Consider the following 118,829-nt stretch of genomic DNA (forward strand, 5'->3'; position numbering starts at 1 on the left):
CAACAACAATGAACCAAAATATGACTTAGTTCTACAATGAAGCATGACTCATGCAAGAACTAGCTCAATTCACAAACAAGAGAGTAATTACTCTACCTTAGGTCTCCAATGCAAGGCTAGAGGCTCAAATTAGTGATCTACACTTCAATTACCAAGCAATTCCACCAACAAACTCGAACTCAACTCAATTCCCTCTCACTCTCTATTTCTCTCTCTCTAGTCGGTGCTGTGCTCAAGAATGACCTAACAAAATGTGTATGTATGAATGTAATGAGATGAGCCAAGTAGTGGGCCACTCTAGTGGCAAAATGGTAAATAAGACCAACTATGCAATTTAACTCATTTTAATCTAATTCAATCATACCTAATCAGTTTTCAGATAATTATACTATAAAATCACATTAATTCTAAGGATCATTAAACATCAATCGATTCCGGATTCGGCCGCCGATAAGGCCTTCAATTAGCAGTCTAAACACTAAAATACGAACAGATCAAATAAACAATCAATAGATAGAATGCAGTTCAAACAGATGTATTCATTCAATTCAGTTTCAATTTCGGTCAGTCAGTTCAGTATTTTAATCAGTTCAATTATCAGTCATTATCAGTTCCATTTCGCAGTAGTCTATGATTAACGGTAATCATTCAGTCATTAATCAGTAAACAGTATGAGGGTTGTTACACAACTCCACCTGCACTCTTCTCTACGTGGTCATTGCGAACTCGATGGATCTTCAAATTGCAATAGAAGCTTCAAATTGAGTCCAATTTCGCTTCAAGATAGCAAACACAAGTCTGATTGCGATTCAGTTAGCGAAGTTGATCTGCAAGTCGTTCGAACTTAGAGTTTGCAACCTTTAAACCAGATGCAAACTGAAATCGCAATTCCAATTAGAACTTGAAATCCAAAGTTCTCATCGAAGTTGACTTAAAGAACAACGAGTCACAAGAGAGAACCCAAGGTCAGATCGCAAAGGACTCCAGTTCGTAATCGTGAGTTCCAGAAGCTTGAATTCGGGTTGATTGTCGAATCGGATCAATTTTGCGATGAAGTCCTTGGTTTCTTAACAGATGCAAATTAGATTAAAGCTTCAAACTAAGCTTCAATTCAAATACACAGGTCAGATTGTGATTGCTTGAACCAGGTCAGTGTTCTAGGTCAAAGATTGAATGAATCTTAGGCTTAGATGAACTCGATTTTGGCTGGCCAGAGTCATTGAGACCAAGAAGGTGGAGAGAGAGTGGGTGGAGAAGGTGAGAAGATTTAGTTGAGGGTATAATAGTCTGAAAAAATATTTAAATAATAAATTTTGTCATTTATGTAAGATTTTATAATTATAAAGGGGTTTAGAAAATTTAATTTTTTTCTTAGTCTTTTTAACAATGAAAGGAAGGTAAAGGGGGTTTATAGCCAAATTTTCCATAGTTAAATGAGTGGCCTCCACGACTTCTACAATTTTGAGAAAAGTTTTTTTTTTTAATTTTTTGGAAAAGTTATATAGTAGTTAAATTAAAAAAAAAAAATACATAACAAGAAAAGAAAAAAATAACAAAATCTTAAAACATAACAACAAATACAAACAAATTATTCAGTGGAATTTATTATTACTTTTGTATTTTTATTTTAACATGATGCATGTTAAATGATAATTTATGTGGAGTATTATTTTAAGAACACTGAAGACTTGTTTGGTAACAATTATGTTAATATATATATTTTTTAAGTTTATGAAAAATTTAAAAAATAGAATAGTTTTTGTTTTTAGAAAATTATAGACAGTTAATAAAACTTATAAAATTTTTATTTGGAGAAAATTGTAAAAAGAAAAGAAAAGAAAAGAAACAATTTTTTTCCCAACAAATTCAAGATTTAAACAAAGCTGAAAAGCAAAATGTCATTAAAATAAAAATCTATTTGAGGGATAGCATAATGCGAATATATACACTTCTAATGACAGTTTAGTGTATAATAATTTGTCAATAATTCTATGAACCCCACTTAACTACTCCAAATTTATCCCAAATGAATATGTGATTGAGATTGAATTTGTATTGTGTGAGATTCATATTTAGAATAAATTTGTACTATAAGATGATAATTATGAATAATTTTTGAATATTTAAATCGAAATTTGTACTATTAGTGTGAATTTGTATTGACAAAAATTATGTACCAAAAAGCAAAAAAAAAAAAAGAAAAAATTGCAAGGTGTATCATAGGGGTATTAGGATTCAGTAATGCTACGCATCATGAAATAAATATCATGAAAAGTTTCATGAAACTAATCCAAGGGTGATTGTATAATATACAATAAAACACTACAGGCACTATAAACTAATCCAAGGGTAGGGAATCTTCATGAAGACTTTTTATGATACTTCTTTCATGATACCTAGCATTATTGATTTGGATTAGGCAAGGCTTCTCTTCAGTCTAAATCAGATTAGAGGATGTTGTTAGGTCTCTATGGGCTCACAAAGGAGTCTGCATCGATGATTTAAACTGTTCTATGTGTAGAACTCGTTGAATATTTTATCTCTAAACAAATTTACATTGATTAAATATCGATAACCACTTGATCCGAATACATTTGTGTTAACAGTAAGTATAATTTTTAAAATAAATTATTTATACAAATGTAATATGATTAAGTAACTATCGATATCTAATAAATATGATTTTTTTATAGAGATAAAATGCTCGATAAATTTTACATATGTAATGATTTAGATTATTGATACGAGTTTTGTTGTACACTCACGAAAGCTCAACAATACCTTCCAATTGAAACCAACTGAAGAGAAGCCTTATTTATGCTTCCGTGAACAACAAGACAACTTGATGTTTGGGCCTGACCCAGAATACTTTTCAAAAGAGCCCTTGAAAACCTATTTATCCTCACGTTATCGTTAACAACTTTATAGGCTACAAATGGGCCCTACTATGATGCCTCAATAAGGGTATTCTATTTGAACTCAAAATTTTTTTAAGTATTTTTAATTTTTAGGAAAAATTACTTATAAATCTCATTTTAAGAAAAGTTATTTCATTTAGTCCTAAATTTTTTTTTTTCAAACTAATTAGTCCTTTTTATTTTGGATATATTATATGTCCTTAATTTGGGGGTTTGAAAGTTTACTTGTTTGCCTTGTGTGTGATTTTGTTTGAATTTTTTTTTCTAATGTTAAGTGTGCGTGGATAAGGTAGATTTTTACGTTTCTATTTTTTTGTGGGGATTTGGTAGAGTGATTTGTAGGTGGATAATGTTATCCAGTTTATGATGTTATTGGTGTGGTGTTCGTTCCTTTTTGTGGTGTTCGTCGTTATTATAACATTGATATTATAACATTGACATTAATTAACATACAAACGTAAAACTAATGTAACACATAAAAAAACGCATTACTGTACTTTTTCTAAACGTAACACTCTAAAAAAAACTCCTTAGTGTGACACTCTAAAGTAACGCAAAAAAATTTCTTATTAGAACACTCTAATGTAACACAAAAAAAAAAAAAAATGGCTTAATGTATTTTTTCCAAACATAACACTCTAATATACCACACAAAAAAACTTCTTAATGTAACAAACACAAAAACTTCTTAGTGTAACACTCTAATGTAACATACAAAAAAACTTCTTGATATACTTTTTCCCAATGTAACACTCTAATATAATACTCTAAAAAAATTCCTTAATGTAACACTCTAATGTAATTCATAAAAACTTCTTAGTGTAACATACAAAAAAACTCCTTAGTGTAGTTTTTCCAAACGTAACACTTCAATATAACACTCTAAAAAAATTCCTTAGTGTAACACCTTAATGTAATACATAAAAAAACTTCTGGTATACTTATCCCAAACGTAACGCTCCAATATAACCAAAAAAAAAAAAAAAAAAACTTTTTAGTGTATTTTCCTAAACATAACACTCCAATATAACACGCACAAAAAAAAAAAAAGTGAGATTCTTCAAACCATTCCAAAAGCAGTACAAATATTTCTTAGTAAGTTTTGAACAAATGTATAATTTCAAACTATGAGTGTTACGTTTGAAAAAGTACACTAAGGAGTTTTTTTTTTTTTATGTGTTAAATTAGGTCAAGTTTGGCATATTGCAAAAAAGTCAAAAAGTTACTCAAAAAGTTAAAAAATTAACACTATTCACCAAAAGTCAACAATTACAGCTTCACAACTCACAATCCTAATTTTTCCCTACAAATCAATTTTTACAATTTTTTATTACACATTTTTTCATAAAAAGTCAAAAAGTTAACCCAAACATCCATATTTTCTTCCTCAATTTTTTAGTCTAAAAAAACAAAAAGTGCACTTATTTAGGACACCCCAAACAACTCCTTAGAGTATGTTACATTGGAGTGTTGCATTGGAGATTACACTTATTGCAGTGTTATGTTTGGAAAAAGTACACTAAGGAAATTTTTATTTTTATTTTTTAACATTGGAGCGTTACGTTTGGGAAAAATACACCAAAGATTTTTTTTGAGTGTTACGTTGTTACGTTTGGGAAAAGTACACCAATGAGTTTTTTAGTGTGTTATATTGACGTGTTACGTTATTCGAGTGTTACATTAGAGTGTAGGTTTTTGTTTGTAATGTGTGATTTGTTCTAGAATGAGGGAAAATCCAAAACTTCTATTGTGCAAATTATCCAAATGTGTTATTTTACATTTTGAGAAAATCACTTTTATCCCTAAAAAATTAGATCCAAACATGTAAGTAACTACTCTTTTATATAATTTCCACTTTAATGGAACCTTTGGGTTTATAAGAAAAAAGAAAGGACTAAACCGTTCACAAGATCACATTTTAGGATTTATTGGTGTTTCACCCTAATTTTTAAGTACATTTTGTTTAATTATTTAAAATTTTATTTTATTCTCATTACACCTTATTATTTTTCCCAAATTAATCTCAAAGTAAATCTAAATAATAAATAATAAATAAACTAAAAAAACTAAATTATTTCAAAAACTTTTCAATACAGAAAATAATTCTCAAATACAAAAAAAAAAAAAAGGAACCAAACTTTTAAGCACATAACACATTATAAATACAGAAAAAAAATCAAATTTTACATAAGCATTATAAAAATTTCAATATAGAAAAAAAAATTACATTATAAATTATCAATAAGAATGCTCGTGAAAAAATAAAAACCAAACTTATAAGCACATAAGCATTAGGCACTAACAAGAAATAATAGTTCTCAAATAATGTACTATTTAAATGATAAAATACGAACAACTCCAATAATATGTTATTGTTAATCTAACTATTAAGCCCTTTAATTTTTGTCAAAAAATGATATAGAAAATAATTGGTGGTGCTTTACAAAAATTGTGAAACCCCTTTATATGAATACTGTTTGGGATGATCTAAATAAATGTATTTTTTGACTTTTTATGAAATATGCGTTGGGTATGGGTTGGGTTTGAAGTGATATGGTAGAGAGGTGATGTGACTTAAATAAGATGATATGACTTAAATAGGATAGTGACTTTTTAGTTTTTTGACTTTTTTAGGTTATGGCAAACAAGGTCTTACCTCCTTTTTGATGGGTTGTGTAACACCCCCAAAATAATACAAATAATCCAACTCATAAGAGAAATGAACATAATAGATTTAGCATACTTTCATACATCAGAATTCGTATTATAAAAGATGTTACATGCATTATACATTCATAAATGTCTCCTGAGTCTACATCATGTACCACTAGTTAATAACAATAAAATAAATGCCCTACGGGCTTACATCTTTCCAAGACATTACTTGGTTAAAACAAAAAAGAGTCATAAGCTCTATACAAATAAAGTTCTTGGCTTAAATAAACATTTAAACACAAAAATAACAAAATAGAACCTCAAACTCCTAAATCCTCCCAAGCTATGTCCTTAGAGGAAACTTATCACCTGTACCTGAAAATGGTTTCCCAAGTAGGGTGAGCCAAAACCCAATAGAGATAGACTAACACAACATATGAAGTTTAACTAAGATATGAGTGTCAGACAAACGTTCGATATTCATAACCAACTTACATTCTTCTCATGACCATTCAATATTGATATTCACATCTCAATCCATTTTCCTTTATTTATTTCAAGTCAATTCATTTCATTTCAAGTAGATTCATAAGTCAAGTTCATTGTTATCTAAACAATCCAAATGAGACTATAACTCAGTGGTTCACAATTCAATAACAACCATTATTCAAACACTTCAATTTGCCATTTTATGAAATTTTCGTCCGAGGGAATCGGCACCCGTATATATATAAGATTTCGAGACTTTCACCCTGGATACTTCAACCAACTTAATTTTAATGGAGTCCCTCCCCTATCTCCTTCCAAATAAGGGAGTACATTCCCTATCTTCTCCCAAACAATAATACATATATAATGTATTTAAAAACATCGTCATATACAATGACTATCCACAACACATATTCAATGCCTTAATCATACCGTCATATTCAATGACATAATTTAAATGATTAGTTTCAATTCACCTAATCCTTATGCAATTTCGACAACAATCATAATTATCCTCCACCGATAGACCAATACAGATATTTCTAAACATATATACAATCTTTATAACAAATAATTTATCAAATTCCCATAGGTGAGTGATTTAACAAATCTAACTACACCATTCATTCATACATCCTCCCAATTTCACATTTCCCATACCAATTCCATTATTTATACAAAGTAATTATTTAATACATATTAGGGTAAAATTTTCCCTTTTTCCAAAACAACAATCCAAAGGTTAAAATCTACCATTTTAACCCAAATAATCCCATATTCAAAACCCCATATTCATTTATAGATCACAACATAGAAATCCCTCTTTTCGATCTGAATCCAAACCATAGGTTTACCTAAATTACTCCTAAATCTCACAATTGATACATAACCACAAATAGTTAGGTTAAAGATTATATTAAGGTGTAGAATATCCCTACCTCAAGTGTAGAAGCCCAAAGAAGAAATGGAAGAACTTCAAAAATGCCCAAACTCGATTTTATTCTGATCAATGGAAGCCCTTGAGATGCTCCAACTCTTTATCAAATGGATTAGGGTAGAGAGACCCTTAAATCCTAGGGGATTTGTAGAGAGAATTTGAGTTTTAGAGAGAGAATGAGCAGATCTAAGGTTTTTGAGTGAAAAGATACAAAAATTCTGTGTAAAAATGAGCTGCTGCGAACTGATATACGCGAAGCTTGCTCAAGCGAAGGAGTTGTCGCTCGAGCGACCAGACACAATAAGTGACCTTGCTCGAGAGCAAGAAGTGTCGCTCAAGCACATAATACATACCTTCAAAAGTTTTACAGACGCATACTGTCGCTCGAGCGGAAGAAGCCTCGCTCTAGCGAAGAACATCACCCTCCCAGAAACTCTGCAAGTTTGAAAGAAATATTGGGAGATTACAAAGCTCGCTCAAGCGTAAGAAGCTTCGCTCGAGCGAAGAGGCCAAAATCTAGGCAACATCAATCTAGACCAACTAATAACCAACTTGTTCCAAACACACCCAACACGTTCTAAAGCTCAAATTTAAAGACAAATGAGGGGAAACAAGACATAGATAACAATATTAACCACAAAACTCGAGTCCGGAATATAACAAAGGTCGGGTCAAAATTGGGATCGCTATAGGTTGCTTCAAAAAACTATTTTGATTATTACTTTCATCAATTATTTGATTTTATTCAAACTTTCTTTTAGGGTTTAGGGTTTCAAAATAATAAAAAACAATGATGTTGATGATGATTGTGAGTTTTGGTAGGGTGGATTGGAGTTTTGGAGGAAGGAAGAAGAAGAAGGAATAACTTTGATCTCTTGGAAAAGAAAAAATAGAGATTTGAACAGGAATATCTGATTAAGGTGCACCATGAAGAAAAAAAAAATTATTTTAGGGTTTAATATATGTTATCCTTATTAGTAAATTCATATTAGGATATAATAAGAATTAAAATTTATAAATTTAAATTAAATGTACTCCGACATATTTTGAGTTCAAATAAAATCCCCTCAATATCACATCTACGTCAGTGGAATAAAAACCCATGCTTGTTTGGTTTATTTGAAATTATAGCAATCCTATATATTACTTTTTTTTTCCAAATATATATTACAACTTTTTTTGTTATATAGTATATTACAACTTATTTATTTATTTATTTATTGTGGAAATGTCAACAAAAAAAAAAGTAAAAAAAAATAATTACAAATTCATGAAAGTATAACACTCATTTGCACAATCCAATTCATAAATTTCTTATACTTTCATGAATTTACAATTATTTTTTCACCTTTCCACTTTTTTGATATCTCCCCCCTATTCTTCTTCTTCTTCTTCTTCTTTCTTTCCCTCCTTTTTTCACCATTTTTTTTGGTTATGTAGTGTATTCTGGCTAACTTGTATACACCAAACTAAGTTAATTTTTTTTTTTTTTTTTTTTTTGTTATGTAGTATATTACAATTTTTTTTTTGTTAGTGAATTACAACTTATTTTCTTTTTTCACCATATATATTACAATTTTTTTTAATAAATTATTGATGAAAATGGTACTACATATTACGTGCATTGAAAATATTATATTTGGGTTATGAATATGAAAAAAGAAAGGAAAATGCAATAGAAATGAAATATATATATATATATATATAATTATTTCACATTTTTTCTTTCTTTTTTATTGTTTAAATTCTTATTCAAATTTATGATCCAAATAAAGTTTAAAAACTCAGTATAATTATGATAACTTGTTAAGCTTGATATAGTTTTTCAAAAACTTCAAAACCGGTTAGTATAATTTATCTTTATTTATTGAGCTTTGTAACAATTACAAATTTAACTAATAATTATTTTATTAACCGCTCAAACACTTTCTTATTCTATTTTTTTGAATAAAAAAATACGAGATTTAATATATTTATGATTTTGTCCTTGTGAGTGGGAAAAAAAGAGACAAGAATATAGTTGTAAAGAAGATGTTTCTAGATTTACAAGAAACAAAGAGAGTAACCCATTATAGACCCATCTATGTCCAAGGAAGATTTGTCTTAGCTTGGGCCTAAGACAAGTCAATTTAACGACTTAAAACAAGAACTCCTAGACTTGTCCCTTTCTCCAAATGGCTATTTTTTTGGCGTTACCCCCCCCCCCCCCCCAAAAAAAAAAAAAAAAAAAAACATCAATTTACACCGTGAAACCCACAGTTTAGAACTCCCCTAAAACTCACCATGTAGAGGTCTGAACTCTGAGGTCTGAAACATTTTTTTTTTAATAAAGTATTATATTTGTCTTGTCTCCCTTTTCAATTCTCTTCCTTTTCTTTCCTCTTAGTGCGCGCTCGCTCTCTCTCTCTCTCTCTCTCTCCCTCTCTCATATATATATATATATATATATCATCATCATTGTAAACACAATTTGTGAGATAGTGTTAGAAAATAATAGTTTTTCGACAATTTCAATTTTAAATTAAAGTGAAACCTAATCGCTGGTTGTAGTGGGTCTGAGTGATTTTGTATTATCTTAAGTGAGAAGATTGTAATGTAAAAATAATGAGCCGAAACCATTGAGTTGCGAATGAGAATTGTCTCATAAAGTGGGCATCAATAAAAGTTGGCGTAAAATTTTCATTCAAAGAAAAAGTCATTACAAACGAGTGTAGTTCGGTTACAAAGAAAAAGAATACAAAGTCAAGCGAAAAGATCTTCAATCTCGGCATCAAAGGCAGCATCAGTGATAGCTGGAAGACCGGTCTCTGGCGGCAGGACTCCTTCAGTCACAATAGTGGTATCGACCGGAGCCACAGTTTCATTTGGCTGCTCAACAGTCAGATCTTCCACTCTGGACTCCGGTCGATCTATCTGATCCACGTTTTCAACCGGAGTATCCTCAGTGGCAGAGTCTTCATCTGAACCTGAGTCCTCAAGGAATTGCTGCTGCATCGTATTGGCGTATTCCAGCAGGGAGTTCGGTATAAAGTAGGCTGGAGGGTTGAAAACCTCGGTCTGAGGATCATGACCGAGCTTCTCAACGGCTCCCCTCCAGCCGCACTTAAAGAAAAGATCCTTGGCAGCATTACATTGTAGGGCGTAAGCATCCTCTGCCCTCTTGAAGCCCTGCTTGTCAGCCTCTTTTACCTTCTCCTTTATTTCGGCATCCTTCTTTCTTTCAAGTTTTAACAACTCGCGCAAGTACTTGTCCTTCAGAACTATGGCAGTCTTTTGTTTTTCAGCTTCGGCCGAACTAACCATTCCGGTCAGTCGGCCGACCTCACCTCGGAGTTCGGCCAGTTCCTTTCTGGCTTCTTCTAGTTCGGCCGATTTCGCCTCTGCCTCGGCAGCTGCTTGCCTAGTCACTTTCCTCAGCTCCAGTACTTTCCTGTGGGTGATTTGGTTTTTCTGAATAGCCTGACAAAGCAAACAACTTCCCTTTAACCGAAGAAAGAGTTAAAAAGAAAAAGAAACATAAACAGAAAAGCAACCGAAGTCACTAACCAGAATCATGGATTTAGTAGCAGACCGGATGGACTTCAGCTCGGTGGTTAACTGTTTTTGGTGATGTTCCATGTCTTTGGGCAGACACACGCTCTTGGCCAGGTTGATGGCCAACAGGTGGTCTTTCTCAGCAACGACCGAGTCTGTGTCTAGAATGTCTCGGTCGTTGAAGGTTAGTTTCGGTACCCAGCAGCCGATGGTTCGGTCGGAAGACTCCGGTTGGGGGCTCGGTGGTAAGCTCGGCTGAATAGGAGTTTCTTCATCAATCAAAACTCGTTCGGGTTCGGAAGTTCGGGCACGTTTGGTTCGGCGGGAAGAGGATGGCTGTTGGGAAGGAAGGGCGACAACAGCAGGCTGCGGTTGGCTGGGAGGCGCCACTTCGGGCCTAGTTGTTTCGGTGAGAAGGGCCCTGACTCTGCTCCTTTTCGCCATCTCTTCTTCTGCGGTTAGAGGGACAAGTCTTATCTCGGGCAAAGTTGGGTCCGGCTCCGGTGCCTCTTCAAGAAGGAAGTCAGTCACCCTTGCTTTTCGGCGACCGCTGTAGCGATAGGTCGGCTCAAAATTTAGAAGCTTGGCCCAATCTCTTTCTTTAATCCGAAATGCGGCTCGCAAGACTCCGAGGTTGGGATAGCTATACAAGGAATGGAGATGGGCGAAATCTGCAAAAAAGAGAGAAGTGTTAGTTCGGCTAATAGACTAAACAACCGAGATAACACACAAAGCAGAAGACCGAAGTAAAATTACCAGGCTCTCCCATTTTCCAATTTATAGGTCGGCCAGGAATTTGAGCTTGAAAATCCTCAAAGTTCCCAGAGACCCAAAAGAAATCATCATCATTAAGATCTTTATCCGGAGTGTGTTTAATTATCTTCTCTCAACGGCGGCGAATTCTAAGGTAGTAGACCCACCCAGCATTCTTTGAGCCAATAGAGTATTGATGAAAGATCTCGGCCAGACCAAGATTTAGTCCGGTTTGGTGGTTTAATGCGGCTATCCCCATTATAATACGATATGTATTGGTGGATAGTTGGGTGGGGCATAACCTAGTCTGTCTAAGAAATTCGCAGATTAGCGGTTGGACAGGAAACCGTAGTCCGGTTTCTATTATGGATTGAAGGGTAAAGGGGACGAAGCCTTCATTGTTCCAGGGGGTAGCATCTTTTTCGGCCAACGTCAGATGGACATCATTAGGAATCTGGTAATCTTGCCTAAATTCGGCCATGCCACCAGGGGTTTCGACTAAATATCTATACTTACCCATTTGTTGTATAATTTATGAATAAATTATTTCGGTACAAAAACTAGGCTCAGTAGCTCGGTTGAGCACACGCAGGAGTGCCTGGGCAACCTAAGTCTGCAAAGTAGAAAACAAAGGGGTTAAGCACAGATCGTTGGACCGCGCTACAAATTATAAGCAAGATATACAAATCCTACTTCGGCTTAGTGGGCTGGTTCTACCTCGGCTCATCAGAAGGTTTCTTAGCTCGGTTTTGAGCAGTTTAGACCGGTTTAACGTCTAGGGGCAGCTTTCTGAGTTCGGTCTAAAAAACTAAGAAAGCTGGTTTAGTCCCAAGGCCTAAATCGGTTGCGGTATGAGGAAAGTTACTCCGGCTGAGCCCCTAGGGGCGGCTTTCTGAGTTCGGTTTCAGAACTAAGAAAGCCGGCTTGGCCCCAAGGTCTTAGCTCGGTTGGAGACCGAAGTACCTAGTTCAGTAAGTGCAAGCTTGTTCGGTGAACTTATCTTGGCTAGAGTGGGTCAGAAGAAACTACTGACATTCCTACAAGTTCTAGTCCGGTTATTTCCTAAATCTATATACATAACACAAACAGTATCCTAGTTCGGTTACTATGTGATTTTGGATCCAAGATTGGTTTATCTACATAACAGTTCATACACGTACAAGTTCTATGATTTTTTCATGAAAGTGCAGAGGCAAAAACAAAAAAATGCACGAGCATGCTTCGCCAAGACAGGGAAAACAGAAAAGAAGAAAGCAAAAACAAGTTTTTTCAAACTTACCAGAGGGAAACAAAGGCGAGGGAAGAAGAATGGCAGCAAAACCGCAGCCTTTTCAAGAACAGTGGAAGAACAGTTAGAGCACACAGAGAGAAGACGAAGGATTTGAATAATGTAAGTGAATGATTCAAAGGTAGAATGGTTCTTTTGTGAAAAAGGAGAGAGAAAGAAGCGGCAAAAAGGGGCGGGAACTGTACGAAATTTTTGTAGGGCGGCGTGACAGTTGGCCACAGCTTATCAGAGTTTGCCACGTGTCACTGGAATAGGAAGCGTTACAGTCGCTGTGATTGAAGAGACGTTTTGACCGGATATAGTGATACCCGACGTAAACTTAGCTCGGCTGGAAAGGCTAAAGGATTTTTAGCTCGGCTGAAAAAGGGTAACAAACTCTAGCTCGGCCAGAAGGCTGGTAATCCCAATCATGTTGCACAGATGGAATTAAGGGGAAATTGAGAGGGTAATTTTTGGGAAAAATTGGGCCGAGCTTCGAGTTGGGTTTCGAGGCCCAAAACGTAGAGGACTAGGTAAAAAGGCCGTACTGAAAACTCCGGCCTAGAAGGCAAGGTTACTCCGGCCTTGGGGAGACAATGTTACTTCGGCCCAAGGAGATGAGTGTATTCCGGCTCAAGAAAAGATAGTTGCTTCGGCCCAAGGAGGAGTAAAGCTACTCCGGTCCAGAGGCAACTCGGAGTTAGGCCGGTCTCAGAGTTAGTCCGGTCATGACATACTCTGGCTAGGTCAGTCAGAACTTGCTACTTGGAAGTTTGATCTAAACGCACCAAGGTTGAACAAGGGCAGCCGAAGTAATGAGTTAGAAGAGAAGACCGAGCTAAGGATAGTTCGGCCTTCTCTGTGACTCAGCATAGCCAGTGTTATTTCGGTCGTGTGGTAGTTCGGCTATGGAGAAAACCATCCCACTTGGTTTAAGCAGTGGGGGAGGGTGTAAAAGGATAAGCATTATCCTTTGGAGTATGAATCCTAGAAGGACTCTGCATGGAGAAATACAAGTCCTACCAGGATTGTGCCACGGGAAACTTATAAAAGCCTACAAGCATCACCTTGGAGGAGGTAATTGAACACAATCTTTCTGAAAACTTAGAGCTTTGTCTATTTGTCAAGTTTTCTGACTTAGGCATCGGAGAGGTTTCCGGCACACACCCGCCGGCTAGCTCACGTTTGTGTTTTCAGGTGACAAAGCGACGTCGTACGGAGGAGCGTGGACTTGGTCAACAGGATTATACGAGGAGAATTATTTCCTCCCCGTACACTTGTGTAGCATTTTAATTTTCCTTAATTTTACTATTAAATTAATTTATTATTTTATAGTTTTTTCAGAATATTTGGTTTGTATTTTTTCCTTGGTTTTCTACTAATTTTCTTTACAAGAATATCTATGCAAAAGGGATTGGAAAAAACAAATACAAAATCAAATGAATAGTATTTGGGATGTCAAAACAAAAATATTTGGATTACTAGCCTTTGTGTTGAACAGGAATACCTAAACGTGGAAAGGCTTTTGGACTAAATAGAATCCTTATGGATTAATTACAGCAATTTTTTTGCTTGGGTTTAGTTAGTTTTTACCAATTGTGTAAAAGCAAGTTTTATTTGCTTGTATTGTTAGAAGGATTTTATTTGCTTAATTATTGTTGTGGCAATTTTTTACATTACTTGTAATTTGGTTAGCAATTTTTAAATTGCTTGTAAGTTTGGAATTTGGTTTGGTTTTCTGTAATAGAAACCAAAGTGTTTAGCCTTGGCTAAAGAGTAGTTCTTATTTGCTTAGAAATGACAACTAAGACGGATTTGGTTTTAAACATTTGGGGTTTAAGGAAGTCTTTGGGTTTAATCATTTTATTCCCAAAGTGTTGGAAAACTAAGTTTGGAGAAAGTTTTGGTTAAAATCTAATTATTCCCAAAGTGTTTTGGTTTTGAGAAAAGAAACCAAATTTTAGCATTAGTTAAAATATTTATGATTTTATTCAGAAATAATGGGCTCAGTTCTGAGAGTACTGGTTAACTTTTATGAGTGGTATAATTATGGTAGCAAATTTTATTTGTTTGGAAATTGGTTTGTTATAACCTAATTTATCCATTGGAAAACTTAATTTTAAATTTGTTTCCTATGGACTAGGAGTCAACAAGCTCTTGAAAGTTTTGTTTAAGGTTAACTGGATCTTAAGTGGGACCGATATGATCTCTCCAGTCTTCCTGAAACTTTTTTGGCCATGTTCGATTCTAGGGTAAGTGGTGAGATCAGTTTTAAATTAAATTTCAAACTGTGGATTTTCTAGTGTTAAGTTTAGTTTTTGAAAAAATAGAATGGCGAAATTATGTTGTGATTTTTCAGAAATGGCTTCAAGAGGTGACAACAGAAATGATGTTCCACTTGACAACCTTAAGCCTTACGAGGTTCTTAAAGGAAGATCTAGAGAGATCAAGCGTGATTAAGGAAATCATAAGATTGCATGATAATATCTCTGAATTAATCAGAGGCAACTAGTATGTTATCATTGTGTCAATTATAGCATATATGATTGCTATGTGACTTTGCTTGAAAGCAAAGATAAGACAACCTGTTTGGGTGGGTGAATATTTTTTTGAATTTTTAAATTCCAAATATATTCTTAAATTAGTGGCTCCTAGTGAGTACAAAATCACTAATCACAGAGATAGAAAACTGGTTGTTCCTAGGAGGTGTTAGACGATTGACTATACAATATGAGATTGTGGTTCCTAATAGTAAACAAATTACTGATCACATGTCAAGACATGATGGTTCCTAGTATTGGAGAGGCTACTAATCATATGTCAAGACATGATGATTCCTAGTAATGAAAGAGTCTATTGATCCTATGTCAGGACGTTGTGATTCCTAATAGTAAAGTGACTACTGACCACAGGTTAAAACATTGTGATTCCAAGTAGTAGAAACAGGGCCGGCCCTGAGATTTAGGGGACCCAAGGCGAATTTCAAAAATGGGGCCCTCTTACATTGAAAAAAAAAAGAAAAGAAATTCATGAATAAAACTATAAGTTACAACTTTTTTATTTATTTGTACCTACAAAAAAAATTACATGCATATATAATCATTAAAATTATAAACAAAAATTTACTTTCATATATTAAGATATAAAGTAATTATTACAAATACTTAAAAAAAAATAAAAATCTAGTCTCGTTGCTTTTTTTTTTTTTTGGGCCCTATGCTCAATTGGGCTTATAGTATTTGGACCTTTTTTTTTATATCTAAAACACAAAATTATATTTGGGGACCTCTATTTTCAGTCTAAATTTGGGGGGCCAAGGCGCAGGTCTCTCTTGCCTGCCTGCAGGGCCAGCCCTGAGTAGAAAGTCTATTGACCACATGCTGAGAAATTAGTGATTCCTAGTGATAAGACTACTGGCCACGTTATGAAGTTCCGAACAGTAGACTATTGGACATTGGATTTGTGTTTCCTAATAGTAAGACTATTGGCTTCAGAGTGATAGGTTGGACCAAATATGTTTGGGTTCCTAATTCGATTGATGACAGTCTGGGAATGTATTTATTGTGATATGATTTTGAGAGTTTCATAATCATTGTGACACAAGGAATTGTTTGAAGACCCCGTATGAATTTTTAGAAAAGGCCAAGAGCTTTTGTATAAATTCTACAAATGTGGGGGTGTCATGCAAAAAGTGGTAATACCTAAACCCAAGAGGGTTAGGATAAGTCTAAAAATCTGTTAACTTTGTATTCAACGGTTATGCACATAATAACAGTGCGTATCGATTTCTTGTGTATAGGTCGACATTTCCAGATATACACAAGAATACTTTCATGGAATCAAGAAATGCATCTTTCTTTGAAGATGTATTTCCTTGTCGTCCCCAAGGAGGGATTCCGAGTTCCATGAAAGAGGTTGAAGGTCTGGACTTCTTGACTTATATGTTAGAGGAAGAACCTCAAACTTTCTATAAAACCATGACTTAATCTGAAAGTCCTTTGTAGAAAGAAGCAATTAAGAGTGAGATTGACTCCATCTTACAGAACCATACTTGGTTGATCTACCCCCAGGCAGTAAGGCCTTGGAGAGCAAGTGGATCTTTAGAAGAAAGAGATAAGCCTAGAAGATGTAAATAGACTAGGACTTTAAAGTTCTTTTGTCCAATCTTCTTAAACCTATATGGTGGCTAGTATGGCTAAAAGCTTCTTTGTAGTTGTGATTTCTCTAGAAATAAGTTATTAATTTAACTTTTTCTTGCATAGGTAGTAAGCCTTGGGATGCAAGTGAAATGAAAGCCGATAAGATAGGCTTGTTATCAAAGGATATTGGCAAAGAGAAGGCCTGGATTGTTTTGATACGTGATCACCAGTTATGGTGAGTGTGATCGCAATTATGAAAAGTCTGGAGATACATCAAGATGGATGTTCATATAGCTTTTTCCTATATGAAGATTTAATTGAATAAATCCTTATGGAACAACCTAAAGGGTTTGTCGATTCCAGGACGAAAGATTGTAAGCTTGAGAATCATTTTATGATTTGAAATAAGTACAGAAATAATGACATGAGAAATTTGATTGCACTATGTTGTTAAATAGGTATTAACAAATGTGTTTATGTCAAAGACATTGACAATAGTATATGTCGTGTTGTGTTTGTGTGTAGGTGACATGCTCATTATTGGCAGTTATGAGAAGATTTTCAATACTACCAAGTGGATGTTGAACTTTAAGTTTGACATGAGCCTTGCAGATGTATATTTGAGAATTAAGATTTCCTGACCATTTGCTGGTAGTGTACTTTCTCAATCTCATTATTTTGATAAGAGTCTTGAGAAGTATAAGTCAGATACAAGTGTGTTAAAGATTTCGGTAGACTTTAGTCTCCGTTTGACCAAGAATAAATGGAATATCCATGGGTCATTGGAATTTTGAAGTATCTAATGAGTTGTACAAGGCCATGTATAGCCTACTCAGGTAGCAGGTTTAGTAGATACACGAGTAATCCTAATGCTACTCATTAGAAGGGCATTATGTTGGTGTTGGATTATTTACACTACACCCTGGATTATGGGTTGCATAACACTTGATATCTAGTTGTACTAGAAGGGTACAAAAGGCGCCTACTGGATATCTGATGCAAAGACTATGAATCCATTAGTGGATATAGTTCTCTAAATTGGAGCTGCAACAATGTCTTGGAGATCTTCCAATCAAATATGTATCACGAGATCAATGATGGAATCAAAATTAAGTACTTCAGATAAAGCTACTAAAATAACTGAATGGCTTTGCCATTTGTTTAAGGGTATTCCATGTTGATTAAAAGTTGTGCTATCAATTTTGTATCCTTTGCTACAACCAATCAAGTATTGGTAGGGCATAGATGGAAGGTCTAGACATTTTCGTCAAAGACATAGTTCCATACGACGACTACTCTCGTGTGTTGTCACTATAGACTATATACAGTCTAAAGACGATATTACGGATCCGTTAACCAAAAGGTTAAATCGAGAGTTAGTACGAAAGTCGTCAAAAGGAATAGGGTTAAGGCCTTTAGCGAATGTTACCGGAATGGAAAACCCAACCTAGTTGATTGGAGATCCCAAGATCTAGGTTCAAAGGGACAACCTAATTGTGTGTAACAGATGAGTCACTGTGGAGGTAAATCCTTCTGCCCATTCCATTATATAGTGATACCCTGTGGGGTGGGAGGTTAAGTTGATACTTTTAATGACCTAAGTGTTATGAATAGTCAACCGCGGTACATAGAGATACCTTATGTAGGTCACCTATGTGAGTGTGAAGTAGGGCCACTTCTTTAAGAATTGACGAGGCTGAATTCTTTAAAAGAACAATCACTGAACCAGGCTAGTGTTCTAACGCCAAACCGGACACACCAGTGAGAACAAGAATAATGGTTGGAGTAACTCCTGTGTGAGGTCTATTGTCTCGATTTACACAAACGGCAGAACAGTTCAAGACATCACGTTCATTGGTCAGCCAATAAATCCGATAGGCTTTCACTACGAAAGGTTCAAGGCCAACATCTACCTTTTCTGATGCAGGGTTATTCTGTGTGCTCTCTCTTCAGAGTCTTTGTTATTAAGTGTTGTCCATTTTTCTTTATTCGACCAATTTTATTCATGTGGGGGATTGTTAGAAAATAATGATTTTTCGACAACTTTAATTCTAAATTAAAGTGGGACCTAACTGCGGGTTGGGGTGGGTCTGGGTGGTTTTGTATTATCTTAAGTGAGAAGATTGTAATACAAAAATAATGAGCCAAAACCATTGAGTTTTAGGTTTAGATTTGGACTTAGTCTTGGTTTGGATTGGGCCTAGACTTGTACTTGTGCATGTGCTGGGTTTGGTCTTAGACTTGGACTTGGACCTAGTCTTGAGCTTTGGGTTGAGCTATGTCACGACCCAAACCTGCCCCTATAGGTTTAGCGTCGTAACCGGCCAGTAATCCTTGGATTACAGAAGGCCTCTTAACAATTAGATTTGTAATTAGGGGCTACAGAAGTAAATACATAAAAGAAAAATATACATAGTCCATCAAGCTGTATAGACATACATGGGACTGATAATCTTAACTTTTATAAACATACGAATGATATCATAAGTACAGTATTTACACGTCACCTCATGTACATATAAAAGGAAAACTTGTTCATAGAGCAAAAGGAACAGTCTTATACATTCATATTAACACAGCCACAAGACATAACTTGATCTGAAACCTCCTCGTGAGGTGCAAAAGGTGGTTGACAAACACAAAAATGCTTCAGGCATCATTTTAAGCCTGATCACAAGCCTACTCACCTATATACATAATAAATAACTAGTGAGCGATGGCCTAGTGAATAATAACAGAGTAAAGGGGTAAATGAATGATGTCCCATAACTGTGTCTGAAACCAAAGTTCACATTTGTATTCTCATTCTGAACATGTATACAGAGATCAGAGATTCATGCTAAATCTTACATAGTGCATTCGCTAGCACTGGCAGAACACATACAGAGAATCTTAAATTGTACTTGTCAGTTCTATAGAAGAACCTCTGGTCCGGTAAGGATAACTTGTCAGTTCCATAAAGAAACCTTCGGACTGGGAACTTGTAAACTTGTCAGTTCCACCTAGGAACCTCCAGCCGGGTACAAATAGCTTGTCAGTTCCATAAGGAACCTCCGGTACCTGTCACTTGTAACACACTTGAATCATAGCATAATGTCACTTGTAACATACTTGAATCATAGAATAATGTCAGAAATGCTTGTTATTGTTAGACAATCATTCATAGTATAAAACATGACATTTCATTCAACAGATCTTATTTCATATACCGAAAATAATTTAACTTGAACATAGCTTTACTAAGTTATTACTCAAAGATAACACATGCTGCAAGTAGACAATTCAACTTCCTTGTGGCGTGTGACCTACACAATTACAGAACGAACGTATATTGAATTACACACCCGAAAATAATAACTTAGTCCCTTCTTGTTCTGGTGTGTTTCTACTTCATTAACCTCATTATGATGTCTTAATCATGGCCTAGGAATGCTTAGGATGGAATGCGGATGCAGAAATGCACTTAAAAATATTTTTCAAAACTTGCTGAAAATAGGGTCCACACTCGAGTGGGCATGTAGAATGTGAGGGTCCGCTCGAGCGTAACTCCCTTCGCTTGAGCGGTCTATAAATTTTGAAAAAAAGTACTAGTTGCTTGTTTTTTACGCTCGACGGACGCTCAGTCTCCGCTCGAGTGTAAGACTCAGACCTTTGCTCGAGCGTGACTTTTGTCACTCGAGCATGCTGCAAAACACAAGAACTTCTGAAGGCTTGCATTTTACGCTCGAGCGTACTTCAGGTCGCTCGAGCGGAAGTGCACGCACTCAGAGTGGTCTTGAGCGTGGATTCCTGTGCTCGAGCGTAGATGCAAATTCTGAAATTTCTAGATTTGATCTCCAAGTTCAAAACTTAATCTTTAAGCACCAAAACTTGATTTTTCTGGGCCAAAACTTAAGAAAATACATGGAAACTCTCAAAACAACATGAATTAAAGATCATTACAAGAAATCATGGCCCAATGGCTTGCTAATTTAGCAAAATTCAACTTGAAGTGTAGGAACATGCTATAAATATGACATGCATGCATAATTTGAGTTCATAGCTTCCCAAAACATGACTAAATAAAATATTCTACTCAAAAACATGGTGAATGCTTAGATTACAACCACAATATGAACATGCATGTGAGATTTCTCATGAAAATAACTTCAAAACTTCATGATATGGACATGCATGCATGGAATGACTTACAATTCCCAAGTTCTAACTCAATTCTTGCATAAATCAACATAATTCTCTTGAGTTCATGCATTATCGTCTAGATTTCAAGGTTTAAGGATAAAATTCTTACCTAGAGGCGTGAGTTCACAAGTCTTGAAGTTATAACTCTTAAATTCTCCTCAATTCCTCTAATTCTTGCTAGCTTGGCTTCAAATTGACTCCAATCTCTCCCCCTTCTCTCACTCTCACGGTTGTGTGTGTGTATAGGCTCAAAAGTGTGTTGAATGAAGGGAAGAAAGATTAGTGGAGGCAATAGGTGCCTTATATAGGCTTCATTAATGTTGGTTTATTAAAACTAATCAAATGGGTATCAAATTAATCTAATTTAATCGTTCCGAATCGAATTTCAATTGAGCTTACCATAATGTTCTAAAAATTCCAAATAGCACATATATCAAGCCAATTTCGTGATTGAATGTAGATAAGGCCTTCGATTTACAGAACAAAATAGAAATTAAAATAGATGCGTCTACGATGAACATATAAAATCACAAATTATGCAACACATATGCAATTAATTCAAAATCTAGTCTTAATAACTTATTAGGTATATCAAATCATGGATTAACGTTAATCGTAGGTTGGGATTGTTACAAGCTATGTTGGGCTTAGTTTGTGCATGTGTTTGAGATTGAGCTTGGATCGGGTTGTGAACCAACACCCGTATCCATTTCGCAACCCATCTAGTTTAATTCTCAAAACTTATACATTATATACACATTATGATTTATATAATGGTTTTGGAGTTTTGAACTTTTGTAACTCTAGCCCTAATGGCTAGACTTGATGACATTTGATGACACTGTTGATGTTAGCCTTCATGGCTAACACTTTCCCTTACTAGTATAAATAGAGGCTTGTCTCCTCTAACTTAGTAGGTTGTTTTTAGAGAGGTTTTGTGATGGAAAATGAAATAGTGTTTTGAGATAAAAAGTTGGAGATGGTTTTTTACACCAAAGAAAAATTTTCATATCTTCTTTTGTTAGCCGCTTCTTTGATTCTTGTTAGAGATAGTGCATCCACTATCAAGTTCGCTAAAGCTATTTAGAGGGTGCTTCTATATTAGCTGGTTTCGACTGTCGTATCCTGAGAGACAGACACCGGCGTACCTCTAGCATCCATCGGGAGATGGTGAATCAGTTTTAAGGACACTGTGGCATCACACAGGCTTCGGTTTGCTTCTTTTTACTAATTTTATTTATTACGAATTTTTGTAAATTTCAGCATGTTTTTGGTTCTAAAATTTTAATATGAATCTATTTGTTTTAGTTGATCACATAATTTGTACAACAGATAGATTATTAGTTTATTCGTTTAAGTCCTTTCAAATCCTGTTCATAATTCTCTCTCTAACTTCAATGGAAAAGAAGGTGAATTTTCTCTTTGTTTCCTCTGTTCTGTTTCTTTTAATGTGCGTACATACATGTTGCACATATATGTTTGTAGATTTCCATGTATGTGTGTTTTTATTTTGCCAGATTTTGATCAAAGGGGGGTTCAATTTCATGGGTTTCTAATCCATACTTGTTTTGCTATTTCTTTTGGTATTTATGTGAATTTTGAGTCCATTTCTTGATGGGTTTTGTATTTTCTATCATTTTAATGAGAATTTGCGTTTAGATTCCCTTCATTTTCTGTGGGATGTATTTTAATTTGATGGGTTTGATTGTAATTCATCTTTATTATGATTAGTTCATACCCATTTGATGGGTTTCTAACCCATACTCTGTTTTGGAATCACTCTCTCTCTCTCTCTCTCTCTCTCTCTCTCTCTCGCCCATTTATCGATTTTTCTGCTATTTCAAAGAGAATTTAGGCTTCAATTCCTTCGTTTTCTTAGAGAAACACATGAATTATATGTTGTGAGTTTCAAAAACATGAACAATATGTTGCGTTCTTAATCTAATCTATACTTGTTCTCTTGTTTTTATGTGAATTTTGAGCCCATTTATTAATAGGTTTCTTTCATTTTACAAAGAATCTAAGTTTCAATTCCCTTCATTTTCTTAGAAAAACATGAATTATACATGTTATGAATTCCAAAACCATGAATCTTGAATTTTCCCAAAGTGCTTTATTATGTGGTCCTAACTGAGAATCTTAGTGGATTTTCACTTTTGATGTTTTTTTCCTCTTCAAAAACAGATTCTAAAGAGGATTGTAATCTTGCACCCTGTTTTCGAATAATTTTTTCAAGTCTTTTTCAATGCTTTTCTAACTTCTTCTTTTTTGTTGTTTTTGTTGCAGAAAGTAGTATTGAAATTGGATGTGCATGATGAAAAGGCCAAGCATGAGGCCATGAAAACAATTAGTAGCCTCACAGGTATTACATGGCTTTGCCACACCTAATTTTCAAATATGCATCTTTGTTATGAAACAGTGGTTATTTGGGTATCAAACTTATCAAAATAAATCAATGGGAAACAACAAAAAGCACACGCACATGATTTATGTTGTTTGGTTCATAACCTACGTCCACACAAACATGATAGGAAGAATACTTTGTTATCGAGGAAGCAAGTTTAAAAGTGGACTCTATATTTTTGTCTAGTTGAGCAACTCACTGATCAATCTGTTTTGATTCTCCAAACAATGTAGGGATTGATTCAATTGTTATGGACATGAATGAGAAGAAATTGATAGTGATCGAATCCGTTGATCCTGTCATTGTAGTGAGCAAATTACGAACCGTAGTGACTATTAGGCAGGCCAAAGAGCCCGAAAAAAAAAAAAAAAAGAATAGCTAAAACAAGAAGAAGCCAAGAAAGAAGAGGGCAAAAAAGGTGATGATAAGAAGAATGATGAAGAAAAGCAGATTGAAGAGCTTGTGAAGGCCTACAGAGCTTACAATCCTTACATGACTCAATACTACCATATCCATAATGCTGAGGAAAACCCAAATGCTTGTGTTATCTGTTGAAAGTGTGAGATTGAGAAGTAAAGAGTTTATAGTTAGAACATTGTGTTCATTGGGGGTTAGGTTTTGTGTTGTGTCCAAACACCCATCTGCGATGAAAGTGTTGGAACAATCTTCTGTGTAAAATAAATAATTTAAAACTAAATCAAACAAATAAAAATAAATTACTTGTAGAATTTATTTACCGATGTGAATAAGTACACAAATGATCAAGTCGAGTGTGTGACACTCTGTCCTTAACATAGATTCGCCTCCTTCGGTGCTTGCGGATAAATGACGTCTATCTCTCAGGATACAATGATCTTTCACAGATTGTAGTAGCACTCCAGACAATCTGTACGGCGAACAAAACTTGTGTTCTATACTCTTAGAGATTTTCTTTAAATAATATGTAGAATATATATGCAAGAGAGCATAAAGGAAGGCAAGGAAAATAGATTTTTCGGAATGAAACAATTGATGGAACAGATTTGGTATTTATAGAGCCGAACATGTATGAATTTCAAACTGAATAAATATGAATTGAAACTGGAACAGGTGCAAGATCTGTTTGAACCTAGTTTTGAATCTATCTGGAAAAACCAAATTTGTTTGGTTGTTTGAACCTGCTAGACCGCTGGAACTTGGACATGAGGAGGAAATGTTTTGGACAGAAAATTGAATTCAAATTTGTTGAAAATTTTGAAATAATTTTATTTAGAAAAATTAAATTTTGCTGCAAGAATTTTTGAAAAAATTTAAACAAATTTTATCAAAAAAATTAAAGTTAGAACTGACCCAACCCGACCCGATCCATAACCCGGCTCGGCTCGGCCGTCTGGTTGGAAGGATGGTGTCGGCGGCGCACGAGTGCCTGTATGGTGGTTTGTGCTAAGGCCCACTTTGTCCGTAACTCCTCCATTCTACAAACTTGGGGTACCCCTTGGGGCCCAACCCAAGTGTTGCCACCTAGAACTTATATACACACATAAGTTCTTTTAAGTTTCATTGTGGGACTACCATTACAAAGAAACTTACATTTACTTCTTTAATTGTCCATTCCACAAATCCAAAAACAACGTCAACTTCTCTTTTACTTATAAATAGTTTTGATGAACCGTCTTCACTGGGTGATTTGCCATGCGACAAGGAACACGTCACCTCTCCACCCCAAAAGACGTTTGGGACCCACTCAAATTTGGGCTCACAATTGGCCCAAAATAAGCCTATAAAACCATAAATTCCAACAATCTCCCACATGAATAGAATTTGACGGAGAGAAAATGTAACAACATGATCTAATTACAGAGAGTACAGAAATTGAAAATATTCTACAAAGGATAGGTAGCTTTTGGCTTTGAACCTTCCCTTGTGAGACACTATTGGTTTTACTAGCTAACCAGTGAACATGATATCTTGAACTGTTCAGCCATTTGTGTAAACCAAGACAATAGAACTCACACAGTATATCACCAGACACAGTTTAGTTCTCACTATTGTGGTCATTTTGGCCCTGAACAACCTGGTCTTTTATGAGTGCTCTAGAGAATTGTAGCCTTTCACAAATCTCATAGAACCGGCCCAATTCACACTCATATAGGTGATTCTTATGAAGAGTATCTTGCCATACTCCACTAGGTATTCCTAGATATAAGAATCATTAAAAGTATTACTTAATCTAAAACGCTGCAAACATCACTATTTCATCATAGAAATGGATAGGAGTTTGACTCCTTAGTGATCTTTATGAGTCATACACAACTCGGTTGTCCCTTTGAACCTAGATCTTGAGATCTCCAGTCAACTAGGTTGGGTTGCCGTTATGGTAACTCTTATTTAATAGGCTTAAGTCCCATTCCTCTTGATGAATTCTCAACTAACTCTCTTACTAACCCTTTGGTTAGTGGATCCGCTATGTTGTCTTTAGACTTCACATATTCAATGGAAATAATTTCATTAGAGAGTAGTTGTCTTACGATGTTATGTCGACGACGAATGTGTCGCGGCTTACCGTAATACATATGACTTTGTGCTCTACCTATTGCTGATTGACTATCACAATGTATACAAATAGCAGGCACCAGTTTTGGCCACATTGGAATATCTTCAAGGAAGTGGCGAAGTCATTCTACCTCTTCCTCAGCTTTATCTAAAGCTATGAATTCTGATTCCATAGTAGAACTAGCAATGTAAGTCTGTTTGGAAGATTTCTAAGATACAGCTGTCCCACCAAGAGTAAAGACATATCTACTGGTGAATTTTCAGTCTCTAGTATCCGATATCCAATTTGCATCATAGTATCCTTCAAGTACTGCTGGTTATCTAGTATAATTAAGCACAATGTTACGAGTAAATCGGAGATATCTTAGAACCTTTATAATTGCTTTCCAGTGTTCTACTCCTGGATTACTCGTATATCTACTTAATTTACTTACTGCATAGGCTATATCTGGGCAAGTGCAGTTCATCAAGTACATTAAGATTCCAATAATTTGAACATACTCTAATTGAGAAATACTTTCCTGTACATTCTTAGAAAGAAACAAATTAACATCCACAGGTGTTCTAGCAAAATGATCATCATCTTTGCTAAATTTGTCAAGTATTTTCTCAATGTAATGTGCTTGTGACAAATCATAACCTTCTAATGTTTTGGTAATTTTCATATATAGTATTACATCAACAATCCCTATGTCTTTCATGTCAAAATGTTTATTCAACATTTTCTTGGTAGTTTTAATCATGTCATTATTACTACCTATGATGAACATATCATCCACATAAAGACATATTATTGCATAACCTTTATCTGTGTTTTTAATATAAACACGCTTGTCACATTCATTAATTTTAAATCCATTTGACATCATTGCCTTGTCAAATTTTTAATGTCATTACTTTGGCGCTTGTTTTAGACCATATAATGATTTAACCAATTTACACACTTTCTTTTCATTTCCTGGAATAGAAAATCCTTCTAGTTGTTCCATGTAAATTTCTTCATCTAACTCACCATTTCAGAAAGTGGTTTTTATATCCATTTGATGAATTTCTAGATTGTATAAAGATGATATGTCAATTAGCATTAGGGGTGCAACATGGACGGGCTCAACCCGAGAAACTCGAACCCAGCCCAATTTTTTTTAGGGCTTGGACAAGATATTTTCAAATTCGGTACGGGTTTGGGCAAATATTCAGAAGCCCGAATTAAATTTGGGCGGGTTTGAGCAAAGATATCAAATAACCCAAGCAACCCGAAGCCCGAATTATACATATATAGATATATAAAAATATTAATATATATATATATATATAAATTCTTATCCATTACATAATATTAAAATAATTTATATTATTAAATTATATTGAATATATATTATATATACAAATAGCATAAAATCTTACTCTTTTTATTTTCACTCACAAATTGTAAAGACTACTATAGCGGCATCTCTTTTACATTATATAAATTATTTGTTTTGATGGTATTAATGATTTTCTATATAAAAAAAATGTAAATAAAGTCAAAGTTTAATAATTTAATAATGTAGCTGGAAAAAAAAATGAAATTGATTTACAATTCAGGCAGCTAGGGCAATTCGGGTTTGATTCAGGTCGGGCTTAGGCAGACAACATCGGGTAACAATTCGGGCCTGGCGCGGACCCGGATAGATCTTAGCACAACTTGGGCTGGGCTTGGACAACCTCCCAACCCGACCAAACCCGCCTGAGTTGCACCCCTAATTAGCATTCTAATGGATGTTATTCTAGTAACTGGTGAGTATATGTCAAAGTAGTCAAGACCTTATTTTTGTCTAAAACCTTCGACTACAAGTCTTGCCTTGTATTTTTCAATTGATCCATCTGCTTTCATTTTTCCCTTGAAAATCCACTTGTACCCAAGAGGTTTACAACCTGGTGGCAGATCTACCAATTTTCAAGTGTGATTTTGCAAGATGGATTCAACTTCACTATTCATAGCCTTTTCCATAAAGGACCTTCAGGACTAGACATAGCTTCTTTAAAAGTTAAAGGCTCATTTTCTAACGAAAATGTTAGGAAATCTGGACCAAAAGATTTGAGATTCTAGCACGTTTACTACGCCTAGGTTCCTCTTCCTCATTTTGATCTATCTCTTGCTTTTGTACTTGATCTTGCTAGTAATAGCATTATAAGATCCTGTGTTAGTACTAATCTCTTGTCCAGTCTTATTTGGAAATATATGTTCAAAGAAAGATGCATTCCAAGATTCAATAATAGTATTTACATGCATTTCTTAATGTTCTGACTTATGAATCAAAAACTGTATAACCAATGAAAATGAAATCAATAATTTTAGGACCTATCTTAATCTTTTTAGGACTAGGAATAGTCACTTCAACCAAATACCTCTACACTTTTAAGTATTTGTAGGATGGTACTCTCCTATGCTACATTTAATAAGGTGTTTGATTTACTTTTTTCCGGGGTACTTTGTTAAGTATATAATTAGCAGAAAGTATTGCTTCCTCCCACAAGTTTTGAGGTAATCCAAAACTTATTAACATAACATTCGTTATTTCTTTTAAAGTCCTATTTTTCCTTTCAGTAATTTCATTTTGCTGAGGTGAGTAAGGAGCGGTGGTTTGATGAATTATTCCATGTTCTTTACAAAATTCACCAAAAGGTGATTCATATTCATCATATCTATCACTTCTTAGTTTTTTAATTTCTTACCAAGTTGATTTTCAACTTCATTCTTATATTGAATGAAAGTTTCCAAAGTTTCATTATTTGTTCGAATTAAATAAACATAACTATATCTAGTATAGTTATTTATGAAAGTGATAAAATATTTTTTTCCACCTCTAGTTTGAATTAATTTAAAATCACAAATGTCACTATGAATTAATTTAAGTGGTTCTGAACTTCTTTCAATTGAATGAAAAGGGGTTTTGGTTAATTTTGCCTTAATACAAATTTCACATTTATGATTTAAAACAATGTCAGATTTAGGTAAACATTCCATATTAATTAATCTACGCAAAGATCTATAATTAACATGTCCTAGTCTACCATACCATAAATTTGAAGACTTAAGCAAGTAAGAAAAAAATGTATTTTTATTAATAACAGAGGGTACAATAGTCATTAAATTCATTTTGAAAAGGCTATCAGACATGTAACATTTTCCTACATACATCCCGTTTTTTGGTAAGTACAAATTTGTTATGTTAAAAAACTAGCCTAAACCCATTTTTACTCAACAAAGATCCAAAAACAAGATTCTTGCGAATGTCCGGTACATGCAACACATTGTTAAGAGTGAGTTTCTTTCCAGATGTCATCTTTAGAATAATCTTTCAATGTCTTTCAACTTTAGAAGTCGAAGAGTTGCCCATAAAAAGTTGTTTACTGTTGTCCACCACAGAATAAGATGTGAACATCTTTTTATCGGCATAGATGTGGCGAGTAGCACCAGTGTAACAACCCGAAAATTTAAGTTGTTCCTTAAATTTTATATTCGTATTATTTAATTATAAATGAGATTATCGGGAAAAAAAATATATAATTAGTTTAGATTTGGAAATTGAACCTAAAGGTAAGAGATAAGCATGAATTAATGGCGTATTAATGGAAATGCGACACGTGGGCAGCAGCGTGGCTTGGTGCCCACGGTTCTCTTTCTATATAAAGGAGGGGGGAGTTGCTCAAGAGAGAAAAAGGAAAGGAAATGAAAGGAAAACAAACTAAGAAAAGATAAAGAAAATACTAGAAGTGGAAAGGGTCTTTGGTAGTTGAAAGAAAGAGTAAGGTATTAATCTTAAGGTGAATTATATTATACCTTGGGTTACCATAATATATTTTACGTATGTTTTGACTTACCATATTTATTTTATGCAAGTTATGTTTTATAAATTATTATAAATTATATTAATATTTCAATTACGTGGATTAATTTCTAAACTCTATTTATTAAAATGAAGCCCATTGATATGTTTGTTTAACTTTTAATAATTATTTGACTATGACCTTATAAATAATTATGTTTTGTAAGTACCACCACAGGAGTCCCACGCCTTGGGGGACTTAAATAACCATTGGCCTCTGCTTGGTCATTTTGTGGCCCTCTGCTGTCATGGATCTATTGACCTCTGTTCTGTACGGAGCAAAGTGTTGTGCGGAGATAAGTGCTACACTATTGTGGGAGCCACCTCTATAATCTGTACAAGCCACCTATTGAATCCGTATCTTTGTTCTGACTGTCACTTCTGTGACTTCTGTTCTATTTTGTTCGATACCGTGGTTATGGTTATTTATTTACATAATCTTAGTTTTGCTACTTAAATGATTATTTGTTCAGACTAAGTTATCTTAAATATTTTAGTTACATAACTATCCATGGTTATTTTGCGTCCCTTATATACTCTTGGCATAATATTTCTCACTCTGCCATATGCTTATAGCTGTTTATCAATTTTCAGGAAACAATGCAATTCAGAAATAGCTTTTGGAAAGTCTTAGATGCGAGGCTGCGGAATAGACACACACAGCACTTTTATGATATTTTTATATGTAAATATCAGCATTTTTTGTCAATAAATTTTGTAATAAAAATAAAAGCTCCGATGATTATTTTGGTTCCCTTACTTAAATATTATTTCTGCTTGCGTTTATTAATTTGTTCAAAAATTGGTTGGAGGTAACTTCAGTTACTGGCCATCACGATGCTTAACCCTTGGGTACGGGAGCAAGTCGTGACAACTAGTGTCCACCCACCATTCTTTAAAATTTCCGACAAAGTTTGCCTCGAAAACAACTGCAAAAAGATTTATGTCCTTAGCACCATTGGAAATTTTGTCCACTTCGGTCCTATTGGCTTGACTAGGCTTCTTGCTTGATCTTTCTTTGCCTTTGTGCTTGCTACGGCAATCCTTGGCCCGATGTCTCTCTTTGTCACAGATGTAACATTTGCCATTGAACTTGTACTTTTTAGTTTCCCCTCCTTTAGAGCCTTGTGAGGAACTTTCTCCAGAAAATTTTCGTTTATTTGCTTTTGGAGCATGTTCCACCACGTTTTCCTTAGACTCCATTGGATGTTTACCAGCCCGCTTCTCTGAATTGCGGTTGTCCTCCTCAATCCCCAAACGCACAATCAATTCTTTCAAAGTCATTTATTTGCCCTTGTATTTGAGATAGTTTTTGAATTCCTTCCAGTCATGTGATAATTTTTCAATTAAGGCAACAACTTGGAAGGATTCACTGAGAGACATGCCTTCTGCATGAATGTCATGCAGAATGAGTTGGAGATCTTGAACTTGGCTGATCACAGTCTTAAAATCACCATCACAAAGTCCAGAAATTTGCCTACGACGAATTTCTTCGAGCCAACATCTTCTTTTTTGTATTTTGTCTCCAGTGACTCCCAAAGTTTCTTTGCCATCTTGATAGGATTGTAGACGTTGTATAATGTGTTGTCAAGTCCATTCGAGATGTAGTTCTGGCAAAGGAAATCAGCATGTTTCCAGGTATCGACCGCAGCGACTACTTGCCGGTCAGTTTCATCCTCTTTCAGAGTAGGAGCATCCTTACGGAAAAATCAAGTCAGGTTCAGAGTAGTAAGATAGAATAGTATTTTCTGCTGCCATCTTTTAAAATTAGTTCTTAAGAACTTCTTTGGCTTTTCATCGTGATTAACTGGCACAGTCATAATAGGAGGAGGGGTTGGTGCAAATTGCAGCCACCATACGAGTACTTGTTTGAGCATTAGTTTCAGTAACCATAAATTCTAAATTATAAAACAAAATTATAATTAGAATTTTATACTATACAAAAAATTTAAATCATAAACACAGAATTTTAATTCTGTAAAAATAAAAGAAATAAGAATTGTAATTTTTTTTCTAATTAATTTGTAAATAAAATTTTATTTAAACAAATTAATTCCACACAGGAAAATATTTCTGTAACCCTTCAAAAATTAAAATACAAAAAATAGAATTTTAATTAATGAAAACTCAAAAATTATTTCTAAAACCAAAATTAATTTCTGACCAACTTTACAAATAAATATTCTTAATTGTTAATGACTACCAGTATATTACTACTAGTTGTCAAAGACAAGAAACAATATATTACTACTATTTGTTTTTCCAACCAGAACATTATTTTGTAAAACCACAGAAAATAATTTTTGTAAGAAGAAGAAAGGAAGAAAAGGAAACAAACGAAAAATTTTGTATAAACAAAATAATTTAAATCTATCTTAAGATTGTTGGAACAATCTTCTGTGTAAAATAAATAATTTGAAACTAAATCAAACAAATAAAAAAAAATTACTTACAGAATTTATTTACAATAAATACACAAATGATTAAGTCGAGTGTGTGACAGTTTGTCCTTAAGATAGATTTGCCTCGTTTTGGTGCTTACGGATAAATGGCGTCTATCTCCCAAGATACAATGACCTTTCACAGATTGTAGTAGCACTCCAAACAATTTGTACGACGAACAAAATCTGTGTTCTATACTCTCAGAGATTTTTCTAAAATAATACGTAGAATGTATATGCAAGAGAGCACAAAGGAAGGCAAGGAAAACGGATTTTTTCAAATGAAACAATTGCTGAAACAGATCTGGTATTTATAGAACTGAACAGGTATTGAAACTGGAACAGGTGCAAGATCTTTGAACCCAGTTTTGAATCTGTCTGGAAAAACTGAATCCATTTGGCTGTTTGAACCTACTGGACCACTAGAACTTAGACCGGAAGAGGAACTGTTTTAGACAGAAAATTGAATTCAAATTTGGCGCAAAATTTGAATTAATTTTGTTCGGAAATATTAAATTTTCCCGCAAGAATTTTTGAATTAATTTAAACAAAATTTGTCTAAAAAATTAAAGTTAGAAACGACCCGAACCACGCGCGTGTGGTGGTTTGGGCTAAGGCCCACTTTGTCTGTAACTCTTCTCTTCTACGAACTTGGGATGTCCCTTGGGGCCTAACCCAAGTGTTGCCACCTAGAACTTATATACACACATAAGTTCTCTTAAGTTTTCAATGTGGGACTACCATAACAAAGAAACCCACACTTCTTTAATTGTCCATTCCACGAACCCGAAAACGATGTCAACTTCTCATTCACTCATAAATGGTTTTGATAAACCGTCTTCACTGGGTGACTTGCCATGCATCAAGGAACACGTCATCTCTTTGGATCCACCCCAAAAGACGTTTGGGACCCACTCAAATTTGGGCTCAAAGTTGGCCCAAAATAAGCCTATAAAATCATAAATTCTAACAGAGAGTGAATAAAGAGCATGATGATCCTATTGTACAGTTGGTGTTGGTACGTAGATTGTTCTTTATCCATGTGTTATAGATAGGGGTGTGCGCGGTGCGGTTCGGGCGGTTTGAGAGTAAAATTACAAACTGAATGGCGGGTTGGTAGATTAGCAGATTGACAATTTGCAGTTTGAGCGGTTTTTGGCGGATTGGCGGATTGAAGAATATTCTAACTAATTATCATACATTTGCACAATATATAATACTAATTTGTATAATATTTTTTAGATATATACCACAATGTAATTTTAAATAATATGTTTCATATATATAACCACTAATTTATAATAAATTTTATATCTTAAATCTCTCTCACACTCATTTTTACATTGATATTTCATTGAATGTTAAAATATATATATATATATATATTAACTATAGCGGAGCAAAGCGGAGCAGTTCGGTTGGCGGATTATAAATTTTAAAGTTTAAATCGCGGTTAGCGGTTAGAGCGGTGTGGATATATGCGGATCGGTGCGGTTTTAACGGGTTGGGCGGTATTTTGCACAGCCCTAGTTATAGGACATTAGATGTACAAAGTTCAAAATAACGAGAGGAAATATATTTTTGTACTTGGTAGATAGGAATTAGTTATGCTTATGTTTTGTTTTGCTCATCTTTGAAGAGAAAAGAAAGAGTGAATATAGAAATTTACTGTAAATATTTTACTCTTACTCCTAAATGATTTATATACATATATATATTAAGTGCTTCAAAATTTAGAAATTGAGCCTAATTCAAAATTTGGCTAGCAAAAAACAAATGTTGACAATTGATCCTAATATACTTGCAGAGGACGGCCTTGACACAATAGTAAGGTTATTCTATTGTGATTTGGGCATCACTTATTCACCGGATAAGATTATCTAATTCCATAATAACATAAGTCTCATATACTGAACTGTCTTTTACTCATAGAAATATCATGCTCTCTATGCACTAAATGCCACAGTGCTATGCGACAAAAAAGTACAATTTAGCATATAGTAAATAATGACTGATTTTATGACTAAAAAAGCAATTAGTTTGTTTAGTTTGGATTTTTAGGATTCATTCTTCAGAAAATTGAAATTTTTGATTTTCATGTTTTTTTTTTTCACTGAATTTTTTTAATATTCTAAGTAATTTTTTTTTAAAAAAAAAATTAGATACACTTGACATAAATATACTTAAAAAGTATAACATTTGTGAATTTTTTTTTATAGAAAATTTACTAAATACCAAAAATACTATAAAAAAAAAAGAAGAAGAAGAAGAAGAGAATTTAGTTCATTTTTTTGTAATTATTTATTATTATTATTATTATTATTATTATTATTATTATTATCATTATTATTATTATTTAATGGATAGAAAGGTGTTGAAATGGGGAAGGAAATGGTCAAAACGATAAAGAATAATGTTTGAAAGTTCTAATTTGAGAGTTTTAATAAAACTCTAATAATGTGGAGAATGTTCATGTGAAGGTGGGACTCATACTCCTCTCTCTATCTCTACTAGCATTCACCCGTGCTATGCACGGGATAAATATTTTTTGTTCATATATATTATAGTCATTTTTTTTTAAATCATTTTGTTTCTCTTATATTAAACTTTTGATTTAACTCACTTTTTAGAAAATTAAGTTTTTATTTTTTAGTAATTTTTTTAATATTTTACATAGTTTTTTTAAAAAAAATTAGATATACCTAATCTAGATACACTAAAAAAGTATAATATTTATATAATTTAAAAAAAAAAAAATTCACCAAAAAAAAAATAAATAAAAAATAAGAAAATTCAATACATTTTCGTATTTTGTTGTATTCAATAAATCTTTTAAAGATTTTTGTACAAATTTTATACCTTTTAAGTATATCAAGATTAAGTGGATCTAAAAATATAAAAATACGAATTGAAAACTAAAAAAACTATTTTTGAAAATTCCAAACCAAATAGAGTATTATTTGTAAATTTAAAATTTGTGTAAAATTATTTAAAAAAATTAAAAAATTATGAGTTTAATGCACAAATAACTTAATACTTGTTATGATCTTATAATATACATAAAATTAATTAATTTCCCCTTACTCCACCCAAAATAAATTTAGTTGTATTATGTGTAAAATTATTGATTTTATTTTTCATAACACAAAATAAAAATAAAACTAACATGTATCGTTAATATAGTATTAAATTTAATAGATTCTTGCAATCTAAGAAATTAAAGAAGTAATGAAAATAATTAAATTTTAATCTTAAATTAAAAACTATAAAGAAAAACAAAAGAATTGAAATCTTGTTTAATATGATAGAATTTTCATTTCAAAACATAATATTTCCGATTTTCAAGCCAAGTATGTGCATATATATTTTGGATTTTGTAAAACAAAATAAAACATGAAAGATTAAATTTGGAGATTACAATTTTCTGCAATCTCTGTAGTCAAAATACAAAATCTCAAATGCTTGGAACAAAAAATAAATTATTAAAGAAAAAGAAAAAGAAAAATCGAGACTTGCATTTGATGGCGGATTGCGGATTCACTGCTGATGAAGGAAGTTGATGAAGTATATGTATTTGCAGTAGTGGATTGTTAGAAGTAATGGTTTAAGGGGATATGGATAGATGGGTTGTTTTTTTTTATATATATCAATCTGTTGTAGGATAGTGAGAGAGTGGGATTGAAAGTGTTTGAGGGTAGGAGAGATTTGTTTGAGGTAGGAGAGTAACAGATTTGTTTGGATAGGTTTTTTTTTTTTTTTTTTTTTTTTGTTGACAACTTTTTATGGATAAGAGTTGTGGATAGTGGAAGAGTGGGAGTGAAAATCTTTGAGGGTGAGGGACAAACGTAGGATAGGAGAGAAAGGTGGAAGGATATGAGTTTTTATTGTTATGAAAGTCTTTGGGAGGGAAGGAAAAGAGCTATAAACTCAAAAGAGAGGTGCCACGTATTTTTCAAATTTATGAGAATTTTAGAATGGCATTTTAGGTGGAAGGATAGGAGTTTTTATTGTTATGAAAGTTTTTGGGAGGGAAGGAAAAGAGCTATAAACTCAAAAGAGAGGTGCCACGTATTTTTCAAATTTATGAGAATTTTAGAATGGCATTTTGAAGCCTTTTAAAACAACACTACACTCTATTATATATATAGTATAGATCTACACTCTCTCTCTCTCTCTCTCTCTCTCTTCCACCTTACTAAAGTTTCATTTACAACTCTAATATTAGAGTTATGTATCATTACTGAAACTACAAATTCTTGCCCAATATGCTGAGGTGGCAGAGATGTTCCTTTGAAAGGTGGATTTTATTATGACAGCACCTTCTCAATAGTTAAATGAGTGGCCTCCACAACTTCTAGGATTTTGAGAAAAGTTTTTATTTTTTTATTTTTTAGAAAAATTATAAAGTAGTTATATTAAAATAAAAATAAAAAAAATACATACCAAGAAAAGAAAAAAAAAAAAAAATCTTAAAAGGGCCAAACAAAAACATAACAACAAATACAAACAAATTATTCGGTGAAATTTATTATTACTTTTGTATTTTTATTTTGGAAGATAACAAGTTGCATGTAAAATGATAATTGATGTGGAATATTATTTTAAGAACACTGAAGACTTGTTTGGTAACAATTATGTTTATAATTTCCTTTTTTTTTAAGTTTATGAAAAATTTTAAAAATGAGAATAGTTTTTGTTTTCAGAAAATTATAGACAGTTCATAAAATTTGTAAAATTTTTATTTGGAGAAAATTGTAAAAAGAAAAAAAAAAGAAAAGAAACCATTTTTTTTCCCAACAAATTCAAGAAAAGAAACCATGCAAAATGTCATTAAAATATGGGTCATGATTGAGACCCCCTCCAATCACCACCCCCACCGTCCCCACACACACATAGCGGGTGGTGATTGGAGGAGAAGGACAAAAAAAAAAAAAACTGGCCAATCATGTTGAGAGGGGGTCAAAGGGGTGTGGGGGGGGGGGGAAAGGGGGTCCGGGTCATTATTGTTAAAATATAAATCTATTTGAGGGATAGCATAATGCAAATATATACACTTCTAATGACAGTTTAGTGTATAATAATTTGCCAATACTTCTATGAACCTCACTTAACTACTCCAAATTTATCCCAAATGAGAATATGTGATTGAGATTGAATTTGTATTGTGTGAGATCCATGTTTAGAATAAATTTGAACTATAAGATGATAATTGTGAAAAATTAAATAATTGAAATTTGTACCATTAGTGTAAATTTGCATTGACAAAAAAAAGAAAAAATTGCAAGTTGTATCATAGAGGTATTTGGATTAGGCAAGGCATCCCTCAAGTCTAAATTAGATTAGAGGGTGTTGTTAGTTCTCTGTGGGCTCACCGCGGAGTCCGCACCGATGATTTACCGTTTAATGTGTAGGACTCGTCGAGTATTTCATCTCTCAAAAAATTCACATTGATCAAATATCGATAGCCACTTGATCCGAATACATTTGTGTCAACAGTAAGTATAATTTTTAGAATAAATTGTTTATACAAATGTAATATGGTCAAGTGACAATGAATATTATTTTTTATAGGGATGAAGTGCTCGATGAATTCTACATATTGAATGATACGAATTATTGATGCAAGTTTTGTTATACATTCACGGAGACCCAACAATACCTTCCAATGAAACCAACTGAAGAGAAGCCTTATTTATGTTTTTGTAGACAACATGACAACTTGATGTTTGGGCCTAACCCACAATAATTTTCAAAAGAGCCCTTGAAAACCTATTTATCCTCACGTTGTTGTTAACAACTACTATGGCCCCTCGATATCACATCTACATCAGTGGAATAAAAACCCACTCTTTTTTCCCAAATATGTATTACAACTTTTTTTTGTTATGTAGTATATTACAACTTTTTTTTCCCTATTTTTTTGTAATATTACTACTTTAATTTTTATTTTTTTTTGTTATGTAGTATATTATAATTTTTTTTTTGTGTGTGTGTGGAAATGTCAACAAAAAAAAAAAAAAAGAAAAAAAAATAATTACAAATTCATGAAAGTATAACACTCATTTGCACAATCTAGTTCATAAATTTCTCATACTTTCATGAATTTACAATTATTTTTTAGGAAAATTGGTCTAAGATCCTTGCCCTACTTTTGATAGGAGGAGAGGTCCACAATAATATTTTTTGATGCCTAAGGTCCCTCAACCTTATTTTACATTATAAAATACCTAATTTCCCATTCTTTATAACATAAGTTTGTTTGGATTTTGACAAACTGAATATTCTATTGCTGTTTTGTAGAAGATTTCATGGGGATAGACTTCACGGTGGAGATTTTGTAGGGATTTTGCAAGTGTTGCAGTGGACTTGACGATGGAGATTTCTATGATCGTGTAGGTGTTATAGTGGTGTTGATCGTGTAGGTTTTTTAGTGGAGTTAAATCAGGTATGTTTTCTGTCACGCCCTCAAAATAAACCCATTATATATATATCATTGACATGCATTATTTAAAGAAAACAATTTATTAATTCATTCATCAGAGTATTACTAAATAAAAGCATTACATGTAACATCAAATTAAATGCCCTACGGCTAACATCTTTCCAAGCCAACACTTGGACACAAAAATATGAGTTCTAACTCAATACAAGTAAAGCCCTAGGCTTGAATGTTTACATGCACTAACAAATAGAAACAATTAACTAAAGATAGTCTTCTTCAAATCCAAAAGCCAAATCCTCCCAAGCTAAGTCCTTGGAGGTAGCTTATCACCTGAACCTGAAAATGATATTCCCATAAAGGGTGAGCCACAGCCCAGTAGAAAAATACTAAACCAAATATAAGCATTGAATAAAGCTATAGCATTCAATAGATGGTTAACCAAGATAATCAATTATAACTTAATACAGTCTCATGACACTAACGTCGATGACATGTTTCAATTCCCATTATTATCAATAAGGCTCAGAACCTGGCCAAACTTACAACAGTGAACTATATAACATATTCACATTACTTCCAATATCAATAACACAGATGAGACTCAGGCTCATATCAAAACACTTCATACTTCCCGTTTGATACACATTTTAATGCTGTATCAATAACATGTAAAAACACTTCGATATAATAAGCACACATAATAGTGATGCTAATGGAGTCCATTCCCTATCTCCTCCCAAACAAAATCCGGTTTAGAGGTCCATCCCCTATCTTCCCCTAAACCGTGGAGTACATCCCCTATCTCCTCTCAAACAATATGCATATGCAATGCTCAATCAATACATGTACTTTCTGTATTAATTCTATAGTCTAAATTTATGACTTAAACAAATTGATTAGTTTCAATTTTCCCTAATCCACATGCAATGTCTACAACAAACATGACTATCCTCCACCGATAGCCCAAAATAGTTATTTCTAGGCTGGAAATAAATATATCAACAATTCAATAGGCGAGTGATTTAAATTATCCAACTACACCATCTAATCAATGAATTCCTCAATTTCATGAATTTAACCAAATTCCCCAATTTCCTTAAATTAATTATACAAATTAATTTATTAACACAACTAGGGTTTTTCCCAAAATTACCAAAGTACCCCCAACATATCAAAATACCAAAACTTAGAACAAAACTTATAAGGTGGAGTAGGAAATCCCTACCTCGAAGAAAATAACCCAAATGGAGAAGACGGAGATGATGAACCAAAACCAAAGTGCTCCGAAACTACAAACTCTCAGATTAAAATGAAGCTCTCGTCTCACTCTATCTTTTTAATAAAGCAACTAGGGTAGAAACACCCTAAAAGGTGATGAAACCTAAGAAAGAAGGTGAGTAGAGGGAGAGAGAACTCGGAACTAGGGTTTTTAGGATCAAAAGAATGTGAAAAAACGTTTTAAAAACCGCTGCTGCGTATATAAACCCGACAGGCTCGCTCGAGCGAACACTTTGTCGCTCGAGCGACCAGACACACGAAACCCTCGCTCGAGCGAAGACAAGCTCGCTCGAGCCAAGAATGCAATTCTTCAGGTCTGCAACCCAGGAGCACGCTCGATCGAAGAAAATCTGGCTCGAGCCACCAGACACAAAATACAACCCTCGCTCGAGCGACCAAGCCCTCGCTCGAGCGACCAACCCAAAAACTGGACAGCAACACTTGGTTTACGAACCCAACCAACCTGAAACAAACCTGCCCAACACATCCTATAACTCCAAATGAGAAAAATAAAGGACGATAACAACGATTATACAATGACAGAATATACGGAACCTAAGTCCGAATACAATAATCAAATGGGAAAAGACCGGGGTCGCTATATTTTCGATGGAGATTCCACATGGATTTCGATTTTTGTTTTGAATTTTATGTAAGGATTCGGATTTCATATTAGTTTTTCAAGTGTATTTTTGCGTTAGGTTTTTGTTTTCAATTTTGATCAATTTAAAAGAGAGGCTATGTTAGTGAAGTTGTTTATGATTTTTGGAGTTGATTTTTCATTCTCTATTATTGATCAATTTTAGAGAGAGGCCAGCTTGATAGAGTTGATTTTGATTTTTGGAGTTCATTTTTCATTCTCTGTTTTTTTTTTTATCAATTTCAATAAGAGTTGACAGTGGAGTTGATTTTGATTTTTAGAGTTCATTTTTCGTGCTTTGTTTTTCATCAATGTGCTTATCAATGATAAGTTTGTTCTCTATTTTTTCAAACCAGAGAAATTTCTTTAAACCAGAGATAAGTGTAAATTTCTTATCATTTTTTGTTCTCTAAGTTTTGTTCTCTGTTTTTTCTACACTTTTGTTGGTATAGTCCAGAGAAAATTGGAAGTTTGTTATTATAATCCAACGAAAATCACAGTGAAAATTATAAGTTCATATGGACATATTATTATAAGTTTCTAATGCAGATAGAATCACAGAGAAAATTGTAAGTTTGTAGTTCAGTGAAAATCACAGAGAAAATTGTAAGTTTGTAGTCTAGTGAAAATCACAGTGAGAATTATAATTTGTTATGGACATGTATTATAAGTTTGTTATTTTTTTTTTCTCAATTGAATGTTTTGTGAGCATAATAGATTTTCTCTATGAGTTTCTCTGCGTTTGTGTGGAATAGTCAGCATTTTTGTCAATTTGATGTTAATGTGTTTTTGTTTTTGTGACATTGAAAGTGAATATAAGTTCTTAAATTTCTCTGGACTTTTATTTATAGTTCAGAGAAAATTATAAGTTTGTTATTCACTTTCAGTTTGTAGTTCAGAAAAAATTATAAGTTTGTAGTTCAAAATAAATATAAGTTTTTGTTTCTCTAAGCAAAAGTTATTTTTTGTGTTTTTTCTTTCAGTTTAGATGGACAGTGCAGTGTTTTTTTGTTATCTTGAAGGTGTATATAGGTTTGTAAATTTCTCTAGATTTTGATATGAGTGCAATATTGCACAATTACACAGAGAAAATTGTAAGCTTGTAGTTTAGTGAAAATCACAGAAAAGCTTATAATTTCTTAACAGATCTTCTGTGTGATTTTTGTCTATGATTGTGTTTAATAGTTAGTAATAAATTTCTCTATGATTCTTTCTAGATTTATTAAGTTTTCTGTGATTTTGTTTTTGTTATCTTGAAGGTGAATATAAGTTTGTAAATGTCTCTAGACTTTTATTGGAGTCCAGAGAAAATTATAAGCTTGTTATTATAATCCAGAGAAAATCATAATTATTAGAAATTTCTCTGGACTTTTATGTTGTTCTTGTGAAGTGTTTTTATATTGAACAAATTATTTTTCTTGCTTTTTCTTTCAATTTTGATGGACATTGCAGTGTTGTTGCTGTGCAAATATGGGAATGATACTATTATCATTAATGTTTCATGTAAATTGAATTTTGAGGAATTGGTTGGCATTTTGTGTAAAACATGAGAGAATTTGAAACCTGAAACGATGTGCATTTCATATTCTATTATGGGCCATCCGAATTGTATGGTTTGAAATAATATTGATTTTCTAAATATGTTGAGGGTTGTTTGTGCACGTGGTGTTGATATAGTTAATGTTTCAATTATTAAGTGTAATACTTCTGATCAAGAGGATGAAGTGGGGTCTAATTGGGTAGATGTTGTACATGGTGAATGTGATAGGCTCGTGGATATTGAAAGGAATTCACTCTCTAAGTTTTGTTCTCACTAAGAAAATGTGTCATTGTTAGCTGGTTAACGAAATAATATTATGAGTGTTGGACAAAAGTTTGAGGGTGGTGTGGTTGAGTTCCGTATTGTTTTATACAAGTATGCTATTTGTGGCTCGCCCTTTTCGCGCTCCCTTTTGGAAGGTTTGAAAGAAAACCCTACAGTTCGGACTCCCATGGTTCTGAATCTAATCTCACAAGTGCAATGTGAAATTGATAATCACCAAAGAATCCAAATCTGGAAAATCTTTTGGAAAATTGATTTTATGATCAAAAATGTCAAAATTTGACTGCTTTGCTATATACAGAGTCGCCACCTAAATATTTTATTTTTTTGAGAAAATTTAGGAAACCCATGACTCGTGCAAAAGGCTACGTGTCCGCCATCACCAAAGTTATCTCGGCTCGCGAACTTGGGTACGAGAGGAGAAGGTCGTGAATTGAGCACCTCCATTTGCCCGATCAAAGATCGGCCTTTACTAATCATGATATGACTTTTTATAAACATTATGTGTTCTTATTCCGGTTATTAAGCTAGCTTTACTATGTGATGCACACAATCAAGTATAGACTAGCTTGCTCAATTTGGAACAACTCAACTCATGTTTGTTTGCAAAAATGGTTTGAATTTGCCACCTCAAGTGCGCTTAAAGTTTGTGGATTTTCCACTCAACAAAGTGGGCTTAAAATTGATTTGCAACTCAACAAAGTGGGCTTAAAACATACATTCTTTGAATCGTTCCAATTCAAACAACAAGCCTTCATCCACAGTCTTGTAGGTTTTTTTTTTTCCTATAGCTTTTGATGTTGTTGATGCTGAGAATAAAGACAATAAGTGTTGGTTCCTTGAACATTTATGTGAAGTATTGGGATCGGAGAGGGTGATAAGTTTCATATCAGATCGACATTGTGGTATTGTGGAAGGAATTGCTAGGTTTTTCCCTAATTGCTATTATGGATTTTGTCTTGAACATCTAAAGAGAAATTTGAAGGATAGGTTATTATGTGGAAACACAAATTTGGTTAGGGAGATGCTTGTGTCCAAGTTTTCAGAATGTGCATATGCGCCAACAAAGACATCATTCCATTTCAAGTTAAATGAATTAAAAAGCGAGGAAGGAGACATTGTGAGTGTTTTCTTGAAAAGTTTACCATATGAAAATTGGAGTGATGCATATTTTGAGGGGAAACGTTATGGTGAGATGTATTCAAATGTTGCTGAGTCATTCAATTCATGGATACGAGAAGCTCGACACTTGCCAATAACAAATTTAGTGGACATGATACGGTTGTAAATCATGAATATGAGGTCTGATAGGAGGCTGCTCTCTAGTAAATAGAATAAAGTTCTCTATCCTCGTATGGATAGTGTATTGGAGAAGGCTTTCATGGATGGGAGGACATTGAATGTGAGTTTATCATCTGATAATGTGTTTGAAGTGCACTGTTTTCCTTCGGTTATGATTGATCTTGGGTTGAGAACTTGTTCATGTCGAAAATAGGAAATAAATGGGTATTTATATCAGCACGCTGTTGCTGCAATTTTTAAGAGTGGAAAGAATTTGAATTCATCTGTTGAACCATTTTTTCATGTTGATATGTATTGTCAAGCATACATGTTTTCAATTGGCCTAGTTCCAACTGTTGAAAAACCAGTGTGTAGCATTGATGATGCTATGATTTTACCTCTATTGAGTAAGAGACCAGCTGGGAGGCCAAAGAAGAACATAATTGCTTCTACTGCAGAGTTTAAAAGGGTAATGAAGTGTAGTCGATGTGAGAGTATTGGTAGCCATAATAAGAGGACATACAAGGAACCTTTGTTAAATAGTTGAGGATAATACATTTTATTGATTGAATAATACATTTGATGATTACTTTGTGTATTTTGTTTTGTGAAATGTATTTTTTAGACAGTGTGTAAATAATACCAATCAAATTCATCAAGAGAAATTTTTCAATAGCAATGAAAATTACTTTCTGTATTATGTTTTTAGAAATATACTTTGGGAGTGCCTTTATAATATCAGTCAAATTCATCTAGCGAAATTTGCCAAATGCAGAGAAATTTACTATGGGCATTGTTTTTGTTGAAATGTGCATTGTATTTTGTGAGGTCAAATTCATCTAGAGAAATTTGCCAATAGTAGAGAAAATTACTGTGTGCATTATGTTTGTTGAAACATACTATTGGCAGTGTGTTTATAATATCGGTCAAATTCATCCAGAGAAATTTGCCACTAGCAGAGAAAATTCTCTGTGCATAGTGTTTTGTGAGGTCAAATTTATCTAGAAAACTTTGCCAATAGCAGAGAAAATTATTGTGTGCATTGTGTTTTTTGAATTTGATGATTATTTTGTACCAACACAGTGCATTACAGATTACATGATCATATAGGCACCCTCTTGGCACGATACGAGTTAAATTTCTCTATGAATTTCTGGTAATTTCATACCAGTCAAATTCAGCTAGAGAAATTTGCCAATAGAAAAGAAATTTACTATGGGCATTGTGTTTGTTGAAATGTGCATTGTATTTTGTGAGGTCAAATTCATTCAGAGAAATTTCTCAATAGCATAGAAAATTAAAGTGTGCATTGTGCTTGTTGAAACATCCTATAGACAGTGTGTTTATAATACCAGTCAAATTCATCCAGAGAAATTTGCTACTAGTAGAGAAAATTCCCTGTGCATTGTGTTTTGAAATTTCAAATTCATCCAGAGAAATTTGCTAACGACAGAGAAAATTATTGTGCGCTTTGTGTTTTTTGAATTTGATGATTGTTTTGTACCAACACAGTGCATTACAAATTACATGATCATATAGGCACCCTCTTGGCACGATATGAGTTAAATTTCTCTGTGAATTTTTAGTAATATCATACCAGAAAAATTTCTACAGACAATTTTCTCTGTGTGGATTGTGTTAGCAGTCACCACTTAGCATACATTATAAAATATATATATATATATATATTTAACCATTAATAGCTATGAAATTTACATTAGTCAAAAAAAGATATATACATATATGTCAAACATCATCATTCCTTCAATGTATAAAAAAAAAATTGAAGGGTTATTCCTAATTACATTGTGTGCATTGTCTTCCTTTCACTAGTGTGCTTTCACTATTATACTTTTGGTTCTTCTTCTGGTGGTATTTGAATTGGTTCTATCCATGACTAACCAACTTCGGTCACAAATCTCTCTATGATTTCTGCCGTTATCAACCTTACGTCTTATGTTGGCAATTTCGAGTTGATAGGTTCATGGTTACTATATTGTCTCATTATGTAGCATACAAAGTGGCCACAATCCACAGTGCATACAAATTATAGGTATAGTTAGTTTTAAGAAACATTTAAATTAGATTATCATATTTATAGATGCTGTATAAAACTTACGAATCACTGTCTTGTTGTGGAGCATTGTTGACATATTCAAAGTCATAATTTGTGTTTTGTCAGTCTATCAATTTAAAAGAGGGTTGTGATTGCGCCTCTCTTTCAAGGCAAGCTTTCAAAAAATTCTCCACATAATCTTGTTGCAAAAAAATAATTTTTAAATAACAGAGAAATTTACACACAAATTAATGAGATTCAATGAAAATTATCATCACATAAACATTATCATGAATCAGAGAAATTTGCACTCGTTAGCAATTGTTTTGCATCTTTGATATATTTGTCTTGTGCATCATCCGTCTTTGGCCTTAGTGAGTTGTAGTACCTCCATAAATTGTCTTGTTTGTCCAAGACTAGCAAGGTCCAGTGATTTCCATCTGTTGACTTCTCATTGCCCTGTATTTATTGGGAAATGGAGGAACCTGTAGTTCCTCCATGCTATTTCAAGATGCTTGTCAAATAATGAGACTTGAAAAGTTTGATTTTCCGTCATCTTGATGAAGTTTTGCGGTCAAAGAAAATCAAAAAATGGTTATGAGAAAGTTCAAAAGACAGGAATTTTATAAATATACACACAAAAATTTTAAATGCACACAACTAGCCAGAAAAAATTAGACTAGTGACACAACTGGTTTCAAGAAATATCTTAACAAGAGAAATTAGTAAGTAAGTTCCAAAGAAAATCAAATAAAAGAGTAGTAACATACCAAGCTCATGCATGTGAAAAAAAATGAAGTTGGTTGTTGTCATTTTCTCCTTTGGTCAGCAAATAGGATTTCTCCATAACCATCAATGACCTAAAAAATATCATTTATAATTGTAACATTGGTTTATAAAGGCTGATGGAACATTATAGAGAAATTTTGATGAAAGATTTACATTGTTGGCAATTTCTTTTTCCTTTATTAGGTTTTCAATATCTTCAAAGGTAATGAGATTCAACTCACTTGTCCAGATTAAAACCCTACAAGATGACAAAGAAGGGATTTAATAGTTGTTAATGCAATATAAGTTAGTAAATTGTTGTTTGTTATTTTCTATTTTATTTGTTGTACTTACTCGAGTCCAGACACATTTGATATGTGCTGCAAGATTTCTTTTGCATGTTCTTTTACCAATTTTGAAACCGGTAAAGTTTGTGGAAAAACCCAAGATTTTCTCATCGTCATCAAGTACTTCTTTGTCTTTGGTGGTTTGCTCTGTTTGCTTTGCAGCTTGCTTTGAACCTCTAGTCACCTTCACAATTTTGGGATATTGAAATTCTACATCTTACTGCTTTTCTTTCCATTCCTTTGCCTTTAAATTGTTTATCATTGATGTAGGATCTTTTTTCACTATAGACAGTGAAAATATCAGTAAAAAGTTAAATTTCTCTGAAGTAACAAATCATATTTCAATATGTAAATTTATTTGATTCAATATTTTCTAGTTACCATAGACTTTTGTCTTTTGTTTTGGTTGTTGTTTGTGTGCCACTTGTTCTTGCTGGGTTGTTGGTTGTTGTTCCACTTCTATTCCAACTACACAAAGTGAAAATCAAACAACTCCCAAAACTCAAATAAGCAGCAAAAATCATACTAGCCAAACTAATGTGGTCAGAGAAATTTAACTTCCATAGAAAATTACCATTGACAGAGAAAATTGTAATAAATAGAAATTTCTCTGAGTTATGTTGACACAAGAACATAGCTTTCTGTGGCTCAAGATTTTCACTGACCTTGGGGTTGAACTTATGTTGGTGTTTGGTAAGGTTGTGTTGCTAGTTAGACGGATAGTTCTTGAATTTGTTCATGCAATCTAGCATTTTTAGTTTCAAGCACTGAAATTGAATACCTCAACTGTTGAATTATTTTTGTATCATCTTCTTTTTGAACGTCCAACATCCTTAGATTCATTTTGTTTGTGTTGTCTCTTTCTTGAAGTTTTGAGTTATATGATGTCAAGGTTCTTATTGCAATGTCTTTTTCTGCAAGTAATTCATTCCAATTTTTCTGTTCTTCTATTTTGGATTTAGAAAGTGCCTTTAGTCTTTGATGTAGATTAGCAATTTGAGCATCCTTTGATTCCTCAGATTCTTGAGGCTGATGTATTGTTGAGCCACAAATGCTATCATGATGTTGGTCCATCGGTTCATTATGTTCTTCTTCATCCATTTCCTCACTGTTTTCTTCTTCCTCTTTAGATTCAGTGCCTTCATCTTCTTTTTCATTGTCTTCTTCTTCTTTTTGTTCATTTTCTTCTTTGTCTTCTACTTTTTCATTTGCTTCTCTAGCTTCCGCTTTTGCACTACTTGCTTGATCTTCATCTCCACTACTTGCTTCTTGTTCTTCTATGTTGCCTTCTCCTTCTTCATTCTCTCATTCTTCTTCAAATGAATCTTCTAATGTCTCCTTGAATTTGACCAATGCCTTTTTTGATTCTTTCTTCTTCTTTTTATCAAGACAAAACTCTTTTGATGGGTGTTTAACTAGCTCCTTGTTATCTATTTGTAATAGGAGGCTCTTTTATTAGAGAAATGTTAAAAATTCACTGAGAGAAAAATTCAAATAAGGCAGATAAAATTCATCTAAATCATACTAATGGGAAACAAACTTCAGAGAAAATTGTATGGGCTAGAGAAAATTACACGCAAAGAGACATAATTTTATGGGTCAGAGAAACTTATGAAACAAGCAACATAATTTAGATATCAGAAAAATTAATCAAAGCAGATAAGTTAATGTCACTATAATTGTGGTCAGAGAAATTTGGAGTCCAGAGAAAATTCATTACAAGGGCAGAAATAAACAGTGTTAATCAAAGAAGCAATATAAATTGAAATTTCAAAGAAATTGATCTCAATCACTCAAGGCACATAAGTTATAGGCTAGATAAAATTACACACAAGGAAAAATAATTTTATGGGCCAGAGAAAATTATGAAACAAACAACATAATTTAGATATCAGAGAAAATCCATCAAGGCATATAAGTTAATGTGTTACAATTATGGTCAAAGAAATTTGGATTCTAGAGAAAATTCATTACAAAGGCAGAAATAAACTAGTGGTAATCAAAGAAGCAAAATAAATTGAAACAACAGAGAAAATTGATGTCAATTAGTCAAGGCACATAAGTTATTCCATATAAGACATCGTATCGCAGAGAAAATTGATCTCAATATTTCAAAGCACAAGGAGGGAAACAAACTAGTGGTCAGAGAAATTTTGAAATTTCACTGAGAATGCAGTGGCGATAAAAATCTAACTTGTTGAGGGGCAAGAGAGTGGATTGGTGTCTTCTGCAACTATTTGGTCAAGCTTTGCAGGTTCCACTTGATACATCTTGGAAATTCAGTTGTGTTACTCCAGTCAATGATATTTGCATGTTCACATAGCCAATACTGTGATGGAAATTGAAGTAATTAAATTTTGCTAAACACACAAATTTGTAAGTATCATAACTGTAAATTTGAATAAAAATTCTACTTACCAGCAACGCAATGACACACCCCGTAACTTTTTCTGGAGTTTTGTGCAATACTGTTATAGAATCGATCAATGTTACTGTGATTGCTTCTAGCCAATCATACTGCTTCATTGATTCAAGAGTTCCACATACTTTATAAAAACACACCCTATTGAATTCCCACTTGTTGCAAAAAATAGGGTGAGACACAAGTACAAGGTAACAATGATTGCTACATCTTTAAAGTCAGTTGGTTGCTTGCCTTTCATTGCTTTGACCACGACATTCTTTAGAAAATGACCAGTGAGCCGTGTGTCCTTTGGGAATCTTCGCCTTAAGAATGCAGTTTGGCTTTTTTGAGAATCTTAATGATATGGCTTCTTTACCACCTTGCAAACCAAAAATCAAGGTTATGTCATTAGTTATAAAGGTTAAGTTCTTTTTACCAACTGTGAATGCTTTCGTTTTTTCATTGTAACGTTGGATTATTGTAACTACATCATCATCAGATTTCCTAAACTTCCTTGGATCCATCCTTCCAGTGGTTAAAGCTTGGATCAAATACCAGAATGGAGCCTTTTGAAGCTCTTCAAGTTGGTTTGAATTGAATTTAAGGGTTTGAATAAAAGAGACAATAGATGAGAGGTTGGATCGGTATTAAATGTTGTAATGAGCTCTCATTTTTTGGAGTTTAACAGGTTTTTTTCCCCTTAAGCTTGAGTCTTTTGAAGTTGGGGTGTTCATCTTGACACTTGTTGCTTCATCACCTTGGACTTGTGTTTTTTGGCAAGGAGTTTGGGGTGTTTTGTTTCTTTTTGATCTAAGATCATAAGAAGACTCAGAGAGTTTCTGTTTCTTTTGTGGTGTTTCTGGTGTGTTGCTGCTTTTGCATTTCACCATTTCTAGACAATGAAAACATAAAGATGTCAATATTAAATTCCAGAGAAAATTGAACATGCTACAGGAAATTGAACATGTCCGAGAAAATTACACATAAAGGAGAAAATTAAGGTGGCTAGAGAAAATTATACACTGAAAATTAAATGTCAGAGTACTAATTGTTTTCCTATGGAATACATCTAGCCACAGAAAATTTCCATTCCCAAAGAAAATCAAAAAAGCAACATAAACATGCCAGAGAAATCAACAAGGGATGAAAGTAATGTGGCCAAAGAAAATTAAAAATTCCAAAGAAACTTAGACATAGACAAGAGAATACTAAGTGTTTTCGTGTGGAATACATGTTGCCACAGATAATTTCCATTTTCAGAGAAAATAAACAAAGCAACCTAGACATGACAAAAAAAAAATTAAAAATTGATAAAAATTACATATAAATGTAAAATATAGCCAGAGAAAATTTAAGAAAGAAACATAAATCTATTAACCACATAAAATGAAAATGCTAGAGAAAATTCAAACACATTCCAGAGAAAATTACATACTCCAGAGCAAATTTCCATTCCATAATATTAAAATGCCAGAGAAAGAGAAATTTAAACATGACAAAGACACACAAGTGATGTGGCCAGAGAAAATTATAAATGTCAAAGAAACTTAGACACATACAACAGAGTAATATTACATATAGACGTAAAATATAGCTAAAGAAAATTCAAGAAAGAAACATAAATCTAGCAAGCACAGAAAATGAAAATGACACATGCCAGAGAAAATTAAACATGGCCAGCCAGAGAAATTTATAGAGCAAAGAAATTTGAATGAATTGTATTTGAAAATTACACGGAGAAATACAGAGAAATTAACCATGCCAGAGAAAATGGGGGAATAAACATGCCAGGAAAAATTCAAAGAAGAAACATAGATCAAGCCAATACTAGAGAAATTCAAATGGCAAAGAAATTTACAGACAAAATCACACAAACATCTTCAAGATTAAGTTCAAAACTTAGAAAAATAACATTTTTCAAATTCATGTAGCTTTTTATTACGAAATTAAAATCCTAATAAATAGAATGCTAATATAATATGCAATTAACTGTTTTTCCAGAGAAAAATTCGTTGGATTGTAGAAAACTTACCATAGTGATAATGAAACCCTAATTATGAACTGATATGCCCTGAGATGACGATGAATAGTGAAAACGGGTCAGAGAAATTTGTGAATAAGAAATGGAAAAGATTTTGCCAGAAGATAATGAAACTGTAATGTCGATAGTGAAAATGATTGTAAAACCCTAATTCACCTGTTCTCTTGCTCGTGAAGATGGTTGGATTTTTGGAATGGAACTGAGTCGTTGGAATCTAGTGGAGTGTTTTCAATTAATTTGTGAAGGGTATTTTGGTCCAAGAAAGAATTAAAAATGCGCGCGTTCCAGTTAAGGGACCTGATACATCATTCCTTTTTTGTTGTCCTCTATCCTTTAAATTACTATTATTAGGGACCTTAAAAAAAATTTCTCTTATTTTTTCAACTTTCCACTTTTTTGAAATCTCCCCCATATTCTTCTTTTTTTACTTTTTTTTTCCCCTTCTTTTTTCACCATTTTTTTGGTTATGTAATGTATTCTGGCTAACTTGTACACACCAAACTAAGTTCTGATTTTTTTTTTGTTATGTAGTATGTTACAACTTTTTTTTTTGTTAGTGTATTACAACTTGTTTTCTTTTTTCACCATATATATTACAACATTTTTTTTCTTTTTTAATGAATTATTGATGAAAATGGTACTACATATTACGTGCATTGAAAATTTAATATTATATTTGGACCATGAATTTGATTATGAATTTGAAAAAAGAAGGAAAAATGCAATAGAAATGACACCAAAAAAAAAAAAATCTATTTCTATCACATTTTTTCTTTCTTTTTTATTGTTTAAATTTCTATTTAAATTTATGATCCAAACAGAGTCTAAAAAACTCAGTATAATTATGATAACTTGTTAAGCTTGATATAATTTTTCATAAACTTCAAATGGGTTAGTATAATTTACCTTTATTTATTGAGCTTTGTAACAATTACAAACTAAACTACTAATTATTTTATTAACCGCTCAAACACATTTTTTATTTTTATTTTTTTTGAATAAAAAAATACGAGATTTATAATATATTTACAATTTTTTCCTTGTGAGAGGGGAAAAAAGAGACAAGAATATAGTTGTAAAGAAGATCTTTCTAGATTTCCAAGAAACAGAGAGAGTTACCCATTGTAGACCCATCCACGTCCAAGGAAGATTTATCTTAGCTTGGACCTAAGACAAGTCAATTTAACGGCTTAAAATCAGAACGCCTAGACTCGTTCCTTCCTCCAAATGGCTAGTTTTTTGGCGTTATTTCTAATAAAGAGTAGTGTATTCAAGTACAATTTAGCATGTAGTAAATAATTAGTGTTTTTAAGACCAAAAAAATGTTGGATTTTTAGGATTTGTTTGGGTGTTTTTTTTTTCACTAAATTTTTTTAATATTCTAAACACTTTTTTTTTTTAATTTTTAGATACACTTAGCATAAATGCACTTAAAAGGTATAACATTTGTGAAAATTTTTTTAGAAAATTTACTAAATACTAAAAATATATTTTAAAAAAATAGAATTCAATATATTTTTTTTGTAATTATTTATTATTATTATTATTATTATTATTATTATTATTATTATTATTATTATTATTATTATTTAATGGGGAAGGAAATGGTCAACTACAAATTCGTGCCCAATATTCTTAGGTGAGAGATGTTCCTTTCTGAAAGGTGGATTTTATGACAGCACCTCCTCAATAGTTAAATGAGTGGCCTCCACGACTTCTGGGATTTTGAGAAAAGTTTTTTATTTTTTTTATTTTTTAGAAAAATTATAAATTAGTTATATTAAAATAAAAATAAAAAATATACATAACAAGAAAAGAAAAAAATAACAAAATTTTAAAAGGGCTAAACAAAAACATAACAACAAATACAAACTAATTATTCGGTGGAATTTATTGTTACTTTTGTATTTTATTTTGGAAGATAACATGATGCATGTTAAATGATAATTGATGTGGAGTATTATTTCAAGAACACTGAAGACTTGTTTGATAACAATTATGTTTATAATTTCCTCTTTTTTTTTTTTTGTTTAAGAAAAATAATAGTTTTTTTTTTTCAAAAAATTATAGACAGTTTATAAAAGAAAAGAAAAGAAAAGAAACAAAAAAAAATTTCAACAAATTCAAGATTTAAACAAAGCTGAAAAGCAAAATGTCATTAAAATATAAATCTATTTGAGGGATAGCATAATGCAAATAGATACACTTCTAATGACAGTTTAGTGTATAATAATTTGCCAATAATTTTATGAACCCCACTTAACTACTCCAAATTTATCCCAAATAAGAATATGTGATTGAGGTTGAATTTGTATTGTGTGAAATTCATATTTAAAATAAATTTGAAGTATAAGATGATAATTATGAATAATTTAATCTAAATTTCTACTATTACTGTAAATTTGCATTTACAAAAATTATGTACCAAAAAGCAAAAAAAGGAAAAAATTGCAAGTTGTATCATAGGGGTATTTGGATTAGGCAAGGCTTCTCTCCCCTCCAAATCATATTAGAGGGTGTTGTTAGGCCTCTGTGGGCTTACCACGAAATACACATTGATGATTTGAACCGTTGAATGTGTACGACTCATCAAGTATTTCATCTCTGAAAAAATTCATATTGATCAAATATCTATAGTCACTTGATTCGAATAAATTTGTGTCAACGATAAGTATAATTTTTAAAATAAATTGTTTATACAAATGTTATATGATCAAGTGGCTATCGATATTCGATTAAAATAATTTTTTATAGAGATGAAGTGCTCAATACGTTTTACATATTAAACGATTCAAATTATTGATGCGAGTTTTATTGTAGACCCATGGAGGCCCAACAATACCCCCCAATTGGGAACAACGGAAGAGAAGTCGTACAACAAGACAACTTGATGTTTGGGCCTGACCAACAACACTTTTAAAAAGAGGGTTTTTTACTGGCCGGTCCTACTTTTTTTAATTTTTCCTCTCTTGGTCCTGAAGATTGCTCTTGTGCACCAACAGGTCCTGAGCCTTTTTTTTTTTTTTTGGTACCGTTTTACCCTGGTTTTTTGTCCCCTATTTTGGCGCATTTGTATTTGATTTTTGCCATCAAAATATTGTGCTGTGAGTATGTGTTTGTGATTTGGATTTCTGTGGAACTTCACGATTTGTTAATGCATTATTGTGGAGCTTCGTGATTTGTGATTTCGCGCTTGGTGTATCTTCGTGATTTGTGATTTATGATTTCGCACTTCGTAAACCTTCCTGTTTTTCGATTTTGCATTTGGTGTATAGTTAGATTTTGTGATTTGGGATTTTGTGCACGGAGCTTGACTAGTATGTTTGATTCTGATTTCAATTTCGATGTTTTGGTGTTTTTTAGTTTGAGTTAGTGATTTTGACTTTGTTGTGATATTGTTGTTATTCTGTTGTTTCTGCGATTGAATTTGTATTTTGATCATGATATAAAAGCTTTGAGATATGTATATGTAATGAATTATATATATATATATATTTTTTGTTACAACATTGTTTTGGTTAAACACAGGTGCTGGTTTGTTATTATTTACAAGGATAATTTTATCACTGAGTATTTTGATAGTGTAATCCTTATTCATTGTTCCATTCTCTTGGTCATTTGGTAGTGTTAACTGTTAAATTTATCATTGTTGGTTTTTGGATGTGTTTGAGTTGGTTGATAATTTTATCACTGTATTAGATTTTGTTTTAGGTTGTTTGAGTTGTTTGCTGAAATATAATTATTGTTTGCTGCAGGATTTATAGTGATGGAGAATTTTTTGTTTCTTATGTGCAAGTTTAGAGGTGTGACATTGGGTATCAAGTATAATGATGGATTTAATTTCAAAGATTTAGTATATAAATTGTGTGCAAAGTGGAGTGAGTTAGTTGGTAGTTCTTTGAATATATCATATTCAATGCCTGAACATTTTTGTTGTGGTCTACAAAGTAAAGAGGATTTGGAGGCTATAGTTGGACTCGCACTTTCTTTTGATATTCATCGTATTAATGTTTTTGTTAAGTGTTGTTCTTGTTGGAACAATCTTTTGTGTAAATAAAATAAATTGAAGCTAATTCAAACAAAATAAAATAAATAACTTACAGAATTTATTTTATCGAACCAAATGGAAAAATAAAAGACCAAGTCGAGTGTGTGACACTATGTCCTTAAGATAGATTCGCCCTGCTACGGTGCTTACGATTGAGTGGCATCTATCTCCCATGATACAATGATCTTCACAAATTTGTAGTAGCACTCCAAACAAATTTGTCCAGCGAACTAAAAATTTATGTTCTTATATTCTCTTTAAAATTCTCTAAAACTATAATGAAGATTAAAATGCAAAGGAGAAAATTCTGGACAGCAATATCAAAAATAGCAGACTGGTTTTCAGATGCCTTAAATTGTTGGACAGTGCTGGAATAAATAGAACCGAACAGGTGCAGAATTTTGAACAAACAGATGCAAAACTATTCCGAACAGATACAACTTAAATTCAAACAGATCTGGACAGATTTGAATTCTGTAAACTGCAGCAGTCAAACCCGAAACTGCTGGGCAGTTTCTGGAAGTTTAATAACCGAAAAACAGTTTGAAAACAGTGAGAAATTTTGGACTAGAAAGGTATCAAATGGACAGAAAAAATTAAATTCAAAAATTGAATTTATTTCGGTTCAAAAAATTAAATTTTCCCACAAGAATTTTAGAAAAGATCCAAATAAATTTTGTCTAAAAAAAATTAATATTAGAACCGACATGACCAGACGGACGGACGGCGGCGGCGCGCGCGCGTGTGTGGTGGTTTGGGCTAATGTTCACTTTGTCCATAACTCCTCCTTTCTACAAACTTGGGGTGTCCCTTGGGGCCTAACCCAAGTGTTGTAGTCTAGAGCTTATATACACGAAGGAGCTCTCTTAAAATTTCAATGTGGGACAACCCATTTGAAGGAAACCCACATTTAATTCTTTAAATATCCATTCCACGAACCCAAAAACGACGTCAAGTTTCTATTCACTCATAAATGGTTTTGACGAACCTTTTTCACCGTGTGACTTGCCACGCAGCAAGGAACACATCACCTTTTCGGACCCACCCCAAAAGACATTTGGGGCCCATTTAATTTTGGGCTCAAAGATGGCCCAAAATAAGCCTATATTAAACCATTTTTCCAACAGTTCTTTGGGTGAAGGTTATATGATTTGTGATGGTGAAGCTAACAGTAGTAGTAGTGTTGTTTGTGAAACTAATTTTTTGCCTTCATTTTATTCAAATCAACGGAAACCTTTGCTCTCTGATGGTTGGGTTAATTGTATGAAAGGAGTAGGACAAAGGTTTGCTCAAGGAGTTATTGAATTTTGAGATACGTTGTCAAAGTATTCTATTCATTCTGGTTTTGATTTTGATTTTGTTAAAAATGACAAGGATCGTGTCACTGTTCATTGTAAGAAAAGGGCTGATTTTGGATGTTTATGGAGCGTGCATGCTAGAGTGAAAAATTCTAGTAAAGCTTTTGTTATTAAACAATTTGATTATGTTCATACGTGTGGATCTTCTTTTCGTACAGTTGAACACGCTAGGATGACTTCGAGTATGATTGGTAGGCTAATTTCAAGTGAGATTCGTAATGAGGCTTTGGCATCGATTAGTGAGGTGGTTTGTGATTTTAAGGACTATTATGGAATAGAAGTTTCTTATCGGCAAGCTTGGATGGGTGTTGAAAAAGTAAGGGGTCTTGTTTTTGGTGATTATTCATCATCATTTGACGATCTTTTTTGGTGATGCCGCTATTGATTGTAATCCGGGCAGTGTTTTCAATATGGAATTTGATGTTGATAGTGAAGGAAAACATTTCAAATGCTTCTTTTTCGCTTTTAAGGCATGTATTCATGGTTTCAAGTATTGTCGGCCTGTGTTGATACTTGATGGAACTTTCTTGAAAGGAAGACACAAAGGTTGTTTATTAGTTGCTACGACAAAAGACAGTAACCAAGATATATTCCGTGTCTATTTGTTATTATTATTAAAACAGTGATAATTTTATCATTTTTGTTACTGGAGAGTGTTGATTATTGAGTATGGTCAATCTATTAGTGACAAATTTATGTTGTATACTTTTGTTAAATTTTTATATTTATACAATGATAAATTTACTATACATTGATTCTATATGTTGTATGCTGCTATTGATTTTTTCTAGTTATACAGTGATAAATTTATCTATGGTTAGTGCTATATGTTATATACTTTGCGTTTTGCTTTTGTTTTGTAATATTTTTTTATTTGTTACTGATAAAGTGTATATAATTTGTTTGTAGGTTTATATATGTTATGTTTTGCCATTGTTGATAGTGAAAGTTATGACAATTGGCATTGGTTCTTGTCAAAGTTATTAGTTATTTTGACTCTGGGGAGGGATATTGCATTTGTTACCGATCGGCATGGAAGTTTGCTGAAGGCTTCAGCTGAGGTCTTTCCGTTTTCTTCTCATTCTTTTTGTCTGATGCATTTGAAGACAAACTTGAAGACTTATTTGTCAGTGAAGAGTAGTGAATCTAAAGAGTATTTTCTTACTCTTTTATATGCTCCTATTATTGAGTTGTTTAATGAGCTATTTGAAAATTTTAAAGGTCATTGTGGTCGTAGTGTTCAGAAGTTTCTTGAGGATTTGCCTAATGAGTGTTGGTGTAACGCTTATTTTCAAGGCAAGGGGTATGGTGAAATGTGCACAAATGCTACAGAATCTTTTAATTCATGGATTAGGGATGAACGCCATTTGTTTTCAACTAGTCTTTTTGATGCTATATGGGTGAAACTAATGGAGCAATTTTCAAAAAGGAGAGAAGTTGGGAATAAGTGGAATCATATTGTTTGTCCTTTTGCAGAGAAAAAGTTGGAAGAAGCTTTTAATGATACAAAGGCATGGATTGTTAAGAAATGTAACGATGACATTTCTAAAATCCAATTGGATCATTCTGTTATGGTTGATATTGGGAAACACTCTTGTTCTTGTTGATTGTGAGAAATTGATTCTTTTCCTTGCAAACATGGTTTTTGTGCTATAAAGAGGAGTGGAAAGGATTTGAATTGTTTTCTTGATGATTACTACCGTGTTCATAGTTATTGTGATTCTTCTTCACATTCTATCTATCCAGTTCCAAGTATATGGAAGCCAAATGTAGTTGTTGATGATGACGTTGTTTTACCTCCTCTTTGTAAGAGACCAGTTGGACGTTCAAGAATAGAGAGAATACCTTCTAAGGGCAAAATCAAGAGAATTAGGTGCAGTAGGTGTGGAAAGATGGGAACTCATAATTGGAAGATATGTAAAGAAGCTTTGCTTTAGTTGTATTGATTTTAATTGAATTTGTTTGCTGAGAGTTGAGAGGTGTTACTTGCATTGAATGATTGAGTATTTTTAGAAAGATATATCATTTTGGTACTTGCATTGAATGATTGAGGAATTTTTTAAACAGAAATTATATTTTTTGCTGATATGTTTACAGGATTAAGTTTCACAAATTTATATTATTTGATTTTGATTAAATGTAGTTGTTGTTTTTGATGTTTTATACAGTGGTAAAGTTATCACTAGTAAGTTGGCGGATTATTTTTTTGTAAGAGTAATAAATTTACCATTATTTGAAGGAAGTAATCAAGTATTAATGGGGTTCCTGAATTTTGTTATTTTCAAGAATGATAAATTTACCACTGATTGTATGGGAAGAGTTAATGGTTTATTACATTTATGTCAGTGGTTGAGAAATTTATCACTGTCATATCCAACCAAATGTTCTTTTTTACAGTGATAAATTTATCACTGTCATACCCAGAATGGCATGTTCTTACATTTATTCTCAAACTTGGAAATATCTACAAACTGTAACAGTATTTTAATTTTCAATTTGGACAATCTAATAGTGTTTGTATTTTAATTTTTAATTTAGGTAAATTTTTTATTATTTTTTTATAGTGTTTTGTTTACTTGAATTAGAAAAAAGAATGAGAGAGAGCAAGAGAGAGAGAGTTGCTATTTTTTTTTTGTTTGAACAGTGATAAATTTATCAGTGTCAAAAAGAATGAAAAAAAATTGTCATGTTAATAATGAAGTGGTCCAAACCTGTTATTAACCTTTAAATTTGACACAAATAATCAAATTATAATCAATATTTTGAATGAAATTTGCATAAAACAAGACTGGTATCAAAAGCCAGATCGGGTAACAATATTACTAAAAAAGACTGAAAGTTTTATTTAGTGTATTATTCGTAAATTTGACATTGTAACAACCAAGCATTGTAATATTCATTGAAGCAAAGTAAGAACCAAAATGATCAAAATATAGGTAACACTGTAATAACCAAACAAGCAAAATATATGAAGTATTCACATTCTAACAACCAAATGAATCAATGTTTCATTTTTGTTACACTGTAACAACCAAACAAGCAAAATGTTTTTTTCTCTTTGAGATCTGTTGGTTATTGCGAAAACAAGTCATCAATGTTTTCATCAACCATTTGTTATTGAGCAGTTTGTTGATCAGTCAAGAAGATAGTTAATATATCGGATCTCAATTGATCGCATTCTTCCTTGAAAAAAGTAGGTATTATGTTGTTGTTAGAAACATATTGCCTCACGATATAGCAAACAATGATTCCGCAATCAAGCCTGCAAAAACATTTTGAAAACAAAATATTATAATTTGGTTTCGTCGCATTTTTTTTTATAAGAGTGTTTTGTTATTGATCGACTTACAAAGTGTCTTCTCGTTGTGGGCTGTTGATGACTCTCACGGTCTCCTGTTGAAATTTATCAAGGGCGATGAGAGTTAGCTTCTCATCCTTTATGTACTTGTCAATAATCTTTCTCTACAACATATAAATTTGTATAATTGTTCTATTAGAAAGTCAGTTGAAATAATTAATGAGAAACCATGGATTTAAAGAATGATAAATATATTACTGTATAAATTTTTGATGTATAATTGAGCATGCATCAGGATTGATGTATTGGATTAATGGTAAGTTTGATAGTGAAAACATTTTTACCACTTCATTTGCGGCATTAAAGTGTGGATCTTTACGCATTGCTTCACTAGTCTCATGGAATTGTAGAATTTCCATGAACCTTCTTCAATGTCAAGGACAAGTATTGTCCAATGAAAATTTTGGTGGATTAAGAAGAGAATGTATCTTCTTTTCATGGCTTCAGTCATCAATTTGTTTAGCATTCTCTTTGTTGTTTCCTCATCTTTTGTTGTCAACAAGTGCTAACAAATATAAATAAATAAAATAATGTTAATTTAAACTTTTTCAAATTAAATAGGTGGCGAGTATGCAATTTATAGTGATAAATTGAAGTACTTGTATTATAATATTAATTATAATACTTTGTTTTTAACTTAATTAAGCAAACAAAGTATTATAAAGTCACAACAATGAACTCAATCACACAACATAAACAGAAAAGCTTAAATAATTTGCTACCACAAAATTAAGTAAATTTATCACTGTGATCAAAATTTTATCATTCCATATCAAAATTTATCACTGCATTGCAAAATTCATTACTCAGTTAAGAAAACAGAGGTTATGCACTGATAAAATTTATTTCTTGAATAATTTCCTAGCATAGATGAGATACCATGAAGATTACCAAAAAAAAAAAAAAAAAAAAAAAAAAAAAAAAAAAAAAAAAAAATTCATTAAACAATACACAAATATCTGAAAAAAATGGCAAATACTATGTATTACTTACATGGTAACTTGAAATGAATATGAATGATGTTGTTCCTTGTTTTTGTGCAAGCAAGTGTTCTGCATATGCGTCTATTACCTGTGTTGAAAATAAAAAACAAAACAAGGAATTAATATAAATCAAACAATAAAATATTATTTTAATGAGTTACAAATTCAACTTACAATGCTTGCCAAATCTTCGCCCTTCAATATTTTGTCAATGTCATTTAAATAGACATAGGTTTTATGGTCAGCTCCTTGCCACATTGTCTCATCCCTGAAAAAAGAGTTATTAGTGTTGGGATAATGGAATAATAAATTTATTAATGTTTTTAGAATATTTGATACTTATCAATTCAATATGAGTTAATGATAAACAGTTGGCAAAAGTGAACTACAGGAGTCAGGAGAGAAGATTGTTACTTTTTCTTTGTATTTGCCCAATGTGCAATGAGATTTTGTCTTATTTATTTTGGTAGGATGTTAAAAACTTCGTATGAAGTTTTCAATTTCTTCATTGTAGGTTGTTCTTGTGTGTGTTGTTCTTCCTAGTACTTGTTTGCCTCAGCCAAGATTGTAATTCTCTCATGGAGTATCTTCATTTCTTCATCTTTCCTCTGGATTTGATTTTTTGTAGTTTTCTGCTGATCTTGCATGTCTTTTGTCAGCTTCTTAAGTTGCTGCTATAGGTTATCATTTGCAGTTTGAAGGATGTCCTTTTCCATTTGTAACTTTTCCATTTTGAGCATATTGTCTTCTATCTTCTGAAAAACAAGTACTTACACCAAATTTTGATCCACTTCAGGCTGATTGTCAACTTGCCTTCTTTCATTCTTTTGTGATTCGAAGGGTATTGATTTCTTTTTCTTTTCAGGGCATGTTTCGTGTGGATGTGGTTTAAATGTTTCATCATTGGATTTATCTTTGAAAATTAGTTTCTTCATCTTCGTCTTTGTCTTCATCTTTATCCTTAATTTCTGCTAGCAACATTCGGTATATTTTTATCTCTTCATCTGTGTGCTTCAAATTGCTCTCCTACATGGATGAAAATTTAAAAAAAAATGAATGATATGATACAAATTTCAGTGATAAAAATCATCGGTTGGTTCAATATGTTGGATGGAGCTAAAAATGTCTAATTCAATTCATTTTTAGGGATAAATTTATCAATACGAAAACCCAATCAATTCTAGTCTAATATAAAGTAACATAAATAAAGTAAATATGAAACAAAACTCATGCACAGTAGAGAAATAGAAAAACATTCATTGCATAGAAAAATTTATCGCTTAATTAGGTAAACTAAGAGAAATTTGTCACTCAATTAGGCAAATTAAGTAAATTTATCAGTGTGAACAATAATTTATCACTGCATAAGAAAATCTGTCATTTGTTTAAACAAAACAAAGGTTAGCAATGCATACCGCAATATTTTTCAGATCTTGCAAGGATGAATTTGCCAATTGTTGTTCCAAATATGTGATGTTCCATTTTGCAAATCTTGGGATTGCATTATTGTCATTTGGTTTGATAATGCTTGTATGCTCGCATATCCAATACTGTTGAAGCCAAAAAAAATTGTTATAACTAATTATGTAGTCAATGGAAATGTTATATCTTATAACTTGTAAGTGAGATATTTAGTTACCAATAAGACCATCACATATCTAGAGACTTTATCGATTTGGTTCATGTTACTTGCTATTGATCTTGTGAGCTGTTGTTTCGTTGTGCCACACCAATCATAAAACTTCATTTTGTTAATATCCTTGATATATTTCATGAACGACCAACCGATTGTAGTCCCAGCACCCGAATATAACAAAGGCAAACAAATCAAGAGGCACACAAGCCTGACAACATCTTCTCTATTCTTTTTCTTGTTGCTTCTCAAAAGTTTGGTTATCAACTTTTGGATTGATGCACTTGTTATTCTACTCTCTGTTATTTTTCTTCTTTTCACCATATCTATCTCATTTTTTTCTTCCATATGTAAGATTCATCTCTTTTGTCCACATGCAATCCCAAAAATCAACTTAAAGTCATTTCTTTTCAACTTCAGCTTCTTCCCACCAATTTCAAATGTGGTTCCATCTATTTAGTAAGTTTGCAAGATTTTTACAGCCACATCATCATATTTCATTGAATCTGTTTTTTGCACCTTCTTCTTTGACAAAATGTCAACTTGGAAATGAGAACTCACAATATCTATATGAAAGAAGGATATCAATGAATTAGGCAAACCATGCAAAATTTATGGATATACGACAAAATTTATCAGTTAATTAAGCAAAGAAATGTTATACACTGATAAAACTTGAATGTATCCATAATTCCTCTGGATTCATGAGTATTTAATTATCAATATCCCAATTCTCTTTATCTTTTTTTTTTTTCATTTCATAAATGAATGCTAGTAATTTTCCTCATTTCCGTTCTACCATCCAGATCCTGGCAAGTAGTGTTTCATATCTTACATGATGATTTAATAATGAAGGCATATCAGGAACACCTACCACTGGTATGTTCTTATAATGGTTCGATGGTTTTCTCCACCAATTTATTAGAGCTTCTTTAATTTTCTTATTCGGAATAATCCTTGTTGTAGAAAAACTGAAAGCTCAATTTTACTTTTGTCAACCCCATACAAATAGATTTTTATTAAGTTGCTGATAAATTTGGTTAATGAAGCCTTGGAAACAGGCACCACAAGAATATTTATCTACCAAATATGTGAAAGCTACTGAAAGGCCTACATCATTGGAACAAGCCATCTGATGATCAGAGAAGGCACAAGGATCAGCTATCTCCTAATCCAAAAAGAATGCCACTTCTCCTTTTTTAAAAGCAGGTCCAAAAGGAATGAGACATTAGCAGCATACCACTGCTATAGTCCTCTCAAATTTTAGACCACTGACACAACCAAAAGGAAAAGTTGAAAAAGAATATCAACATACCAAGTTCATAAATCTATAATTCACAACCTGATCTTTCTCTCTGTTTCGAGAAAATGACTTCGGGCTGAACAATTAGGCATTAGCTCTCATATGTTGACTGCGCCCTTTGCGGGCAGTGTATCGAGCTCAATTGTAAAACCTTATTTTTGGTAATAAAATAATTTACCAAGAAAAAGGAAGTCCAAGTGGTAAACACCAAAAACAGGGAACCACTAGTTCAGTGGTTAAAACTCGGCTTGCTAACCTTGAGGTTGAGGGCTTTGAACGTAAGGGCAATCACTAATCACTTTTTTGTACAAATTATGCAAAAAGTTAGGTTTGCAAGCCGAAAAGGGTACTGATGATTAGGAATAAAAAAATCCCAGTTCTGGTATTGGCTCTGGACTAATTCCAATTTGCAGAAACCTACTTTGAGATCAAATTTGGGGGAAAAAAAGAAAAGAAAAATAGACTGAGGCAAATTCTTCCCCAAAAGAGATCAAATTTGTTTAAGTTGGTGAGTCTATTGACTATTGTGCCAACCATCTTCTCCCTACATCAAAATTTTGTAAATGTATCACTACATAGAAATAGAGATGAATGTGTAATTGATAAACTTATCAGTTGGTTTGGTATGTGAACAAAACTTATCAATTGATAAACATATTAGTTGGTTTGATAAACTTATCAGTTGTATATATATGTATCTATGGTTACTATTATGTATGTAAACAATTCATTTTAGTCCCTTGAAACATACTCTCTTCTTTTGTTAAGTGAATTTTTTTATATCAAAAATGAAAAAAAATATATTTATAAAGTGAAATATACAAGATTTAAACCTAATCTTGAACTTCAAAACCAACACCCTTATCACTTAAAGAACAAACACTACATCTATTTCACTATATATCTATATAATAAAGTAAAGTATAAAGTTATCTAGATGTGGATGACACATTTTATTTTCCGAAAATGCTCTAATATAATTGAAATTTGTAAGTAGTAATTGAACCATATCTACATATTTGCAAACTCAAGGACTATATATTTACCATTCTAACATTAAAAATGAATATCAACATCTAGGGTTTCAGAAATGTGTTTGACTAGGGAGAGAAATCAGGGTTTGAGTTCCTTAAGTTTTACAGGCATGTTTGGTCAGAATTTTTGTTCGAATTGCCTAAGTTGTTGGACACTGTTCGAATGGCCTGAGTTGTCGGGTTCGTTGTTCCAATCGCTTGAGAATGGAAGGGTTTCAGCCGATGGTGAAGAATGACGCTTGAGAATGTTGTTTCAAACCGGTGGAGATTTAATCGAAATATGGCTTATAGCGATCACGATTTTTTTTTGTTGTTGTTGAATTGTAATCCGGACTTGGTTTCGTAGATCTGTTGTTGTCTTATCCTCATTTCTATCCCTTACTCTTGGTTTTAGAGTTTTGGGTTGTATTGGGCGTGTTTCGAACAGGTTGGTTGAGCCTTAGTCCCATTCCTTGTCGCCTAGATTTTTGGTGGTACGCTCGAGCGGGTCTCCTTACGCTCGAGCGGGGTTTTCACAGTTCCAGTATTTTGTGCCTCTGCAAAACTTCTGCAGGTGTGATTTTTATGCTCGAGCGGGTTTCTTTACGCTCGAGCGGTCGCGCTCGAGCGGTACTCTGGCGCTCGAGCGGTTAGTACTTTTTTGTGTAAGTTCTGGGAAGGGGAAATCTACGCTCGAGCGGACTGTTTTTCGCGCTCGAGCGGATGTACTTTATTCTTGTGTCTTGGCGCTCGAGCGGTACTTATTACGCTCGAGCGCAACTAGTTTTTTGTTCTTGACGCTCGAGCGTTGTGTTCTCCGCTCGAGCGAGAGAGTCGTATATTAATTGGCAACTGGGCATTTTAAAATCACTTTTTACATCCTCTCTCTCTCTTTTACTTTTCTAAAATTCCATTGGAGAGCCTCTCTCACTAGAAACCCACTTTCTCTCTAGGGATTGATCTAGTTAGAGTATTCTCCTACCCTTTGGCCTTTACAAAAAGTGTGTTGATTGTAACGCCCTAAAAAAAAACAACATTAAACCCATCTGATAAGACATGCATTTACATATAAACTAACCACATTCCTTTATTCCTTAGAGTTCCATTACATAAGTATTACATGTTAACATCATAACAAAATGCCCTACGGGCTTACAGCTTTCCAAGTTAACACTTGGTTACAACAAAAGAGTACTAACTCGTTTACACATTAAGCCCTTGGCTTAAAGTTACATGTAATACATCAAAAGTTAAGCAACAAAAGTATGCCCGCCTCTAGCCTCCCAGCTATGTCCTTGGAGGTGGCATGCTACCAGTACCTGAAAATGATATTCCCATATAGGGTGAGCCACAGCCCAGTAGAAATACACTAAACCAACCATGAACAATGACTAAAAGATTAGCAATTGATAGATGGCTAACACAGATACATTCACATAAATTACACATTTATGTCATACAACTTACGAGTCCCAATTACTTTTCATTTCCCCTTTTTCAACAGATAGGCCTATAAGCACTACCCACATGCTCAACAGATATGTATAACAACAATATCCACATTCTCAGATAAGCAAATAAGCTATATCCACATTCTACAACAGATATGTATAACAACAATATCCACAGATAAGCATAAAAGCTATATCCACACATCACAAAGATAAGCATTTAAGCTCTATCTTCACTTCTTTAGACAAGCATATGAGCTGTATCTACGGAGTTCATCCCCTATCTTCTCCCATCACTATCCGGTTTAGAGGTACATCCCCTATCTTCCCCTAAACCGCGGAGTACATCCCCTATCTCCTCCTCTACACATAACGTATACAAACACAATGGTTCTATATACAATCACCCAATACATACAGTTAATGCATTCTATCAACTGTCAAGTTCCATGACACATTTCATTGATTAGTTTCAGTTTGCCTAATCATCATGCATTGTCTACAACAATCACGACTATCCTCCACCGATAGCCCAAAGCAGTTATTTCTAAACAGAAAATAAATGCACAAATGGATATTCAATCAACATTTCATTTCCTCATTTCTCGCCATTAATTATCCCAATTAATCAATAATGTAATTAGGTCATTATCCATAATTACCATTTCAACCCTTAGGTCCCATTTTCATCAATGATTTAACATTCATTCAATTTCTCTATGCCAAACATGCATCCAGGTTTATTATGAATAAAACCCCAACTTTTGTAAAATTACACAAAAGCCCCAAACTTTCACAAAATTACCAAACCAAGCCCAACATCTCAAAATACCAAAATTTAAAGACAAAATCCATAGAGAGGAGTAGGATATCCCTACCTTGAAGTTTTAGCCAAAAAGGAGATGAAGACTCGAAGATCAACGTGCTCCAAATCCAAACTTTTTCAGATTAAATCGAAGCTCTCAACGCCCTCTATCTTTTTAACAAAGGCCCTAGGCTAGATTCACACTCTAGGGAGATCAAATCTTAGAGAGAGTGCAAGTGTAGAGAGAGAGAGACTCGGATTTAGGTTTTGCTCAAAGAAAAGAAGTGAAAAAGTGATGTTTAAAACGCTACTGTCCGCTGATATAAAACACACTCGCTCGAGCGAAGACTTGGTCGCTCGAGCGACCAGACACAGAAAACTCTCGCTCGAGCCAAGAAGTTCTCGATCGAGCGAAGAAAAACCCAGACCGCTCGAGCGAAGGAAGCTCGCTCGAGCCAAAAAAGACAGCTCTCAGGTCCAGAACCAGGCGCAACCGCTCGCTCGAGCGAGCCACTCTGGCTCGACCCACCAAACACGAACCCCACTCTCACTCGAGCGACCAACTCCTCGCTCGAGCGAAGGTCCAAAATTCTGGGCAGCAACACTAGGCTCCCGAACACAACCAACCTGTAACAAATCTGCCCAACACATCCTATAACTCAATATACAAAGTAAAGAGGATACAAACATGATAATAAACAACTACCAACATCCACGGACACATGTCCGGATCACTGTACAACAAGGGTAAACCCGGGATCGCTATATTGATCATTGAGGGCTACATTTTAATCCGAGAAATTTGATATTTGGAGCACTTCCGAGTTTAGCTCTTCTTCTCCTTGGGTTCTACATTTGAGGTAGGGATTTCCTTGTTCTTTTTCAATAATTCGTCTATAGATAGACATGTGGTAGTTTTGTATTGCATAAAAATCATATCCGCGTTAGATTTGTTTGAAATCAGGAGAAGGAACCTAGAGTTGGTTGTGTGAAAATAGTTATTTTATCATTGATGGTTGTTTTGGGCTAATTGGTGTGTAAATTGGCATGTTGTAGTTGAAAGAAGAAAAAGTCCTAAATTATATTTTGATTTGGTAAATTAAAATGGAGGATAGTTAACCTATATTGTAAATCTCTATTGTTAATGTGAGTTGGGTGAAGGTGTTAATGCCTAAGGAGTTAACTTTGACTTTGGAATGGTTTTGAAATGAAAGTAGTGGACTAATGTGAGTTATGGCCTTATTATCAACGGAATTGGTTTTGTAAAACAAAAGGAATGGAATTGGTTCTGTGAAAACAAAAAGGGATGGAGTTGGTTTTGGTGAAAACAAAAGGAAATGGAATTTGTTTTATGAAATGAGAAAAGTATCTTTGATATAAGTATAAAAAATAGGATTGTTGTTTCTTGAGTGTTAAATACACACACGTGGGGGGGGTTGTATCTTTAACTACCGTGTTAGTGTTATTGATGGGTTTGTGGTCTCATAATAATTGAGTCTCTAATAGATGTACTAATACTTGCATCTAGAGGTTTTGTCCTTGGTCATCGGTGGAGGATGACAGGGTTGTGTTGAATTGTCGTGTTTGCATTATACCATTGTTGATTGAACATTGTATATGATGAAGTGTTGAGATACATTATATATGTATACTTGCTCGGGAGGAGGTAGTTATGTGTTCATATACTTTAACACATTGCTTGTATCTTGATGGTTTATGTATATGTGTTATACATGTTGGTTATGCCCTGTTATGTTTTGGTTAGTAGTGTTATACTTTGCGCTAAGAATCAGAGCTACCGTGACCTTCCAGCTAGCGCCTGGAGAACTGACTGCGCTGAGAATCTAAGGCACCATACCCTTCTAGCTAGTGCCTAGTAAACTGGCATATTGTTGTGAGGCGTATATCTTTGGCTTACCACGCATATAGCTAGTAGAGCAAAGTTTTGTTGTTGATGTTTCAGTGTGTCTGGGAATATCATGGATTGTGCTGGTTATGGTTTTGGAGGGGCGAATTGCCTCATTGGTTTATCTTATGCATGTTGGTGAGTTGTTATCTCCCTTTTTATAACGGTGCATGTATAGAGTTGATTGTATCGGGAAGAAGCCAAAATGTCTTTTTTTTATCTTTTGGAAAGTATGAAGGAGAACGGATATTTTAAAGAGATATATGTTTTGAAAAGGCGTATCTGTGTATGTTAGGAAAATGGAAGAGAGTAGTGGGCTTAGTGAATTTATTTCCTAAGGTATTATTAATGTTATGAAAGATTGGGAACGGGGGTTAATGAAAAGGAAAGAAAATTGAATCGCCTATGGCGTTGATTGAAATGGTTGTTTTCAAGAAAAGTTCATACTTATGTATATTTTGTATAAACTGTCACATTACTATTCTAGTATGAGATTGGGCATTTATGATCATAGCTATCTGTATGTTGTTACTGTTGAGGGCCATGTTGAGATCCCTACTGGACTATATGTTCATCCCACGTTGTTGAATCTTTTTCAGGTGTTGAGCCGAATGTGCTGCAGGATTTGGATCTTCTTATTTGTTGGCCACGGGGCCTCTCTTGTATTGACGGAATGCCATATGTGTAAAAGAGTTGCACCCTTCTTCTTGATTCGTTAATGATGTAAGCCCAAGGGCAATTTATTTATTACACTCATGTTGTATTTACTTACATACGAATGAGAGCAATGTTATTCACTTCTACGAGTTGAATATACGAGTTTATTTCCGCATATTATCTCTGAAATGGAATTAAGGAAATGAAATTGGTAATACTTCGAGTAATAAAAAGTGGGGCGTGACAACTTGGTATCAGAGCGAGCCGGGTTTGAATACTTTGGGCTCGTGGGAAGTGGTTTTTACCACAGTGGGTTTACTACGTATAGTGAGGACGTTGCATATAGATATCATGAAAGTTAGGACTTGTGTGTTGCATTTATGTGAGCATGGGATTCAGTCTCTCGGGTAGTATTCATGGCTGGTGAACTTGCTTTGAGGTCCTTTCGGAAACACGCATGATTAATGTGGTTTCTGATAGGAATTCCTTGAGAGTTCCGGGATGAGTGGCTATCTTTGTGGACTTGATTCGATTATGTGTTTATATGTTTAGATAATTATATGCAATAGAGGTGTATATTTTGTGGCTAAGTGAGTCTTGTGACTTAATAGTAGTGGTGTATGCCTCGAAGAAGGCTATTGTGTTGTGCACTAAGCGTGGTATTTTCTTTTGTGTTTTATAGGATGTCTACACGAGGAAGTAGAGGACGGTTGAGTAGTAGGAGTGTCGGTAGGGGCACAGCAGTTCCTTTAGCACCCGTCGTTGCAGCATCGGCTGTCGGCGAGGATGTCGCACGTGAGATTGTGAGAGCGGTGCAAGACGTCCTAGCTCGCACTGAGGGCGGCAGCGGGCATGCTCTCAAGCTTACTAAAGAGTTTTTCTGCTCCGGCCCACCAGAGTTTTTAGGGGAGGCTAAACCGTTGGAGGCAGAGAGTTGATTAGAACAGATTACCAAGACTCTTGATATGCTCAGAGTCGAAGAGGAGGAGTTGAGGGTTTCTTTGGCGACTTTTCAATTAAAGGGGGATGCAAGTTATTGGTGGAAATATGCTAAGAATACCATAGGTAGCACATGGGTTGCTTTTACCGAGGCCTTTTGGGCCAAGTATTTCCCTCCTTCTGCTCGGGAAAGGTTGAGGGATCAGTTTCTGGAGTTACGTCAGGATGATACTCATGTGGCACAGTTTGAGATGCGGTTTACTAGTTTGTCGAGGTTTGCTCTAGAGTTGGTGGCAACAGAGGGGCGTCGTTGTTATGAGTTTGAAAGGCGGTTGTGTTTTGATATTCGGGAGAAGGTAGCTGGATCCTTTTGGAAGGATTATTATAATTTAGTCGAGGCCGTGGCCCATGTGGAGGCCATGGTTGTGAGTGATGGTTGGGATGGGGAAGAGACCATCTCGGTAAGTCCTACGATTCCTAAGCGCTCTAGGCTCAGTAAGGGGTGGAGGCGGAAACATGCTCAGTCAGGGGCTAATTCCTTTCCTCCGCCAGGGGTTTCGGACTCATCTGTTGGGGGGTCCGGGGAGGTGCAGGTTTCAGACCAGTCTCAGAGTAGGGGGTCCGGTGGTTGTTTTGTTTGTGGTCAGCTAGGCCATGGTAGACGTTTTTGTCCTTTGCGTGTAAATTCTTCGGGTGGCTCAAGACCTAGTCAGACTCAGTTGTACCCGTCCAGTCAAGGGCGCTATCGGTACCAAAAATGGGCAGGCCAGGCTTCGGGAGCCTCGCGAGGGGCGACTTATTAGTTAGCCCTATGGTATTACCCTGGAGGGGGGATTTTTGTGTTATTGGCCGGTGGTGTATCACGTGAATGATTTTGTTGTTGACCGATGTACTGTTGGATGCTGAGGCACCATTTTTTTATGTATCGCATATGTATGCATAGTGTTGTTTGTTTAACCCTCATGTATTGGGGAGTATGTATGGAATCTCGAATCCTCTTTTTCTATTGAGAAGTTGTTAATGGGATCAATGATCCTGATGTTGTTGCATGCTTGGTACCGTATGTTGAGATAGTCTGGTGGCGGCCTGTGGGCCTCGTTCACTTTTAGAGATTTTTTTTTTGTTGAGATCGGGAACACGTGGGTGAATGTAACTGATGTGATGATTTCGAGAGTTGTGTAGTATTGATAAGTTAAGTGAGAATGTTCGAGGTAATGTGAGATTTGTGTCCCAGGTTAGCAGGAATAGTATCTGTATGTTGATTAGGGAAAACTGAAACTAATCGAACATGTTATGTCATTGCATCTGACGGTTGGAATAATACATCAAGTTTTGTATTGATCGATTGAACTTGTATATGATAATTGCTTATATACATTGTATTGTGTGGGAGAAAATGATTTCTAAACTAGATTTGTTTGATTTGATATAGCACTAAAATATATATCGTTATCAATTGTGGAGTATAGAAGTGTTTCTATGTTATATTGGTACAGCACCAAAATGTGTATCATTTGTGTATTATGGAGGTATCGTTGATGTGAGATGTGGTCTCCTTTAATTGTTGGCCAGGTTCTGAGCCGTGTATATGATTTTAAATTGGTTAAGTAAAGGAAGGCAGAATGAAATTGTAAAATCATGAATTTCTTATGCCTTGTGTGTTGATAGCACTGCTGTTATTTCTATTAACTATCATTATAGAAATGTTATGTTTTGTGTTGGTTTTGGCCTCACTGTGTGAGTAATGGTTGTTGATAGTGTTTTTCTTTGGAAAGAAATGGAAAACAAAATTTTTCTAGTGGTTGGGCCATCTAAAGGCGTTGTTGAGAAATTGATATAATTCAAGGGTTTTGAGGAATTCCAAATGGATCTTTTGGCAGATAAACTGTGGATGACTATGTGTTTTGGATAACACCGTGTTTGTGAAAAACGTTTACAAAACTTTTGAGTTTCACATAGAAAATGAAAGATGTATTTCGGAATGTTAACATTGAAAATTTGACTATCTTTGTGAAATGTCTCATGAATAAGAAAATGTTTTCCTTATATTAATGCAAAGGATTTGCTTTGCTTACCCTTTTATCGGAAATTATGGTTGTTGAGTAGTGACTTAGCTTGAAGTGCTAGTCAGATGTTGGTAAACTGTTTCGGTGAAGGCTTGGTTTTGTTGTAGCTTTTGTGCCTACAGTGTTGTCGTTTGAAACGTGTTCCCTTGGTTAGTCTCTTCCTCGGTAAGAGTGAATCAAAGGTTTGTAGGGAGAATAGTTCCTCTCCTAGTACTCAGGTGTTAGTATTGTGCGATCAGTTGGCCTCGTGTTTTGGTATATCCTTAATTTCGGGGACGAAATTCTTTAAGAGGGGGAGGTTATAGCGATCCCGGTTTTTTTTTGCTGTTGTTGAACTGTAATCCGGACTTAGTTCCATAGATCTGTTGTTGTCTTATCCTCACTTCTATCCCTTACTCTTTGTTTTAGAGTTTTGGGTTATGTTGGGCGTGTTTCGAACAGGTTGGTTGAGCCTTAGTCCCATTCCTTGTCGCCCAGATTTTTGGTGGTACGCTCAAGCAGGTCTCCTTACGCTCAAGCGGGGTTTTCACAGTTCCAGTATTTCGTGCCTCTGCAAAACTTCTGCAGGTGTGATTTTTACGCTCGAGCGGATTTCTTTACGCTCGAGCGGTCGCGCTCGAGCGGGTACTCTGGCGCTCGAGCGGGTAGTACTTTTTTGTGTAAGTTCTGGGAAGGGGAAATCTACGCTCGAGCGGACTGGTTTTCGCGCTCGAGCGGATGTACTTTATTCTTGTGTCTTCGCGCTCGAGTGGTACTTATTACGCTCGAGCGTACCTAGTTTTTCGTTCTTGACGCTCGAGCGTTATGTTCTCCGCTCGAGTGGGAGAGTCGTATATCAGTTGGCAGCTAGGCATTTTAAAATCACTTTTTACATCCTCTCTCTCTCTCTCTTACTTTTCTAAAATTCCATTGGAGAGCCTCTCTCACTAGAAACCCACCTTCTCTCTAGGGATTGATCTAGTTAGAGTATTCTCCTACCCTTTGGCCTTTGCAAAAAGTGTGTTGATCATTGAGGGCTACATTTTGATGCGAGAAATTTGGTATTTGGAGCACTTCCGAGTTTAGCTCTTCTTCTCCTTGGGTTCTACATTTGAGGTAGGGATTTCCTTGTTCTTTTTCAATACTTCGTCTATAGATAGACATGTGGTAGTTTTGTATTGCATGAAAATCATATCCGCGTTGGATTTGTTTGAAATCAGGAGAAGGAACCTAGGGTTGGTTGTGTGAAAATAGTTATTTTATCATTGATGGTTGTTTTGGGCTAATTGGTGTGTAAATTAGCATGTTGTAGTTGAAAGAAGAAAAAGCCCTAAATTATATTTTGATTTGGTAAATTAAAATGGAGGATAGTTAACCTATATTGTAAATCTCTATTGTTAATGTGAGTTGGGTGAAGGTATTAATGCCTAAGGGGTTAACTTTGGCTTTGGAATGGTTTTGAAATGAATGTAGTGAACTAATGTGAGTTATGGCCTTATTATCAATGGAATTGGTTTTGTAAAACAAAAGGAACGGAATTGGTTTTATGAAAACAAAAAGGGATGGAGTTGGTTTTCGTGAAAACAAAAGGAAATGGAATTTGTTTTATGAAATGAGAAAAGTATCTTTGATATAAGTATAAAAAATAGGATTGTTGTTTCTTGAGTGTTAAATACACACACGTGGGGGGGTTGTATCTTTAACTACCGTGTTAGTGTTATTGATGGGTTTGTGGTCTCATAATAATTGAGTCTCTAATAGATGTACTAAAACTTGCATCTAGAGGTTTTGTCCTTGGTCATCGGTGGAGGATGACAGGGTTGTGTTGAATTGTCGTGTTTGCATTATACCATTGTTGATTGAACATTGTATGTGATGAAGTGTTGAGATACATTATATATGTATACTTGCTCGGGAGGAGGTAGTTATGTGTTCATATACTTTAACACATTGCTTGTATCTTGATGGTTTATGTATATGTGTTATACATGTTGGTTATGCCCTGTTATGTTTTGGTTGGTAGTGTTATACTTTGCGCTAAGAATCAGAGGTACCGTGACCTTCCAGCTAGCGCCTGGAGAACTGACTGCACTGAGAATCTAAGGCACCATACCCTTCCAGCTAGCGCCTGGTAAACTGGCATATTGTTGTGAGACGTATATCTTTGGCTTACCACGCATATAGCTAGTAGAGCAAAGTTTTGTTGTTTATGTTTCAATGTGTCTGGGAATATCATGGATTGTGTTGGTTACGGTTTTAGAGGGGCGAATTGCCTCATTGGTTTATCTTATGCATGTTGGTGAGTTGTTATCTCCCTTTTTATAACGGTGCATGTATAGATTTTATTGTATCGAGAAGAAGCCAAAATGTCTTCTTTTTGTCTTTTAGAAAGTATGAAGGAGAACGGATATTTTAAAGAGATATATGTTTTGAAAAGGCGTATCTGTGTATGTTAGGAAAATGGAAGAGAGTAGTGGGCTTAGTGAATTTATTTCCTAAGGTATTGTTAATGTTATGAAAGATTGGGAACGGGGGTTAATGAAAAGGAAAGAAAATTGAATCGCCTATGGCGTTGATTAAAATAGTTGTTTTCAAGAAAAGTTCATACTTATGTATATTTTGTATAAACTGTCACATTATTATTCTAGTATGAGATTGGGCATTCATGATCATAGCTATCTGTATGTTGTTATTGTTGAGGGCCATGTTGAGATCCCTACTGGACTATATGTTCATCCCACGTTATTGAATCTTTTTCAGGTGTTGAGCCGAATGTGCTGCAAGATTTGGATCTTCTTATTTGTTGGCCACGGGGCCTCTCTTGTATTGGCGAAATGCCATATGTGTAAAAGGGTTGCACCCTTCTTCTTGATTCGTTAATGATGTAAGCCCAAGGGCAATTTATTTATTACACTCATGTTGTATTTACTTGCATACGAATGAGAGCAATGTTATTCACTTCTACGAGTTGAATATACGAGTTTATTTCCGCATGTTATCTCTGAAATGGAATTAAGTAAATGAAATTGGTAATACTTCGAGTAATAAAAAGTGGGGCGTGACATGGCTTGAGAATGTAAGGATTTGAAATTGATAGGGAGTGTGGAAGTGGTTCGGCTCAATCGATGGCCGTGAGAGTCGGAGTGAGAGTGAGAGTGGAGGGGTTTGAATCACATGTGACTCACGCTTTTGTTTTGCGCGTGTGGCAAATATTTTTGCTGGAACAATATCAGTGATAATTTTGTCAGTGATTATTATCAGTTAATTTTTATTCAATAATAAATTTATCAGTCTATTTTTGAGACCTAACATCTTGGGTTCGAATTTTGCTTACCCCTTTCAATAATAACAGCGATAAATTTATTAATCAAAATTTTTAAATAAATAAGTCTACGTAAATAATAACAGTGATAATTTTTTTTTTTTTTGTATCAGTGATTATTATCAATTAATTTTTATTCAATAATAAATTTATCAGTCTCTTTTATTATTTTAAATTAGTGGGTGGCAAACATGAAGCGTGTGCAATTTAGATAAGTATAAAAATAAATAATAAAGAAATTAATATCATAATACATATGTTGTCTAAATTGTGGATTGATATCATAATACATACAACCATTATTTTGTAATTTGGACAAATGTCGTAGTGGAACAAATGTGTGTATGACATTTTGAAAAACCTTCTTGTCTTATTATATGGATAGTACTACATTTAGTATTTACAACAATAATGGCCATGTAACCAATAGCGAAGAGAAGGCTTCCCCTAAACATGTTGGGAACAAAGAGGGGGAGATAGACAGAAGGGTTTAATAAGGCAATAAAAGCGTAAATTTCTCAATTAGAAAGAAATTATAATTCTATTGTGCTTAATAGTCATATATTTATCAGTGAAAAAAATAACAAAAAGTAAAAAGGTGTTCTTAACAATCAAGGGATTTTAAGCAAAATATCTGCATGTTTCATTCAAGCATCTAACCTATAATCAATCATGAATATATCATTCAAGAACTAAAAAACTATGAAACCATGAAATACTATTAACACCAAGTAGTGTATTTACAATCATCTACTTGAAAAAAGAGTTCATAATTCACGAAAGAATTGTCAACTATCAGATCATTATAATTCCATTTTGTTCCAACAGTGATGAACGTATCCCAAAAACCATGAAATACTATATTGTTATTTGTTTCTACTTCCAACCATACACTTGGAAAGGAGTTGGTGTTTACTCAAGTATTGTCAACTATCAAATTATTCTACTTCATTGTTGTCATTGTGTATTGTGTTCCAAAAATCTTTGTCCTCAAGCACTGCTTCTATTGCGTCATCAATAATTTGTTGTGTGTCTGTCTGTTTGTTAGTCAACAAAGCATCTATGATATCTGCTCTGATTTGTTGGCACTGATCCTTTGTTAGATTGGGGAAGATGTCTTTGTAACAGACATATTCTCTCATAAGGTAACAAACTATGACACCACAATCAAGTCTGTAATAACATTGGAAAAACAAAGTTAGTAGTCATCAATGATAATTTTATCTCTGTAATGTGTTTTGGTTTTCAGACACTTATGAAAGATCAACTTGTTGGGGACAATTCATTGCAATTTATATTTCTTCATAAAACTTGTTACCTTCAATGAGTTTAGGATTGTGATGTTGAAAGTATTTATCAATAACCTTTTTCTATAAAATAAATGCATAATTAATTGGTGTTTGGCAAATAAATGCATAATAGAATTTGTTACTTAAAAAATTTCTTACCACTTTGTTTGCCTCATTTAAGTGGTTATCTATTTCTGTGGTTGGTCTCATTGAATTGCAAAACTTCCATGGGCCATTTTCAGTATCAAGTACCAAAAACGTTCAATGTTTTTCGTTGAAAATTGAGAAAAGAAGATATCTTTCCTTGAGAGCTTCTAACATCATTTTGTTTAACAATTGATCTGTTTCTGTCTCATCCTTTGTAGTGAACAAATACTGTTTTTTGCAAATATATCAGTTTTGATTACAATGCAATTTAGTAATGGTAATTTTATCACTATAACACTAGATGATTGAGAACTTATGCACTTGATATAGAGAAGGAGAATGGATGACATCGTAATGAAATAGTTATATTTATATATATATATATATATATTTTACTTACATGGCATGATGTAGTAAATATATATGTTGTTCCTGCTTGCGAACTCAGACTGAACTTTGCTTTCAGTTGCTCTTCTCTCATTAAGATTTCCTTGTAGGCATTTATTGCCTGTTTTAAAAGCAAAAGCAAACAAGGTTAATGAGAGAATTATTATTGTGTATTACAATTGATATGTGCACAAATAGGTATTTGAGTTTACATTTCTAGAAAGTTCTTCACATTTGACTATTTTGTCAATATCATCCAAGTACAAATAGCTGTCTATTTGCTTTCCTTGTAAGATTGGATCACTGCAAATATCAAAACAAAATTTATCATTGTATAGCAAAAATTATTGCTCAATTAATCAAAGAAAGGTTAGGGGAAGAAATTGAGTATCAAATTTTACTTGATGTATCAAATCCCAACAATGAACTCAAGTACACAACATAAACAGAAATGCTTAAAAAATTTCATACCATAGATGAGACACCATGAAGATTAGCAAAACATATCACTCAACTAAACAAATTAAGTAAAATTTATCACTATGTAGCAAATTTTATCACTATATATTAAAATTTATCAATAAATTAAGTAAACAAAGGTTATACATTGATAAATGCATGGCTATATACTCAAATTTAGATTCCAAATTTGGAAATTTTTGGACCAAATCATGTTCTTACCTATTGGTTTTTGTTGCCCAAAGACTAGTGAGTTTCATTATTGATCTCTTTGGCAATTTGTGAAACACTGGATAGGAAGTGTCCATGTCTTTTGTTGGATGTTGGTGTGTCTCCTCTTCTTTTGTGATCTTTGCCCTTTCTTCAACCATTGGTTGTACTTTATCAACTATGATGTTCTAGTTTGGTTGTTTTTTCATTATGTACCAAAAATGTAGATCATTGTGCTCTCTTCTTGTTTCTCTATTTTTCATCTTTTTTATCATTGAGCTCACAAGAGGCGATTTTTTGGGAGTAATGGCTTCAACTTCAACTGCAATTTGTTGTTCTTGACTATCAAAGTAGACATTTGATTCAACCAACATTGTAATTCTCTCATTAAGTAGCACTATTTCCACATCTTTCACTTCCATTTGTGCCTTTGCTTTATTCATGTCTTCGTCCATTTGTTTATTGAGCCTCATGAGTTGGTCCTTAAAGTAATCATTTTTTGCTTGGATTCTTGCCTTCTCTATTTCTAGCCTTCGGATTATGAACATATTTTCTTCTAGTTTCTCAAAGGTATGTTCATTAATTTTGACATGGTAGAGATTTGTTTCATAGGCAAGTTTCCTTTTTGCTTTCCTCTTTTCAGCTGGTGTTTGATGTTTGAATCCCAGTGAAATTGTTGGACCAACTTTCTGTTTGATCATTGTTTCTTCTTCATCATATTCTAGCTACTCAAAAGAATGCTCACTTCTTTGCACATGAATCAGAATTTCTTTAGTTTGATGCTGAAATTTGGCTTTACTACTTACATTCTTTTCTGATTGAAATGTTGTTGATTTCCTCTTTTTTTTTTTAGCAGTTGTTTCATGCTTGGGTTTCAGTGAATTTCTTCTTAGACTGAGACTGAATATCTTTTTGATAATTGGTTCTCCTTCCTTTGTAGATATTTCAGTCTGTTCTTGTTCCTTAAAGTTAGTTGCTTCATCTTTATCCTCCTCTTCAATTTGTGGTAGCAATTGCTGGTAGATCTTTTTTATCATTGTTTCTTCTTCCTTTTCAGATATTTCAGTCTGCTCTTGTTCCTCAAAGTTAGGTTCTTCATCTTTATCCTCATCTTCTGTTTATGGTAATAATTGTTTGTATATTTGTTGTTCTTCATTTGTGTGTTTCAAATTGCTCTCCTACATGAATGAAAATTTTTAAAAAGAATGATATGACACAAATTTCATAAATAAATTTATAATTTAGTGATTCAAATTTATAATAAGACTAGAGATTTGGTCCATGATAACAAGATTTTATTACTGAATCAGCAAAATTAAGCAAAATTTATCACTCAATGAAGCAAACTAAGCAAATTTATAACTGTGAGCAAAAATTTATCACTCTATATCAAAATTTATCGCTGCATAGCAAAATTCATCACTCAATTAAGGAAATAAAGGTTATACGCTGATAAAACTTGTTTCTTGAATAATTTCCTAGCACAGATGATATGCCCAAATAATTTTCTACTAGAAATGTGACACCATGAACATTAAAAGAATTTATCACTCAAGCAGGTGAACGAAGGGAAATTTATCACTAAATTAGGCAAATTGACTAAATTTATCAGTGTAAACAAATATTTATCATTTCATAACAAAATCTATCATTCATTCAAACAAAACAAAGGTTATCAATGCATACCACAATATTTTTCAGATCATCCAAGGATGAATTTGCCAATTGTTGTCCCAGATTTGTGATGTTCCATTTTGCAAATCTTGGGATTGCGTTCTTGTCATTTGGTTTGATGATGCTTGTATGCTCGCATATCCAATACTGTTGAGGACAAAAAATTGTTATAAATAAGTATTTAGTAAATATAAATATTATATCTCATAACTTGTGAGGTATTTACTTACCAATAAGACTATCACACATCCGAAGACTTTATCGATTTGGTTCATGTTACTTGTTATTGATCTTGTGAGCTGTTGTTTCGCTGCACCACACTAATCATAAACTTCCTTCTATCAATATCCTCGATATATTTCATGAATCCCCAACCAATTGTAGTCCCAGTATACAGATATAACAAAAACAAATAGATCTAGAGGCACACTAGCCTAGCAACATCTTGTATATCCTCATTGTTATTGCTTTCCAAAAGTTGAGTGATCAATTTTGTGATTGATGTTCTTGTTATTCTACTCTCTATTATGTTCCTTCTTTTTACCATATTTATCTCATTTTTTCTTCCATATGAGTGATTTATCTTCTTTTGTCTACATGCAATCCCAAAAATCAACTTAAAGTCATTGCTTTTCAACTTCAATTTCTTAGCACCTATTGTGAAAGTTTCTCCATCCATTTGGTAAGTTTGCAAGATTTTTGCAACCACATCATCATATTTCATAGAATCTCTTCTTTTCACCTTGTTTTTATTCAATCTATCAACTAGAAGTGAAAAATGAGTCTTTCTCAATAATGCCAAATGTTCCTCTCTGAGTTTTGTTGTCTTGAAAAACTTGATAAGAGATTAAATGTTAGAACGGTAGATATACTTTGCTTCATGATCATGTATCTGTTCAGTCCTAAATTTTCTTCTATCAACCTTTTTCTTCTTTCTTGCTTTGTGGAGCTCTGTAGCTTGTTTCAGTTGCTGCTGTTTGGGCTCCCCATTGTCAATGTTAGATTCACGTTCAACTTCTGGTTGATTTTCACTTTCATCTGTTGTTGGCTCTATAACACACTCAACTTTTTCAATCTTTTTCTTCTTTAAGAAACTTGTTTCTCGACAACATAATCTTTTACAATGACTAGGAACATTTGTACAAAAACATCGAGCATAAACATTGAAGATTTAGAAGAATTTATCACTGAACTAAGCAAACTAAGAAGAATTTTATCACTGAATTAGGCAGAGTAAAGAAATTCGTCATTCTATAGCAAATGTTATCACTCAATTAGGAAAAATAAGCAAATATATCATTCTTATAACAAATGAACATGAAGAAATGATTATTATGAAGTTGAATATCAGTGATAAATTAATACTGTATGGTACACCTTGAAAATAGCTTCAAGTCGAATTTTATCAGTTAATTATAGTTATGAAAGAAGAATGGAAGTAAATCCATCATTATAACAAATTTTATCACTCCATTAGGCAAATTAAGCAAATCTATCATTTTTATAACAAATTTTATCACTGAATTAGGCAAAGTAAAGAAATTCGTCATTGTATAGCAAATGTTATCACTCAATTAGGAAAATTAAGCAAATCTATCATTCTTATAGCAAATTTTATTACTAAATTAAGCAAAGTTATCAAATCTGTCATTGTATAGCAAACTTTATCACTGAATTAGCAAAAGTAAGCAAATCTATCATTCTATAGCAACTGAACATGAAGATATGATTATTATGAAGTTGAATATCACTGATAAATTAATACTGTATGATACACAATAAAAATAGATTCAAGTCGAATTTTATCACTTAATTATAGTTATGAAAGAAGAAGGGACGATGAGTATGACTCACGTTTGATTGGCATGTTTGTTGAAGATGAACTAAACATAGAGAGTAGATGTCCAAATCGAAATATAGATCGAAAAGGTGGAAGATTTGCTGGGGATTTGTTCGGAATCAATATGAAAACAATTGGTAATTTCTTTGGAAACGATGGGAGATTCGCCAAAAATCTCTTCGTTTGTTCTAATCTCCAAATCGTAAATCACCTTAGAATGGTTTCCAAATGTTCACACGTTTGTCTACAACAGAACCCTTGAAAAGGCGTGTAAATGTCATGTGCGTAGCGAAGAGTTTGTGATGACTTCTTTGCTTCACGAGTATGGTGTGATATTGAGGGGTAAAATTGGAAGCGGAAATAGGCCAAGACTTGACCGGTATTAAGTTATTTCCATGGGACCAGCTGGTAAGTCTCTCTTAAAAAAAGTCCTTGAAAACTAGTAATGATAGAGACTCTTACAAAACATGATTCTACAATTTTCAAAATGATCTGAACCATTCATGTCACTATCAGAAATAATAAAAAAAAATTCAAACACATCAATAATCAATACATCAGTGAGGATTGTAGAAATACTCCTTTGTGGGGTCTCAAACATTTTCTCTTGAAAACCTATTTATCCTCACATTGTCGTTAACAACTTTGCTTTGAAGGGTCCTGCTATGTATGGCCCCTCGATATCACGTCAACATCATTGGAATAAAAACCCATGCTTGTTTGGTTTATTTGAAATTATAGCAATCCTATATACTACTCTTTTTTCCCAAATATATATTACAACTTTTTTTGTTAGGTAGTATATCACAATTTTGTGTGCGTGGAAATATCAAAAAAAGAAGTAAAAATAATAATTGTAAATTCATGAAAGTATAACACTCATTTGTACAATCTAATCCATAAATTACTTGTACTTTTATAAATTTACAGTTATTTTTTTAACTTTTCACTTTTTTGATATTTTCTTCTTCTTCTTTTTCTTTTTCTTTTTTTTTTCACCAATTTTTTTTTTTTGTTATGTAATGTATTCTGGCTAACTTGTACACACCAGACTAAATTCCGATTTTTTATTTTATTTTATTTTTGTTATGTGGTATATTACAACTTTTTTTTTTTTTTTGTTAGTGTATGACAACTTGTTTTCTTTTTTCGCCATATATTACAACTTTTTTTTTCTTTTTTAAAGAATTATTGATGAAAATGGTACTAAGTATTACGTGCATTGAAAATTTAATATTGTATTTGGATCATAAATTTGATTATGAATTTGAAACAAGAAAGAAAATTGCAATAGAAAGGACACACACAAAAAAATCTATTTCTTTCACATTTTTTCTTTCTTTTTTATTATTTAAATTCTTATTCAAATTTATGATCCAAAAGTCTAAAAAACTCTGTGTAATTATGATAACTTGTTAAGCTTGACGTAGTTTTCGAAAATTTCAAAACGATTGAGTATAATTTACCTTTATTTATTGAGCATTGTAACAATTACAAACTAAACTGCTAATTATTTTATTAACTGCTCATACACTTTTATTTTATTTTTTTGAATGAAAAAAAAAATAAGAATTTAATATATTTATGATTTTATGCTTGTGAGAGGGGAAAAAAGAGACAAGAATATAGTTGTAAAGATCTTCTTCTAGGTTTAAAAGAAACAGAATAACCCATTATAGACCCATCCATTCAAGGAAGATTTGTCTTAGCTTGGACCTAAGACAAGTCAATTTAACGACTTAAAACCAGAACTCCTAGACTTGTTCCTTCCTGCAAGGGGCTAGTTTTTTGGCGTTATTTTTAATAGTATTACGTTGGTCTTGTCTCCATTTTCAATTCTCTTGCTTTTCTTTTTTCTTTTTATCACACACTTAGCCCCATTCATCTAGCGGATTAAGTTGGTTGTGATTGTTAGTGATATGATAATTAGTGAAGAGATTATTAATATGAGAACTGTTAGTGAGGAGATTAAAAAAAAGTATATTTATTTTGATGATAGTATAGGAGATGATTAATGATGAAATTGTTAAATTATTTTTATATAAGATAAATTAATAAATTAATTTCATATTAAAAAAATTAAAACAAATATTAAACAAACAAGAGCACTAGATAAAAAAAAAAAATTTATATAAAATAAGCTCAATTTCCTCATTATTTTTTCTAATTCTAACCAAAACCCAACCAAGCTAAACCTCCTACTAAACCTCTCGAACTATCAATCTACCATTCCATTTCACTACCAAACATGCTGTGGGTAGGATCTACAACTACAACTATGATAATCTAATCGGATCACTCAAGCAGCGAAACAAACATGGCTTTGACTCTCTCTCTCCTCTCTCTCTCTCTCTCACACACACACATATATATCATCACTTTAAACACAATTTGAAAGATAGATTATCATTTGATTCGTTTAAGTCCTTTCAAATCCTGCTCAGAATTCTCTCCCTAGCTTCAATGGACAAGAAGGTGAATTTTCTCTCTGTTTCCTCTGTTCTGTTCCTTTTAATGTGCATGCATACATATTGATGCAAATATATGTTTGTAGATTTCCATGTATGTGTGTTTTCATTTTGCCAGATTTTGATCAAAGGGGGGTTCCAATTCATGGGTTTCTAATCCATACTTGTTTTGCTATTTCTCTTTTCATTTATGTGAATTTCGAGTCCATTTCTTGATGGGTTTTGTATTTTCTGTCATTTTAATGAGAATTTGAGTTTAGATTCCCTTCATTTTCTGTGGGATGTGTTTTAATTTGATGGGTTTGATTGTAATTCATCTTTGTTGTGATCTGGTGATACCCATTTGATGGGTTTCTAATCCATACTCTGTTTTGGAATCTCTCTCTCTCTCTCTCTCTCTCTCTCTCTCGCCCATTTATCGATTTTTCTGCTATTTCAAATAGAATTTAAGCTTCAATTCCTTCGTTTTCTCAGAGAAAACATGAATTATATGTTGTGAATTTCAAAAGCATGAACAATATGTTGGGTTCTTAATCTAATCTACACTTGTTCTCTTGTTTTTATGTGAATTTTGAGCCCATTTCTTACTGGGTTTCTTTCATTTTACAAAGAATTTGAGTTTCAATGCCCTTCATTTTCTTAGAAAAACATGAATTAGACATGTTGTGAATTCCGAAACCATGAATCTTGAATTTTCCCAAAGTGCTTTATTATGTGGTCCTAACTGAGAATCTTAGTGGATTTGCACTTTCGATGTTTTTTCCTCTTCAGAAACATTCTAAAGAGGATTGTAATCTTACACTTGGTTTTCGAATCATTGTTTTTTAAGTCTCTTTCATGCTTTTCTAACTTTTTTCTTTTTTGTTGCTTTTGTTGCAGAAAGTAGTATTGAAATTGGATGTGCATGATGAAAAGGCCAAGCACAAGGCCATGAAAACAGTTACTAGCCTCACAGGTATTAAATGGCTTTGCCACACTTAATTTTCAAATATGTATCTTTGTTATGAAACATTGGTTATTTGGGTATCAAACTTATCAAAATAAATCAATGGGAAATAACAAAAAGCGCAAATACATGATTTATGTTGTTTGGTTCATAACCTATCTCCACACAAACCAGATAGCAAGAATACTTTTTCTAGTACTCACTCTCTATTTTTGTCTAGTTGAGCAACTCACTGATCAATCTGTTTTGATTCTCCAAACTATGTAGGGATTGATTCAATTGTTATGGACATGAATGAGAAGAAATTGACATTGATTGGAGATGTTGATCCTGTCATTGTAGTGAGCAAATTGCGAAAACTATGACACACAACCATAGTGACAATTGGGCCGGCCAAAGAGCCCGAGAAGAAAAAAGATGATAAGAAGGATGAAGAAAAGCAGATTGAAGGGCTTGTGAAGGCCTGCAAAGCTTACAATCCTTACATGACTCAGTACTACCATGTCCATAGTGCTGAGGAGAACCCAAATGCTTGTGTTATCTGTTGAAAGTGTGAGATTGAGAAGTAGAGAGTTTGTAGTTAGGACATTGTGTTCATTGGGGGTTAGGTTTTGAGTTGTGTCCAAACACCCATCTGAGATGAGAGCGAATAAAAGAGGATGATGATCCTATTGTACAGTTGGTGTTGGTAGGTAGATTGTTCTTTATCCATGTGCTATAGGACATTTGATGTACGAAGTTCAAAATAAAGAGGAAATAAATTTATGTACTTGGTATGTAGTAATTAGCTACGCTCATGTTGTGTTTTGCTCCTCTTTGAGGGAAAAAAAGAGTGAATATGGAAATTTAATATAAATGTTTTACCCTTACTCGTAAATGATTTATTTATATATATACATATGTATTAAGTGCTTCAAAATTTTGAAATTGATCCTAATTCAAAACTTGGCTAACAAAAAAAAAAAAAGATTGACCCTAATATACTTGCATAGGACAGGCTTTGACACAATAGTAAGGTTATTTTATTGCAATTTGGATGATACTTATTTACCGGACAAAATTATCTACCTTCATAATAACAGAAGTCTTGTGCACTGAACTGTCATTTACTCGTAGAAATGTCATGCTCTCTGGAACTAAATGTCACAGGCCGTGCCACAAAAAAAGTGCAATTTAGCATATAGTAAATAATGAGTGATTTTGTGACTGAAAAAAGCAATGATCTTTAGCGGGCCTCAGTGATCTTTTTTTAGCAATGTCTTGTTTCTAAACAGAGTTGAATTGAAAGTTCTCAAAACCTTTTGCCAAATGTTGTGGGCTGAATAGCTATATTTGAGATGCTCGTCTGATGGCAACTGACAATTGATTAAGCATGTTCTATGATAAGATCAACAATTATATAACTTAAAAAAAAAAAAAAAAAAAAAAATGTCTTCTCGAAGTCAGGGTTGAGAAAAAAAATTATGGATTAATTTTTGCAGAAAACAATAGCAATATTTCTTGTTCAAATAAGCTCCTATTTATTTAATTTACTTTTCTTGAAATATTAATGAAAAATCTAGAAATTTCTTAGATGTTGATTTGTGATTATGTATCAATTTTAAGCAGTAAACAATAATCCCAATCAAACAATCAAGACAAATCGACACAACGATTTTACGTGGAAAAACCACAATTGGACACCTCCAATTGTGATAAAAAAACTACGGCCAAAAGCCACAAAACAATCCACTAAAAAGACATAAAGAATTACACAGGTATACTCTCAATTACCTAGCGAATCCATGCCCGAATTGAACCAACCCCTATGTGCCTCTTCCAACCCCGTCTTCACCTCGGAATTGTCTTGACGATGAGCCACTCCAGAATCCACCAAGTTTCAGGCTCGAATTCTTCAGAATCCACCGAAGAACAACTCTCTCTTTTGTATAGAATGAACAAACAAACCTTTGATGTATTCTTCTTAATCCATGAGTTGAATACTCAATTAAACATCAAAGAAAATTAGCAAAATATCTCCAGATATAAACCCTAGTATCCAAAAAGAAGATCTGGAGAAGTAATCCTAAAATCTGACAGAAACCCGTACTTATAGAAATCTGGGACTACGAAACTCGCTCGAGCGAGGAACCAAAAACGCGTGTTTTCCATAAGTGGCTTCGCTCGAGCCACGCAGGTTTCGCTCGAGCGCACATTCATCTCTTTCAGATTTTTTGCCAGACGCAGTCTTCACTCGAGCGAGAACTTCTTCGCTCGAGCGAGCAAGGACGAACAAGCAACTTTGAATGCAATTTTGCATTTTGTTTCGGGGGCGCTGCCCCTCGACCCCGCCTGGGCGCTGCCCCAGACCCGCCAAGGGGCGCTGTCCCCTCGATCCCCGCGAGCTGACCAGATAGCTCGATCCCCGTCATAATCAGCGAAGTGACAATCTTGAAAGTATTAACATTACAAACTTCTCTGCAAGGCACAATTCAGGTTGGATTCGCATCTAAAACTCATATCCTCACTGAAATACAAGAGCGAATAAAATTACAATTGAAAGGAGTTTTGTCAAACAGGATTACCAAGAATAAAAACCTAACAATTAAAAACAAGAAATTGGTCAGTTTTCAAAAGATTGTTAATTACACCATACCCTAAACAACTTTCTTGTTTGATTTGTGAAAATATTGAGCTTTCTTCTTCTTCTTTTTTGGGGGTGTGTGTTTGGTTAGCAAGGGAAGGATGGATGAAGGCAGGAATGGATTTTCCATATGTTGATGAATTATATAAAAAATATTTCTAACAATTCAGAGATTAAAAGAACCGTGATGGACTCTCTGTTTTTGCTTTGTCCCTTTTTTCCAAAGACAAATGTATACTGATCATGAATCTACTGTCGTTCGATTAATTTTACTCCGAAAGTCTTATAAAATAAATAGTTAAGATTATTGAGATGAGTTCTATAATGGGCCCCACCAAGGCCCAACAGCACGTTCCTGTTGCCAACGGGTAATTATTTAGTAATTCGGCAGGGAATATAGACACGTGGTATTCCATAGTATTGTGATTGGTGGATAAGGTGAACAGATGGGATATTATGTTGGGTGATAATTGTCTAGAGAGTATGGACACGTGGTATTCCAGGATTATTGAATAATTTCCCGTTGCGAACGGGATAGAAGCCTCTGTTTCCAAGGCTTTGTGTTGTCTAATATTTCGTATATAGACAACTGCAAATTCTCACAGTGCATTGTTTGCTGTTATTGAGGTTCTTTTTTTGTAGAAAGTGGTATTGAAGTTCGATCTACATAATGACAAAGCTGAGGAGAAAAAGGTTATAAAAAATAGCCTTCCAGGTATTCAATTAAATTCCACACTTGCATCACAGTTATGTAGTTCTGCAACCTGTCAATTTGTTTAGTTCTCCATTTTTTTTTGGCAAGGAATTGATTTAATTTTTATGAACATAAAACTTGAAAGATAAGAAATTTATCCGAAAATTATACTGCACAGATCTGTTAAAGAATTGGGCCATGAAAGAACCTGAAAAAGATAGAAGATGAACATTTAAAAAAAAGATGAAGGCAATTAGGTTGATGAGCCTAATGCATATACATTTGTTAAGTCACAATTGTTTGCAAATCGCAGCCCGAAATTGAATACAAAAATCAAACAATGTATCGTACTTTTTATTAACTACAACATTTGATTATTCATTCTATCTAGTAGCTAGAACAAGTGGTGAAGAAATAGGGGAGGGAGGGGATATGTGAATTAGGTTGATGAGCCTAGCCCTAGTAATGAAAATGCATATGTGAATTGAATGCAAGAATCAAACAATGTATGGTTCTTCTGGTTAACTATAATGATTGATTGATCTATTATGTTCTATTTATGTCCTACTCGAACAAGTGGTGAAGAAATAGGAGAGTGAGGGGAAATCATGTGCGGTGCCATCACAATCTCATCCAACCTTCGAAATGACAGGCTGACTTGAAGATTGTTTCGCCTACATTGCCTCCTTGGTGGTTCCTGTTTGGTTTGAAGCATGGAGTTCGTAATCCTTGACAGCGCAACTCTCATGGTATCATCATCCATGTTTGCAAAGCAAACCCTAAACCAACCCGGCTCTGAGCAGTGAAAAGATGAGCCAGGCGAAACATTGAGCTTGACTTCGTGGACTATCTTACGCCACAGTGCCATCTCAGCTTCCTCAGTTGGATCCTTAAGCATCCTACGCAAATCCATCCAAATAAAGAGCCCGGCATTGCTCTTCAAGCTATCAATGCCAACTTCAGCAAGCCCCTTTGTGAAGAGCTCATGCCTTTTAGCTAGCCGCTTTGCAGACTCAGACATGAATTTTTGAATGAGATTGTCATCCAATAGCATTGATGCAATCAGGCGTTGAGTTTGGGTTGAAACAAGCCCAAAACTTGACATCTTACGTGCACAACTCACCACTGCATCGTTGTACGAATAAACAATGCCAACCCTGAAACCAGGAAAGCCCATATCTTTTGAGAGACTGTAAACAATGTGGATGAGATCACGATTGCATTGTTTTTCTTCCTCTATTGTCTCTGCGATGCTGATGAAATCGGGTTGGTTGAAGACTGTGGCAGAGTATATCTCATCACAGACTAAGTGGATGTTGTTTTCATTAATGAAGCTCACTAGGGTTCTCATTGTGTCTCTGTCTAAGACAGTTCCTAACGGGTTTGATGGGTTGGTTATGAGCAAGCCCTTGACATTGATGTTGGCCTCTTTGGCTCCCTCCAATGCTGTTTCCAAGGCTGCTCTGGTGACCTTAAAATTGTTTGAGCTCTTACAAACAACTGGAACAAGTTGTGCTCCTGTTCGCCATTTCAAGTCTCGACCAAATCTGCAACCATAGAATCATAATTAGCCACGACATTCTGTATAGAAATTTTGTAAAAATATTTTATTCATAGTACCATTGGAACATAATGCTACCACGTTTGCATGGTTTATGCCAATTCTTTATTGTTTCTGGAGTTATCAAAATGCAAATTTAAAAATAAAATAAAAAACTATAGCAAGTTCAAAGGGCACCCAGTGCCTGAAACTCCTCAAGCTACCATATATATACAAACACCGAAATATATACATCCTTACCCCGCATGTGAAAAAAAAGGGGGCTAATTATAGAGAGATAGTACTTGGTCCAATATAAGGAATAAATGGTTAGTGGCAAAATGCCTAAAATTGAAGATGGACCAAACACCAAAAAATCAAAAATCAAAACAATTTAAAAAAAAAAAAAAAAAACATTTAAAAAGAAGGTGGCTCTCATGCCCCTACAATTGTTTCCAGTCACCATCATATACTTTTCAGTGGTGGACCTGTTTACTTCTACTATGGAGAGAAAAATGGCTGTTTTCAATGTCTCCACCAATATTTTCAACTCTGTTTTAAAGAGCTTTACATGTGGAGTTGAAACTTGGAAAATGTCTGTTTAGACTTTTAAACCTATTTTAATTACTATATAATTGGCCAGACCCATTAATTGTTAGACTGTCAAACATAATTGATGACAATATAATTGATCATACTCATTAATTAACTAAGTATGCGTTTGTTATTGATCCAACAACTGATCTTTAAAAAATAATTATCGAGTCTTTTTGGAATACCATAGTGATGACGTGCATCACCATAATACGGGGTTATGTACTTGCATAGCTCAAAAAAATATAAATAATATGAAGAAATTAAAAATACTATTGGTTGGGCAGACAAAAATGTAATGTTAAGAGAAGACTAAATAATTTTTATTTGTCAAATAGAAATGAATTTTATCTTCCTTATAACCGCGCAATAATATTTCGAGATTCTTGTGCAATAAAAATCTTAAAACACAAGAAATTCAAGACATAATCGTGCAATTGGAAGACTGCAATGAGAATAAAAACTTTAGAGATAGAATCTGTCTGCTTTTGTGTGCATATATATATATATATATATGTATGTATATTATTAATCTTCACCACACTTATGCTGTGTTTGGTTGGGGGATTTGGGGAGAGATTTGGAAAGGGAAAGGGAAAAGGTGTGTGAAACTAAGTGAAATGTAAGTATATTTTATTTACATTTCACCTAACTTTTCTCTTTCCCTTTCCAAATCCCTCCCCAAATCCTCCAACCAAACACAGCGTTAAAAAAAAATATTAAAGAAGAGGATTGAAAATGATGTATTACCCTGGATAATATGGTGTGGGCACCAAAAATGCATCACCAGGGTCAGCCAAGCAGAAGGCCAACATTTCATGAGCTCCAGTTGCTCCACCACTCATCACAACCCTATCTGGCTCAAATCTGACTCTGTCTCCTCTGACTTTCCCCATAAACTTAGCCACTGCCTGTGTATTAATTAACACCCATCACATTATTCACAAAATTTAGACTTTTATTATGTTAATATTATTTACGTAGACATAGAATTAATAGTTTTTAATGTATTGATTATTACATTTCTGAACTCTGGTAAGCCATGATAATCCTGATAAATAGCAATATCCTTGAAGTCCTTTGCTCCTTCAGCTGTGCAAATGGAAGCTTTTGGGTTGTTCACAACCCACTCTGGAATCAAATCAAAGCATAGCTGCAAAGAATAACCACAACACAAATAATCGGATTTTTTTTTTTTTTTTTTTGGTTATTAAAAAGGGGGTGACGCAAGCCAGACCCCAGTCCTGGTCTAAGACATCGCTTAAGGCAACAGCGACGGAGAGTTGAACCTGGGCTGAAAGCATTTTTGGGTCGACCCTTTCCGCTGAACCCACCCCTAGGGGCTAATCAGACACTTTAGTTTGAAAAAAAAAAAAATTATTTACTAAAAATTAGCTTACGAAAGTATAAATTTTTTTTGTTAGAAAAAAAGATAGGCAGGGTAACCAGTTTGTTGTAACCCACCTGTTGGAGAGTCGGACAAAGAGAGCCCTACAGTGTTGCAGTCACTCCCACCCAACTCCAATGAGAGTATAATGGGCAAAGAGCTAGTAGCTGAAGATTAATAGGCAAGAGTCTGGTCTACTAGAGAGGCAGGCCTTCTCCATTTAATGACTTCACGATTTTTTATTGGTTAGTAATATCCAACCGTTAAGCTCAGTATTTTATTTTTTTTCTAATTAGAGTTGTCCCAGAGACTCACACATTATTCCGATCACCAAAAACCAGGCCACCAACGACCAAACAATCACTCTCGGGTGGTTCAAATTTTATTATTATGTATTTATTTTTGAAGAAAATGAAGGAGAATAAGAAAAGAAAAACTGCATTCACAGCAATAAAACTGGAAAGTGTAGATGTTGCAATATTTATTAATTTACCTCATTTTCTGCAAGACCCATTTGGATAACCCCATTGGGATTCTGGGTAGGATGATATGGATCGCTATCATATGCCTTCCAACCATCGAAATATGGAGATTCTTCGCCATGTCCATTGTTTGTTGCCATCTTAGACAACAACGAGGAGCCCTGTTGGTTGTTGTTTTGAATGACCACCATCTTTGTTATTTTTTATTTTTTTTTGTGAATAAAAATTTTGAAAATGGTTTGTGATAAGTCCAATTCAGGAGAGGAAGTAAGGTACTTATAGCGATACAAGAGAGAGGAGAAAGAGGGAGAGAGAGAGAGAGATGTTTTGAAAGTTAAACCAAACAAGGCGGTGGTCTCTTTCAGTAGTCGTAATTGCTTGCGTTATGCTGCCATGCTCAACCCCATGAACAAGCAGAGACCGAAAGAAAAGTCGTTACTGGTTCTTTTTAGATGGTACACAATTGAGCACAATAAAATTTTATTTATTTACTTTCTTTTTTATATTTATTTTAAAAATAATTAATTTTTGTATTCATAAACTTATTCAAATAAAAATTGGAATACATATTGTGTCCAATCCATAAACGTGGACTAAACAATTTAATTTGGCCTTTTCGGTTACGAGTCATATTATGATGATCTGATCTATTAATATTGTTATTCTCTATATGTAGATTGCTCATGAAAATTTTAAATTTTATATATTTTTTCAAAAAATTTGATGATAAAAATTATTTTTAATATAAACATTACTCTTTTGAAGATAAATATAACAAAATAAAATAATTATAATTATCAAATCAATTAATTTTTTAAAAAAAAATTTATGCACGATCTACATATAAAGAACAACAAACAAAATAAATAGTACAAATCATTTTAATAAAGCTTGTGGTAGGCCCAACTAGACTATTCAATAAACAAATGTTGACAAGAGACGATCTCAGTTTTAAAAGAGTAATACTAAGAATCATGAAAAAAAATATTATGAAATCCTTCATGAAAATTTCTCCTCCTTTGATTAATGTGTGATATTTTTTTGTATGTATAATCTAACAGTGGAGAATCTTTCATGATCATTTTCATGATATTTTTTCCATAATACCTAACATTACTCGTTCTAAAATATTGAGGGCAACTATAATACCATCTTAAGTGGTATTATTGGCCAATAAAAATAAATAAATAGAGTTAAATGGATAACTCTTGTCTCCCGCTAACTTAAGTGGAGTTTGGCAAATGTTGTTACAATAGGTTTTTATTTTTTATTTTACATTTTTTTTTTAAAAAAAATTAAAGAGCGCATGTGTTTGGTAATTGTAAAAAAATTACATTTGCTATGGAGAAAGTTTGTTAATCTTTTCAAACTATTGCTTTTTGTAAAAAAAATATCATAAACCTTAACGTATTATAAAGAGTGCTGCTATTAGCACTTACTTTTTTACTTTGGCCCCTTCAATTCTTTGAGCCCCCACCTAACAAAATGAGTCCCCATCCTTTTTTTCTTTGAACCCCCACTTTAATGCCAGCTATACCCTCACCCAAACCCTAGCCCTAGCCTCCATTCTTAACCACCACCTCCGGCACCACTATCGTCGCCGTCAGCAGCCCACCTCCGACCTTTCTTCTTCTTTTTCTTTTTCCTCTTCTCCTTTACCTCCTCTATCTCAACTTCAACAAACCACCATTGCACCACCGCGATCTGAAAATCATCTTCCCCTCCACTGCCGCTTCCATAACCACCAATCCCGCTACCTCATCCTCTTCTTTTCTTCTTCATCTTCTTCTTCTTCAGATCACAACCCAAATCGCAACGTAACTGCTATCATAACCCTAGATCATTTCCTCTTCTTCTTCTTCTTCTTCTTTCCTCAAAACCCTACATCTGAAAGTGAAAATCGAGCCACGATGGTGGTGGGCTACGCCAATGGTGACGACGATGACGAGGTATATCGCGATGGCTTGTAGATGTAGAGCTACGATGGCAATGGTCAGCGATCTGTCTCTCTCTTCTTCTTCTTCTTCTTTGTGACTCTCTCTCTCTCTCACACACAGAATTTCTGCGATCGATTATGGCGGCGATCCATTAGCCCATCGGTGATTGCAGAAGGTAGCGATGATGGATGGTAACAATGACGCCAGTGGAATTAGGGTTAGGGTTTTGAAAATTAGGGTTAGAGAGTTAGAGATGAGGGTAAAAATGTAATTTTATATTTGGATAAAATTGGAGTTAAAAATAAGAAGAAAGATGGGGGGTCCAAAGAAGAAAAGTAGGTGCTAATAGAAGCACTCATTATAAAGCCTTTATTAACATAATTAAAGGGACACAATGCTTAAAAAAAGAAAAAAATGCTACTAAAGGGACGCAATGAAATTTTCGAAGTATAAAAAGTGTAATCGTCTTTCAACATTTCTATTAATATTTGTGTGGGTGATTTTCTGACCACACTGCCCGCTTAGTAACCAGCTAGAGAGCACCGGCAGAATAGATGGCACCTGGCTGACCTGCAACAGAAAGAGAAGATTCCGGCGGTGGTTCGTCCACCCGGAGGCACTCCGACGATCAAGTCAGTATATCTCTCAAAGATAAATCAAGTGCTAAACTCACATGTTTGAGTATCAAAAAGCATACCTTAGACCCATGGGGGTGCCTCTCTTTTATAGCCAACATAAACCTAGTCCCAATATAAGTCTAACTTCTATGGACTCAGGATTACTGCTAATCTTAGACTCCCAATAAGATTAGGATAAACTTTCTAAGAGTCTTATCTTAATACAAACTGAAGTCTTCTCTCATTCTAGGACTCTTGCCCCTCATCCGTTTATCTCGGATTCCGATATCTTCGGAGGTAACCTCGGCCTATCCGAGATGACCTCGGCATAACAACCAAGACACATGGCACCTCGGCTGACACGTCGGCGTCACCTTGGCCACGTGTTGGTACTCAGAAAATATATCCCCACAACTGCCCCCTAGGTTCTATTACCTCGGCATTCTGAGGTGATGGAACCTACACTGTTCGTTCATCTGTGCCCCTCTGTCCGAGATCAAACTCGCCGACTTCAAAGTTCCCTGGACTTCACTGTCCACTTCTGTCAAGTATCAAGCTTCATGCTTTCCAAGCTACTCGAGATCACACCTCCTAGCCGAGGTTCTTGTTCCATTAATTAGTAAACTCCAAGAGCTTTGCAACTGCTCCACTCACATTCTTCGATGGGTTCTTGACTTCCAGTCATCTATTTGACTCCGGTGATCTTCATATCGGCGTTCATTTCTCTTGGTAGGTTCATAAACTCTTTTATTAAGCTCAATCTTTCATAACTCTTCTGAATCCGTTTACTTGCCCTCTGTTGTCTTCTATTTTCGTCTGTTTTCAAGTTTTGAATTGTTTAAATGCCTGGCACTGTTCTTACCATATCCGTTTTATGTTACTAGCATCGTGCCTGGGTCATTACTTTCTTGTTCTTCGCATACTTACTTAGTGCCTGTACACTTGGCTTTATTCTTGAACTTTGTCACCTTCTTGACTTTGATTTTTCTCTTTTTTCATTCAATCCTCTGACTTTTTCTCTTTCTAGCTCTTTTGCTTAAATCTGTCATTGTTCCAAGCTTTCAAGCTCTGCAACTGTTTTCGTTCCTCTCCTCCTATGAAGCTTACGTCATTCTGTCATTTTCGCATCCGTCGACAGACTTCGGCAATTCTCATTCCAGCTTCCCTCTTTCTGGTAAGCCACTGTTCCTCCTGGTTTTATTTCATTTTGCCTTCCAAGAAGCTCTACTTCATTGTTAATCACCATTGCTGTTTTACCCGTTGTTTCCAAATCATCTTCTTGAATACACATTGTTCACACATCCGTTGATTTCTGCCACTGTTTTTGGCTTGACACACCTGTGCAATCTTTTTGTCTTGATTTCCTGATAGCTTCATCACCATTCTTGATTACGAATTACATTTTTGTTTTCTGTTTTCTGTGTCTTTTTCCAGATTCTTGCTTTCAATCCTTGCCTTCAAACTCCGAGGTGCCAATCGCCGAGAAGAGCTTTGATCAAACTCTTCAGGAGATCGATGCTGAGCTTGAGGCCGAGAAGGCTGCTGAGAAGTCTTCCCAACTGTCTTCTGTATCCTGCCATTGATGCCGAGTTAGTTTTGTTTCCTTCTTTTACTCCTTGTACCTTATACCTTGTACCTTGTACTTTATCCTTCTTTGTATGCTTTTAATCCGGCCGACGTGCCATTTTTGTAGTCTGAATTTATTTTTCAATATTCAGGCCGAAGTACCTTCTTTCTTCTTTAAATGCATTTCTCTAATTTCTTCTTTGAATGAATGTTTTTTTTTTTCTGCTCTTGTATGATTCTACACTTAGAATAATTTGCATGTCTTCAAAGTACACCTTGGTTATGCAATCTCTTCGGGTAAAATACCTCTGTCACAACTTCTAATCTTGCTCATCTCGGCTTTGTCCTAACACTTTGAAAATATTGAAACAAATATTTTCACAAGTGTTGCTTAGGACTTGTCACTTTCTCAATGTCTTCTATCAAGACTTTAGTTTTTCATATTTCAAGTTTTGACAACCTGGTAGTCTCGGCAAGTACGCAGATATTACTTGAGCTTAACTTTAACTTGTAAATTTTTCTCAAAAATTTCAACAAGTGTTTTAACCATCATCCTTTATCATAACCTCGGCTTAACTTCAACTTGTAAATTTTTCTCAAAATTTCAACAAGTGTTAAACCATCTTCCTTTCGATACGACCTCGGTTTAACTATAACTTGTAAATTCACACAGAATTTTCAACAAGTGTTTAAATATCACATCGGTTTAACTTCAACTTGTAAATTCACACAGAATTTCAACAAGTGTTAAATATGACATCGGTTTAATTTCAACTTGTAAATTCACACAGAATTTCAACAAGTGTTAAACATCATCTCGGTTTAACTTCAACTTGTAAATTCACACAGAATTTCAACAAGTGTTAAATATGATCTCGGTTTAATTTCAACTTGTAAATTCACACAGAATTTCAACAAGTGTTAAACATCATCTCGGTTTAACTTCAACTTGTAAATTCACACAGAATTTCAACAAGTGTTAAACATCATATCGGTTTAACCAACTTGTAAATTGCTTCAAATTTTAACAAGTGGTAAACATCATATAGGTTTAACCAACTTGTAAATTGCTACAAATTTCAACAAGTGGCAAACATCATATCGGTTTAACCAACTTGTAAATTATTCACAAATTTCAACAAGTGTTAAACAATGATTTCGGTTTAACCAACTTGTAAATTATTTACAAATTTCAACAAGTGTTAAACAATGATTTCAGTCTAACTTCAACTTGTAAATTGTCCACAAATTTCAGCAAGTGTTAAACAATGCTCTCGGTTTAACTTCAACTTGTAAATTGTCCACAAATTTCAACAAGTGTTAAACAATGATTTCGGTTTAACTTTAACTTGTAAATTGTCCACAAATTTCAACAAGTGTTAAACAATGATATCGGTTTAACTTCAACTTATAAATTGTCCACAAATTTCAACAAGTATTAAACAATGATTTTGGTTTAACTGCAACTTGTAAATTGTCCACAAATTTCAACAAGTGTTAAACAATGATTTCAATCTCTTGTTTGTTGGAATCTAGAATCTGCTCACTTTAGGCTGAGCTCTTCTCTTCTTGGACCTAATCATCTAGGTCGAGATCTTGTCTTCTGGAATCTGGGATTTGCTCAATTTAGGCTGAGCTCTTCTCTTCTCGGACCTAATCATCTAGGCCGAGATTGTGTCTTCTGGAATCTGGGATTTGCTCACTTTAGGCTGAGCTCTTCTCTTCTCGGACCTGATCATCTAGGCCGAGATTGTGTGTTCTGGAATCTGGGATTTGCTCACTTTAGGCTGAGTTCTTCTATACTTGAATGTTATCTCCTTGGGAGCGCTCATGCCCCCTGTCTTTACATCCCTTCTAGAAGGGTCTTCGTTCCTCCGCAGGTAACTATCCTTTCATACCTGGAGGTCATCTTCGTTGTAGTATCCGCTTTGATCTGTTGTCTTTGGTGCGTCACCTTTCTGGCTGGCGTCTTTCACTCCGTGACTCTGGTCACAAGTTTCTGTGTTGCGGTCGTCTCCTTCAGCGTTGAGGTTGATAGGTCTCCCACTCCCAGCAGGAGCATTGTCTCCAATCTGATCCTTCTATCCGTCATTGGCCATCTATTCTTCTTTCTTTCATTGGCCATCTATTCTTCTTTCTTTCCCACAGACGGCGCCAAATTGTGTGGGTGATTTTCTGACCACACTGCCCACTTAGTAACCAGCTGGAGAGCATCGGCAGAATAGATGGCACCTGGCTGACCTGCAACAGAAAGAGAAGATTCCGGCGGTGGTTCGTCCACCCGGGGGCACTCCGACGATCAAGTCAGTATATCTCTCAAAGATAAATCAAGTGCTAAACTCACAAGCTTGAGTATCAAAAAGCATACCTTAGACCCATGGAGGTGCCTTTCTTTTATAGCCAACATAAACCTAGTCCCAATAGAAGTCTAACTTCTATGGACTCAGGATTACTGCTAATCTTGGACTCTCAGTAAGATTAGGATAAACTTTCTAAGAGTCTTATCTTAATACAAACTGAAGTCTTCTCTCATTCTAGGGCTCTTGCCCCTCATCCGTTTATCTCGGATTCCGATATCTTCGGAGGTAACCTCGGCCTATCCGAGATGACCTCGGCATAACAACCAGGACACGTGGCACCTTGGCTGACACATCGGCGTCACCTTGGCCATGTGTTGGTACTCAGAAAATATAACCCCACAATATTTATAAAAGAAATTTATTTTAATGCAAAAGTTGCTTTTTTAACTAAACTAAACAACCTTTTCACTTTTAAATTTTTGAATAAAAAAAGAAAAATTACTTATTTAAAAATTGTTAAACAAACCTCACTATTATATAATGTTTATTATCAAATACCTCAGGTAGTAATATTCCTCATACTTAATATTTACTCGATGATGGTAACATAAAGCGTAAATTGTAAAAACATCTTTTGAGTTTTGTTTAAAATATAAATTATTTTATATGATTTTAAAAATTATAACCCTCCTCCTAAAATTTCTAATTTCATAATAAATTGGTCCTTTTATTAATAAATTATTAAGTTAATTAACAATTTTTAATGATGTCAGAATTTTATTTCAATTAATAATTTAAGTAATTATATTATTGTATAGAAGAGCAGTTAAAAATTTTATTTTTCAATTAATTCTGTTAAATAAAAATTTTTGACAAGGGGTTATTTGTAATTTTTTAGATCATAAAAGACAAATTGTATTGTAAGCACATCTAAAGAGATATATTTGTATTTTACTCTAACATAAAAGATTCAAACTTAAATTTTAGGTAAATTACAAATACACCCTGTGAGATTTGCTTAAAATACGAATTGTCCCTTCTGGTTTGAAAAATTACAAATACCTCCCTATCAGAATTTTTTAGTTAACAAACTTAATTAAAAAAATTAAAATTTCTAACTGTTCACCTATAAAATAATAAAATTATCTAAATTATTAATTGAAATAAAATTTTAACATTATTAAAAACTGTTAATTAACTTGATAATTTATTAATAAAATGATCTATTTGTTATGAATTTAAAAACCTTAGAGGTATAATATAATTTTTAAAATCACAAGAAAAAATTTATAATTTAAGTAAATCTCAAGATGTGCAATTTACCCTTAAATTTTTTTACCATAGAAGATAATCAAAAATAAATGTATGGGTCGTGTTTGTTTATTGGCGTGGGTCCCACCCCACAGTGTGTTTGGTGATGATTTGAGAGGAGGGATTGATAGTACAAGTGGTTTAATAATCCCCATAGTAGGGTGATTAGCTTGGATAGGTTTGGGTGGGATTAGAAAAATAGTGAGCAGATTAAGTCTATTTTATATAAAAAAAATTATTTTTTTAATTTTATTTTATTTTACCAAGTGTACCTGTTTGTTTAAATTTTTTTAATATAGAAATAATTTATTTATTTATTTATTTTATATAAAAATAATTTAACAATCTCATCACTAACTATCTCTCACATTATCATCAAAACAAACATACTTTTACTTAATTCCCTTATTAATAATCCCCACATTAATTATCTCTTCACTAACTATTCTCTTATTAACAATCTCATCTAACCTAATCCGCTAAACAACTGTGGTTATAATGTAGACTTAATGGCCATGTTTAATTGGGGGTTTGGAGGGAGTATTGGATTATGTGCAACAAAATGTCATGTGATTAATAATCACATGGGAGTATGAATTCCCCTCCCTGGGATTAGCATTTCCAAGAGTTGGGATAGCTAATCCCCTCACACAAATTGATAGTTAAATTATCGATTTGTCATTTACTTTACAAAACTAACAAAATTATATTATATTAGAGAAAGATTTTTACGTAATTTTATAAATTTAGTTATAATTAATTAATACCACAATATTAGTACATAAATAAACTCACTTTATCTTATATCTCCAACTTAATATCACCACATTAATAATCTATTCACTCAATCATACTGTACTCATAATGGCATCTAACATAATTCACCAAACAAACAAGGCCAGTGTGTTGTGAGGCACCACCATAAATTTGGTTCATACAATCTCAATTCTAAGATATCGTTTAGAAATGTATTGTTTTAATTAATTTTTAATTTTTTTTTTATAAAAAGATGTGTAAAGAAATAGAAAAAGTGATGTAACAATTTGTAATGAATTTCTAGTTATTTTAGCCTATTGACTCATGAATTTCTGAAGATTTTGTTATATATATATATATATATATTAAATTGTAACATTGCTGAGATAATGATATATTAACGTGGTGACAATGCTTATGTAATATTTGCTTTGCTTATGAGAGAAAACAAAGTTGGTGAGAAACGAAGGTTCCTAAAGAAAGACAAATTCATGGTCCTCCTTTCAAAATCCAATTGAGATTTGGTGGTCTGCTTTGAGATTAAAATTTTATTATATAGTTAAAAGTAATGGTGTATTAAATTTTTTAATCATTTCACATATATTTGCAGTGGATGATGTTTGGATGGCAAGTATTAGAGTAATATGATATAAACAGAATAATGTGAGAAAATCAGATATGGTAGGCTAAAATCTTCCAAATTCATGAGAAACGTAGAATATTGATCCATAATGAAGAAAAAAAAGCTTTGAACATTACTAATGAAACGTTATTGTTTTGCCCTTATTCTTACAGAAATTTTTATACCAAACTATGTCTTGAAGAACAAGTATTCTTGAAGATCAAGCAATCTAGAAATTAAAAAATTTCTTAATGATGTATTTGGTTGGGAGATTTGGGAATGAATTTGGAAAGAAAAATGGAAAAGGTAGGTAAAATGTGAATAAAATATATATATATTTCACCTAATTTCACATACATTTTCTCTTTCCATTTCTAAATCTCTTTTTAAATTCTCTACAACCAAACACAGCTACCTCTGGAAAAACAAGTAAGATAAAAATAAATAAAAAACAAAAGCAATGCAAATTAGGATATTCATACCACATAAAATATTTAATTTTAAAATAATAAAATAAAAATATAGATCTTGTCCCCTACTAGAGATACAAATAAGGAGGATTTATTAGGAAATTATTTTTCAAGTATTTTGTATCCTAATTAATTCATAACATATTATTATATTTTAATAAATTCTATTATTTGGATATTTGATTTATCAAATATTAATTCTCATATTTAATGTATTTTATGGACAATTTTATCCTTATAAATATTTTTTGAACGGTTAATAACTTAGTGATGTGAACATTCATATTTTACAATGTGAATATTCACATTGACGGTATGAATATTTATATACGGAACATTCATATTATCAACGTCAATTTTTATAAATATTTTTTGAACGGTTAACAATTTGGTGATGTGAACATTCATATTTTACAATGTGAATATTCACATTGACGTGTGAATGTTTACATTACAGAACATTCATATTGCCTATATAAATATTATTATTATGGGTATTTTAGTAATTATCTTACCTATAGAATTTATTGGAATATAAAAACATAATTTAAACTAAATAAACCATAAATATGTGAAGAGAAATTTTTGAATAAATATTCCTACAAACAAAATGGTTCAACTTATTGTGATACTTTCATGTTAATTCAAAAAAAAAAAAAAAACATCACACATGGGTTTCATAATTTTTTTTAAAAAAGTAGTGCTATTAAATAAAAAAATTAGTATTGTTAATGATTTTATGTGAGAGTTACGATCTCAAACTAACTGAAGGTATAAGGCGAACATGGTAGTACAAACAAGACTCGAATTCAAGTATCATGTTTGTTAAGAAGAAAAAAAAAAAACCTCCTTAACCAACTAGTTGGTCATGATAACTTTTTTAAGGGTTTAGCCTTTAGAAAGAGATCATACATTCAACTCTCCCTAAGAAGAGTAGAATGAATGAGGCAAGTATTTGGTACTTTTGGAAAGGGTAAGGAGACTAATTTTCATAATTACTAAACTAACAACCGTCTTTCATTGATTGAAAAAATAAAAAATAACCTCAATCACAAAATCAATCCTTGAAAAAGTATTTTCAATAGTTTTGTCAAACCTACTGCAGTTGCTTAAGTAATGTTTGATTATGTTTTTAACTTCAAAAATCTAGTATTATACATGAACAGTGATCTCATGGTACTCATCAACAATCGTCCAGCACTTGAACAAATTAAGTTGGAATTCTCTGTTCTTCTCCAACATTCAAAACTCTGTATATATGTCTGAAATTCAGACTAACAATCCACAATATAGTAACAACTCTACTCTAGAACATTCAACCCCAGGGAGCTTTTCACAAATCGCAAAAGATATATACTCAAAAAAAAAAAAATCAAGAAATTTACTTGCAATTGTCATATGTGTTGTCTAGATTTGATTATTATATACTTGAAATGAATCTTAACTATACAAAAAAAAAATTAAGTATTTTTGTTTACAAATACACCCAAGAAGTTGTGCCATAAACTCCGGCAGTAGTTACGACAATAGTCTTTGACTACATTCTAACTCAAATTTCTTATGTTCTAGGCCTCGTTTGGGAACAGGCTAATTTAGTAATTTTTTGGCTATTTGGCTAAAAAGGTAGGTAAAAAAAATTTGTATATTTGGGATGACTTTTTGACTAGTTACGAAAAGATGTGCAAAAAGTAGAGAGAAAAGAGAATCTTTGACTTTTTGGTATGAGTTGTTGGCTTTTTGACTAATTTAGTAACTTTTTGACTAATTGACTAAAATACCCTCTCGCCAAACGAGGCCTAATTAAATATAATCAAGTACACAAATCAACTTCTCATTCCTCTTTGCCAATAATTATTAGATTCCCACCCATGATAAATATTTTTACCTAGGATTCTGTGTAGTCTATTAAAATAGACTGTACCGTCAATCCAGATCATGGAGTTCATTATGAGTTTTATTATTTGATATTTAGATAATTTTCTTTCATCTATGTTTTTAAAAAATAAATGATAAATATAACTTGAAAAATAAATTATTCATTTTTTGAAAATGTGCAGACCTAATCTTGCTTGGAAAAGCGAGACAATTGCCTCTTTTTCAGTTACCATTTACAATATTCTTGAATGCACACAATCATATAATTATAATTATTATAGCAATTGGACTTATCAAATGAATAAATTGATCATCAGAATGAAGTTTATAATGGTTTTATTGACCAGATTGAACTGTTAGAAAAAGAAAAATTCTACCCTACATATTTAAGAAGACACATCACATAAAATATAAATCAGACCTATTAAATAATTTTTTAAAATCATAGAGAGAATCTCTACTCAGAATGTTTTATATAGCAAAATTAATTCGATCCCATTCAAAAATAAATTCTAAGGAGACACCAACTATCACAATGGAATCAGAGAATCTTTGATTTGAAATTGAACCAACAGTCTAAATGACCACCACCACCGCCATCAATTGCGGGCTTTGCCTATTTTAGGTATAGCATGATCTTTCATACCGACACACATAATATTTTATATAGACCATGATGTTTAAGACAGGTTTTTAAATCTAATTAATTTTTATGTTGTGTTTAATTGAGAAATTTAATAAAAGATTTATAAAAAATAAATAAATAAATATGATTAAAATATACTTACATTTTAATTAATTTCACACACCTTTTTCATTTTTTTTTTTAAATTTCTTTCTAAATTTCTTAATCAATCACCGGGTTAATATATTAATCATGGTCAAAAACTCTCTAGTCCAAGTCAACATCAAGGCACTTCCATCACACTATCCAATTAACTTTTAGTTATTAATCATGGTCAAAAACTCTCTAGTCCAAGTCATCACCAAGACACTTCCGTTAGGTCATGTTTGATTCACAACACTAATAGTGAGGCATTAATAATTCTATTAAATTAGTGTGGTATTAGTTATCCCACCCCTACCCCATTACTAATAATTCTACAAATTTGTTGGATTAATTATCCATTGGATTAATAATCCTAAACTAAAATGTCAAAATAAACATAGGATGATTGGGCCCACGGATTAATAATCTCAATCCTATGCTTTAATCCTTCCAATCAAACATGCCAAGTATTAGTGGGCCCATTTTAGAGTAGCGAGGGATAATTTAAAAAATTAATAAAAAAATTATTTTTTTGACTTTTTAATCTTTTTATACCAAAACAAAAAATCAATTTTTTTTAACTAAAAAAATCACTAAAAAATTAACTTTTTAAAACATCACAAAGCACGATTAAATGTTTCAAAGTAAGATCATTCAATCCCATGGATATTCCAATCCGATGGGTAGTTTATAATTAAAATTGTTTGTCAACACGTATACTGTCACTCCAAAAGTCGTGCCTCATGTTCCAATACATTTTTAAGTCCATTTATCGTGTTTTGAAATTTTTGCATTTTTAAATTTTCTGTACATTGTTTGATTGAAAATATATTAAGAATAGAGAGACATAATTTTATGATAGAAGATCATTATTAGTTGTCAAGAACCAATATTGTTTGACGATTTTTTTATTTATAAAATATGCAAAAGGCTATATATTATCCGTTTAAGAGTTAGTAGAGTTGTAAACGAATAAAATCAAGATTTTTGTGATGTTTGAGCTTAGCTCACTAAGTTTGAAAACAAAAAAAAATTAAATTTAAATTAATTCATATATTAAGTGGGAAAAAAAAACTACGAAAAAATATAAAACAATACTTATATTAATAATAAACTTGATCAATCAAATATGTAAATTGATACCAACATCAAACATAAATAAAAAAAAATAAAATAAACCAACAAAAATATATTTGACATATTAAAATATTAATTTTTATCCTTTCATTAACAACATTTATCTAGTAAGTTCAGATTTATTGAAACTCAATAATTAAACGTACTTAAAAATTAGACTCAATTCCTTTCATTTAATAAACGTGCTGACTTCAAATAAATTTTAAACGAATAGAGTTCAAGTTGAGGTATTTATGAACGAACTGAACACTGTAAGTTTGCATACAACATTATTATGAACATGCTATTTGATTCATATTTGTTTACTTTAAAAAAAATATTTGGAATTTTGCAAGAAATTTGAGAGTCAAAGATATGGGGTCAACCATGTGGGTGGCTGTGAGTCAGCAAGAACCAATCAAAATTTCACAATGATATTACCCAATTTAGGCCGCCCTGCCCTAGTCGTTTCCCAGCTATTTTTAGGGTTTTTTTGAAATGTGTGTTGATTTTTTAATTTTTTAGTTTGTAATTAAAAAGTCTCATTTAAAATAGATTTTTTTAATTTTTTTAATTTTATGAAAGAAAAAATGAAATGATTTATAATATTTTGTTTTATTAGGTTAAAAAATTTATTTTGTCTTTTTGTAGTTAAAATAGTCAAAAAGTTAAAAAGCTTGGCATGCCAAACGAAGGCTTAGGCCTCGTTTGATAAGTGATTTTTTTTAATTAAAAAGTTAAAAAGTTATTAAAAAATCAAAAAATAATCTATACTAAAAAATCAAAAATTCTCTTTTCTCTCTATTTTTTGCACATCTTTTCGTAAAAAATTAAAAAGTTATCTCAAATATATTAGTTTTTTTATATCATATTTTAGCTAAAAATTTAAAAAGTTACTAAAAAAGCTTGTTTTCAAAGGCCTTATTAGAAAGTTTTTGAAATTTTTTTAATTAGATGAGACACTTGCAAAATAATTATATTATAAATAAGAATATTTTTGGTACAATCCTAATTTATATAAAGATTTATGCTAAGCATATGAAGCACACAAGAGAGTTGTATCATAATGAAAATGTAAATATTTTGCCACTACTCTACTAAAATGTAGGGTAAATTATACTTACACCCGTTTGAGATATGAGTTTAATATATATCATTCTTAACGTTTGGAAAATTACACTAATCTCTTTGTCACTGTTATTACTTAAATAGAATGAAGACATTAAACTCATATACTCTCTCTTTTTTAACTTTATTTTACTTCTTTTTTTTTCCTTTTATTTGTTTTATTTTTTTTTCCAATATAATTTACTCTATTTTTTTTACTAAGAATTATTATTTTTTATATAAATAAAAAAATTGTGAAATGAGATTATTAACTACCAGAGATAAAAATATAATTCCTAAAACATCAAAAAAAAAAAAAAAAAAAAAAAAAAAAAAGAGTGAAATGTAATTAAGATTAAACCACCGTGAGTGTAATTTACTTAAAATATAATTTTCCCAACATTTTGTTTTTTTTTTTTGGGTCTTTGGTCAAAAGGTCGTACGTTGTACTTATCCAATACACGTGACGAAACCATGTCCTTGAAATTTTTGTCCCCTACAATCTTAGGAACTTTAGTATATCTTTTTATTTTATTTAGATTATATTATTTTTTTATTTAGATCATTTATTTTTAAAAAAATTAGTTTAAGATTTCTCTCTCAATCTTAATAATGGAAGAGATTCACAATATTATTTTTATTCTCTAAGGTCCTTTCATATAGCACGCTTAGTCTTTCATTCACTCTCTCTCTCTATCTTTCTCTCTTTCTCGTCAAACCCTTCATCTCTCTTCTTTTTTCATTACATCCATGGCAGAGAGTTAGGGGTTTGGCTCGACGGCGACGATCACCAACACTCCTGCTAAAGATCTTCTCACTGTTGTTGCGACCGATTCCATCTCCGTTCTCGTTGAAGCTGTTACAAAGAAGTTTCTAGAAATCTCTGGAGAATATATGGATCTTGCATCAACAACAGCGATACGAACGACATGTTCACCCAGGCACCTTCCTTCGGGATCAAATCCAGCTCCGACGAGGTTGACGCATCACAACCGGCCCAAGTGTTTGAGAAAAAGTTTAAGAGACATAAAGAGCTTCTTAAGAAGTTCACTGAAGCTACTGTGTACCTCAACTGTTCAATTGTTATGAATTTTCAATCTATGGTACTTTCTATTTGCACCTATAACACAAATAGATGGTTGGTAATACAAATAAACAATGATGAACAACTGTGAGAGAGAGGATTTGTTTTCTTCCCTTTCTGTTTCTCATTCTCATTGTGCTGTTTGCGTTGTGAATTCTTGTTGTGATGCTTTGTGTTGGCTTTTTGATCAATTTTCTCTGATTGAGTCAAAACATAATTTTCTCTGATTTAGTCAAAACACAGAGAAAATTGTAAAGAAATCAAAGAAAATTAGTCCAAAACCAGAGAAATTTTAATTTTCTCTGGATTTCTATGTGCTCTCTCAAAGAAATTTGTGTCTGATTTTATAATACTTACACATCTCCAATACTAGATATTTAATTCATACATGAATGGAGAACTCTACAATTGTTCCAGAAATGTAACTTGAAACGTGTATAGAAACATGCATATTCATCTTCCACTCTTTAACTTCCATGTAGGATGCATGAATCAAGTTTAATTTTAAAATAAATAAATCTGGTGAGGTTTGAATTTAAAGCAAATTAGATTAATTGTTGCTAAATAGGACTAGATTTGTGCAAACTTGACAGTCAATTTTGATATGGTTAATAAAATTTTTATTTATGTATTGTTATTCTTGAAAACCCATCATTGGACCTTCTTCAGTTCAAGAAAAACATTAGCTCTATAAATCTCTAGTGTTCTAATAAATCCAAAAATGATGCTCATCTATATTTGTCTCATGGTGGACTCCCAGTCTGGTTGTTTAAGATTTTCTTGGGATTTTCTCTGAATTTCAATGAATTTCTCTAGGTTGGAGGGCAATTTTCTCCGAGTTTGAGTAAATTTCTCTAGGATTGACTAAATTTCTCTGGTTTGTATCTGCGACAATTGTGTAAATAGAAAGGGGAATTTCTCTGGAGAGAGGGAAGGCCAGAGAAATTTCTAAAATTTCTCTAGAGAGTGGGAAGGTTAGGGGAAAGTCAGAGAAATTTTCAAAATTTCTCAAAAAAATCCAGAGAAATTCTTTCCATAATTTCTCTATTGAGATTTTCTCTATAACAAAATAGGTAGAGTTGAATCTGTTGTTCTATTGATTTGATAAACTGCCCCAGAGAAATTCTCTCAGTCTAGAGAAATTATCTTCCAACCCAAAGAAATTTACAAAAAGTCAGTAAAAATTCCCTTCTAATATAGAGAAATTCACAAAAACTCAAAGAAATTTGAAATTTTCTCTGTAACATGTCCAAAGAAATTATCTGGATCGAATTTTCTCTGAATTGATGTTGAGGGACCTTAGACATTATGAAAATATTGAGTGTCCTTTATGCTATAAAATCATAATATCAGGGACCTTAAAAAAAAAGTCCCATTATTTTTTTATAATTTTATATACTTTGCATAAAAATTAAAAGAATATATTTATTTAGTTCATTTCAAATAATTCCTTAATTCAATAAAATAATTTATTAAAGTTGGGTCACATTATCTCATTATTACTTTGTACATCTTTTTATAAAAATTAAAAAAAATATATTTATTTTGATTAAATAACCCCTTAATTCAATATAATAACTCATTAGAGTTAGATCACATCACTTCTCTACTCATATATTTAAATAGTTCCCAACAACCCCTTAATTCAATATAATAATTTATTAAAGTCGTGTGAGTTCATTAAAGTTGTGTGAAATGAGGACCCAGGAACACTTTTGTTGAAATTTATGTCTTGTACTATTTTCCAAATTTTAAAATAATATAAATTGATAATATTTGACATGGTAATAAGTAAAATAGTCATTCTAAAAAAAAAAGGAAATTTTGACTCCGGTATGCTACTTGTTAAAATCTCTCCAATATGCTTTAGTCAATACCAAACCAATAGAAAATGATAATAAAAAAAAAAGAAAAAAAAGAAAAAAAAGTGTATAATGTACCTTCTCTGATTCGTGTCTTAAGAAAAGATTAGGTGTGATATATTTGGAATTATGTGATGTTTTGAGAAATTAGTAAAAAATTAACTTTTTAATTTTTTTGACTTTTTTAGAGATTTTTTTGCCAAAAAGTTGGATTATTTTGAGTAAAAAAATTGATTTTTTTGACTTAAAAAAAGCTAAAAAGTCAAAAAATTGAATTTTTACCATTGTTTCCAAAATGTTTTTTATTCCTAATTATGTTAATGGGTAAATTATAAATACACTTTCGAAATTTGTTTAAAGTATATATTATCCCTTGTAGTCTAGAAAATTATAAATATTCTCTTATTAGAATTTTTTATTTAACAGAATCAATTAAAAAAATAAAATTTATAATTACTATCCTATATAATAATAAAATTATTTAAATTATTAATTGAAATATATTTCTGACATCACTAAAAACTATTAATTGACTGAATGATTTATTAATAAAAGAAGCAATTTATCATGAAATTAGAAACTTCAGGAGTAGAATGTAATTTCTAAAATCACAAAAGGCGATTCGTACTTTAATTAAAACTTAGGCCTCGTTTGGGAACAGGCTAATTTAGTAACTTTTTGACTATTTGGCTAAAATATGAGCTAAAAAAAACTAGTATGTTTGGGATGACTTTTTGGCTAATTACGAAAAGATGTGCAAAAAGTAAAGAGAAAAGAGAATCTTTGACTTTTTTATATGGGTTGTTAACTTTTTGACTTTTTAACTAAAACAGAGTCTTCCCAAACGAGGCCTTAGTTAGTGTATTTGTAATTTAAGTTACTCTACTTCAATATGTCATTAATTTATCCCTATTGAAAATTTTGAACATCATTTTAAAAATGTGAAACTATCCTTTCTTTTCTTAATGTTTGGGAGCATACCTCAACTTGTCACAAATTAAGCATCTATTATTGTCAGATGAGATTTGTGGAACACTCGTCGTCAGAAACGAAACAAGAATTTCATTGGCAAGGCCAAGATATGAGTAGAATTTTTTTAACAATTGACATAAAGTACCATATTCGAATGCAAAAATGAAAATAATTTAAGATTTAATACTTAATTAATACATTAAAAATAAAACCAATAACCATTCCACCTTAGCATATGAAGTTATGAACAAAAGAAAATGCATATCTGAATTGATTTTTTCAACTCAATAATCAACAAAAATGGAACTAGATGGGTTCTACTCAACAACTTTTACATATTTGTCATATGAACAAAAAATATTCATATATGATTTTTTTTTTTTTAACTGATGTAGCTGGGGTCAATTGTCTATCTTTTACTTTTCTTAATTGAAAGCTTATTTTATAAATAAAAAAGAGAATAAAAAAGATAGAGATTAGAACAAACAACATATGATTAAAGTATAACAACCCTCATTCTTGTCTTGGTCATGTTATGAGCATTTACATGATTTTGCCTTGTTAAGCTTGCATCTTTAGACTTTGATTCGTCTTGCCTGTGTAAAGGTTCTTGTTTTGTATGGATGCTATTATGTTTTGCCTAAGTCTTATGTGCATGCTCTGTTCCTTCCTTGCTGTCTCAAGCCTTAGGCCATTGCACGCCAACACCTAGAATTATCTTGGAACCACTTTGGTTGACCTCCATCTTCACCCTGGCATATTGGCCGAGATGTCATCATCTAGACCGAGGTGTGCATCACCTCGGCCGAGATGTGTATCATCTAGGCCGAGATGTTATCATCTAGGCGTCCTAGATCTTTGATCCTTGCACCTAATGATCTTGTTCCTAGACTGGTATGACCTAGACCGAGGTGTGGCACATCTAGGCCGAGGTGTGGTACAGCTAGGCCAAGTGTTATTCTTCATGGCCGAGATCAGTGAGACCTTACTTTCCGAAGCTTATGTCCTAATCTGAGATCATTGCCTTGTCAGAGTGCGCATACCACCTTACTTGTCATACACACTTTGTTATACTCTTGTCTTTTCATTCTGGCATCTTTTTGAGGAGATTCAATCCGGCGATGCCACGTGTCCCAGTAGAGGGTTAAGTCAGGTTGTAGCTGAGAAACCCATATCATTTTCCATATCCTAGCCTTGTAGAGGGAGAAGCTCTAGGAAGAAGAGGAAGAAGTTCGTAAAGAGAAAACTAGATTTCCAACCTTGATTTTCACACCTTGAACCGTAAGATTCGTGTTTTGAGGTTAGATTCTTGATCCACTCTTGTTGTTGTTTATGTTGATCTAATCACATTGCATGATCTAGCATGATTCATGAGCCATGCATTGATTTAAAATTTGTTTTTAGAAAGAGAAAAATGATGTTTTTGTGTTCTTCAAGAAAAGCCTTGTTTTGATCCGAAAGTTTGTATCAAGATCCATGTTTTTGTGTTTGTTTTCATGAAATCTTCAAGTATGGGTACCCAGGTCCATGTTTTTGAACTCATAACATGAAATCTTATATTTTGAATAAGAAGTTATGATTTTAACATTCATATTCTTCATGTTCATGTTCTTCATGTTCCTTAAGAGGAAACCCAGATTTCCAGACTTCATTTCCCTAGGTGTGGCCACCGAGACCACTCTTGCCTAGACCTCACACCTAGGCCAAGCATCGTATCTCACTTTGGCCTACCTTGCATGATCACTTGCACCTTAGCCTATCTTGTATGCATACCTAGGTCGACCACTGCACACCTAGGCCGACCATGGTACACCCTTGCCGGTATCTTGTAACATCTCGACAGGCAGCCGCACACCTAGGCCTAAAAGACCACACCTCGGCCAAGACCCCCTGAGTTCACCCAGCTAGGCCATTTTTGCCTAGATCATCTCTGTGCATCCATTCCAATACCTGGTTGGTACCTAGCATGTTTTCCCTAAAAGAAAAACAGTGTTTTAACTCCCAGCACATGTTTTGCTTTGACTTGGTTTTGGAAAGAAATGCCGAAATCATTTGCACTCATGTAAAGCTTATTTTAATAATGCATTTCATATCCATCTTTGAGCATCTCTTCTTGTCTTCTTGAAGTGCATTCAATGGGATTTATTATGTACTTGTAGGTCTTGGATTCTTGCCTTAATCCCTACACTCGAAAAGGTATGTGAGTGGTATTTTTAATAAAGCTATATCATAATATTTTCATAGAGCTTTGCTTTGCTTTGTTTTGAAAAAGTATTTGATCAAGTATAAATGATTATCCTTTAGTTTTTGTATCAAGTATTATATTTGTTTTGATGACATTCTTAGAAAGTCCTTAGTGCTAGGGGACTATAATGCAACTAGTACCCTTGTTTGAGATATCTCCCTTGCTACCGACGGTCTTGTACGGGTGGGTTTGTCTAATCGATTCCGGGTCGACTATTTCTTTGTTTTGTCAGGAGTGTCATCCCTTGTATTATGTTGATGCTAGTAAGTATCCCTTGAAGCTTTGAAAGACTTTGATAGATGAACTTGGTTCATCCCTTGATTTTGGACAAGTTGTGATATGTATTGTTTTGATAAAGATCTCGGATATCATTCATTCAAACCTTTATTACTTATACCATTCACTGAGTATCCAAGTTCACCCTCTCCTTATATATATGTGGGTGACGAGTAAGAAGATGGTGACGCCTAGATGTTATTTGCAAGTTGTTTTCAGATTCATGTTTTGCTAGCATCTTGAAGATTATGCTTCTTAGCTTTTGGTTCATTTCTTTTGTACATTTCGGCTTGAGAAGCCTTTTGATCAAGATGTAACATGTACTTTATTTTATTTGTATTCAAGTTGAAAGACCATGTTAAAATGTATGTCATTTCATTTGATCTATGCACAGCTCTTATGGACTACTTAGATTTTAAATTTATTGTTTTTGCACATGTAAGCTCCCTATGTATACTCTGATTGTGTGTGACTTTGTAAGTTAGCCTTTGGTAATCTCGGATTACTGGCCATCGCGGTACCATTCTACTAGGAGCGGAATGGGGTCGTGACAGATTGGTATCAGAGCACAAGTTTCTTATAGTACGTTATTCACACACTTTAAGTCCTAAAGAGCATAGAATGTCCCTTAAAATGATGCTAGCATCACATCATATTGTTTGCTACTTGACAAGATGTGCATCATCTCGGCATGATCATTTGTTACTTGCATACATGTCTATTTGCTCATTTTGTTTTAAGAGTCACATTTTGCATATCTCTAGCATCATGAAAAAGGGTAAACCTCCAGTTAGCCGAGATCAATCCGATGACAGGTTAGACAGATTAGAAAAGATAGTAGAGGGTTTGGCCCATGAGTTGAGGCAAGTAAGGCAACAAAACACTAGTAATACCTCTACTCAAGCCGAGCAGACAAACGACCGAAATGCAGCTTCACCTCCTCCTCTACCTCCTCCAGTACCACAAGTGCCCCCACAGCCAGCTTTATATGAGGACTGCACGATAACTTTGATCAAAGAATTCAGGAAGATGAATCTGTCGAGGTTCCGTGGGGGTATAGAGCCGTTGAAAGCCGAAGCGTGGGTTTTGGAAATGGAGAAGTTGTTCGAGATCTTTCCTAGCACTGACGCTCAGAAGGTGTCATTGGCAGCATTCACATTGGACGACGACGCTCGTAGGTGGTGGATGATGATCCGAGAAGGTAATCCGGGTTTGATTTGGGCCAGATTTTTGAAGTTATTTTATGACAAGCATTTTCCCCTTAGTGTCCGAGATCGCAAGACCACAGAGTTCCAGACTCTGACACAAGGTAACAAGACAGTGGCTGAATATGACCGTGATTTCACCGAGTTGGCTAGATATGCGCCTCACATGGTCAATGATGAATATAGAAAAGCTAGGAAGTTTGAAAGTGTTCTTCGTGGACCGATACAAGATCAGGTTGATATGCTCAACATGCCGACTTACGCCGGAGTTTTGGACAAAGTCATCCTGGCAGAATCTAACTTAAACAGATATCAAAGTTCAGGAGGGAGCCAGAGAAAGAGACAAAATTATGACAACCGCTGAAGATCGTTTGATGCCAAGATGAAGGCAAATGTGGGCAGTTCAAGCAACTCAAATTAGGGAAGTGGTACTAGGCCGACATGTTTAAGTTGTGGAAAACCACATTTTGGAGTTTGTCGTTGGGCGTCTGGAGCTTGTTTTGAATGCGGTGAGATGGGTCATCGTGTTAAACACTGCCCCAAGACAAAGACTAATGATGGTAAGAAAAACGGGAGTACTTTGGGTTTTGCATAGAAATGCAATGTCAGGAAATGACAGATGAGGCAGGGCAGAGTTTTTGCATTAGTGTCAGGAGACACTCAGAGTGCTGAGGCAGTCGTGTCAGGTATACTTCCAATTTGTTCTCGAGATGCATATATATTGATTGATTCGGGTTCTATACATTCATTTGTATTTGTTGAGTTTACCGAGAAGTTAAATAGTGAACTAGAACCCCTTGGTTATGTGTTATCTATGTCTACTTCATCTGGGAGGACTATGACTGTTGCATCCATTTATAGAGCACGTGTTGTTGTGATTGAGGATGCTGAATTATTAGTTGATTTGATGCTGTTGAACATGGCTCATTTTGATGTTATATTAGGAATGGATTGGTTAGTAGCAAATCATGCATCCATTAATTGTGTTTCAAAAAGTGTCACATTGAAACCCCCAAACCCTGCTGAGGTTACATTTCAGGGTAAGGAAGTAATACCTCCACCTTACTTGATTTCATCCATAAAAGCTTATAAGTTTATCCAAAAAGGATGTCAAGGTTATTTGTATAGTGTACTAAGTAATCTGAATAGAAACGTTGAATTGGTCGATATCCCCATTGTTAATGAATTCCCTGACGTCTTTCCAAATGATTTGCCTGGCCACTTAGTCGATAGGGAGATAGAATTTACTGTTGACGTTATACCAGGAACCCAACCTATCTCCAAAACACCCTATAGGATGGCCCTAGCCGAGCTTAAAGAATTGAAAGTACAGTTACAAGAGTTGTTAGATAAGGGTTTTATTAGAACGATCAACATAAGATTAAAGAGTCTATAAGTATACCATAATTATTTTTCTACACAATCACATTAAAATAAAAATAAAAATAACACGTTTCTCACCTTTGAGTATAGGACAAAATCATTATAAACTCGTTGTATGGTCTCATGAACGACTCACGTGGTCATATACACAAGTCAGTTCAGATATGATAAATACAAATTAGGAAACTCACCAAAAGAGCTAGCCAATCATATGTCATTTGAGTTCATCGCTACAACCCATACAATGGGGTTACACATAGACTCCAACTTAAAAAAGACTACATTTCAGTTGGATCCTTGAAGTTGTATACAATATTGACACAAGTACAATTTTCACAGTTGATAATTTAATTTTGGAAAGGCCCCTCGTACTTTCTCATGAGAAGGACAACAGTATGTGCTGCAATGCTCCTATTTTTCCCAAGGCTTTTTGCTTTCAAGTTTACAACAGATAGGTCTGCACCGAGTAGCTTAGACAAATTGGCCCTGATAGTCTCCTCGTGTGGACTCAGCTTTGGCGTTTAAAAAATCAAAGTGGCATCTAAGTTTCCGAGCTCATAACCTGCCTTGTCCATCAATCTGACCTGATTTGATCCATACTGCAGGATAAACAAGCAAGATGGCATGTATAATCAACTGAATTGAATATAATGAGTGCACTACTAACAACATCATTAGTTAGATACTGAATTCAAGAGTTCAAGATTTCGACAGCATGTTAAATTAGATTTCAACTCATTCTGCAATGTGTATTTCCCTTGCTTATACAATCAATCAGAGCTCTATAGACGTCCCCGAACATCCCGGGAGGGAATCCCGTTTTGTTCATTTGGGGCTCACTACGGTTCAGGACTCAATGTCACGGTCTTGTATCTAATCTCGCAAAGTGCAATGCAAGATTGATGAATCATCAAATAGTCCAAATCTGGCAAATCGTTTTGGAAAACAGATTTTTTGAAAGAAGTGCTAAACATGGACTGCTTTTCCAGATACAGAGTCGCCACCTAAATATTTTATTTTTGGGAAATTTAGGAAACCCTGACTCGTGCCTAAGGACACGTGTCCGTCATCACCAAAGTTGCCTCGGCTCGGGAACTTGGGTACGATTGGGGAAGGTCACTTCGTGAGCACCCCTACTCACCCGATCAAAGATCGGCCTCTACTAACCATGATATTTAGTTTTGAAAACATTATACATTCTTATTCCAGTTATTAGCCTAGATTTACTATGTGATGTGCACAGCATACAAGTATAGACTGGATCGCTTGAATTGGAACAAAACATTTCATGTTTGTTTTTGAAAGCGGTTTACTAAGTAGGCTAAAAATGCAGGTTTTGCCATCCTCGGGTGGGCTTAGAAAACATGGTTTTGCCACTAGCTAGTGGGCTTAAAACTCACAGTCAATGCATTATTCCAATTCAGATAACCCAACCTTCACCCACAGGCACTCAGACAGGTATATCACATAAACAAATAGCCTCATGGTAAGCATGCTATCATGACAGTCCCTCACACACATGCAAGGATGCTAAAGCTTAAAACTTACCGAGTACTCCAAGCCAATACAGAAGCTGATTAGAGATCATGCATGAATCCTAACTATGCTGGAATGCCTAATGCAACACATGCAAAATGCTACTAAAATAGGCTCGGTTATTCTACAATGGCATGTGAAATGCTACAACTAACACGTATTCAACTCGGAATTGAAATATAATGTAGTTAGTATGATGCGCCGAGCCCGGTGCATGCAAGACAGATAAATGAATGCAAATATGCGAGCATAAGTATGCTAATTGAAATATGCCCTAATTTAACCATCATAAGCTGATAAATAAAAGGGAGAAAGACGTGCGGTTGGAAGACATACATCACACTCACGCACACTTATTACAACATTGCCCTCGCTCGGAGGGTCTGAATAAATAATACAGTCCGAATGAATAATTAAATATTTTAAAACTCTAATTAATTAACAAATTAACTAGGAAAGCAATAAACTAGTATGCAAATTCATAGACCGTCTCAGCTCTGTTCTGAATGATGAAAAATGCATGCTCGAGTTGCCTTGCGCGAAAATCCATTGCGATGCCCCGATTCGCCTTTGTTTGCAATTGATCCCGGAATGCTGTGCAAGGCTTTAGGAAGTTGCTGATTTTTTATTTGTTGCAACAGAGAGCAAGAAAGGGTATTTTCACATATGTATGCACACCTCGATCCTCGTGCCACCAATCACGCATCTTGATGCACGATGGCCGAGGAGTCGAATTGCACGACTCGATGTGAAATGAATGCATATATAAACATAACAAGGCCTATACTCTATCATGGTTAATCTAGAGTGTCGGCGACCGGGAATTGAGACACGTTCCGTCACTTGGAGTACGAAACGTCCCTCGTTTCCTGTGCTCGAGCTAACTCCTATCCCAAACACAATGCAAATGAGATGACATACACAATGTGACTAACATGTAACTTAGTATACGCAATGCTATGGACTAAAATGGCATACACGATGCACGTGATGTAACATGGCATACACAATGCTCTAATATGCAACCTAGCATACGCAATGCTATGGACTAAAATGGCAT

At 33.5% G+C, this 118,829-nt stretch overlaps 2 protein-coding genes and 1 pseudogene across 3 annotated transcripts; 2 read left to right on the plus strand and 1 right to left on the minus strand.

The window, feature by feature from the left end:
- The first annotated feature begins 14,914 nt into the window (after positions 1-14,914).
- LOC114323838 (uncharacterized) lies at positions 14,915-58,542 on the plus strand. The gene is made up of 6 exons (XM_082895669.1): positions 14,915-15,005; positions 16,816-16,927; positions 17,240-17,306; positions 23,161-23,236; positions 57,515-58,179; positions 58,264-58,542. The coding sequence occupies exons 1-6, from the start codon at positions 14,915-14,917 to the stop codon at positions 58,540-58,542; spliced, it is 1,290 nt and encodes a 429-aa protein (XP_082751795.1).
- Positions 58,543-84,347: 25,805 nt separating this feature from the next.
- Positions 84,348-86,209, plus strand: LOC114313395 (heavy metal-associated isoprenylated plant protein 39-like; annotated as a pseudogene). The gene is made up of 3 exons (XR_014344973.1): positions 84,348-84,501; positions 85,374-85,449; positions 85,708-86,209. The product of XR_014344973.1 is annotated as a heavy metal-associated isoprenylated plant protein 39-like (transcript).
- A 2,868-nt stretch (positions 86,210-89,077) lies between these two features.
- On the minus strand, positions 89,078-93,114 carry LOC114313394 (1-aminocyclopropane-1-carboxylate synthase). Its single transcript, XM_028259780.2, has 4 exons — positions 92,772-93,114; positions 91,913-92,044; positions 91,642-91,802; positions 89,078-90,304 (listed from the first exon to the last, which is right to left on the minus strand). The coding sequence occupies exons 1-4, from the start codon at positions 92,949-92,951 to the stop codon at positions 89,311-89,313; spliced, it is 1,467 nt and encodes a 488-aa protein (XP_028115581.2). The 5' UTR covers positions 92,952-93,114; the 3' UTR covers positions 89,078-89,310.
- Positions 93,115-118,829: the final 25,715 nt, after the last annotated feature.

The sequence above is a fragment of the Camellia sinensis genome, chromosome 11 (assembly GCF_055761805.1).
Source record: "Camellia sinensis isolate YWXY chromosome 11, ASM5576180v1, whole genome shotgun sequence".
Taxonomy (NCBI): domain Eukaryota; kingdom Viridiplantae; phylum Streptophyta; class Magnoliopsida; order Ericales; family Theaceae; genus Camellia; species Camellia sinensis.

Excerpts from the sequence above, each read along its gene's own strand:
- LOC114323838 (XM_082895669.1), top strand. The coding sequence starts at position 14,915 with ATGGCTTCAAGAGGTGACAACAGAAATGATGTTCCACTTGACAACCTT. Across the intron at positions 16,928-17,239 it reads ATACGTGATCACCAGTTATG|TTATGAGAAGATTTTCAATA; the intron begins GTGAGTGTGATC and ends CATTATTGGCAG. Across the intron at positions 23,237-57,514 it reads AACAATTAGTAGCCTCACAG|GTTTATATATGTTATGTTTT; the intron begins GTATTACATGGC and ends ATTTGTTTGTAG.
- LOC114313394 (XM_028259780.2), bottom strand. The coding sequence starts at position 92,951 with ATGGTGGTCATTCAAAACAACAACCAACAGGGCTCCTCGTTGTTGTCT. Across the intron at positions 92,045-92,771 it reads TGGGTCTTGCAGAAAATGAG|CTATGCTTTGATTTGATTCC; the intron begins GTAAATTAATAA and ends TATTCTTTGCAG. Across the intron at positions 90,305-91,641 it reads CCCACACCATATTATCCAGG|ATTTGGTCGAGACTTGAAAT; the intron begins GTAATACATCAT and ends CTATGGTTGCAG.